Here is a 114674-nt window from a genome sequence, read left to right on the forward strand (position 1 = left end):
GGTTACAGATATAATTCTATCGGTCAAACCCCACTCACCCATAACACTAACTATGATGTCTAAGATGTTTTTACCAGTGTGAGAACCTTCTATCCTCCTAAAGGCTATGATACGTTTGTTTAGGTTCCAATCGTCGTCTATATTGTGCACTACAACGCTCATGAAATCCATCTTAGATTGACCAGTCCATATATCCGAGGTTAAAGCAACACTATATCTACCAGATGATATTATTTGTTTCATTTGTTCCTTTTCTCCTAAAAACCATTTTAGGATATCGGATCTCAAGGCTTTCCTAGACATTATTTAAACGTTTGGAATTATAGAACTAATGAATCTAACGAAGCCTTGAGATTCGATATGACTAAAAGATTGATCGGTGGATACAAAATATTCTACTAATTCACGTCTAAAGCTTACAGGATCGATGTTACTAACCTGGGTTGACGAGGCTCCAGATTGATTCCCCTGGCAGTGCCTGTGATGACTCCACAATAGCGACGTCCCGACTCTTGTGTTGTGAGCGCTGAAGATTTTGCCACAACTGTGACATTTTCCGGCTTTTTCGCCGTTCGCAATCACATCTTCAAAGAAGGTCCACACAACGGACCTAGCACGACGTCGTGGTGGTTGTTGTTGTTGAGGTGGTGGTTGTTGTTGTTGATCACCTTCATGTTGTTGTTGTTGTTGTTGTTGTTCTTGTCGTGCTCGTCGTTGTCGGGTCTCCTCTTGTTGTTCACGTTGTCGAGGTCGTGGAACTTGAATTCGAGGTTGAGGTGGTGGTGGTGGTGATAGGTCTTCTTCTTCCTCCTCCTCCTCCTCCTCCTCCTCCTCCTCTTCTTCATTTGGATTTTGGGTTTCATCGTCATCTTCTTTTTCATTTGGATTTTGGGATTCACGATAATGTTGCTCGAATTGTTGAAATTCTTGAAAAGCTACTTCGGATGGCGGAATTTGAGCTTGATAGGCTTGCTCGGGATCCATTTGAGGGTAGTATGGCACTTGGGTGTTTGGAATTTCGGTGAATTCCGAATGATTGAAAGTAGGAGCAACATAATTTGGATCGAAAGAGTATTGGTGTTTGGGTCAGGGGCGTTTTGAGACAAGTGCAACCAATTTTCTTCATAACGGTGCATTCGTTCACCTCAAGAAGCTCTCCCCCTTCGACCTCCTCGGTTGTGGGATGAGGATGCCATGAAAAATTGAAAGCGTTTGAGAGAATTTCATATTAAAATCGAGAGAGATTGAGAGAATTTGAGATTGAAATTGAGAGAATTTGAGAGAGTTTGAAGGAAATGTGTGAAGAAAATGAATGAAATGGGGGGTATTTATAAATTTTAGAAATAAGTGGGTAAAAATAAAAAATAAAAAAATTCGGCCGAAATGGGTATAACGGCTATAAAAAAACGGTAATAAAATAAACGGCTCTTTTTTTTGGGCCGTTAGATCTTTGATCCAAAGGCCGAGATTTAAAAAAAAAAAAAAAACCGGGACTAACGGGACCACCGGATCCCGTTAGCCCACTTAACGGGACGGGAGTCCCGTCCGTCAGTAGTAACGGGAGTCCCGCTCCCGTTACTGTGCCTAACGGTAGCGGAGATTCCGTCTCGTCCCGCTACCGTTAGGCCAGGATTAGTCTTGTAGAACATTCCAATTAAGAAAATCAACCTTTGACAAGGTATTTTCAGGGGCCTTTCTTTACTCTCTAAAATGCAATGTTGTTTAGAGGCTGTCGGTGAGTAATGATGATATATAGAGAGTATTACTCTTAATTAGTGTGATCAGAGTTAGTACTTAGATTAGATGTGTGGCTCTGTAATTAACAATCACGGTAACAAGATGAGCCATATTCTAGTGGTTTCAGTGTTCATAGTTTCTCTTCTTTTTGCAGTGCTGTGGTCACTGAGACAATCCCAGCAACGGAGTCGAAGAAGTGTCAACGAACCTAAAACATGTTCCCAGTGCCAAAACTAAATTACATGCATGCATTTGTACAGGTTCATATCATATACCCAAATTTTAAGCAATAAAATATTATTACCTATTGGTGTCTCAAAACAATATGTGGATGGTTGTCTCTAATAGGACAGGACAAAAAGCTCATTATGTGACGTGTACAAATGATATCTTCATTCAAAGTTAATTTGTAACATGAATTAATATAAATTATGTGTGTTAAATTAATTTTTTTTTTCTTTTAGTAATTTATACTGACATGTTTAATGTAATATTTGTTCGCAATTTATGCACGGTACGTTTAATGATTCTTAAAAAAAAATACCGGTACTTTTATATTAGTGAAATTTGTTGTCATTAGTTTATTTTACACTTCTAATAGGAATAGCTCGAGTTTCATTTAATTAAGGAAATAGCCCATTTTTTCTTAGCTGACAATAATACCATTCGCGAATCAGTTAATTAATTGACTGAATTGAGTTAGGTTAATTAATTAACTAAATGTTTGGATTGGAAATTCACAAAAAATTTACAAAAATCATAATTTAAGTCAATTCATATTCAAAGCATTCAATTAATTAACCTAATTCATAATTCAGTCAGTTAGTAAATTAACTTTACTCACAAAAAAATCAGAACCCAAGCTAATTCTTAATTCAACCAATCAGTTAATTAATTAACTTAACTCAATTTAGTCAGTTAATTAATTAACTGATTCGCGAATTAGCACTGAATCAACAAAATAGCTCAACAATTCAATAAATCGATCGATCGAGGGTAGATAGAGCCGTAACGGACACAACAGCCAATGGACGGGAGATCAGAGGCGACTTTCTCGGTATCGGCGCTCCGGAAAAAGATGGCTACCGAAAACCACGAACCCAACGGCGTGATCGGCGACGGCGACGAGGAAGACGAGGCCATTAAAAGGACATAACGGCGAGCATAACGAGGTAGGCGAGGCCGACGCGCAGCACGTGGAGGAGCGTATGGGCGGCGCCGGCGGCGGAGGAGCGCGTGTTGAGGAGGCGCGAGCGGGAGAGCCACTCGGTGACGATGGCGAGCGCGAAGACGAAGATGAGAGTATATGGGGATAATTTAGGTAGTTTAGGTTAGTTGGGTTATTCTCTTAATTTAAGAGAACTTGGACTATTATTCTAATATTAGTGGTGTGATTGAGCTAGTATACAAAATAGCTCGAGTTGGTGAGAATATTACAAAGATTACGATAGTCGATGCTTAATTTTATTAGCTCCCCTTGGCCATTCTTCTCGATCCATTATGAGATAGCATAATCAAGAACATCAACCGTCCAAATATCTTTCCTATATAAAAGGCATCCATAAGATAATGATAGTTAAGTCGCAAATCCTATGAAAGCACTCTTACATTTTAGCTTCTAAATCTCCTCATTGTGTGGTTGTTTGGCGCTTGTGCATGTCACGAAGGACTAGAATTATGGCTTATAGGAAGTGGAGGCTTTCTCAATATATTATGGTACTATTCAATAAATGAAACATTCATTGAAAAAATAAAACCTAAAATAAATCTCATCACAAAAAAAAATCCCAGATGAACAGTACTAGAAATTAAAGAGAATCGTTAACAACTAAACCACTTAAAACATATTAATTTTATTATAACCAACGTTTAGTTAATAATTGATAATTAGCCAAATTGATGATGTGGCGAGTGAAACCACTTATTTTGTACCGAATATACCCTTATTAGTTAATTAATAAAATTGATTTTCGTATTAAAAAAATATCATTATTCTTTAAATTCCTTAATTATAGGATCTGGATTTTATGATTTCAAAATAAACTTTAAAAAAAAAAAACCGTTATACAAATGACACGTTTCATTTTTATGTTTTTCTTCAAATTTTCGCAATAATAATTAGTAATATATAACAGTTAATAATCAATAATAATCGTTAATAACGTACTGGTCTCAAGATTATATGTTCTTCACAGTAAATAATCGTTAATTTTTGTTAATAAGCGTTTGTTTATCTCTTTTCGTCAATATTTTTATGGTTTTGTTCAGAATTAATTATTGTTAATTATCATTGATATGTGGCCTTTATCTTCTCCAAGAGTTTTTTTCTGCGATTTTAATGTGTTGAATGGCTTATATGTTTTGGTTTTCTTTTTTAAATTGTGTAATTGGTTACGTGTACCATTAAATATGCCTTATTAATCGCATCATTAATTTTTTTATCTTTATTTTCGTTTTTTCATTATGAATTAATGCGCTGGACGAAATTTAAATTAAAGAGTAATTCAGTCTATATCTTATAGGAAATAATGTTGTGTGGCTAATAAATAATAATTATCTAAACGGTGGCTATTTTGCAATTTCAAGTTTGAAAATGGCCTTAATAATAATGTTGTGTGGCTGTTTGGCGCTTGTGCATGTCACGAAGGACTAGAATTATGGCTTATAGGAAGTGGAGGCTTTCTCAATATATTATGGTACTATTCAATAAATGAAACATTCATTGAAAAAATAAAACCTAAAATAAATCTCATCACAAAAAAAAAATCCCAGATGAACAGTACTAGAAATTAAATTCCATTTTTGTTAACCATCGTGATGAAATTTTCGGTTTCTGCGAACAGTGTTGAAAGAAAAAAAAATTCTAAGTTTTTTTTTTTCCTTTAATCTGTTTGCAGAGAGTTATATATGATGAAAATTGAATAAATATTTTTTTTTTAAATATAAATTTGAATAACTTGTTTAGAGAGTACTAATTAAATATTAGGAGAAAATATTGTATTTACACCTACTAACACAAAACTAAAAATTAGAGGTGGTACCCACCTATTTACATGTTATATTTCAATAAATATATTTATATTTAGATAGAAATATAAACAAGTGGTATGTTTCTTGATAAATATTTTACAAAAATTCCGAAATAAAACAGAACACACATACATTCATATTCCAGTTAGCCAAATGACTAGCTTTCCGAGCCTATTGGGCTGAATTCTTCTTTAGAAACTCGTCTTGGATTTCACTAGGGACATATCATTAATTAAAAGTGATTATTCCAAAACTATGACGATTTTGAAAGTTTATGACCAAAATCTAGTAAACGTTTCCTTATTCCAAAACGTGACTAAGTATGTCAGTAAATATTGATTTATTATCAATAAACATAGTAATTGTTTATTGACAATACTGATCATACTTTTGGAATAAAAAAAACATTTATTGGATTTTAGCCCGTGCAATTTACTCTAACTTGTCTAAAACAAAAAAAAGGAAAGTCATAATAAAAGTAAGATAATTAATGAATACCACACTTTGGAGTGGCACACTTGAGCGCCAAGCAATTTGATATGACTTATCTAAAAAATAAAGGAAAGTTATATAAAAGGAAATGTATAATGTAACAGTACAAAATCTCATAATTAGAAGAGTTATTGAGACAATAACACGTTGTTTGTAGGAATTGGGCCACTCGTTACTCGGCCCAACAGAATGATGACGCCGAAAGAAGGAGAGCAAAAGAGAGAGCGCTCCGGGGTTTTAAATAAGAAATAACATAAGAGAGAGATGGAGAGTTTTTAGAGAGAGAGAGAGAGAAGAGAAAAGGGAAACTCTTATTCTGACGAGCTCGTTCGCATCGACTCAAAGTCATACACTGCCTCCGTTTGACTCCCGTGGAGGTGAGTGGCGACGAGCTTGTTCGCGAAGATCGGTTGAGCGGATCGTCAAGGCCGTGCAGTAGAATATAATCAACTTGATTGATTAGTCAACACTACACAATATAATCAACTCGTCGAGTCATCGTCAATTTTCCGTCAAAATAACTTTCTATATAATAAGTCACACCCATTTTCACTCTCTCCTCCATTTGTTACCGACTACCTAATTCACTCATATACACGATTTTACGAGCATTGTAAGCCAACATGCCAAAGTTCAATAAAATATATTTAATACATGAATATAATTTTTATACATAGTTTTTCTTGTTATACATCAACATCAATTTTTGAGGTTAAATATGTGTTGACCAATACAACTCTAATAACGATAAGTACAAAAATCAATATCTATTAAGGTAAAGATCACTTTATAAATCAGACAAGAAATGCTAGGAGTTCGTTCCATGTCGGTGCTCATTATTCAGCCAATGTGACCCTAAAGTGGAGCTAGATGGGCTTGCCGATGAATACAGTATAATGTGAGAGAAGAAAAAGAAAATAGTTTATGATTGTTTATTTCTCTATTTTTTAGAGTATAAACAATTATGCAAATTCAAGTCTCTCATGAAATCTTAATCCTACAAATCACTAGTAGCCATATAGTTTTATGATATACTGAATTGAAAATAAATTAACTGAAAGAGAGTGGTGAATTTCTCTCTATAATTTTATAATGGAAGGAATGTGATTCCATCGATTTGATTAAATAACCCCTAGAATTAATATCCCCATTTCAATTTTTTTTTTTAAGAATAGAAAAAAAAATCAATATTTCCACTTATTTGTAGTAACCAAACAAAGTAATCCAAATCCTTTGATTTAATTCCAAGCTTATTAAAATAACCAATTAATTAGTTGCCGAGTCCTGGACATACATAAGTTATGTTATAGTTAAATCACATTTTGGAGAAGCACACTTGAGCCCCAGGCAATTTACTCTAACTTGTCTAAAACAGAAGTCATAATAAAAGCAAGGTAATTAATGAATTCACACTTTGGAGTGGCACATCAGAGCCAAGCAATTTGATATTACTTATCTAAAATAAAAAAAGGAAAATTATAAAAAAGAAATGTATAATGTAACGGTACAAAATCTAACAATTAAAAGAGTTGTTGAGACAATGACGCGTCGTTTGTAGGAATTAGGCCCACTCGTTACTCGGGTCAACAAAATGATAACGCCAAAAGAAGAGAAACGGGAAACCCTTATTTTGGCAAGCTCGTTCGCATCGACTCAAAGTCATACTCTGCCTCTGTCCGACTCCCGTGGAGATGAGCGGTGACGAGCTTGGGTCGCGAAGTTCTATAGAATATATTTAATACATGAATATAATTTTTACACATAGTTTTTCTTGTTATACAACAAAGTCAAAGTCAATGCTTGAGGTTAAATATGTGTTGACCAATAAAACTATAGTAACGATGAGTAAAAAAAAATCAATATTTATTAAGGTAAAGATCACTTTATAAGGCTAAATCCGATGATTATAAGGAAAAATGAATAAATTGGTATGTTTTTTAGACTTTCAAAATATGTAACAATTTAGAATAATAATTGAGGTTTTGAAAGTAATCAAGAGTCATCAAAAGAGATCATTGGTGTATAGCCTATTTGCTCCGTTTTCACTAATGGGCTCATTAGCCGAGATAGCCTAGTGGTAATTCCACACCACCTCATGTGTGAAGATCGTGGGTTCAATCCCCGCTGCAGCAAAACTGCCTTAAAAAAAAAAGTAATCAAGAGTCATCAAAAGAGATCATTGGTGTATAGCCTATTTGCTCCGTTTTCACTAATGGGCTCATTAGCCGAGGCCCAAAGAAAGAAAGAAACGGCGAAGAGAGTTTAAGCGCCAAAGTGAATTGCTAAGCGCCAAAACAGATCGAGAAAAAAAAGAAAGTAGACCGAATTGGGAAACTACGAAACGGAAACCAAATCAAGACTGAGTTTTTTTTGTACCGTTGGGAAAGATTTCGATCGGAGATTATAAATAGGTTCGCGAGGGAATGAGAGAGAGAAGCAGTAAAATAGGGTTTCTAGTGAGAGACTCTCTCTCTTATTTTTTACGATGAGAAAAGCTAGCTTGTCTCCGAAGCCCTAGCTCGTCCGAAACGAAGGAAACCCTAAAAATTCCGAGGAAATCCATCTCCGGAGAAATGGAGAGACGACGAAGAACAAGGCGGAGCGTGGAATCGTCAGATTAGGTAAGATTCTTCTCTTTTTTCCGTGTTAGGTTTCTTCAACGTTGTACATAGGGTTTTCTTTGAGTCTCGATTCTTTGTGTCTAATTAAATTGGACAAATCTTTGACCGAAGCTCAAGCTCTGTACATTGTAAAGAAATTAGGGAAAATTTATGATGGTTATGTATTTCTCTTTTATTTTATATTTTTTCAGGAGATATATTGTGAGACCATAATCGACATCAGCCACGACACGAATCCCACGCTCCTTCGTCGAGTCTTGCTCAGGCGAGGTGAAGAAGAAGTTTGGGATGATTCTCGCCGCTGATCAAGACCAGCCTCTCTGCACGAGCACAATCTGAAACATTGATGTATGATTTTCCTTAGTTCCATTCTTGCATTCGTTCTTTAGGAGAAAATAACTCTCATATAATTTCCAGCTTTTTTTTAGTTATATATATACAAAACTGGTTGATTATCCACTCCCTAGCCGTTTTGGCTGGCTCTAAAAAACTTTGTTAGGTTTTTTTTTTTATAGTTTAGGTTGTTAGGCCGGCCCGTGTGTCTAGACGTTTGTTTTTTAGGTTCAGTAAAAAATGTTGGGGGGGGGGGGGGGGAGCCTAATCAACATATTTTCTTATGAAGCTATATGTATTAATATACTTTTTTTCCTGTAATTATATGTATTGTTAATTTTTTCAAAATAATTTCTGCAAGTAATTGAATTAACTAGTTGGTATTGGGCATATTATATTGTGCCCCATAATTTCTCATACAATTACTAATACTAGATTTCTTTGACGAGGTGTATGGAGGGACATTTGGCCGAACTGAGAGAGTCGAGTGGACTATAGAGCTTAGGAGAAAGAGAAGAAAAAAATAGAAATATGATTCTATTTAGAGTCTCGCCAAGTTATTTCCCGATCGAACAAGATCAGCCTCTGCATTCGACCGGAAAGTCCCTCAAATCACCTTATCTTTCTCAAGGTTAGGTTTCTTCAAATTTCTATCTAGGATTTCTTTGTTGATTCTTGTGTCTAAATGAGTGTTTTTCTCAAGTTTTTATCTTCAAATGAGAATGCTTGTGAGCCAAAGAGAAGCAGCTATACTAATTGGCTAATTTTCTGCAACAGATTCGGATTGCAAGGTGATCAGAGATGGTTTGGTTTTCTGTTTTCTTTTCCTGTGCTTTGTTTGTGTTCCTTCTTATTTGATTTGTCATCAACATTGGAACAGATTCACAACTGAAGAAGATGACAGCTTTTTGAATCCATACACGGCTCTTCTAGCGTTCAAGAAAGCTCCACGACCACTGAATCGGGTACGCGACTCGCTCTTTCCCTAACATCCCTTCATATGTAGTTAGGATATGCATCTATGCATAATTTTAATCATTATTCTAAGCCTTGACCTCCTGATTTAGTTCCTACATTACGTACAAAAGGAAATATAACTATATAAAAAAATGATTGGTTATTCTCCCTTGGTTGTTTTGACTGACTTTTTTTTCTTTTTTCTTTTTTAAGTGCCGGCCGGCCAAAAATGTTTTTCAAAAAAATTTCTTTTCATTTTCGGTCAGTCAAAATACAGGGGAGCATAAGCAACATATGATTTTCAAATAAAACTATATAGGTATGGATGATTTTCAAATAAAAATATGTGTTCCCCAAAATATTTTCTACCGAAGAATCTAATGTTGGAGATTGGAGTTGAGGATAGTGATTAAAACGTACTATGCATAGATGTAATGTCATCCTATATGTTGTATATTGTTTTGGCATCAGATTTCTAACATATTTTACTCTTGTCTTGTGAATATATGAACTACAATGGCTTGATCCCGAGAGGGTATGTTATGTAGGCAACTCAATTAAGAGTGCAGCCACACTTGTTTGCTTTGCAGATTTCTTCAAGATCCGTAAAAGATTGGTTTAATTTACATATTGCAGAAGATGACCCAAGCTGCTTGAAAATCAAGGTACCGAAAACGAAAAAAGATTCCATCTTTAACTTTTTTAAACCGTAAAGTTTGTATCTTTCAACTAAATTCACATATATATTGACTTACGGTTTCATTATTAAGTTGTATAGCTGCAAGTTTATCCTAATCATGACCATCTGTGATTTCCAGCGTTGGGTTCTTTTGCACTCCTTGCCACACTAACAGTCCTCAAGCATGTGGCAATGGTATTTTTTCAGAACAGCTAATGTGATTTCGGAACAAATTATATTTTCTAATGTGTATATTTTCATTCCAGTATGCGAAGGCGTTTTCCTCATTCAATCTTGGGATCCTCTTCGAGTAGTTGATATTTGCCATCTGATGTTATGGTAAGTAATTCCCTTGCAATTTTCTATTGAAGACTTACTTTGTATAAGATATATTAGTTAGCATCTTGAGTCTCCTGAAAAATGACTAGTGACCCTTAGATCTTGACTTGATTTATGACCTAGATTGATGAGATTGGATGGGTAAGTCTTCTAAAAGCATTACTAGAGAAATCATCTATTGTTTCACTCTTATGAAATTAAATGAAAAGCCAATGAGCTCTGATTTTGTGATTTTCTGGTTGGTCAATAATTTTGGTTTCTATCTACTCTGCATCTACACTTGAAATCAAGCAGTGATGATTAAAAATTTCGTGCTCCCCCTGATCTGCAGTGATAAAGGCATGCATTCATCAAGAATGTTTCTGAAGACCTCATTCCGACAACAGCGCCGCTCAGTTGCAAGCAAGAAAACGGGTACTGGATTTGATTTAGACAATATATAATTGAGAGATGATATGGGATTAGGGGTCTGATCTCATCTGATTGTTGTTTCGGTCTTCGGATTACTATATGAACCACAGTGTATCTGTGGGTCGCACGGTGTTTGTCAGCGGGCCTCGGGCTTTCAAGGTCAATTTTCATCTCTCTCTCTCTCTCTCTCTCTATTTGGTTGACATCATTAGGTTTTTTTTTTTATTAAGTTTCGTTCTGTTGGATTGGTCTTAGCTTCACAAATATTGTTCTACTTTGCCGCCATGACGAGCACTTATAACCTCTTGGAGTAGCTGATCTTCAGCACCTGGTGTTATGGTAAGTAGTTCCTTTGCTATATACTCAACTTCGATCTCCTAGTTAGATATTTTCACGTATTACAAAAGGGAATTAACTTTCACGTAATTTTGAGGTCTATTATTCTTATACATATATGCAAAAAAAAATTATTGATTAACCTCTCCCTTACTGTTTTGGCTGGTTCTAAAAAATTTTGTCATAGGTTTTTTTTTTAGTTGGGTAGAATGTTTAGGTTGTTGGGCTCGACCATTTTGTCGTATGTTTTTTTAGTTGGGTAGAGAGTTTAGGTTGTTGGGCCGGCCGAGCGTTTAGGCGTCCATTTTTTAGAGTCTGTCAAAGCTTTTGGGAGATGTTAATCAATATCTATTTTTTACCTTAAAAAAATTCTTATAAAACTATATGTATTATATTTTTTTGGCTTAGAATTATATGAAGTTACATTCATTTTATGTACTTTCTGTGACAAATGCTGATTAGGAACCTAGTAGTGGCATATTAATGGTAGTTCTTTATTATTAATGTTGTTACACCGTATATACTTATTGTTCAACATTATGTTACATCAAATTTCTAACAAATTTTATTTCTTATCCACCCTCAAATATGAACTACAAAGGCTTGATCCCTCTCTCTCTCTCTCTCTGTAAAAGGAGAGAGAGAGAGAGAGAGAGAGGGTATGTAGGCAACTCTGCTTGAGTGCAGCCATTCTTGCAGATGCATCGAAAAAACACCCAAAAACATTATTGCTTTGCTTCAACAACAACCACCGGTCATTGTCATGTTCTTGAGACAATTCCTCGGCTTTCAAGCTCATTCGGGCGATTTCCATTACCCGCAAATGCAGGTTCTCTCTCTCTCTCATAACCCCCAAATGCAGGTCTTTGTAGGCTATATGTAGGCTTTCTTGCATATGGTGAAAGAAATTTAAGATTCCTGACATATCCCACATATGTGTGTGTGTGTGTGTGTATTTACATATTGCAGAACATGACCCAGGCTGCTTGAAAATAAAGGTACCGAAAACGAAAAAAGATTCCATCTTTAACTTTTTTAAATCGTAAAGTTTGTATCTTTCAACTAAATTCACATATATATTGACTTACGGTTTCATTATTAAGTTGTATAGCTGCAAGTTTATCCTAATCATGAGCATCTGTGATTTCCAGTGTTGGGTTCTTTTGCACTCCTTGCCACACTAACAGTCCTCAAGCATGTGGCAATGGTATTTTTCAGAACAGCTAATGTGATTTCCGAACAAATTATATTTTCTAATGTGTATATTTTCATTCCAGTATGCGAAGGCGTTTTCCTCATTAAATCTTGGGATCCTCTTCGAGTAGCTGATATTTGCCATCTGATGTTATGGTAAGTAATTCCCTTGCAATTTTCTATTGAAGACTTACTTTGTATAAGATATATTAGTTAGCATCTTGAGTCTCCTGAAAATGACTAGTGACCCTTAGCATCTTGACTTGATTTATGACCTAGATTGATGAGATTGGATGGGTAAGTCTTCTAAAAGCATTACTAGAGAAATCCTCTATTGTTTCACTCTTATGGAATGAAATGAAAAGCCAATAAGCTCTGATTTTATGATTTTCTGGTTGGTCAATAATTTTGGTTTCTATCTACTCTGCATCTACACTTGAAATCAAGCAGTGATGATTAAAAATGTCGTGCTCTCCCCCTGATCTGCAGTGATAAAGGCATGCATTCATCAAGAATGTTTCTGAAGACCTCATTCCGACAACAGCGCCGCTCAGTTGCAAGCAAGAAAACGGGTACTTGATTTGATTTAGACAATATATAATTGAGAGATGATATGGGATTAGGGGTCTGATCTCATCTGATTGTTGTTTCGGTCTTCGGATTACTATATGAACCACAGTGTATCTGTGGGTCGCACGGTGTTTGTCAGCGGGCCTCGGGCTTTCAAGGTCGAATTTCATCTCTCTCTCTCTCTCTCCCTCTCTCTCTCTCTATTTGGTTGACATCATTAGGTTTTTTTATTAAGTTTCGTTCTGTTGGATTGGTCTTAGCTTCACAAATATTGTTCTACGTTGCCACCATGACGAGCACTTATAACCTCTTGGAGTAGCTGATCTTCAACACCTGATGTTATGGCAAGTAGTTCCTTTGCTATATTCTCAACTTCGATCTCCTAGTTAGATATTTTCACGTATTACAAAAGGGAATTATCTTTCATGTAATTTCGAGGTCTATTATTCTTATACATTTTTTTTTGAAACAAGAATCTTACTATTATTCTTATACATATATGCCAAAAAAAAAAATTATTGATTAACCTCTCCCTTACTGTTTTGGCTGGTTCTAAAAAATTTTGTCACAGGTTTTTTTTTAGTTGGGTAGAATGTTTAGGTTGTTGGGCTCGACCATTTTGTCATAGGTTTTTTTAGTTGGGTAGAGAGTTTAGGTTGTTGGGCCGGCCGAGCGTTTAGGCGTCCATTTTTTAGAGTCTGTCAAAGCTTTTGGGAGATGTTAATCAATATCTATTTTTTACCTTCAAAAAATTCTTATAAAACTATATGTATTATATTTTTTTGGCTTAGAATTATATGAAGTTATATTCCTTTTATGTACTTTAATTTTTGTGACAAATGCTGATTAGGAACCTAGTAGTGGTATAATAATGGTAGTTCTTTATTATTAATGTTGTTACACCGTATATACTTATTGTTCAACATTATGTTACATCAAATTTCTAACAAATTTTATTTCTTATCCACCCTCAAATATGAACTACAAAGGCTCGATCCCTCTCTCTCTCTCTCTCTGTAAAAGGAGAGAGAGAGAGAGAGAGAGGGTATGTAGGCAACTCTGCTTGAGTGCAGCCATTCTTGCAGATGCATCGAAAAAACACCCAAAAAGATTATTGCTTTGCTTCAACAACAACCACCGGTCATTGTTATGTTCTTGAGACAATTCCTCGGCTTTCAAGCTCATTCGGGCGATTTCCATTACCCGCAAATGCAGGTTCTCTCTCTCTCTCTCTCTCATAACCCCCAAATGCAGGTCTTTGTAGGCTATATGTAGGCTTTCTTGCATATGGTGAAAGAAATTTAAGATTCCTGACATATCCCACATATGTGTGTGTGTGTGTGTGTGTGTATTTATAGGCTATATGTAAAGCTTTCTTGCAAGAGTCTGAGTCAGATAATTAAGCTTATTTTAAATTATTACAGTGGTGATGATGGGTTGATTCAATTTTTGGATATTATTTAATGAAATGCATACCTTTAGTGTCGAAGCCCTGACATAAGTCATCATTTGAGGGATTGAGACTCTTTCTTCCAATAAACTTGGACAATCAGGAGTTCTTTACATAGTAGGAGCTCATATACTAAACTCTTTGTGTTATAATTTTTGCATTTGCATGAAGTACTAAGAAAACTAATTTTCTGTTTACATAGCAGGAAATTTGTCAATGAATGCATGTGGATCTATGGGAGTCCATACTGGGTTGCCAATTTTGGAATAGCTTCATTGATTGGGAGTCTTTCTTACCTATGCTTTCATTAGATACGTGAATATGTTTGAGGTAATTGCTTGAACCTTGGTGCAAAAAAAGGTTCTTTTTGTAGTTCCAATATTGAAATTATGCGCCTCTATACACTGATTGTAGTTTGTGGTTCAGGTACAAGAATACGCAGCGACTGTTTTAGCAGGCCTAATGGATTGAGTGAGGTACCGGACCTGGGTGGGGCTAGGCTCGGGAAGGGGTGAGACCGAACTTCTAATTACTAACTTGTAACTAGTAATTCACTAACTAGTAACTTACTAACTCGCTATCTCATTAACTTTTTGTTGACAGTTCATTGTTTTGCAGGATGAAGTACTCTGCAGGCTTCTATGATCAATTAAAGTATTGGGATACTTTCATCAGGTAGTCTTGGAGAATCGGCATTTGACCTAATAATTTTTGTTTCCTCATTTCTATTTATGTAAACTTGCAATCCTTTGACTTGTTTCAAGGACCTGGAGTTTTTGAACCGATACACGGATCTGCTCCAGATGTTGCCGGACAGGTTGGTCAACCCGACTCTTCTAGCGTTCAAGAAAGCTCCACGGCCACTGAATCGGGTACCCAAAAGTCATACGGTGGGAAAACAAGGTACCCAAAACAAAAAGCTCCGATCTTTGAACTTTTCTTAAAATAAAGTTTGAATCTTTGGGCTAAGTTCACGCAATTGCTGAAGCCATTGCTTGCGATGCTTCGGTTTTCAAATTCACAACTGAAGGAGATGGCAGCTTTTGCAATCGGGAGTCTAACAAGAGAGTTCCACATGTCAGATTAGGGTTCAAGAAAGCTCCAAGACCACTGAATCGGGTACGTGACTTGCTCTTTCCCTAATGTCTCTTCATATGTAGTTAGGGTATGCATCTATGCATAGTTTTAATCATTATTCTCAGCCTTGACCTCCTGATTTAGTTCCTACATTACGTACAAAAGGGAATATAACTTTCATATAATTTCTGGTTTTCTAATATTTTCATATATATAGATATAAAAAAAATGATTGGTTATCTTCCTTTGGCTGTTTTGACTGGCTCTAAAAAAAAATTTCTCTCTTTTTTTTTTATTATTAAGTGTCGGCCAGCCAAAATGTTTTTTTTAAAAAAATTATTTCTATTTTCGGTCAGTCAAAATACAGGGGAGCATAAGCAACATATGATTTTCAAACAAAATTATATATATATACAATTTTCAAATAAACTATATATTTTTTTTGCTGGAAGTATGTGAATTGTTATATTCCCCAAAATATTTTCTACCGAAGAATCTAATGTTGGAGATTGGAGTTGAGGATATTGATTAAAACTATGCATAGATGTAATGTCTTCATATGTATTGTATATTGTTTTGGCATCAGATTTCTAACATATTTTACTCGTGTCTTGTGAATATATGAACTACAATGGCTTGATCCCGAGAGGGTATGTAGGCAGCTCAATTATGAGTGCAGCCACACTTGTTTGCTTGCAGATCGGTTTGATGAAAAGCCCATTTTCCGAGAGGGTACGGGATTTTCTTCAAGATCCGGGCCGCGGAGGTTCGTACCGTAATCTCACATAGCGCCTATGCTGGTATTCATTTTCATGAGTTTTAAGATAATCGATATGTTCTAACTAGAATTCTAAGGAGGTCCAAGATACGGTAACTTATTTTCTTTTTCTCGAATACCTATTCATCTAAGCTGATAATTTTGCTATTATGTTTGTTGATTGTTACAAGGATATCTTGACTTGAAGAGAAGTTCAATCATAGCTGATATCTCTTTTCCTGCCAAGCATGATGATATTTGATTTTCATGAATACTAAGACACATGGCATGCTCTAAACTGGAATTCTACAGAGGACCACGTTAAGGTAACTCAATCTATTTTCCCGTCATTTTTTCGAATACCTCTTCATAATCACTACCAATTTTTTTTAAAATAATTTATTTATACAACATGTTTTTATAAACAAAACAATCATCGATGCATAATCTTACAACTATATCCTCCAACTTCGATCTCCTACTTAGATACTTTCATATATTACTAAAGCGGATAAACTTTCATATAACTCAAGCTCTATTATATTTTCTTTATTTACCAAAATTTTATAAAAATGTGTTTTTTATTTATACAAAAAAAAAATGCTTGATTATCCTACCCCCAACAGTTTTTGCTGGTTCTAAAAATATTTGTTTAGGATTTTTTTTTAGAGTAGAGGGTCTTAGGTTGTTTGGCCGGCCGAGTGTTTAGAGTGTTTAGAGACAATTTTTAGTTTCAGCCAAAACTGTTGGGAGAGCTTAATCAGCATCTATTTTCCTTATAAAAACTAATGTATTAATTTTTTTTTATTATGCTCGAGTTATATGAAGACATTCCTTTAAGTACTTTGTATGAAAAAATGCTGATTATGGAACCTAGTTGAAGTTATATGGTTGTTTCATTATGATTATGCATTGATGTATTATTTTTTTAAAGATTAATTTTTTTTAAGAAGCAAAAGCTATTTTCATTAAGATTGTGCAATGATGTATCTGTTTTTATAGTATTGAATATTATGTTTGCTCAGATTTCTAACACATTTTTATTTCTGATCTCAACCCCTCAATTATGAACTACAAAAGGCTTGATCCTTCTCTCTCTGTCTCTCTCTCTTCTAAAAAGAGGATAGAGAGAGAGAGAGGGTATGTAGGCAGCTCAATTAATGAGTGCAGCCAAACTATCCCAATCTCCGTCTTCCCCTTTCCTTACTTGCATGAGAAGGCACTTCAAGTCGTTGTTTCTACACCTTTTCTCGGTACCTATTTCTCAACTCAACTATCTTTTTTCTTTCTATGTATGGACTTTGGTGGGAATTTTTTGTTACAACGATTTGTAACAAAGCAACTTCCACATAATGTGACATAGGGATTGAACGATGAAGCAACATAGGACACCGGGCTTTGGTCTCTACCCAAGGCGAGTTGGACAAAGCCTGCTTGTTACTTTTATATTGTTTGTCTTTTTGTTTCACAGCACTCTATTTTGCATGGATCTCTCTCTCTCTCTCTCTCTCTCTCTCTCTCTCCACTACCAGGAAAATGACAATAGGTGGCGGATTTTAAGTGCTACTATAAATAAAAGATGGCGCTTAAAAAGTGTTATCTATCTGAATGCTACTAAAAGTTATTGTGATTTTAGTGGCGGTCAAATTTAGATGGCGGTTTCTATATAACCGCCACTAAAAACACATTAAAAATTTAAATTTTGATTTAGTTAAATATTAATAATAACTGGTCTTTTGTTTGTTGATACTATTTATTTTTCAATTAATTGTTGAATACTTTGTCCCAAAGAAATTATTATTGAACATTATCATTTAATTTGTAAACAGTGTTCGTTCGTAATCCAATATATAGAAAAATTTGCATCAAATTATAAAAGCATAACAATCAAATCTTTGATCAACATCTAAAAAAAAAGTACTGAATTCCTCCAAACTATCCCGAAGGATTTTTGTAACTAAAAATCATCCTCTCAATTGCAAAAGTAAACAATAAAATATCTCCATTGTCATAGCATCATCGTGGAAGTTCTTATGGATCATCAAATTGCTCCCAACACCAGAAAACACTCTTCATCAAGGAAGCATGAAATCCTGGGAACTGATAAAAATGAACAAAAAAATTTCAACCACTGAATGAGAAATTATATTTCTACTTATAAAACAAACATCAACAATTAAAAAAATTGACAAATACATATGATTTCCTCCTGCAACTCGTTGAGACATTTCATCGAACATATCTCGTGCAACAGTAAGACCTCGTCGGACCTCTACATTTCACCGACACTTCCCTCTCGAAACAAACCATTGGCGCTGCGCGTATCCTCTATTCCAATCTCTCAGTCCCCTTTCTGTCCACGTTCTTCCTTGAACGCAAAATCCTTGCTATATTCTAAAGCCTCACGAACCCTCGGAACTGAACTTCCTTATCACCTCTTTCCTTCCCCAAGACTGAGCTCAACTTCACTCTATCTTCCTTCACTGCCGCCGCGTCGGATGTATCCCCGGAGCATGGTGTTGCCATCGAGCGACGAAGTCCACAATGGTTGTCCATTGATCGGCGAGATGAAACTGCAAACAAGAATAAAATAAAATCACATTTGCTGAATTGAATCATTCAATTTGAATGTAAGAAATAATGCTTTTGATTGAAAGAATATAGAGGTTTCCCTGATTTTGTTTTCACAAGTTAGTGGTATGTAACTACAACGAAAAAATATGAACTAATTTAAAAACTCCAACGAAAATATAGGAAAAGCAACCACTGTGATAAAAAGATGAAGAGGGAAAATAATTTAGTGCAAATTTGACGGCGGGAAAAAGTTGAGTTTCGGTTTTTATTTACTAAATACTTGTAATTAATTTTGGGAAATAGAATTTAAAAATTTTGTGACTAAATACAAATTTATAAAATCACATATATTTTTTATGGCGGTTATGAGTGCCATCTTTTTGAGGTTTTAGTGGCAATTGATTTATGCATGCCGTCTTTTAGCTTAACAATGTTTTAGCGGCATTTAATATATCATTGCCACCAATTTTTTTGAATAGATGGCAGTTTTTTAAATAAGTGCCATTGTTCAAGTGCCACCAATTCTCTCTCTCTCTCTCTCTCTCTCTCTCTCTCTCTCTCTCTCTCTCTCTCTCTCTCTCTCTCTCTCTCTCTCTCTCTCTCTCTCTCTCTCGTAATCTTTTTGTTAATTTTCTTCCTGAGAATGGTTTAAATGCCTTTTAAAGTTTTGAACCTTGTTGCATTGAGATGGTAAAACAGATGAGACTTTGAAATTTATGTTATGGGTATGTTGACGGATTGCTTCATATATTCCATGTAAAAAGAATGTATGTGTTCCGTTGCCTAGTCTCCCATTCAGGAAAAGATTGCATCTTTAAGAATGCTTTCTTTCACAAGAAAATATTTATAGGACATAAGAAAAAGTGTATTTAACCAGCGAATGGTTTAAATGTGTTAATATTTGTTTTTCTCAACCCCCTTTACCCGAAGAGAAGACCACACGTGTCACGAGCTGAATGGAAGAGATCAAATCAATGTCTAGATGTCCACCGAAGGACGCGGAGCTTGCACATAATCACCAGTCTATAAATATTGGATCTACGGCTGAAAAAACCTTATTAATTTTCTTTGCGGATGACTGGTTACTATTGATTTTTATGCAATCTTTCATCTTTTACTCTTTCAGGCTGCTCATCTATTGTATTCTTATTTCACAAATCAATAGTAGCATTCTTATTATTATCATTACTAGTATTATGCTACTGCTCATTTCATATCAAATAATTCCAGTAAATTAACTTTTTTCTATCTTCTTGAACAAATCGGACTCATAACAGAAGTTCAAGACTCAAAACCAAGCTTTTATTTATGAAAACTTGAGATTTTCTCAAGTGTGTCACGTCAACAATAATCTCTAATCCCTGAGTTCTTTTGATCTTTGCGTATTATGGATGACACGACATGACTGAATTAGTCTTTTGATTTGATCCAAGGTTTTTTTTTATTATCTTCCATCTAGACTGTTTCGTGTATCTGTTCTGGTTGTTATCTCTGTTAGACACTTCTTTGATTGTAGTTGAATAAATAGTATGCTGACTTGTATACCACTTGATATTTTAAATTTATTCGTCTTAAAATTATATTCTAAATATAATTTTATTTTATTTTCATGATATAATTTATTGCTAAATAATTAATTTTGCATGACAAAATTTCTGTCTTGCAAAGTTTTGTGCTTTTTTGCGCCTAAATTTGGTGACGGAAAACGCGCAATATAGTTAATAACGTCAAACCATTGGCCCTTGAAAAATCTTTCCGAAACAGAAAATCTGCCCCGCAAAGACATTCCGCGACATATATTTTTGTAGCGTGCATGGTAGTCAATGAAAATTTGGCATATACAATTTATTTACTGAAAACACTTGAAGTGGTCCATCATGAAATTAATTCTTTATTTTTCAAAGAAAGTTTTGCCCATCACGAACTCAATTTTTTTTAACAAAGAAACTTTCATTAGACAGACAAAAAATGCTAGGAGTTCGTTCCACGTCGGTGCTTGTTATTCAGCCAACGTGACCCTAAAGAGGTGATAGATGGGCTTGACGATGAATACTCTATAATGTGAAAGAAGAAAAAGAAAATAGTTTATGATTGTTTATTTCTCTATTTCTTAGAGTATAAACAATGATGCAAATTCAAGTCTTTCAAGAAATCTTAATCCTACTAATCACTAGTAGCAATATAAATTTATGATATACTGAATTGAAAATAATTCTAGAGCATTTATTTTGAGATGGTAAAGAAAATAAATTAACTGACAGAGAATGGTGAATTTCTCTCTAATTTTGAATGGAAGGAATGTGATTCCATCGATTTGATTGAATAATCCCTAGAATTAATATACCCAATTCAATTTTATTTTTTTTAAGAGAAAAAAAAATCAATATTTCCACTTATTTGAAGTAACTAAACAAAGTAATCCAAATCTTTTGATTTAATTCCAAGCTTATTTAAAAACCAATTAATTAGCTGGTGAGTCCATGACATACATAAGTTATGGTGTATTCTATAATTAATTCACACTTGATTGATTAGTCAACACTACACAATATAATCAACTCGTCGAGTCATCGCCAATTTTCCGTCAAAATAACTTTCTATATAATAAGTCACACCCATTTTCACTCTCTCCTCCACTTGTTACCGACTACCTAATTCACTCATATACACGATTTTACGAGCATTGTAAGCCAACATGCCAAAGTTCAATAAAATATATTTAATACATGAATATAATTTTTATACATAGTTTTTCTTGTTATACATCAACATCAATTTTTGAGGTTAAATATGTGTTGACCAATACAACTCTAATAACGATAAGTACAAAAATCAATATCTATTAAGGTAAAGATCACTTTATAAATCAGACAAGAAATGCTAGGAGTTCGTTCCATGTCGGTGCTCATTATTCAGCCAATGTGACCCTAAAGTGGAGCTAGATGGGCTTGCCGATGAATACAGTATAATGTGAGAGAAGAAAAAGAAAATAGTTTATGATTGTTTATTTCTCTATTTTTTAGAGTATAAACAATTATGCAAATTCAAGTCTCTCATGAAATCTTAATCCTACAAATCACTAGTAGCCATATAGTTTTATGATATACTGAATTGAAAATAAATTAACTGAAAGAGAGTGGTGAATTTCTCTCTATAATTTTATAATGGAAGGAATGTGATTCCATCGATTTGATTAAATAACCCCTAGAATTAATATCCCCATTTCAATTTTTTTTTTTAAGAATAGAAAAAAAAATCAATATTTCCACTTATTTGTAGTAACCAAACAAAGTAATCCAAATCCTTTGATTTAATTCCAAGCTTATTAAAATAACCAATTAATTAGTTGCCGAGTCCTGGACATACATAAGTTATGTTATAATTAAATCACATTTTGGAGAAGCACACTTGAGCCCCAGGCAATTTACTCTAACTTGTCTAAAACAAAAGTCATAATAAAAGCAGGGTAATTAATGAATTCACACTTTGGAGTGGCACATCAGAGCCAAGCAATTTGGTATTACTTATCTAAAATAAAAAAAAGGAAAAGTATAAAAAAAAAAAAAAAATGTATAATGTAACAGTACGAAATCTAACAATTAAAAGAGTTGTTGAGACAATGACGCGTCGTTGTAGGAATTAGGCCCACTCGTTACTCGGGTCAACAAAATGATGACGCCAAAAGAAGAGAAACGGGAAACCCTTATTATGGCAAGCTGGTTCGCATCGACTCAAAGTCATACTCTGCCTTTGTCCGACTCCCGTGGAGATGAGCGGTGACGAGCTTGGGTCGCGAAGTTTTTTTAAAGTAAGGGATTATTCCTATTCTATGACCTCCACAATGATTTTGGACCAAAATCAAATAAGTTCAATTTAATCCTAAACTATGACTATCTATTTTCTTTAAGTACAAAAATACCCTCAATTTTATTAACAATGCCAAACCTGTCGGTTTATTGACATTGATGTCAATAAACTGTCAGGTTTATTGACATCAATGTCAATAAACTGTCTGGTTTATTGACATCAATGTCAATAAACCGGCAGGTTTGACATTGTTATCAATAAACTAGCTACTGTCAACGACCCCGACAACACCAAACACATGTTATCAAAATTGGGAAACAACAGCTTTGTTTAAAAAAAAATTTGGGCACCAAGAGTTAGAGATGCATTTTTAGTAACATAATTAACATCTCAACAACATAACCACGCTCGGCTTTGACCCATCGGCGCTGGGATGGGAAACGCGAGGACTTCTACGCACCACCGGGGGCGATTTCTCAGGCGAGGGTTTGGGTTTCTTGGCGGGGGATTTCTTTGTTTGGGTTCATCTTTCTTTAAGTCGTTGAATTTCTGTGGTTTTTGAAGTTAAGAAACAAAGAAAAAACGATTCTCGCGATTCTGGAAAATTTTGAAAGTTTCTGGAAATTTCTGGGTTTTCGTTGAAGATTTATTGACATTGATGTCAATAAAAATGCATATTTATTGACATCAACGTCAATAAATCTTCAACGAAAACCCAGAAATTTTCAGAAACTTTTCAAAATTATCCAGAATCCCGATAATCTTTTTTCTTTGTTTTTTAACTTTAAAAACCACATAAATTCTACGCGGAATCCATGGCGGGCTGTTTCGGCGGACACTTCGGGGTCGCCGCCGCCGGGATGGCCATGGGCTGCTCTCCGGCGGCCACGGGCTGCTCTCCGGCGGCCATGACCGTCGTTCCCAGGAGCTTCAGCGTCGGAGATGGGAGAAGATGAAGGTTTGGGGATAGAGCTGTTCATAATGAATGAACAAAATGCTTAAAAAAAACATTCATGGATGAGAGAAATGGGGTTTTTTGGACGCAGAGAGAGAGAGAGAGGATGTGGATTGTTTAAAAAAAAAAAAAAAAAAAAACTGACTAGAGGGATAAGAAATGAAAAGAGGAAAAATAAAGAATAAGGTTAAAAACGTAATTTAATCAAATGGGTAGTCATAGATTTGGATTTATTTAGACATATTGGATTTTGGTCCAAAATTAGTGTGAAGGTCGTAGTTTAGGAATAATCCCTTGAAAGTAATCAAGAGTCATCAAAAGAGATCATTGGTGTATAGCCTATTTGCTCCGTTTTCACTAATGGGCTCATTAGCCGAGGCCCAAAGAAAGAAAGAAACGGCGAAGAGAGTTTAAGCGCCAAAGTGAATTGCTAAGCGCCAAAACAGATCGAGAAAAAAAGGAAAGTAGACCGAATTGGGAAACTACGAAACGGAAACCAAATCAAGACTGAGTTTTTTTTGTACCGTTGGGAAAGATATCGATCGGAGATTATAAATAGGTTCGCGAGGGAATGAGAGAGAGAAGCAGTAAAATAGGGTTTCTAGAGAGAGACTCTCTCTCTTGATTTTTGACGATGAGAAAAGCTAGCTTGTCTCCAAAGCCCTAGCTCGTCCGAAACGAAGGAAACCCTAAAAATTTCGAGGAAATCCATCTCCGGAGAAATGGAGAGACGACGAAGAACAAGGCGGAGCGTGGAATCGTCAGATTAGGTAAGATTCTTCTCTTTTTTCTGTGTTAGGTTTCTTCAACGTTGTACATAGGGTTTTCTTTGAGTCTCGATTCTTTGTGTCTAATTAAATTGGACAAATCTTAGGACAAATCTTTGACCGAAGCTCAAGCTCTGTACATTGTAAAGAAATTAGGGAAAATTTCTGATGGTTATGTATTTCTCTTTTATTTTATATTTTTTCAGGAGATATATTGTGAGACCATAATCGACATCAGCCACGACACGAATCCCACGCTCCTTCGTCGAGTCTTGCTCAGGCGAGGTGAAGAAGAAGTTTGGGATGATTCTCGCCGCTGATCAAGACCAGCCTCTCTGCACGAGCACGATCTGAAACATTGATGTATGATTTTCCTTAGTTCCATTCTTGCATTCGTTCTTTAGGAGAAAATAACTCTCAAATAATTTCCAGCTTTTTTTTAGTTATATATATACAAAACTGGTTGATTATCCACTCCCTAGCCGTTTTGGCTGGCTCTAAAAAACTTTGTTAGGTTTTTTTTTTTTATAGTTTAGGTTGTTAGGCCGGCCCGTGTGTCTAGATGTTTGTTTTTTAGGTTCAGTAAAAAATGTTGGGGGGGGGGGGGGGGGAGAGCCTAATCAACATATTTTCTTATGAAGCTATATGTATTAATATACTTTTTTTTACTATAATTATATGTATTGTTAATTTTCCCAAAATAATTTCTGCAAGTAATTGAATTAACTAGTTTGGTATTGGGCATATTATATTGTGCCCCATAATTTCTCATACAATTACTAATACTAGATTTCTTTGACGAGGTGTATGGAGGGACATTTGTCCGAACTGAGAGAGTCGAGTGGACTATAGAGCTTAGGAGAAAGAGAAGAAAAAAAATAGAAATATGATTCTATTTAGAGTCTCGCCAAGTTATTTCCCGATCGAACAAGATCAGCCTCTGCATTCGACCGGAAAGTCCCTCAAATCACCTTATCTTTCTCAAGGTTAGGTTTCTTCAAATTTATATCTAGGATTTCTTTGTTGATTCTTGTGTCTAAATGAGTGTTTTTCTCAAGTTTTTATCTTCAAATGAGAATGCTTGTGAGCCAAAGAGAAGCAGCTATACTAATTGGCTAATTTTCTGCAACAGATTCGGATTGCAAGGTGATCAGAGATGGTTTGGTTTTCTGTTTTCTTTTCCTGTGCTTTGTTTGTGTTCCTTCTTATTTGATTTGTCATCAACATTGGAACAGATTCACAACTGAAGAAGATGACAGCTTTTTGAATCCATACACGGCTCTTCTAGCGTTCAAGAAAGCTCCACGACCACTGAATCGGGTACGCGACTCGCTCTTTCCCTAACATCCCTTCATATGTAGTTAGGATATGCATCTATGCATAATTTTAATCATTATTCTCAGCCTTGACCTCCTGATTTAGTTCCTACATTACGTACAAAAGGAAATATAACTATATAAAAAAAATGATTGGTTATTCTCCCTTGGTTGTTTTGACTGACTTTTTTTTTTCTTTTTTCTTTTTTCTTTTTTCTTTTTTAAGTGCTGGCCGGCCAAAATGTTTTTCAAAAAAATTTCTTTTCATTTTCGGTCAGTCAAAATACAGGGGAGCATAAGCAACATATGATTTTCAAATAAAACTATATATGTATGGATAATTTTCAAATAAAAATATATATATATATATTTTTGCTGGAAGTATGTGTTCCCCAAAATAGTTTCTACCGATGAATCTAATGTTGGAGATTGGAGTTGAGGATAGTGATTAAAACTATGCATAGATGTAATGTCTTCATATATGTTGTATATTGTTTTGGCATCAGATTTCTAACATATTTTACTCTTGTCTTGTGAATATATGAACTACAATGGCTTGATCCCGATAGGGTATGTAGGCAGCTCAATTAAGAGTGCAGCCACACTTGTTTGCTTTGCAGATTTCTTCACGATCCGTAAAAGATGGGTTTAATTTACATGTTGCAGAACATGACCCACGCTGCTTGAAAATCAAGGTACCGAAAACGAAAAAAGATTCCATCTTTAACTTTTTTAAACCGTAAAGTTTGTATCTTTCAACTAAATTCACATATATATTGACTTACGGTTTCATTATTAAGTTGTATAGCTTTAAGTTTATCCTAATCATGACCATCTGTGATTTCCAGTGTTGGGTTCTTTTGCACTCCTTGCCACACTAACAGTCCTCAAGCATGTGGCAATGGTATTTTTTCAGAACAGCTAATGTGATTTCCGAACAAATTATATTTTCTAATGTGTATATTTTCATTCTAGTATGCGAAGGCGTTTTCCTCATTCAATCTTGGGATCCTCTTCGAGTAGTTGATATTTGCCATCTGATGTTATGGTATGTAATTCCCTTGCAATTTTCTATTGAAGACTTACTTTGTATAAGATATATTAGTTAGCATCTTGAGTCTCCTGAAAAATGACTAGTGACCCTTAGCATCTTGACTTGATTTATGACCTAGATTGATGAGATTGGATGGGTAAGTCTTCTAAAAGCATTACTAGAGAAATCCTCTATTGTTTCACTCTTATGAAATGAAATGAAAAGCCAATGAGCTCTGATTTTGTGATTTTCTGGTTGGTCAATAATTTTGATTTCTATCTACTCTGAATCTACACTTGAAATCAAGCAGTGATGATTAAAAATGTCGTGCTCCCCCTGATCTGCAGTGATAAAGGCATGCATTCATCAAGAATGTTTCTGAAGACCTCATTCCGACAACAGCGCCGCTCAGTTGCAAGCAAGAAAACGGGTACTTGATTTGATTTAGACAATATATAATTGAGAGATGATATGGGATTAGGGGTCTGATCTCATCTGATTGTTGTTTCAGTCTTCGGATTACTATATGAACCACAGTGTATCTGTGGGTCGCACGGTGTTTGTCAGCGGGCCTCGGGCTTTCAAGGTAAAATTTCATCTCTCTCTCTCTCTCTATTTGGTTGACATCATTAGGTTTTTTTTTATTACGTTTCGTTCTGTTGGATTGTTCTTAGCTTCACAAATATTGTTCTACTTTGCCGCCATGACGAGCACTTATAACCTCTTGGAGTAGCTGATCTTCAGCACCTGATGTTATGGTAAGTAGTTCCTTTGCTATATTCTCAACTTCGATCTCCTAGTTAGATATTTTCACGTATTACAAAAGGGAATTAACTTTCACGTAATTTCGAGGTCTATTATTCTTATACATATATGCAAAAAAAATTATTGATTAACCTCTCCCTTACTGTTTTGGCTGGTTCTAAAAAATTTTGTCATAGGTTTTTTTTTTAGTCGGGTAGAATGTTTAGGTTGTTGGGCTCGACTTGTCATAGGTTTTTTTAGTTGGGTAGAGAGTTTAGGTTGTTGGGCCGGCCGAGCGTTTAGGCGTCCATTTTTTAGAGTCTGTCAAAGCTTTTGGGAGATGTTAATCAATATCTATTTTTTACCTTAAAAAAATTCTTATAAAACTATATGTATTATATTTTTTTTGGCTTAGAATTATATGAAGTTACATTCCTTTTATGTACTTTCTGTGACAAATGCTTATTAGGAACCTAGTAGTGGCATATTAATGGTAGTTCTTTATTATTAATGTTGTTACACCGTATATACTTATTGTTCAACATTATGTTACATCAAATTTCTAACAAATTTTATTTCTTATCCACCCTCAAATATGAACTACAAAGGCTTGATCTCTTTCTCTCTCTCTCTCTCTCTCTCTCTCTCTCTCTCTCTGTAAAAGGAGAGAGAGAGAGAGAGAGGGTATGTAGGCAACTCTGCTTGAGTGCAGCCATTCTTGCAGATGCATCGAAAAAACACCTAAAAAGATTATTGCTTTGCTTCAACAACAACCACCGGTCATTATTATGTTCTTGAGACAATTCCTCGGCTTTCAAGCTCATTCGGGTGATTTCCATTACCCACAAATGCAGGTTCTCTCTCTCTCTCTCTCTCTCTCTCTCTCTCTCTCATAACCCCCAAATGCAGGTCTTTTTAGGCTATATGTAGGCTTTCTTGCATATGGTGAAAGAAATTTAAGATTCCTGACATATCCCACATATGTGTGTGTGTGTGTGTGTGTGTGTGTGTGTGTGTGTGTATTTATAGGCTATATGTAAGCTTTCTTGCAAGAGTCTGAGTCAGATAATTAAGTTTATTTTAAATTATTACAGTGGTGATGATGGGTTGATCGAATTTTTGTATATTATTTAATGAAATGCAGACCTTTAGTGTCGAAGCCCTGACATAAGTCATCATTTGAGGGATTGAGACTCTTTCTTCCAATAAACTTGGACAATCAGGAGTTCTTTACATAGTAGGAGCTCATATACTAAACTCTTTGTGTTATAATTTTTGCTTTTGCATGAAGTACTAAGAAAACTAATTTCCTGCAAACATAGCAGGAAATTTGTCAATGAATGCATGTGGATCTATGGGAGTCCATATTGGGTTGCCAATTTTGGAATAGCTTCATTGATTGGGAGTCTTTCTTACCTATGCTTTCATTAGATACGTGAATATGTTTGAGGTAATTGCTTGAACCTTGGTGCAAAAAAAGGTTCTTTTTGTAGTTCCAATATTGAAATTATGCGCCTCTATACACTGATTGTATTTTGTTGTTCAGGTACAAGAATACGCAGCGACTGTTTTAGCAGGCCTAATGGAGGTCCGAGGGAGTGAGGTACCGGACCTGGGTGGGGCTAGGCTCGGGAAGGGGTGAGACCGAACTTCTAATTACTAACTTCTATCTAGTAATTCACTAACTAGTAACTTACTAACTCGCTATCTCATTAACTTTTTGTTGACAGTTCATTGTTTTGCAGGATGAAGTACTCTGCAGGCTTCTATGATCAATTAAAGTATTGGGATACTTTCGTCAAGTAATCTTGGAGAATCTGCATTTGACCTAATAATTTTTTTCCCTCATTTCTATTTATGTAAACTTGCAATCCTTTGACTTGTTTCAAGGACCTGGAGTTTTTGAACCCATACACGGATCTGCTCCAGATGTTGCCGGACAGGTTGGTCAACCCGACTCTTCTAGCGTTCAAGAAAGCTCCACGACCACTGAATCGGGTACCCAAAAGTCATACGGTGGGAAAACAAGGTACCCAAAACAAAAAGCTCCGATCTTTGAACTTTTCTTACAATAAAGTTTGAATCTTTGGGCTAAGTTCACGCAATTGCTGAAGCCATTGCTTGCGATGCTTCGGTTTTCAAATTCACAACTGAAGGAGATGGAAGCTTTTGCAATCGGGAGTCTAACAAGAGAGTTCCACATGTCAGATTAGGGTTCAAGAAAGCTCCAAGACCACTGAATCGGGTACGTGACTTGCTCTTTCCCTAATGTCTCTTCATATGTAGCTAGGCTATGCATCTATGCATAGTTTTAATCATTGTTCTCAGCCTTGACCTCCTGATTTAGTTCCTACATTACGTACAAAAGGGAATATAACTTTCATATAATTTCTGGTTTTCTAATATTTTCATATATATAGATATAAAAAAATGATTGGTTATCTTCCCCTGGCTGTTTTGACTGCCTCTAAATTTTTTTTTTCTCTCTTTTTATTATTATCACGTGTCGGCCGGCCAAAATGTTTTTAAAAAAAAATTATTTTTATTTTCGGTCAGTCAAAATACAGGGGAGCATAAGCAACATATGATTTTCAAACAAAATTATATATATATATATATATATATATATACAATTTTCAAATAAACTATATATTTTTTTTGCTGGAAGTATGTGAATTGTTATATTCCCCAAAATATTTTCTACCGAAGAATCTAATGTTGGAGATTGGAGTTGAGGATATTGATTAAAACTATGCATAGATGTAATGTCTTCATATGTATTGTATATTGTTTTGGCTTCAGATTTCTAACATATTTTACTCGTGTCTTGTGAATATATGAACTACAATGGCTTGATCCCGAGAGGGTATGTAGGCAGCTCAATTATGAGTGCAGCCACACTGGTTTACTTGCAGATTGGTTTGACGAAAAGCCCATTTTCCTCAGATCGATTTGGATCCTTCGCTCCTTCGCCCGCCAGGCTCTTCAAGCAGTGATGATTAATAATGACGTGCTCTGCCTGATCTGCAGTAATAAAGGCATGCATTCATCAAGAATGTTTATGAAGACCTCATTCCGACACCAGCGCCGCTCAGTTGGAAGCAAGAAAGCGGGTACTTGATTTGATTTTAGACAATATATGATTGAGAGATGATATGAGATTAGGGGTCTGATCTCATCTGATTGTTGTTTCAGTCTTTGGATTACTATTTGAACCTGGGGGTTCAGATAAGCACAGTGTATCTGTGGGTCGCCACGGTGCTCGTCAGCGAGCCCATCACCTGCTCTGCATGAAGCTCTAATGAGCTGACCCAAGACCACTGTATGAGGTACATTGCTTTTTATCTTTCACTAATGCCTCTACATGAATACTCTATGCATAGTTGTAGGATTCTCAACTTTGATTTCCTTTATAAGATTCCTGAATTGATTACAAAAATGGAAATAACTTTCATATTCCTTCTGGCTTATTTTTTGAATTTCTTTTATTTTTTTTAAGTGCCGGCCGGCCAAATCTTTAAGACTTTGTTTTTTTTGTCAGCCAAACTGTCAAGGATTTTCAAAATAAAACTATATATGTATATTTTTTTTTTGCTGGAAGAATGTGTATTGTTATATTGCCCCAAAAATAATTTCTACCGAAAAATCTAATGTTGGAGATTGGAGTTGGGGAAGTCTATGTACTGTTGACATTGTATATTATTTTAACATTAGATTTCTAACGTGTTTTACTTGTCGTGTTTTGTCGATATATGAACTACAACGGCTCTCTCTCTCTCTCTCTCTCTCTCTCTCTCTCTCTCTCTCTCTCCTAGGCAGCTCAGTCTTGACTCGAGTGCAGCCATTGTAGATACATGTTAGACCAAAAATATGTTCAACACCAACTATTCAAAATAACGTGATATGTGATTGCAAAACTATAATCACGTTAAAACTATGTATCAACTTTAATAATTACGCTATATCAAATGAAAATGATATGTTGTCCAAGTCGATTTTTGTTCAAATGTATCATAGCTCATTGTTAAATTGTAATTTTTTATTTTATTTTAGACAACAAAAAGTGTATAATTTTACTTTTATTTAGAAGGATAATTGAAAGCCTTCGTTATAAAATAGAGTGAAATTTCAATTGTATCTTTTGCGTTTTAGTAAATGATATATCTATATTCGTAGTCTTAAAGTCTATCACAATCATCCCATCAGTTTTTTGTTTATTATTAAAAATTAACCTCTCAATTTTACGAATCGCTTAAACATATCCCCTTATTATAATACATAAGGTATTAATGGGATTATTGTGATATACATGGAAACTCAGAATACAGAGATGCAACATTTGATTACAATTCAGATGATACAATTGCTATTTTTCCTAAAATAGATGATAACTGATACCATTTTTCAAAATATTTAGGAGCAACCAAAACAAAATAAAGGAATTGTTTGTCGACAAGTCGAATAATCTACCTATAACGCCTAATATTATTGTATTTATTTTTAATTTACCAAAATGGTTATAAGCTTTCAGTTTCTAATTAAAACCCGACGAACAATTCGAGCAAAAAAAAACCCAACAAACAAAAGAAAAATATACCTTCTCAAAATGTAAAATTTGTAAGTTGGCCATCGTCATGAAATACTTGCGAAAAATAAACACAAAAATATTTCAAAATCAAACACCGAATAATTCTTAGAAGAAATAAAAAAAAAAAACCCTTAAGAAATAACAAAGAAAAGCAGAGATATAAATGAACATGGACATGCAGGCCATAATATTCATCATTTAAGACCAGCTTGTAATTTAAATGCAGAGAATCATTTAATGAGCTCAAACTTTAAAGTACCTACTACACGTAACTCATAAATTAAACATTTGGATTTAATCAAATACCTACTAAGAAATGATTGAGGATTCATTTCAGTAAAAATATTGTAAGTAATCACTCACACATACATATCCAATCCTTAAATAGTAGATGCTCAAATATTCGTGTCCCTCAATAAAAATTGAAGTGCATTTTGTCGTGTTATTATTCTGAAAACGTACACATAGTATTTTCCCGAAACTACTGAAGTATATAAAGTTATAAACTAATGCTACTAACGCACAAAAACGTATAACTGAAAGTCAAATTCACATTTAATACGCATGTTAAGAGAGTGATTTTCTTAAATTTATAAAATTAGTGGACTTCATTTTTATGTTTTATAACTCCTATGAATTTTTATCTCACTTTCCATTTTATATTCCTTCATTATATAGGATTGACTCTCTGAAGTCTAATTTGTATTTCCCTCATTGGTTTTGGGATATTTCATATCAAATAAATCAATATAATTTTTACAAATTGTCAACGATAGGATTCCTAAATCCTTGAGTATAAATCATTATATAAATAAATATATAAAATGATCTCTGTCTTTTTTTATTCCTTAACAACCACGTTCATCTTCTTACATTCCCATACCCATCAAAGGATAGTTATTCTTGTGTTTTCTTACTTCAAAAAAGATAGGTTCATTCAGTACATCCTGAAATAAATTGATTTCCAAAAATGCAATCAATACCAATCTGTACAAATTAAATAAACCACCCATACTCGATAAGAATGGGACCAAAACCAATTAATACCTAACAAGTCAACAACCACCCCAATGACAAACCATTCTCTCACTTCCAAAATCTATTATTGACAGGAACAAGTCAAATGGGTAGAGTCTACTATTTATTCACTTTATATCCTGATCACAGCATTTTCATGTCCTAAAACAAGGAAAAAAAATTATGCCTTCAGTACAAAGAACAATGATAGAGCTGGAATTTTTTTACTTGCTTCTAATTTTCATGCTATGCCAACACGAAGGTATTGCCGCCAAATCGATAGCCTTAAACCGAACTGTCCCGGCGGTGTTCGTTTTCGGAGATTCGATCGTCGATCCGGGCAATAACAATGCCAACTTCAGGACCCTTTTCAAGTGCAATTTCCCGCCATATGGCCGGGACTTTCCCGGCGGGAAAGCTACCGGAAGGTTTAGCAATGGAAGAGTTCCCTCAGACTTTATAGGTATATATTTATACACATAGCATTAAATGATTATATTTCTCATTAAATAGTACTAATATTATTTATGACATAGAACAATCATAGCATTAGTTCACTTAAGTTGTTCACGTTGGTCCTAATGTCTTTTTTAACACTCATGTATCAGTACCAAATTTTTGTTTATCTAAGATTTGATTTTTGCAGCCGAAATATTCAACGTTAAGAAGATAGTGCCAGGCTATCTCGACCCGAATCTGAAGCCTCAAGACTTCCTCACCGGCGTGACTTTCGCCTCTGGAGGCAACGGGTTTGATCCACTGACAGCTCAGCTCGGCGTACGTTATTTTCGCATAATTTATTTTCACATGTCACATGTTATTTGACAAGTAATTTATTCAATCAATTAATTTTAACTCGAAATCAATTATTAGTCGGTCTTGTCGTTGTCGGATCAACTAGAGTTGTTTAGAGATTACAAGAGGAAGCTGAAGGCAAAAGTCGGAGAGAAGAGAGCAGAGAAGATCGTGGCGGAAAGCATTTACGTCGTTTGCTCGGGGTCAAACGACATTGCGAATACGTACTTTCTAGGTCCGTTTCGACGTCCCTACTACGACGTTCAAGCTTACACCGATCTCATGGCTGATTCCGCTACGAAATTCTTACAAGTATGATTTTTACACTTTCATAAAATGAACGAGGCTGATTTTTTTTTACTTCTTCATTGTGGACATAACATTTTTTTTTTTCCTTTCACTGTTTCTAAGCCATAGATATACGAAATTCAAACTCAACAAATTTTTATTTTAAAATATATATATCACCATTTATATATATTTGAGAATGGGATATGATTAAAAAGTCAGATTTATTATGGCACAATAATTCAACTGTAATTTAGTATGGCACATTTATTTTTTTCTAACCAACCAACCAACCATGTGATTGGAACAGAATGAGGTAATATATTTTTGGGTACTATACTTTGGCTGTGACAGGATCTTTATGAGGAAGGAGCAAGAAGAATAGGAGTGGTTAATCTGCCTCCGATCGGGTGCGTGCCAGCCCAGAGAACGCTCAGTGGGGACCTTCTCCGGCGCTGCTCGGAGCATCACAACGAAGCCTCGTCAACATTCAATTCCAAGCTTAAACTCCACATGGACTCACTCAACATCAAATTCCCTCAAGCCAGGCTTGTCTACCTTGACATCTACACTTCATTATTTTCCCTAATTCACAACCCATCTCAATATGGTATATGACATTTAATTTGCAATTTTAGCTAGATATGTTTTTTTTTCTGGGGTGCTAATATGAATATACCATGGTTGTTGTGTGTACTGTGTTTAGGATTTGAAGTGGTCACAAAAGGGTGTTGTGGGACCGGGAATATAGAAGTCAGCATTCTTTGCAATAGTTACACAGCAACCACTTGTAGTAATGCTTCCAAGTACATATTTTGGGACAGTTTTCATCCAACTCAACGAAGCTATGAGATACTCACACATCTTGTGATTGGCAACAAGATCAACAGTTTCTTCTGATCTTCAACTACTAATTCTTGTATTCAATGACTTCTCTGTAGCTACTGTTATCAACATGATATATGTTCAGTATGTATTGCCATATTTTGCTTTGTTTACGAAATATAGAGTTTTGCTACTTTATATTATTATTATTATTAATATTTGCTGGCACCCGTTTGCCTTTTATTTTGGCAGCTTCCCAATCGTGTTAGCTTATGTGGATAGTAACTTTGTTTGAGTTGTGGTTGATAAAAATTCTTTCTATTACTAACAAAACGAGTATTAGCGTACCAATGCTTAACAGCTTGAAATATATATATATATATATATATATATATATATATATATATATATATATATATATATATATATACAAGTAAAATACCCGCGCGTTGGTGCGGAGCTTGCTTGATGTATTATAATATTAAATTATTGAATTAATTTATAATATTATTATTATAAGTATTAAAAAATTGATAACACATGTATATATGCATTTCTTTTAAATAATTTATTTTTGAAAATAAAGAAGAAACACAAAAATAATAAAGTGTGACAATGAAAATTTGTGTACTTAATACGATCAAATTACACATACTTGAAAAATAATAAATTATGAAATTATGCCCATTCTATTAAAAAATAAATATAGTATTTTTGTATGATTTGTTTTCATACTGACCATAGAGAAAACAAATAAAGAATATGTATTTACCGTATTTCAAAATATTATATTTTTTAATTTAATATTTTATACGCTATTATTTTATATAGAAATAAACAAATACTTGAATACATTCTTAAATTGAAAATCACAAATTATAATTTTGTAATTGACATATCACTCTATTTATAATTAAATTTTTAAATTCTATTATTTCATCTTCTATATTAACTTGCCTTGTCTATATTTACCTTGTTTATTGTATTTATATTATTGCATGAAAGTTTCAAAGCTGATCTTATACAAAAAAAATACATTAATTATTAATAATATTTACAGATTTTATTTTATTATAAAAAATTGACCAATGATTACTTTTTTTATATTATTTATTTTCGAATTTTATATGTTTAAGGAGTTATTATTAATTATATTAACTATTTTGTTAATGACACATTCACAATAATTATTTATAAACAAAAGAGTTCAAATAAGATATGTGGCCAGGCATAAAACCTGAGCTCACACCAAAGATAAAATAAACGACATAGGTGTTTGAATAAAACGACAATCCTAGCCATTTTACAATTTTTATTTTTAACCGTTGGATTAGTATAATCTACGGCTATAAATGAGCGAGATGTGCCAGTATAAAGAAACACATAGCGTAGGTCATTTTTTTTTTTTCACCCTCACTCCCATTGGTAAAGTCACGGATCGACCAATTTAGAGAAGATAAGAACGTAATCGAGAGAAAGAGAGGCCAAAGAGAGAGAGAGAGAGAGCGTGTGCGAGACATAGAGCGAGACAGAGAGTTCGGGAGACAATTGGTTGAAGAGCAAGGATTCAACCATTGGAGGCCGCTCACTAAATTATGTGGTTAATGAAATTTGTAAATCGGTGGTTCCTGTTTGAAGAAGAATCAACAGAATACCTAGTAGCATAAAAACAGAAGGTTATTTAAGATGTCCCTCTCCTCGTTTTCCTTTGATTATCTTTTGAATATCAGTTATGAAATTCTAGAATTTATTCGTGCGTTTGATTTGAAGATTCAATGATGACAATCGTCTTCAGTTGGGGGGGGGGGTTTCGGCGAGCAAGTGAAAAAAAAATGATAGATTATCGTTGGAATTCTCAAGTAAACAGATAATTCTGCTCAAGATTAAATTTAGGGGTTTTTTTTTATTTATGTTGGATTCTCTGGATATTTTCATTATTGTGAATTTCCTTTTGATACCGTGTGCTTGGATTCAAACCTGAGTTCCTAATGGTAGTTTTCGCTTTGCATGTTTGATTCTTCGTTTTCGCTCCGAGTTTGAGAAGTTAGAGATGATTTTGATGTGAGAAGCTTTCCAGCTCATATCTATCACAGTAGAGTCCGTTGAAAAAAGTTTCTTTCTGGGATTGTCTTGCGAATTGAATCCCATAATAACGTCGCTTAGTACCTTCAATGTTCAGACTGGATGTGGCATGCGTCGTGACCTTTTTTTTATTTTTTTATTTTGTCAATCATGTCAACTACCATACATGGTATTTTCTGTATTCTTAAGCCATAAAATTGTTATGTGTATAGACGATATTCATATATTAAATATATACACTTAATGTTTTCTATTTCCTTGTCGTCTGAGGTCCACTCCTTCATCGGTTTGGTTGCCGAGAGAATCTGCAAACATGGGAAAGAAATTTAAAAAACTTAAAAGGTGAAGTTTACTTAATTGTTATTATCAGAAATGAAATCAACAAATGTTGATTCTTGCTGTTTATTTCATGTATTTGGTTGTCAGATATGTGAGCTAAACACAGGTGCTAAATGTTGTTTTCATAAATCATGTTATTCCTTATCAGAGTTGTGATCAATTTGGTCTAACGTGCTAAATTAGGCGAAATTTTGGTCTATGCGGTTTTTTTTTTCTCTCTTCTGTCGTTGGCTATGATTTTGGTACTGCTTTCTTTTATTTTTGATGAATGATAGTAGTTAATGAGTTAGGTTATCAAAAACTAACTTGATGAATGATGAGATGCTAACACTTGAATTAGTGTATACGTACCTGAAGTCTATATGTTCAACACTTAAAGTTTATGATCACCCTGCTAAATTAGAGTGTGTGTTATTGTTAACACTTTCTTCATTTGATCTGAATGCTATTAAGTGAGTTTGACGTTTTTTTCAGGTTGCGGTCGCTTATATATATACACGCAATTCGCATATCATTCTAGAGTTTTCGTTTATCCACAAAGTTCTGGAGTTTTCCTATTTCGTCGCTTAATGGCAGTTTTGTATATTTTTTTTTTTTTATGTTTAAAGGGTGTTCGCATATCATTCTAGAGTTTTCGTTTATCCACAAAGTTCTAGAGTTTTCCTATTTCGTCGCTTAGTGGCAGTTTTGTAATTTTTTTTATGTTTAAAGGGTGTTATAAGATTGGGCAGTTCTGTAATATCTGAGTGGTGTCTTCTGCTTTATATAATTTAGTGGCACGTATGCAATTTCGAAAACTTAACGGCACTGTAGAAAAAACAGTAAAGTGTGCCTGTGTGAACAGTGATTTCAGGATTCTCCTTTATATATATATAATAATATATATATATATATATATAGTTAGTCTAATTTATATGAGTGAAATCTATTTAACCCCAGTTGGTACTATTGAATTTTTTGAAGAAAAAAAGTGCCATGAGCAATTGCAGAGATAGGAAATGCATTAAGGGGGTAAATTTTAAAAAATAAATTCAGTGAGGATAAGTAATAAAAAAATGATAAATATTTTAGGTTAAAAATTACAATTTTCAAAAATTAGGGAGGGTTAGTGACGGAGCCAGAAAAGCTCATCAAGGAAAGATATTTTTTTAAAAAAATGGGCCAAAAAAAGATATAAAAAAATTGAAGGGGGTCTCGTGTAAATCCGTCGCTGACTACGGTCTGCGGTCAGCTGAAATCAATCACAGTTGACTGCAGTCACGACAGTTTATCAAAAAAATCGATAATACCAATTACAGTTGACCAGATTTCTTGATGAAGCAATCTTTCGTTGGCTTAACTTGGCATCAAATCATGACTAGATTGTAAAAATCCCAACATTAATAACAATAATATAATATAAAAATTAAAGATAGAGATGACAAACCATACTACATTTTCACCAAAAAAATAAAAAAGAGATCTGAAATTATTTTTTAATGATAAAAGTTAATCTTTGACTTTATTAAATTTGTTGTTTTTGGTACTTGACTTTATTTATCTATATCCTTCTCGGTTTTTATAAACTCCCCAACACATTAAAATGTCTAAATTAATGATGTAATAATTCATTCAATAGCTAGAGATAATTACTAAAAAGTAACCATACATTTTCATAAAAAAAAATACAACAAAGTATGTATCAGTATGTCATGTAATAAACCCCGAATAAATCAATATATAATACTAAGTAAATGTAAAGCAAAGTATTTAACACTATAATTTGTAAGACGCATATCCATAAATATTATTCGTAAGAAAGAAATTGGGGTCACATGGAACATGATCTCCGTGGTTGTTTATAAAACCTAATGATCACAATAAAGTTGATCGTACGTACATATATTTTGCCCGTTGAGCAGTATAAAACTCTTCTCCAAAACTTATTTGAATGACCATGTTTGATGGTCCTCAGTAGTATTTCTCGGGGCAACAAGAGCACGAGAAAAGATGACAACAAGAGAATGAGCAAGGTTCGTAATCGATTTTCCGACACAACCGCCACACAATCAAAATCAAGAGCATCCCCAATATTCCGACCAGGACGCCGATGCAAATTCCAATTTTCCCATCCAAATTGTTCTTCGGATGTATGTTCTGGCTACCATTATCGTATGGAGTATTTCTGTTTAAATTTGTATAAGTACGTTAAAGGTAAAAAAAAAATAATGATCATTTTTCGTTAGTTAATTGCTAATTATATGATAGATTTTTTTTTTAATTCCTTACTTTGTTTCTTCCGCGAGTATATATATATATATATATATATATAAGTGTGTGTGTGTGTGTGTGTGTGATTGTTTATACAAAATTATGTTCAGACTATATCACAATCATGAAGAATAGACATTCCAGCCATAACAAAACGATACAAGAAAAGACAGAAAAAAAAAACAAGAAAGAGAGAGAAAAAGAGAAAACATAAAACTAAAAACTGCATACGTTTATCCTTGGAATAGTTTGATATATATATATATATATATATATATATATATATATATATATATATATATATTATCTAGTTTATAAAAGTGGTAAAGTTTTAATACGGAAAGAAATTAAACTTCAACATAATTTTTCTACGTATAATAAGAAGAAAAAGAAAACAAAAAGATAGTGTTTCTTTTACATTATTGTATCATAGACATCTTAAATTTTAACGTAGTCTTAGCATAATGAAGCATTGTCACCCAGGTAAAGTAAAACCGTATAATTTTTTGGCCAATTTTTTTAGCAAGTCATAAATTTGCTTTGAATTAATGAACGACTAGTCAACGTACTGTGCATAAATTATTCCCTCGTTATTATATTATAAATTAAGCGTGCTTACGTAATATTTACAGAAACAAAGAATCCGTGTAACAACCTTACATAACATTGTTCTATAATTTATATACAGAATCACGCTATCTATCTCAGTTAGGCTTAACTGGGGATGAAAACAAGTGAGTACACGGTCAGTCGTAATGGTTTTTGAGTATAGCGAATTATATTTATCTCAACATGTTACAAATTTATATAATTTAAATAGTTCGAAACGAGTCAAATTAATTAATTGATATATATCTTAACCTCATATAATTAAATTACACGTACCCGGTGGCGCGGCCACAAAAGTTGACCACGAAGCCCGAATATCCGCAGCTGAAATCGGTTCCGACAAAGTCGGAGGCGTAACTCCGAGCCTGAGGACAGAGCTTCTTGAAGATCTCCGAGTTAGAGCTCTTGATCCCCGTCGGAGCGGAGCTCTCGTTCACGTCTCCGGCCCGGAGCTCCGGCGGGAAATCCGCCGTGGCGTAGTCTATGCTACACCCCACGGCGGCGCAGCCTCCGTAAGTGGGGACCACCGTGACGGGGAGGTTGTACCCGTCCGCGACGCTGACTGCATATTTTCCTCCGGGGCCGAAAACCGCTTCCGTGGCCGGCGGAGACGGCTTTCCGGCGCCGGAGATCAGGTCGCCGGTGGCGCAGGTCAAGTCTCCGGCGGGGGTGGTGGTGCAGAAGGTTCGGGCCCAGGCGAGGCCGGTCCAGTTCTCGGGAAGGGTTATGGTTTGGGACACGCCCGGGGAGAGCGAGAAGCCGTCGCCAGGTGGCGGAGAAACGACAGGCCATATTGTGTTGTCGCAGTTGTTTGTGACGGTCAACGACGTTGACCCTGTGCCTGAAATAATTTCCAAGTATGTATATCGTTATACTACAGATTTATATCGCGTAATGCAAATATTCCCCTAGTTACGCTTACCTGAAAAGTATTGGAAGAGAGAGAGCGAAAGACACACGAAGAGAAAAGAGCCTGAGATTCCCATGGAGAAAGATTTGAAACGGTGTGTAGTGTATGTTTTTAGTGTGTGTCTTGATTCTGTGCTCTGCTCTTGGTAATTATATTTAGTTAAGTGCGTAGTCTAGACGTTAATTTGTCATAGTCATGCATGTTATTATTATCTTATTATAAGTGCACTTTTTGTGGAATTTTTTTTTTTAATATATTCCGTCGTCAATGACTATGCGTAGAAGCCACGAGGAGAAGAAAAGGTTCAAGGTTGACGTGTTCGTCGTGATTAACGTCAATAGTCTTTGGTCTTCGTAGCGTAGGTACTTGCTAATATTAAAAGCCTTTAAGATTTTCTCGTCAACGTAGAAATAGAATTTTCTCCTTTTGTGCTCTACTTTAGTGAAAATTAGAGGGCATTTTCATCTGATGGACAAGTTAGTAGAATGGAAAATGCACTAGATTTATCATTTTAGATTAATCCAAAAACAATATAGCGCCAAACATCCCACCTCAACATATCGACTCGTCGAACTCAATCACGACCTCGCTATCGTACATACAAACTTGTCAAAAGTCCATATAAAAGGAAAATTATACAAAATAGACATTAAAAATTATTTTTTTATTAGAAAAATGTTCGAAGTTTGAAACTTTTAACAAAATAGTAAGTTACGTTGTCATATTATTTTTAATATAAATAATTTTTTTACTTGCACATTTTAGTTATTTTATTAATTTTAAATAAACTTTTGCTCTTTTCCAAATCTATTCATTTCATTTTCCTATTAAGTTATAACACCCAAAAAAAATTGATTAAAAAAAAATTGATCTACAAGATTGATCGAACAAAAAGTAGGTTATTTATTGGGACTCTATAGCTAACTAATCAACGGTAAAATTATTTTTTGTTAAATAGTCAATGTTTTGTTAATTTTATAAAATAATCATTAACAAAAATTAATGAGGATCAAATATCCTCATTAAATATTTTAGATTTAAAAATAAATACATGAATCATTAGATGAGTTAACCAAAACTATGTTTAATGATCATTCATTTTTATACTCTAGATCTCTCTCTCTCTCCTAATAAAAAAATCAGACCCAAACTCCATCCGACACCAAAAATCCGACCCCACCGTGCCATCCCATTGCCGAGTGCCACCAACACACCCATTCCACGTCTCTCTGCTCCGATTTTACTCTTGATGCGCTCGAAGCTAGGCTGCGTCATAGTCGTCCAAATTTATTTAGGCTGGGTTTCTGTAACAAATTTACCAAAATTAACACAAATATATCAAAATTAACATAAATTTACATGCGTATACCAATATTAACACAAATAAACACAAAAATAATACTAGGTTTCATAGAAGAAGATAACAATACATAACGCCGATTTACATAGACATTAACACAAATAAACACAATTAAAATTAATTACGAAATCACTCATTCAAATTTCAACTTGTAGGTAAAACGGGATAGAAATGTAATGCTGTTTTAACTATATGGTGTTATTTTTTATCATAACCAGACAAACAAGTTCCCAAGCTTTCAAAATATTTGTAATTCAAATGACGACACTATAACGGATAGAACACACCAATCCAACGTCTGGATTTGTTTTTTAAAACGTGCAATAAAAAACATTAACATGTCAAACATATGAAAAATGCTTCATATATATAGTTGTAGGAAATCAAAGAGATACCAAACCAAGCAGACACGATTAAACTGATACACACACTTTAATATCTCTTTATTATTTACCAATAAGGCACATATGAATTTTTTCTTCTTATCGCTGTCAGAAATGCTTTAACTTAGGCTTGCGATAGCATTTTCTTCCTCAGGTTTGCAGTAGCCTAACTCTTTTCTTCAACGCTGATAGATTTTAAATTTGGAAAACTAAATCGTGGTATTAATATTATTCAATTAATTTAGTAATCGTTTTACTATAAACAAGGAGGAATTATATTTGGAAATCATAAGATCCCTTAATAAATATGGGATTTATTTTATTTAAAAAAATCGAAAAACAAATGAGGTTAAAACAGGAATAAAAAAGCAACTTCTATGCTATGTCATCAATTATGGTTATTTAAAAAAAACGTTGGTTAATTTACAATTTTAACGTTTTATATGGCTTAGTTCCTATAATTTTTCTCATTTATTTCTATTTTTTATGTTGATAAACACATATTTACTACAATAAACGGAAGTAATCCGCATTGCCACCATTGAGACTGCGTTGTTTAGCGGGAATGCTTGTCAAGGCATCGATCCTCATATTTGATGGTATGTGGTCTATGTTTTCTTCACTAACATTGCATGCCATACGTTGCCGTCGTTCATCTTGTTCGTGACCAAGCTCGTCGCAGTGGTCAGATTCGCAATCGATCTCTATCAAGCATTGAAACACATTTAACTACGTCCACGTCTTCAACCACACTATCGTTTATGTGAACGCACCACAATCGTGTCTCTGTCATCGCTAATTTCTTGCACTGCAATTTTCTCTTCTTCATAATAAAAATGACACTCTAGCCAACTAGCCATTTTTTTTTTTGAAGGCGCCAACTAGCCATTTTGAAAGGTTGTAATTTCTATGCAGTCAACGTTTTATCTTTTTGTGATAAATAGTCATTTAGCTTACGTGGCACCCTTTTAATTGAAGTAAAATTCCTCTCCTAACCTTGTGTGTCATTTATTCAGTCGCCACTATTTTAAACGGGTTATTTAGATTAAAAAATATAAATAAAATCGTTAATTGATATAAATAGCACGTGGAATAAAAACTGATTTTTAGGATTCCTAACATGATTTGGTCGCTGATTTCTTTCCCAATTAATAAATAGTAATTACTCAATGTTGCGTATTAATTTTGAAAAAATATTTTGAGCAGTAATTAGAAACACTTTTGTACGTTGAAGATTTTTGCTACACACCTAAGAATACCTTCATTTTAAAGTGGTTATATTTCCAATTATTTTCATATATTTCCAAAGCATCGCACAACACGATAATGACACAAAAACAGGTTTTCACATAGTCAAAGTCACACCGAGCAACTCTTCTTGGGCTTCTCTCGCCATTGCGGAGAATCACCGATGTCGTTTGGAGCTCATATCTGAAGCGCGCACGTCCTTGGTGCGCCAAAATAAAATACGCCCAAAATATACTTATGTCAAATAGAAACGGTTTTCTATAAAAGATGAAATATATCAGTTTCGTTGTTTGTACAGACATTTAATAAAAAAAATTATTTTCATAAACTCGTGAGATATGTAACAAAGGGTAGTAACATAAAAATCAATTAGTTAAATCTAGGATCCTTAAATTTAGTTCACGTAAGCAACTTGGCTATTTAAATAAAAACCTCAAACATTGACTATATTAAAATACTTAAGTTCTATGTGGCCTACTTGCTAATATATTTCTAATAAAAAAAAGATAAATTGATAAATAGATTAAGAAATAAGCACCAACATCAATATTAAGCACAAAACATACTTGAATCTGTTTATGATTGCAACTGTAAAAAAAATTGAAATATAATACGTCAAAATAAATAATAAAAAAAACTGCGAAGATGATGTTGCTGAAGGACATGATGAAGATAAAATCGTGATGTCGAAGGAGACGATGAACATGAAGAAATATTAAGAAACATATCACCCAAAAGTATAATTAAATCCCACGATATAAAATCAAATCAAATTCCAATCGATTCATTTTTAAGTATGGATAACTGCTTGATAAAAGTAAAGATGACAAAAAAAAAATTACACTATTTTTCAAATATATTAATGACGGCTTTTTAGAAAAAAAATAATCCTAAATTGAAATGTAAAGGACGAAAACAAAAAAATAAGTCTCTAATCGAAATGACACGAGTAGGTAATTTTGGCTATGTGCCAAAAAATATTTAAAATTTTAATTATTTTTCAATATCAATATTTCAAATAGTTTATTTTAGTCTATTCCGTTTAATTTTTTTAATGTTAATTATGATTATTGAAAAGACTCTCTCTCTCTCTCTCTCTCTCTCTCTCTCTCTCTCTCTCTCTCTCTCTCTCTCTCTCTCTCTCTTTGCGTTTTCTTTAGAAATTTGTCTGATAATATATAGCTTCTTCCGCATAACCATTAGATTGAAGTCTTTTTTTGACAAGAGCTCAAGTTAAATTTCGTTGGGGAAATTCTACAAATACTTCGTTTGAAGATAGTGATTCTTTGAATACTTTAAATTTCCAACAATTCTATAAAACACCTCGTTTAATTTTATTTTCATATAATTTTACCAATATTTTTAATGAAACCGTAAACAACTAATAAAAATTTAAATTTAACTGTAAAATTTTTTAAAAAATAAGTCTAATGAAACTGTAAATAGCAAGAAAACTACTATAAAATGAAGTATTTTCAGAATTAAAACGACACATTTTTAGAAATAAATTAGAAGCAAGGTGTTCTTGAAAAATGTTTTTATAACAAGCGGCTCAGGTAATTTTCAGAGTTTCGTTGGCTATTCACAGGCTATTTGGGCTTTCGTTTGATGTTTGGGCTGAACAACAATCATTCACCTTTGATTCCAGAAGGCTTTTGGGCCTTTCTTCTGAAGTGGAAAGGACCATTAAAATAAACGGTCAAATCAACAGATACCTAGTTTGAAGATCTTATTCTTTGAATTTTTCCAATTTTCTACACATTTTATATATACATCCTTCTATTTTATTTTAAGAGATTTATCGCTAAGTACGTCACTTCTAGAATTTCAATCTATCCATGATTTATCAAATGTTAAAACAAATAGTCAAATAACTGATGTGACATATTTTTATACCTTCTATTACCATTATTTAATTAATTAATGAATTTTTAATTTTTGAAATTAAATCAAATCCATTTTAAATTCTAAATATAGTAAGATCTCTTATTCTCTATATTTTTTTTTCTTTTAAAGAGAAATTATAATAACTAGACTACGTTGAGATTTTAAAATAGCCAACGTTTCAACTCTTTTTATAAACTAATCAATTTCGCTTATGTGACAATTCAACCAAATTCATTTCCAATTATATCTTTAGGCATATATCTAATTAAAAAAGTAATTTTATTTTTAGAAATAAAATTGATTGCTTTTAATTTAAAAAAAAAATACGATTTTACTTTGAATTCCATCTCTCTCTCATCAGACTTCTATGTTTCGGACTGTTAATAATCGTTAATTATGAGTAATAGTTATTGGGCGTGTTTGGCACAGCTTTTTTAAGCCTGTTTTTGCTGTTAGCAAAAACCAAACTGCAATCTTACTGTTTGGTAAAACAGTTTTTAGAAAAAAATTCAAAAACGATTTTAAAAATTGTATATGAGTCACAAAAGCTACGAATCTTAGCTTTTAGAAAAAGTGTTTTTGTATTTGATATAAAATTACTTTAATATCCTCACGTGATTATCCATAGCACTGTTAAATATTTATTTTATGTCTATTTTTGTTTTTTTACTATAATATATTTATTTTACCAAACGCAAAATTAGCTTTTGTTATCAGCAACAACTGTTTTATAAACAGCTTACCAAACACCTGTCACTTAAAAAAAAAACAGTTTTTTCCAAAAACTGAATCTAAAAGCGTTTTTTTAACAAACAAAACTATGTCAAACGATGACATTATCAATTATAAACCAGTTGTTGGTTTTGACCTCTTTCCGTAACTATAAATGTGACATGGAAAGAGAGAGTTGTAATATATGAAAAGAAAATGAAAGAAAAAGAATGAGAAAATGAGGTAGAATGGTATCGGCCACATGAAGGCTGCAAATCAGGCACACAAATCAGCGCAATCGCACATGCCTCTCTGCCATTGCTTATCATTATCAATCCCACAAAGATCACTCTACTTGTTCCCTCTTTAATTTTTGTTTTAATTCCTACCTTATTCAACTACTTATAATTAATTCACTTTTTGTTTTTTTTAAATGTATTTAAATGAAGGAGAAAAATGAAATTTTGATATGCAATAATTACTGACACGTCCTCGCATGGTTATTTCTTCTAAAGTGCCATTTTTTAAACACATATTTTCTGTTTCTCTCTCGTATTTATCATATCTCTCTCTCTATCAATTTTTGGTTTTTTCTTCAAAATTTCAAAAATCCATATATTTCTCATATGGATTCAAAATTGAATGATTTCAAGTCCTATGAATTCGTTGCAACGAGGGCTTCAAGATATGAACTAAAAATTGAGTGATTCCAAATCCTATGAATTCGTTGTGACGAGGGCTTTAAGAGTATACCCATTTGTATTGGTTGAAAAATCCAGTCTAGTGCTGTGAAATTCCGCCAGATCTGAGCTCCGAGGACGGCGGAGCTCTTCGTCTCCGTCGAGCGTCGCAAGACCAGATCTGGGCTCCGAGGGCGGCAAAGCTCTTCATCGGCTAACAGAGGCGCGGAAGAACCGTGCATCGACCGAGGAGGAGAGGAACACCACACCTAAATCGTCTGTAAATTTATATTAATTAATGTTGTGTTACATGTTTTCCAACTTCTTATTTCTGAAATCTTATCTAGTTAATTACTGTAAATTTTCGTGAATAATAGTTCATTATTGTTAATATACAGTCGTGTTCATCTTCGAATGCATATTTTTTTATGGGTTTTATTTCTTGTGTTCATCCTTTTTGTTTTTCAATATTATTTTTTCTTTAGAAATTAAAATTGGGTGGAGGCAATTACATATTTTTTGCATTCTTTCTTTAATTTATGAAATTAATAAATAAAAATTGACATGTTTTAGGTGTGGCCAAAATCGAGTTTTTTACATGCTAAAATTTTTGCCACATCAGAAAATGGCTATTTGACCAAAACTTATAAAACGGTGGCTAAATTGAAATTTCAACGTTTCAATTTGGCTAGTAAGCTAGAGTGTCCTTATTTTAAGATGATTTGTTACTAATTAGGCCACTTTAAACATGTGATTTTGGATCTAGCATACATTTGATAATTTTTAGGGATATAACCAAATGGCTTATGTATCAATAATTAAGGTCTGATTTACCCTTATTTATTAATAAATTCATCACTTTCTCTCTCTTATTTTTTTTCAAATAATTTTTTTTGCATCAAACTTCAAAAATTCTCTTTCTCATACGAACTCGAAATTGAGTGATTTCAGATCCTACAAATTCGTGGCGTTGAGATCTTCAAAAATAGACCCATTGTGTTTGATGAAAAATTATGTTTAATACATCATATTTACGTTTCCATTTTTTTTTATAATTTCAAAAAATTTCAGTTATTTCTATGTTTAAGGTAGTAACGTGATTTTTCTACATCTATGGTATTAAACATGATTTTTCATCAAACACAATGGATCTATTTTTGAAGATCTCGGCGTCACGAATCCGTAGGATTTGGAATCACTCAATTTCGAGTTGATATGAGATAGATATGATTTTTTGAAGTTTTTATGTAAAAAAAAAAGTGTAGGAAAAAAGTAGGAGAGATAAAATGACGAATTTATTAATAAACAATGACAAATTAGACTTTAATTATTGTCACATAAACCTGTTGGCTATTTCCCTAAAAGTTGTGAAACATAGGCTAAAAACAAATTTAATAGTTCTATTTTGGCTATTTTGGTACACTATAATTATACATAATTAAAAAAAATTGAAATGAAATTTAAAAAGCGAAAAAAAATAAGGCTAATAAAATTGTAAATAACAAGAAAAAGTTATAAAAATAAAATATTATCAAAATAAAATGAGGCATTCTCATAATTTTCACAACTTATTTTAAAAACACAAAACATTAAATTTTTTTTTTTTTTTTAAAAAGTATTGAATAAATATGAATGGATAATTATTAAATCCTTGGAAAGTCATAAAAAAAAACCTTGAGAAAAAATCATAAGTTTTCTTTCTTTATTTTAATTAAGATTTTGTCCTAACTTGTCATAAAAACAAATATATGATGTTATATTCAAAATATAACATAATCCTTTATGTAATTAAAAAATCGTCAACACACGTTGAAAATCCCCCGAAAAAGCAGAAATAACACGAAATATGGTTTTGGATATATTTAACTATATTTGTAGTTTAAAAGGGTCACAATTAATACTTTTAAAAAATTTGAAGTAAAACATTCAGCATTAATTCAGAGTCTGAATTATTCTTGCAAAACGAACCAATCTCATGGAACGTGTCCATGGTTAAACCCTAATGATCACAACGTTTGAGGAGCAATAATTATTCTAACATTTATCTGAGTGATGATGATGATGATCATCATCGTCGCTGTCGTTTTCGGGGCAACAAGTGCATGAGAAAAGAGAACAACAAGAACACGAGCAAGCATCGCACTCACTTTTCTTGCACAACCGCCACACAAAAAAAATCAAAGCCATTCCCAATATACCAACCACGACTCCGATGATTATTCCGAATTTTGAATCCAACTTAGTCTTCCCAAAAACGTAATTGTTGTGACCATCATCATGTGGGACATTTCTGAAAAGAAAAAAAAAAATGTATTAGAAATGAGATGTCGAAAAAAAGGGCTCGATGTTAATTGCTAAATAAATTATTGTTAATGATATATACGACGACCAAGTGAAGATTCTTTTTGTTTCTTTCTTCCGTGAGGAATACTCGTGGCCTAATCTTATACCTCAATCATGAAGAGAAGACAAATTAGATAGATGAAAAAACACTAAACTAAGACTGCATACATTTTTTTTAATATTTAATTCAAAATGTTAAATTATCTATATTACATGAATATTATATTAATTATTATGTAATACAAACTCCATGTAATTAATAGAACAAAAATTTGTTGCAACTAATCATTCAACTAATTTTTTTTTTAAATTTTAGCCCAAATTTTATTTGAGTTTTATCACCGATTAATTCACTTCAAACGTTGAGTTGAAATTAATTCCAATATGGTCAACGTTTAGAAAATATTAAACAAATAGTCAACAAGCCGACGTGGAAAATTTTTTATACCTTTATTAATTAATTTTTTTTAAAAAAAAATCTAATTTATTATTCAAAATTCTTTACTAGTAGAGTCTCACATTCTCTCTCCTCCCCTTATCTCCCCTTTTCACGTTGATTCTCTCTCTATATAACTCCATTGATTTTCTCTCGCTCTCTCAATTGTATTACCGTACTTTTGAACAAGCACTGAATTACGTAAATTATAAGAATATATGGCTCTTCTTCTACTCTACCACTTGTGAAATAATGGAAGGTACAGTCAATCTTTTATTTCACAAAATATATATGCTTTTTTCTTCAAATATCATATGATGGTTGAGTGGATGATAATCGAAACAAAAAGAAACTTAACTACCAATTTCAAACAGTATAAATGAGGGTAATCTACATTGACATGATCAACACCGTATATTTTTAAATCATCAGTTAATTTTGGTTAATTATTGGTTTTGAGTTTTGTACTTTTGAATTGTGAGTAATTTTTATTAATTATTGTTAATTTTCGCTAATTATCGTTAATAACTTACTGTATTTTCATATTTTTTGTGCAATGATAATTTTAATTTTTTTTTTCGATGAAAGATAAATTGAAATATAACGATTTTTTTTATTTTGATAAAAAAAGCAAGTACGTGTATTTTAGAAAAGCAGTTACTTAATCTGTGAGATTTTAATTAATTTTTTTTATTAATTTTTTGAAAATAAATAATAAAGGGCACGTGGGTAAAAGATTAACATGTCATGGCTAGTTAATTAAATATTTTAAAATATTGATCACATTGAAATTACAACATTTTAAATTGGCTAATTTGCTAGAGCGTTCATTTTTTATTTATTTAAAAAATAGTACATCAGTCTGCAATAAATTAAATTAACTAAAGCGTTTATTTAAAATAAAATTTTAGTTATTTTCGAAAAGATAATAAAGTATTGGGTTATTCCTTAATAAAATTACGGTCAACCATCTACTTTTTAAAGATATTAACTAAATGAGGCCTTAATATGCGAATATATATAAGTTGTCACACAAAGTTAAACTATATAGATGTAATGAGCTATATATATATATATATATATATATATATATATATATATATATATATATATATATTTGGTTGCAGTTAATAAAGCTAGGTAGTCAACGCTGCGCAGAAATTATTGCCCAAATATTATATTATTAGTTAGGCATGCTTACCTAACCTAACAAAAAAAAAAAGAAAAAAAAATTAAATACTCTCTTAGTTAACTTCAAAACAAATTAACATTAAGAAGTTAGAAAATATTAAGTACAACTTGATGAATAATTAATATTTTTATAATTCAGATCTGCTTATATAGATATTTCCGAATAAATTATATATACACGAGATTGCCTTAAAAATAAGTTTTAAACGATTTATAGCTAATCAAGAACCGCGGTAAAAAAAGAAAAGAAAAAAAATATATATATATATATATATATATATATATATCATATAAGAAATATTAACTCTCCCTTAGGTAATTATCATCAGTTCTCGAGGATTATTTAATATTGACTTATTAACGAATCTGATAGGTATGCAAGCTGCAGGCTAGTCTCTTTCTTATTTTCATTAAAACAATAAAATATATATAGATAACAAAAAAAAAAAAATACTATGATCATCATTGGCAAACATTTAATTACCAATTATCCGATTACGTATGCGATTCATGTATATATTTAAATAATATATATTATACGTACCTTGGGTTACCGGAGCCGGATGAGAGGCTACAAAAGTTGACGGCGAAATCCGAATATCCGCAGCTAAAAACGGTGCCGACTATGTCGGAGGCGTAGCTCCGAGCCTGAGGACAGAGCTTCTTGAAGATCTCCGAGTAAGAGTTGGCCCCGCAACTCCCTGACGACTCCGCGTAGCACGAGCTCTTGATCCCCGTCGGAGCGGTGCTCTCGTTCACGTCTCCGGCCCGGAGCTCCGGCGGGAAATACGCCGTGTCGTAGTCGATGGTGCATCCCACGGCGGAGCAGCCCCCGGAGGTGGGGACCACCGTGATCGGGAGGTTGTACCCGTTCTCCACGCTCACGCCGTATTTCCCGCCGGAGCCGAACTCCGCCACCGTGGCCGGCGGCGATGGCTTTCCGGTGCCGTAGTTGAGGTCGCCGGTGGCGCAGCTGAAGTCGCCGGCGGAGGTGGCGGCGCAGCGTGTGCGGGCCCAGACGAGGCCGGACCAGTTCTGAAGGAGGATTAGGGTTCGGGACCCGCCCGGGGAGAGCGAGAAGCCGGGCAATAAGCCGTCGCCAGGTGGCGGAGAAACCACGGGCCAGATTGTGTCGTCGCAGTTGTTTGTGATGGTCAACGACGTTGACTCTGTGCCTGAAAATAATTCGAAGTATATATATGTACGTATCGTTAACTAGCTCTATGGTACTTGCTATTTTACTTAGTTATTATGTACATGCATGCATACCTGAAAAGTTGTGGAAGAGAGAAAGAGAAATGATGATGAGCAAAAGAGGACTAAAAGTTCCCATTGAGTTGAGAGAGAGATGTGAAAAGGTGTGTGTACTTCAATTATGCGATTTAGTAATTTTTCCACGAGCTAGGTTCGCTTGATTTTAGGTACTTGGGGGTGATTAAATTAAGGGGGGGTATAAATATTACTCGGCTCATTTTTCGCGGTCATGTACATATTACTATCTTATTTTTATATGCTGTACTTTTTTTTTTTGGAATTTTGTAATAAGAACGGTCGTTAGCGTATGATTATCAAAAGGTGTGTCACTAACCTATACGACTACGCATCAATTGGGAGAATAAGAAGGTTCAAGGTTGGCGTGGTCATCGTTATCAATATAGTGTATATATTTATATACATGCACTTGCTAATTTTATGGTCTTTATCTATACTAAGTCAGCTTAGAAAGGGATTTTTTCTTATTTTTTAAGCTTTAATTATTAGTGAAGGCAGTACACTAATTATATTCAATACGTGTAGTCAAGATGAAACGAAAGGCAATAATGCAGAAGTTGGAAAAATAGATAACACTATATATATATATGTAATTAGATACTACGACATCGTCAAATCGGGCATGAAAAATATGAAGGAAAAAAAAACGCATTATACACACTCGATGGAGGTAAATTCACATGTACAAAGACATAGCTTAGTGATGATGTATTCTCATCTAGACCTATATGGAAATCACTGGGGAACATTATTTTGTTTTTAAATTAAGTCTCTCTTAAGGGTTGGTGGTTTGTAAAGTGCAAACTTCATACGGTCAAACACAGTGTTTGTATAGTGGGTTGTCCTTAAAATATACAACCTGAAATAAAATTTAACATCGTCATCTTGGATCGATATAAATTAAATTTTCTAATAAATAAAAAAGACAACAAAAATGTAGGCTATATATCCCATTGATTAAATTAATATGCTTTGAATTGACAAATCAAGAATGGATTTACTGGGACAGATTAAATCCTTGGTTTTAAAAATGTTTATATCTAAGTGGTATATAGGTAATACATATGTTCAGTAGTCAGGTTTTTTTGTCGGCAAAGTCATCAATATTATTCTCTGGATTGCACCATGGGAATTCAACATTGTTAACTATATTCATGATTATCTTGGATACTTATTTTCTCTTAATGAAAAATAAGTTAGAGTTTTATATTATATAATGTATTCAATAATAAAACTTGCTAGCATGAAATATATATATACACATATATAGTTGTTAGGCTTTGTCGGGAAGCTTATAATCAATATATTACGCTCTTGCATGGCATCAATGGGAAAATAAACATTGCAATGACAATAATTCATGTATTTCACATATTAAAGTGCTGGCTTGACCTGTTTCGTTGTCAACATATACGAATTAATAAGCTTCTATTTCGTTGTTTAATAATATATTTCTTCTCACCCAAATCGTGTTAAATGTGAATATGTAGTGTCGTTTCATAACGATCATGATCGTATCATATATTGATAAAAATTGATTCACAGTGTCGTTTAATTATGATCATAGATAGCATATTGATAAAAATTGAATCTCGATCGCTATATCAAATAAATTATAAATGGAATCTTCATTGAGAAAGACCATTATTGAAAGAAAAAAAACTAAGCTCTGTATTATGTTCCTCACTCACCAGCACCAAAAGTGTTTATATCCAAACCCTTTCTTTATTACATACAGAAAATACTCCGTATCTATTTTTTATACAATTGTAAAACTTTATACATAGATTTCCTTTTTTTTTTTTTTTTTTTTTTTTTTTTTTTTTACAAAATTAATACCTTTTCTCTCATTCTCTTTTAACTTTCTCAGTCTCTATTTCTCTGTTTCCCTCTCTCTTGAACTTTTCTCAGTCTTTATCCCACTCGAAACCAAAGACCTTCGAAATCCCGACGCCGTCCCTCTCTCACTACCTTTTTCTCTCGACCCTCGTCGAATCTGACACCTCGTAATCTGGGCCGGCCCAACGTAATAAAAAAATAAGTATATATTAAAAGAAAAAAAAAATATTATAATCTTTAACCATCATTGTAAGTAAAACCACAACATACTACAATTTTCTTTATAAATTAACAAAAATAAACAAAAATTTCCGTCGGTATCTTAGTTTGTGCTCCTCAAATTGTCCAATTTTGATCCACAAACCTAATCTAATGACTAAAAAAACATTATAAATAAAAATATTTTTGTAAAAAAATATTTATACAAGTTTTACTGAACTCATTCGACTGATCTTGTAACATATTTGACTTAAATAAGATATTATTCTTTGTGACATATTTATAATTATAATGATGTCTCTAAAATTAATCTTGCTCTCTCCAGAGCTCTTTATGACCTCTGTTCTATTTTTTTTTCATAGCCCGTTGCATATTTTGAAAACACATAATTTTTTCTATGTTCGAATAAAGTCAATTGACACAGAGAATAAAAAGAAACAAATCATATTTATCACCTATAGTGTGTATATCAATTTCCTCTTTTTCTAAGATTTTTTCAACTTCTTCATCAACCATTACAATATCACATGGTTCATCAATATTGATCTCTTTTTCTAGCCATTTTTCTATCACCTCTTTGTCAGTCTTTGAATTAGGTAAATTTTCTTCTCTTATTATTACTTCATTGAAGTTTCATGTCTCTTTGTTATAAATTTTTCAAGTACTCTTTTTTTAGATTGAATCAAATTTTCTTCTTTTCTTTTTTCTTAATTTTATCAATTTTTTACTAGACATATATATAAACCAAACCAAGAATATTGATAATCAAAACTAGAATTCCAAGAAAAAAAATTAACACTTTAACACACAAAAACTATTTAAATCTATGAAGCAATCAAGCAATCCACACATAAAAAATAAAAAAATAAAAAAAAGTTTAGATAGATAAAACCTTGATTTCAATCACTTTTTTTCTTCTTCCTTTTTTTCAAACTAGATATATTATCTTTCAATATTTTTCATCATTTGACTGATGAAAAAACAATGAATATATGCGTTGTAAAACTCCAAAAAATTATATAGCTTTAACACAAGAGTTTGAAGCATCACAAATCACCAAATTAAGATTATGACAGCCACAAGGTGTGAAACGCTCTACAATTTAATTCCAATAATCTTTTTTTGCACACCTTGATGTTTTTCTTTCATATTAGATTCATTATCCTCTCACATCATTAACATCCTTGTCTTCTATCACATCTTTCCCCGTTTAGTAATTTTCTCGTGTAAAATGTAGTTGAAAAATGCTTGCAATTATCATCTTTTTGGAAATATTATATCGTTATCTCTAATGGGGCCTTTTTCCACGAATAAATCTCTCAACTTATTATGATCTATATTTTTTCATAGAGATGGGTCAAAAATATTAATAGAGTTTTCACTAAAATCATATTTATCACCTTTAATGTCCATATCTATTTCCTCTTCTTCTAAGATTTCTTAAACTTTTTCATCAACCATTACAATCACATGTTTCATATTAATCTCTTTCTCTAGCCATTTTTCTATCACTTCTTTGTCACTCTTTCAATTAGGTAAATTTTCTTCTCTTATTATTTCCTCACTTGAAGTTGAATGTCTCTTTGTTAAAAAAAAATTCAAGTGCTCCTTTTTTAGATTGAATCAATTTTTTTTGTCTTTTCTTTTTCCTTAATTTTATCATACCCGGTTGATATTTTTTACTAGACATATTTAAACAAAACCAAGAAAATTGACAATCAACACTAGAATTCCAAGAAAAAAAATGAACACTTTAACACACAAAAACTAATTTAAATCTATGAAACAATCAAGTAATACACACATTACAAAAATAATAATAATAAAGTTTAGATATATAAAACCTTGATTTCAATCACTTTTTTTTCTTCTTCACGTTGGGTAAACCTTGGTGTCCATCGGAGAGCATTGTTGGAAGATGAACTGTCGCTTTTTTCAATCGTTAGGAGCTGTGGGCGTTTTTCCAAATCGTGTGGGGTTGTTGTGGGCGTGTGGCTGTTAAGTCATTAGTCATGTGGCTCTTTTTTTTTTTTTTTTTTTTTTTTTTTATTATTATGAGCTTATATTACAAAAAGGCCTTGTTGCTGTCCAGTGGCCAGATTCCAAAAAGTTATTTCAAAGCCCATTTGGGAATTTTGCTTCTGTAAGTGAAACCGTGCGGCTGTTAAGTCATTAGCCATTTGCTTTTTATTTTTATTTTTTATATACATATAAATAATTATTTTTTTGGGCTTTTTGAGAAAATAGGCGTAAAGCAGTTGTTTTTAGTGGCATTTGCGGCTGAAGTCACAACTTCAGCCATTTCTTGCATTTGTGTCACTTATTTGCTAAAATTGCATCCGTATCACTTATTTGCATTTTTGTCACCTATAGAAAGTCTAAATTACCCTCACCTACAAAAGAGGCTGGTTCCGGCGGAGATTCGATGAGATTCAGCGCGATTCGAACGTAAAATTCGCTCAACTCACGAGGATGGTGGAGCGGGTTCTGCAGACCGCGCAGACCAGCCCGCCGGAGAAGGAGGCTGGCGGCCGAGTCGCGTCGGAGCGTCCAGGGGTGCGAGCGAAGGCGGCGGCGGTCGGAGATGGAGTGGATCTGCAGAACCGTGCGACCTCGTCGAGCGTGAACCCGGAATCCGGCGCGATTCTTAGATCTAGATCTAAGAATCGCGAGGAGGAGGCGGCGACGAAGCCGTGCTCGGCCGTGAAGGCGTCCCTGAGGGACGTCGGAGTGGCGGCGGCGGCGGCGAGCGTGATGCTGGCCGGGAACGCGATGGCGATGGACGTCCTGCTCGAAAGCAGCGACGGCGGTCTCGTGTTCGAAAGGAGTCTACTTTTTTTTTTGAAATATTTGACTGCGAGTCTACTTTCACTAGGACAAAAAACTTCATCCGGTGCGACGATTGTCGCACCAAATACCTCATATGTCGCACCTAATAGTTTATTAGGTGCGACATTAGGTGCGACAAAATCGCACCTAAAAATCCGTCGCTAATACCATTAGGTGCGACATGTCGCACCTAATAGTCATACCTTTAGGTGCGACACTATCAGGTGCGACATTGTCGCACCTAATGCCCAAACTATTTTTCTGCCAAATTTATAAAAATTCGCGGGTTATTCATATCGGGTGCGACATTGTCGCACCTAATAACATTCCCGCCATAATATTCGGTGCGACAATGTCGCACCGAATATGTTTTTTTAATTAAAAAAAATTACAAAATTAGAAAACAAAAGCCTCTATTTTTTTGTTTACGCATATTATTTATTGTAGTCTAAAAAAAACTATCTTCAATTTATTTAAGCCGAAGCCCAATTTCTGATTCTAGGCCGGAACCACCACAGAGGAAATATAATACTAATTCCTTGTATGATTATTACAAATTAGCCCTCTGTTATTTATGGTCCATTCTTTATTAAGTTCTTCAACTTTTCATTGCCAGCCACAAGTTCAAGTTCTGCTGCTATTCTGGGTTTCATTACCTCATATGTCGCACCTAATACTTTATTCTGCGTTTGTCACAATCTGTTTCATGAGACACTTCATTAAGATAAAATCGTAGATTTCTACAAAATTTCATTTTGTTTTACTAATTATTTTAATCGTGTTTATAGTCCAATTTCTGATTGTCGTGTTTATGTGTCGTATCTTATCGATGTTATCCAAAAGGTACGAATCTGAAGGAAGGAACCCCTTATTCACAAAATAATGGTTTTCAATCCTCGCAAATGCCTGCACAAAGAAAACACACATTATAAGTATACACATATACATCTATACATGTTTGAAAGTATATAGCCATGGCATACCAATGAAAACTTATCATCATCGCCTCTCTTGACATTTTCTTCATTTGGGATAAGATGGGTCGTCATCATTTCACATTTGGTCCATGCCCTAGCAGGGGCGTACTAAAGAATGTGAAAAAAGAGATAGAATAATAGGAATTCGTCAGCGAATAAAATTAATCCATAAGTTGAAAAACAACTAGAATCATACAAACGGCTTCTGTTTTATTTTATTTTCCTAATTATTTACTATTGTTGGTTTATTAGTTAGTTAAGATTTATCTAGGAGGGGTATTTAAGTAACGATACTAAACTTGTAATCATTTTGGAGGGGAATTTACTGTTGTTCTTGAGTAGCTTAATGTCATTATATAAGTGCAACAACGTACGGAATTCGCTAGTGAAACCCATGTCGTATCACTATACCGTAATACAAACTTTGCATATCTGTTTTCATCAATCGTCTTATTTCTTTTCCTTTTACCTCAATTAAATTAATTTAAAATTGAAAATACGGTTCATGCCAGAAGAAACTGAGTCTTACTTGTGTCTCCAAGTCGTCAGAGTTTAACCTCTTTCTGTAAGCGGCGACGAAACACCCTCTCTCATCCTCCGGAATCAAGTCTCTGAACCCTTCCCAAGCTGTGATCAAGACACGAAAAAATCACTTCACACTTTATATGACAGAGTTTTAAAGTATATATATAAAATATACTTCGAAAACCTACACAACCACGAAGAAATCAATTTCTTCCAAAAAATAAAATTAAATTAAAATTATGATTCTGGGTCTCTAAATTAGTGATGTCCCAAACCTGCCATTCTGGGATCTCCAAATATTCCCGAAGCTTTTCAATATCGGCAATCAGATCCCATGTCGTGCTTTCTTCTAAACAAGCATGGGGTGTGCTTTTACCCGAGCCCCGCTGATAAAATTATAATACTTTAGCACCAAGTTTATAAATAAATAAAAATAAATAAATAAAATTACCTGATCAAATAGAACAATTCTGTAAAAATCAGGGTCAAAGAATCTCCGGTTACTCGGAGATGTCCCTCCTCCTGGACCCCCATGAAGAAACACAACTGGCTGTGCAAAAGTAACATTTATAATCACATCATAATCCAAAACAAAATAGAAGACCAAAGATAATATTTACTCACGTGGCCATTTGGATTGCCTGATTGTTCCCAATAAATTGAGTGAATATCAGAAACCTTCAAAAGCCCTGAACCGTACGGCTCTACAATTGGGTAGAGATTTATGTTCAGATCCGGAATCTCCTTTCCTGGTTCCATTGAATTGCTCTCTCCTTTGTAACCTGAATCATGTGACCTCACTCTCACAGTAAAACCCTTATGTCTCTCTGCATTTGCAATAAATTATTGATTTTTAATGTATTCCTACAGAAGTAATTAATTGCAACACCCCAAAATTCAACGTACAGAGCGATTCCCTTTGTGTAGCGATAGATAGAGGAACAGAAAGTACCTGAGACTCTGAAGCTGGGAAGCGATGACGAGAGTAACGAGGAAGTGATTGTTGAGAAAGAAATGGGTTCACGGGGACCGGGCTGAGCCTAGGGGCTCACGGACGGCGGGGTGACCGGGGCTGAGCCGAAGGGGTCACGGGCGGCGGGGGAGGACCGGGCTGAGCCGAGGGGGTCACGGGCAACGGGGACGGACCTGCAGGTCAGAGAAAGAAAGAAGTAAGAGAGAGAGAGAGAGAGAGAGAGAGAGAGAGAGACGTACCTTGGAGTACGACGGCGGGGGAGGACCGGGCTGAGTCGAGTGGGGCGTCGGAGCTGAGAGAGTGGGACAGAGAGAGGGAAAGATACAAATACAGGGATTCGGGCGAGAAAGAAGGACGCTGGGTATTTAAAATACCCTAAAATTATTGGGTGCGACACTGTCGCACCTAATACTCATATTCGGTGCGAAATGTCGCACCTAATATGAAATCACAAAACCAAAAATATTCGGGTGGAATTTTCTAGACCGGTTTAAATTTTAAACCCATTAGGTGCGACATTTGTCGCACCTAAAGGTATTACGTGCGGCATTTGTCGCACCCAATAGCATCAGGTGCGACAAAATGATATCAGGTGCGACTTTATCGCACCGAATACCACTAAACATCAGCGAAATTTTTAATCACTTGGAGGACTATCTGGTGCGACATGTCGCACCTAATATGTGCTTAGGTGCGACATTTAGTTGCGACATGTCGCACCTAATACCTATCCGCACCAGATATGTGAATTTGTAGTAGTGTTTTTGTAATTTGTTCTGTGAGTCTTTTTTTTTTCGAAATATTTGACTGCGAGTCTACTTTTTGTAATTTCTTCTGTGAGTCTACTTTTTTTTCGAAATATTTGACTGCGAGTCTACTTTGAAATCTGCGTAAGGGTATTTTGGTCCTATTTTTTATCAAAGTGATATCTATGCAATACCTTTTTTCGTCGTGACTCATTTGCAATTTGGAGCCGAATTTGTAACTTTGATGCAAATCTCTCTTGTTTTTATCTCCCTCGCAATTGGGCTCATATTAAGATGACCATGGATATAGAGAGATTTGCACCAAAGTCTTCTTATGAACAAAATTGCATCTATGTCATCACCAAAAAACGTATTGCAAGTAAGTCACTCTTATTTATTATTAGACTAAAATACCCTTAAAGTATAATCAGAGTTAAATATTTACAAAACAAAAGTAGACTACAAGAAGAAAGTAGAACTGCAGTTAAATATTTACAAAACAAAAGTAGACTAGAAAAAGAAAGTAGAACTACAGTTAAATATTTACAAAATAAAAATAGACTAGAAGGCTGAATTTGTGATTCCGACAAGAGCTCCGGCGAGGGTTACTGCGGCGGTGGCCTCGACGGAGCGACGATCGACGCGGTGGTCGGAGCTTAAGCTAGAGAGATTAGGGTTTGGGAAGGTATTTGATGAGAGATTAGAGTTTGAGTGTGGATATGAATTCTTGTTGGATATAAAATAGAAGGGTAATTAAGACATTGTATATGTGACAAATTTGTAAAAAAAAAAAAAAAAAAGACACGAATGCAATTTAAACTCATTTGTGATACAAATGAAATAATGTGTTGTTGTTGTGACTTCAACAGTATGATTCTCTTCATTCTCTCTAGGATATCTTTATAGTATGGAAAATAGACACAAGTAGCAACTTTGATATTTTAGACTAAAATAATAATAATTATATTTTTGGACACTTTTACTAGTAATTGTAGACTTATATATCTACAATTTGTTGTTAATTGTAGACTTATAAATATACAGTTTATGACAACTGTTTACTTTCATATCTACAATTACTAATAAAAATGTTCAAAAACATAATTGTTATTATTTTGGTTAAAATGATCAAATTATTATTAGTTGAGATCATTTCCCTAATAGTATTACTGACAGATAAAAAAAAATGAAGGTACTAGGAATTCCAATGTTCCTTCATGTCATATAGATGGCTTATTTGGATTTATATATGATAATAATAAAAAAATGGCTTACGAATGCATGGCACAATATTCCAATTGCTTATGCCTGCTAGTCTGCTACACTATTATAAAAATATAAAACGAAAAAAAATATGCATTCCATGCAAGGAACTAAATGCCGGCGAATTTCCCGGAATTTCGGCTGGAAATTCCATTTCGGAGGGTTAACGGCCGGCGACAAGCAATTGTGTCGTTTCCTTCTAATTTGTCGTTCGGTTTTCCAAGAAACGGCATGTCGTTTTCGCTTGGTCTCTGCCGGTCAATGTCGTTCATCTCCCTGTATAAAACCATCAACGTGTCGTGGAAATTCGCCGAAAAGAAAAAAAAAATAAACGAAACTCTGGTTTTTTTTTTTTAGTATCTGCAGATGACGCACGAAGAAGAAGAAGAAGAAAACAAACGTAATAACCAAGAGTTGGTTAATTGCTCATTTAAGACCTCAGCTTTTTCCCTAAGCTTCACTTCTGACCCAAAATTAACTTTTTTGTTGCAACTGGATCCTTAATTTTTGTTGCAAATGAGTCATATCCATTTAATAATTCCTTATTCAAGTCCACAATTAAATGGATAATATCACACATAGTGTAATAGATAATATCACACATTTATAAATTATATATATTAAATATTATTAATAACACACATTTATAAAATATTATATATATACAATTTTCTATTAAAAAAGATTATATACATAATGTATTTTCTTTATATATGTTTAAAAATTGAAAAATATATGTATGTATATATTTATAATATATTTTACCACATTATTTCCGTTCGGTTTTCCGTCGGCACGTCGAATTTTCATGGAAATCGGCATTTGAAAACAGCATTTTACTTGCCCATTTCCACAATTTTTCCGTTGGAAATTTCATCGGCATGACGAATTTCCGTAAATCAGGAGGCTCGAAACGGCAACGAAAACGGCATTTTTTTCCTTGATTCCATGTATTCATATTTCTTTTTTTTATCATTTCAATGTTCTCCATTTATGTAAAGACATAATAAAATAAAATAAAAGAGAGGAATCTAATATCATCGGTCTTTGCCAGTATTTAATAATTTTCTTATACTTCTAACACATTACACATTTATAATCCTTATATGTGGTCAGGGACGGACCTAGGAAACAATATGAGTGGGGGTTGATGAAATAATTTTTTAAAGGGCACGCTAGTATGAAACTCTTCTATCTAAAATGAAAAAATATTTTAATAATACTAAAAGAAATTGAAAAAAATATCAACCTAATTTGAATTAAAAAATTTGAACATTTTTTAACAGTGCAAATTTCTTATGGTCAAATACAGTGTTTATAAAGTGGGATGTCTTTAAAATATGTATACAACCTGAAATAATTAATTTAACATGGTCATCTTGGATATAAATTAGTTTTCGAATAAAGAAACAAAAATAATATATATCCCATTGATTAAATTAAAATTCTTGAATTGACAAATCAAGAATAGATTTGTTGGAATATTAGTCTTAGAGTATATAATATTATGTATATGGTTGATTTATGGCTAAAATTTGAGTGGGGTCCACTCAACGAAATTGGATAATTTCATCATATTCGTAATCTTCGTAACGAGGGATATAAGTTCGAATATATATGTGCCAAAATCGGAGTTAAATTGAATGAGAAATTGATGGTCAAAGTATGTTGGAAAATACCAATTATTGTAAAGAATAATGAAAGTGTTGTGATTGAATTTGTATATACTAGAGTCCCACATGAAAGAGATATATGGACTTTGTAGAGCTTATATATGCAATATGTGCTCAAGACTTTGGGTTCCCAACAGTAACCCAGTTTTATAGATGAATAAGAGCTTAGGGAAGCCTAAGTCCACCACACATGGGCGTGTTGCCGTTGTCTGATTGGGCCTTCCCTCTATGGGAAAGTTTTGTAACCGAGCATTAATGGGCAACAGTTGTAACCTTGTTTGGCCCGTCCTATAAAAGGAGATATAGATTCTCATTCTAAACACACCGAAGCAAGCTTTCAAACACTTTCCTTCCTCCAAAAATTCGAGCTCTTATTTTTCTTTGTAGTCCGGTGGTAGTTGCTGGTTGAGGTTCTAGTTCACCGAAGTCAAGCTTTGTGGTGCAAAACTTGTCTTGTTCCGTCGTTGTATCATGAGAAGCTTTCACTCAAGTAATTCGACATCTGTATGTGGGCGATAAAAAACTTAAAAGAAATCGTCTAACGGGTCTCGACGCTTTTTTTATCCGATCACACTTTTTTTGTGTACATATAAACAATTGTTTTCTATTTTCTTTTCTATTTTTTTTTCTCGAAAATCTGTTAAATTAGTCTTTGAAAATTGTCTTTGATTTTCGAAAAATATTATCATAATATTGCTAACTGGATTTACTTGGGATATATTAAATCCTTGTTTTTAAAATGTTTATATGTAAGTCAGTAAGTGGTGTATATAGGTAATACATATATTCAGTAGTCAGGTGTTTTTGTCGGAAAAATAATCAATATTAGATTAATTCGCATGGCACCATGGGAAGATAAACATCGTTAAATTATATTCATGATTGTCTTGGATAATTATATTTTCTTAATGGAAAATAACTAGTTTTTAATGAAATTGCTCGTATGGTATGGAATAAATATACATAGATAGCTGTAAGGTTTTGTCGGGAAACTAATAATCAATATTTTACGCTCTTGCATGGCAATAATTCATATAACTCACATATTAAACAGCTGGCTTGACCTGATTCGTTGTCAATATATACGAATCAAGCTTCTATTCAAGGAAAAAAAATGCCGTTTTCGTTGCCGTTTCGAGGCTCCTGATTTATGGAAAGTCGTCATGCCGATGGAAAATCGAACGGAAAAAATGTGGAAAAGGGCAAGTGAAATGCCGTTTTCAAATGCCGTTTTCCATGGAAAACCGACGTGCCGATGGAAAACCGAACGGAAAAAATGTGGTAAAATATATTATAAATATATACATACATATATTTTTCAATTTTTAAACATATATAAAGAAAATACATTATATATATAATCTTTTTTAATAGAAAATTGTATATATATAATATTTTATAAATGTGTGTTATTAATAATATTTAATATATATAATTTATAAATGTGTGATATTATCTATTAGAATTATCTCATATAGTATGTGTGATTTTATATATAATAGAATTGAATACTATATATAATTTTTAAATGTGTGATATTATATATTAGACTATGTGTGATATTATCCATTTAATTGTGGACTTGAATAAGGAATTAAATGGATATGACCCATTTGCAACAAAAATTAAGGACCCAGTTGCAACAAAAAAATTAATTTTGGGTCAGAAGTGAAGCTTAGGGAAAAAACTGAGGACTGAAATGAGCAATTAACCAACTCTCGGTTATTACGTTTGTTTTCTTCTTCTTCTTCTTCTTCTTCTTCCTTTCTTCTTCTTCTTCTTCTTCTTCTTCTTCTTCTTCCTGCGTCATCTGCGTCATTTGCTGCAGAAACGAAAAAAAAAAAACCAGAGTTTCGTTTTTTTTTTCTTTTCCTGGGAATGTCGGCGACTTTCCACGACACGTTGATGGTTTTATACAGGGAGATGAACGACATTGACCGGCAGAGACCAAGCGAAAACGACATGCCGTTTCTTGGAAAACCGAACGACAAATTAGAAGGAAACGACACAATTGCTTGTCTCCGGCCGTTAACCCTCCGAAATGGAATTTTCAGCCGAAATTCGTGGAAATCCGGCGGCATTTAGTTCCTTGCTTCTATTTCGTTGTTTAGTATATTATATTTCTTTTCACCCAAATCGTGTTAAATGACAATATTGCAATAGTAGAAAAAAAATATTATCGATAGCTACATCAAATTAATTATAAATGAAAGCTTCATTGACAAAGATCATTGATTAAATTGGGAAAAATAAAAACTAAGCTCTGTATTATACAGCTTCTCAATCAGTTGAGAAAATTTAATTCTATAAAAAAGGCCATTTCAAAGCTAACTGCTCACAAATATTATTTAAACGTTTAACGTTCTTAATTAAAAAAAAACGTTTTTCTTAATTTTTTTTTATTATTAAAGAAATAAGCTTTTTCCAAAATTTTGCTTTATGCCTCGACTTCTGTTAAGCCAGCCCTGATTGTGTTGATATTAATGGACTGAAAAGAAGAAATCCCCGGGAATTAAAAAAAAAAAAAACATTAGTGTGTTGTATGCAAATATAATGTCCATGAGCAAATGTCAGCAAAAAAAAAAAAAAAAAAAAAAAAAAAAAAATCCAATGAAACCATGGCGTTCATAGTGAAAACAAGGACAAAAATTGAAAGATATTTAATTCCTCCATTTATTCTCCTTATAACTTTTGTAAGAGAAATTTCATTAATTGGGCTTAATAAGCCATTAAATATCAAGATTAGACCCTAATGTTTAAAAATATCTAAATATGGACTTTTGACCCAAAATCGGACAAAAACACCCCTGATTCAAAAAACCCATATTTTTCTCTCATTTTCAAATGATTTTCATCACAAATCTTTTGGTGTTCGAATTGGTTGCTCTAGGATTAGAATTTTCGGTGGTCGAGAGAAAAAGAATTTTCGGTGATGAAAATTCTAATCCTAGCGCAACCAATTCGAAGATGAAAAAGAATTGTGATGAAAATCATTTGAAAATGAGAGAAAAATATGGGTTTTTTGACTCATGGGTGTTTTTGTCCGATTTTAGGCCAAAAGTCCATATTCAGATATTTTTAAACATTAGGGTCTAATCTTGATATTTAATGGTTTATTAAACCCAATTAATGAAATTTCTCTTTTGTAACACTTCTAAAGACGGAGAAATACTAGACCATTGAAAAATGATTTCTTCAGCGGATCAATTCTGACACTTGTCGGAATATCCGGGACCACCGTAAATCGCCTTTTTGTAACCCTCGCTCGGAAAATGGCTGCTTGTGCTTGTGTGGCGGCATTCCTTCTTATAGTTATAGATCTTACAGCCCCAATCCACTCCCGTTGCCACGTTAGCGAGGTTTGTGATTAATATAATAAAAAAAAACCCTCATTTCCTCACCAACTTCAAGCTGTGATCTTCTAATATATTCCAAAAACCAACCGATACACATATATATATATATATATATATATATATATGTTTGTATATGTATGTATATATGTATGTGTCATGTGTGTATATATAATATAGCAGCTGTCAGTCTTTGATCCAAACCAGCAATTTATTTTTATTTAAGTAATTTAGATATTATAAACATACAGTATATTATATAATAAAAAAAATACAATTAAGTTTACAAATAAAGATTGGAATGAAGTTGTAAGAATAAATCAACTATGTAAATGTGATATGAATAGATATTCAATATAAAAATTAAAATTGCATAAAATGTTAATTTTGAAGGTGTAATGTAGACTGGTTATTGTCGAATATTATAAGTATAAAGGTTAGTTTTAGAAATTAATATTAATTAAATTCAAAGATAATCGATTGTCAATTAGTTTAAAATTTTTATTTTTAAAATTTAAATATTAATATGACTGTATTGATATAGTAGTTTTAGTTAAATATAGTTTCATAAATATCATATGGTAAAAAATATAGATTGTAATTATCGTTCGACATTTCAATCATAATAGAGTTAAAATTAATACTACTGTACTATATAAAAACAAAAAATCAATACTCCAAAAAAACCATAAATCCTAATATTAGTAATCAATTATATATGTGGTATTTTTTTTTTTTTTGAGTAGCTATATGTGGTATTTTTATCACACGTAACTCACATATTCTAAAAAATAAAACTAAATATTTTTTGATTAATTAAATGCATGTTTAAGGTTATATAATCAGGATATTCCTCATGTAAATGTTAGAAACATTATTGCTTCGTGTCAAAATAACGATTACTCGCCGGAAAATATGGAATTCCTCGTTTTAGAAGACGGTTTCGCCATGTCGTATGTTGTCGTTCTCTGTTTAACTTTAAACCATGACAAGATTTTCGTCTTTTCTTTTTTAAGAAATCAAAGGGCAATTTTCAGAATTAATTAGTATATTTTGGAGTGATATATGTTTTGCATAGGGTTATGAAAAATTAGATTTGCTTCTAAACATTATTGTCACCCTAAAAAAGAAAACATTAGTCATGTTTCGCCCCTTGATCAAGTTTTGGGAGAGAGATTAGACGTGACATAATACAGGCTTGGAACACACGGCAACAAAACTGGGACCCACTATGCACGCAAACAGCTTCTGATTGGTTTGAGATAATATCGGCTTTTGAATTGCGCCTATAATATTTTTTTAATAAAATGAAATTTTAAAGAGCTAAGGAAATAAATTACTACATCAAATTATTGCTTAAATTATACATGTCGTGAACTTACAAGCGGAGATGCCCATTGTATTGTCAAACATCAGTCCTATCCTTATCTCAACGGCTCAAATTAAATCAGAACTATCATTGATGGACATCTAACCGTTCATATTTTACAAATCACCCTGACTGTGATCTAGTCACAGCACGTTACCCAAATTATATATTCATGTAGATCACCAACTATGGCCAGCCCTATTTAAACCCGGTGATATACAGCTTTTGCAACACCCACCAGATTTCCGTATTATTGATTTTGCTTTCATTCTCGAGCCCTAGCCGCGGTGAGTTCTTATCACGACCTACTTTTAGTTTTATTCATTCTCTTCTTTCAACTCCATCTGATAATATATAAACTAGGAATGATTACTGATTCTTTTCCGCGTATACATGTGAAGGGGAGGGTGATCAGGGGAGAAACGTGAAGATCAACTCTAAACTCATTTCCAACGCAACTTGAAGAGGTAATATATATCTGATTCGATATATATATCTAATTTTTTGTTTCCCAAATTTGTTTTGCAGGTGGATTTTCCACGATGTCTATCGCACGCGCTGCTATGCCGCTCTTCTATCTACTATTGATCAGCCAGATCGCCTTAGGTTCGTGTCTATTGTATGATCTGGTAAATTATTAGAATTCTGGAAAAACGATATGTTATTGTTATTATTATGAATTATTTCTCATAAATACCCCGTGTATTGTGATTATACGTTGGGTTATTGTGTTGTGATTATATATATGTTGTGATTAAACGTTGTGTATATACATTCTGTTTGACACTGTCGTAAAACAGTTTCTCTGAGATCATTTTCTTTATTTATTCAAACACCATTTTATTTATGATATTGAGACTTTTTCTTATATTCGTGATTCGTTTAATTTTCTTGACTTTGAGTTTGAAAATGTCCATAGATCCTATCATGCCTAAAATAGAAAAATCCTTAGAGCACTTGAAACTTTGAATTTGTAATCTAACCAACGTTTTATACATGTTTAAAATCTAGTTATATTTAGTAACGTGACCTCATTAATAAGATAATATTTTACACAATTTTCATTGGTATTTACACACGCTAATATTGATAAGTATACATTAATTTTGGTGAATGATTAATTTACCGAAATAAACGAAATATTGACTAGTTCTTTAAAATCAAGTTTGAAATTAGATAAATAAATACGTCACTTCTTAAAATATCAATATTGACTAAATAGCTCCTTTTTTTTTCATTTTTAATTGAATTTACATATTACCCCGTCTAATTTTGTTTTCTTCAACATAGACCCTCAAATTAAGCTCTACTCCGGTCCTCCGTCAGTTCACTGTTTAATATAGGGTATATTTATAAATATACAACAATCGATAACTTTCCAAAAAAGAAATGGGTTAAGAGAATAATAATAACAAAAAATTAGCCAAATAAGTCACTGAAAGTTTAAGAATTGCTAAATAACCAACTTTTTGTAAATTTTTTGTAAATAGTTACCTCAACTTATTTACGACACTCAAAAAGACAAAAATACTCAAAAACATTCCCGCTTATTTGGTTTTTTTTTAACTATTTACATAAAATTTACAAAAAATTGGCTATTATACAAAACGCTATAAGTCTAATGGTTATAATAATAATAAATATGGTAACAGGAGGATCAGCTGAGGCATGGACGCTGATCGAGGCGGAGAACTTCTGCATCGACCCGATTTGGGTGGCGGTGGTATCAGCCCCAGGCTCGCCGGAGCTCCCAGTCTCCACCACCGGCTTTGTCCTCTTCCCACAGGAATCCGTCCCCTTCTCCGTCCCCCCAGGCTGGTCCGGCTTCCTGTGGGCCCGCACACACTGCTCCGCGGACCCCGCCTTTCTGTGCCTCACCGGAGATTGCAGCTCCCGCACCATCGCCTGCCCCGCCGGAGCCCTAATCCCGCCCTCTGCCGCCACTTTTGCTCGCTTCCGTGCGGTGCCCGGCGGGGTCGGAGGCTACGAGTTTTTCGTCAGCGCGGCGGCCGGGTTCAACCTCGTCGTGCTCGTGGCTCCCGTCGGTGGAAGCGGGCCCCAGTGCGCCGACACCGGCCACGTAGGGCTCGATCTGAAGGCCTGTCCGGAGGAGTTTCGGGTGGTCGATGGTGGTGGAGACACCGTGGGCTGCAAGGCTGGATTTGAATACGACCGTGCTGACGTGGCTGTGGTTTCCCCCACATTTACCTGCTTCTCCGCCAGCTACCACATTCAATTCTGCGCTCCTGACTTTGACACACCAGACACGTAAGTATATTATATATATATATATATATATATATATATATATATATATATATGCCTGTCATCATACGTGAATTAGTCTTCGCTTTCATTTTTCTATCAAATTCAATGCGCATTCGTAGATTCAACGTTCAAGATGCTTATGTATATACCAGCTTGTCTTGAAAAAGTCTTTATCTATATATAAATTATTATTCTGGTTTTTTTTTTCTTCTCTTTCAATGTTTGATATTAATACAATGCTTATTTCCAGTAGTGCAAACTCGGCAGAGGAACCAGGGCCAGAAAAAGAAAATCCGAAGACGACAATGAAGAAGAAGAAGAAGAAGAAGAATGCATTGCCGTTGATTCTAGGGCTGGTCAGCACAATGAGCAGCGTCACGGGGTTGCTATGGTGGGTCGTCAAGAAATTTGGCACCCGTGACAATCCCACTGCTAGTCCTATCATCAATTACAACTTCTACGGGCAAAATCCGATATTGCCAAAATGAGCACACAAATTAAGGTTGGGTTGAGCAGTGTTAAAAATTGAAGGCAGTGTCGGTGAAGGAGAATTTAGGCGTTTGCGCAGTGTTAATAATTGAAGGCAGTGTCGGTGAAGGAGAATTTAGGTTTGCGCAAGAGAGACGGTCGAGTAAATGGATAGTACGTTATTTTTTTCCTAATTAGTTTTGTGACCCTATGTTTGATAGAGAGGCTGTGTAACATAATAAATGAGAGAGGAAAATAAAAATATAGTAGTAAACATATAGTCATTTGTATGATGAGATTTAGTTTTGGGAGATCGAATACCGTTTTTATTTATATTTTGATATTTCATTTTTCTCATTATGCTATGTTCTCTACATATTATCATTTATCAATATCAATATCAATTTCAATACAAACTCATATAATACTCCATTCCAATTTCAACCTCACAACACATTCTATAAATAATGATAAAAAATCTTAATATCCATTTTCTTCAATAATTACAAATTATCAATTTCAATTCCCAAACAATTAATATCAATTACAATATAGAAATAAAAACTATCAATCTCAACCAAATTAGATCAATAAAACTAACCCACAATGTCAATAAAACTAACTATTGATCTCAAACAGACTAAACCCCATATCAAAATGTAAAATAAGAAATAAATGAACTTACCTGGTGCAACAACAAGCGTTGTTTGCGGAGCTATGTTTCGTCCACATGAGCCTCTTCCTATGTTAAGGTGCATACGTCCCTCCTTCCTTCTATAGCCAATTATGTTGATGCGAAAATTGACCAACACCCCCAATATGAAATCGATCGATATTCTTAATTAAATTAAAAAAAAAGTGAAAAATGCATTTATAAGGTTTGATCGATGTCCAAAATTACAAACTAAAAAAAAAAAAAATCAATGCAAATTAAAGCACGAACAAAAATAAAAAAATATAAAAGAGAAAAAACCATTTAGGAGACTTAAACATCACGGGAATTGACCGAAATGAAATTCCGAAGTCTGGACAAAAATATGAGTTTTGCTTCTTTGACGGTCCCATATTGTGGGGATTTAACACCGTGACTGAAGTATTTTGGATGGCAAAAACGAATCAACACAGCAACGCTCACACACAATTACAGCCCTAATTATTTCCGGTTCAAGATTTTAATAAAGAACCAAATAAAGACTGAAATTAACCAAACTAACAACCTACGCAGACGATTGAATCAAAGAACAACAATGTGCAGAAAAGGAAAGAGAACGCCAGGGATTATCGTGGTTCGGCGTCCAAATGCCTACTCCACGTTGAGCTCAGAGGATAAGCTCGATTCACTAATCACAGAAGTCTTTACAAGCACACAAACACTGATTACAACCAGCCAATATATCGCTGAATCAATACACACGAAAAACCCCAAACCACAATGAAACCCTAGTTCTTTTCTTGACTCAGCCGAGAGTCCCGAGTCGGAGATTCCTCCACAAGATCACAACGATCACACTCGAATAGAACACACCAGGTCTCGGCAATGGGAGCAACAAGTCGAGCGTATATGAGAAAGAGAAGAACAGCGAGAGGCTGCGAGAGTTTTAGTGAGAGAGAGAGAGCCGAGTAGAGAGAGAATCAAAATGTGCCGAATGAAATCTCAGTCTAGGGTTTCCTCTCTTATATGTTGATGTGGTTGAGTGGGCTTGCGAAATGGGCTTGGCCCAGGTGTAAACTTATTGGACCTCTTCTATTCCAACACATATCTCTTTCTCCTTTATTCTTATAGTCTCTCTGTACCAAATACAGAGCAACTAATTAGGATAAAAATTAATAAATAGTACACCACGAATCTATCAAGTTGATTCTCTCATACTCATACGCATACGTACATAGTTCCATTATCATTCACCGACACTGACTTCAACTTTGATACTGCTCAGCCCAACCACTGCGCGCGCATCATTATCATTAGGGTTTTGCGATATCCGATTCGGTTTGTAAAAGTTGTTGATAATTGTTGGACGGTTGCAACATCCACCGCTGCTAGATCTCTTGACGACCCACCAAACCACCCCTGCGACAGTGCCGATACTGCTCACGATCACGCTTACAATCAACGCCAATCCATTGTTGTTCTTCTGCTCCTTTGGACTTTCTTACAAATGATATTATTACAAATGATCACGTTTACAGTACTACAAGAGAAAGCATCGCACATTATATTATTCATTTGTTATAATAAAGCAAATGATTACCATATAAAGAATATAAATAATTACGTGTGCGTGACAAAGTCAGAAGCGCAGAATTGAATGCGGTAGCTGGCGGAGAAGCAGGTAAATGTGGGGGAAACCACAGCCACGTCAGCACTGTCGTATTCAAATCCAGCCTTGCAGCCCACGGTGTCTCCACCGCCGTCGACCACCCGAAACTCCTCCGGGCACGCCTTCAGATCGAGCCCTACGTGGCCGGTGTCGGCGCACCGGGGCCCGCTTCCACCGGCGGGAGCCACGAGCACGGCGAGGTTGAACCCGGCCGCCGCGCTGACGAAAAACTCGTAGCCTCCGATCGCGCCGGCCACCGCACGGAAGCGGGCGAAGGTGGCGGCAGAGGGCGGGATTAGGATTCCGGCGGGGCAGGCCCGACCAGCCTGGGGGGACGGGGACGGGGACGGATTCTTGTGGGGAGAGGACAAAGCCTGTGGCGGAGGCGGGGAGCTCCGGCGAGCCTGGGGATGATACCATCGCCACCTGAATCGGGTCGACGCAGGAGTTCTCCGCCTGGATCATCGCCGATGTCACAGCTGATCGTCCTGCAATGTATTTATCAATTAGGGGGGGACGAATATAATATAGGGTTAAATAGTCAAATTTACACATTGATATTGCTAAATAACTAAGATTTTGTATTGTAAATGTTAGGTCGATAATTATTTTTATATATTTATATACGTAAATCTTAAGTAAATAGTAGCTTCAATTTATTAGGTCACATCATGTTTATGGTTATTTATTTAAGATTTGCGAAATAGTAATTTCAAACATTTTATAATTGGTTATTTACCTAATATTTTATATATTATATAATATAATATTTACAAATTTATAAATATATATTAAATCACCAAAATTTATAGATTTTCTATATTTCTAACTTTTTATAATTTTAACTTTTTTATAATTTTAAGTAATTTTTTTAATAACTTTTTATTTATTAAATGAGTAGGTCTGAAAAGGTTCAAAATACAAACAAAAAATTCATGTCTCTTGAAACGAGATCCTAAAAATATTGACGAAAAAACACTGTAGTAAATTGTATCAACACATGAAAATGTTTTGTATTTAGTAGAATATTGAATATGTTGTTGTGATATGTGATTATTGAGACATAAAAAAAATCATATTTTTGACATATTAAATTTAATCGAAATCATAATTTAAGAATAATCCATTTTTAAAATACTGTAGCTGACAATGACACGAGCTTTAGGCCTATTTTGTTTAGGCTTCTTGACGGATAAAATTTTCAATTATAATAAAAAATATAAAAAGGGAAGTGGACATATTTATTAGTAATCTTTGATACTTGAGTCATTTTCATTTTTTCTCTAAATTATTTTAATAATAACTTCCACATTTATGAGTAAAATAAGGAGAGTGAAAACGATTGTTCTTATTATAAGTTATAACCTTTAGCTCATTGAATATTAGATTTTTCTCTACCAACCGTAATTAAAATCTCTCTCTCTCTCTCTCTCTCTCTATATATATATATATATATATATATATATATATATATATATATTACTACGTTGTAAAAAGAATCCTCTATTTTTAATACTATTTGTTGTTACATTAATTGGCGATTTAATGTTGACAAAATATTAAAGAATCATGATATATTATTTCAGATAGAATTGAGTCTTGTTACGATTATTCTGGAAGCGTTACAGTTTCTGTTGTAACAGTTTGCGCAACAATTACAACCCATTCACTTTTGGGCTTTTCTATTCCGAATTGAAGTAGGATTCCAGTGTGGATTGATGATATAATGGGCTGGTGATCCTAATCCGACTTCAAGATTCGTTTTGACCTAATTTTCTCTATAAATAGGTCATAACCACACCATATTCACTCACGCCTTTAGAGAGATTTATTTGAGTGTTTTAGTTGAGCTTAGAACAACATGTGTTCAAGCTTTTAAGGTGTCTTTTACCTCTGCTTTGTTGCCTATATACGGGTGATTGTATTAGAAGCTAGATGTTAGTTTTTCAATTGTTTTTGTTGGGAAACACGTTTAGAAGTCTCGGGAGAGATATTCTGTGGGAATCGATAGGGGGAGCCTAAGTTGCTGTTGAAGAGGATAGACGTAGGTTGGGTAGCTAGCGTGGGAGTCGTTGAATGTAAATCCTTATTGTACCACGTTATCATAGTAAATTGCTTTCCACCGGGCAAAGGCCCTCCAGACGTAGACACGAGCCGAACTTGGTTACCAACTCTGGTGTCTATTTATTATTCCGCACTCATATCGTTAATCTTTTGTTTCTCTAAATTTCAGCAATTGTCGCACTTTCTGTTACAACAAATTCTGCAACAGCTGCGCAGATTCAGTAATTTCAATTGGTATCAGAGCGGTTCACTCAGTCCTGTTGAGTGTGATCCGTAGTGTTACTGATCTGTTTATTTAGAGATGGAGTTCATGAGAGAAGGTGCATCTATTGGCCGTCTGCCCCTCCTCGACGGTGGAAACTACTCGTATTGGAAAGCTCGGATGAAGGCCTATTCTTAAAAGCACTAGACGAGAAAGCTTGGAGAGCCGTCCTCACTAGCTGGAAGCACCCCACCACCACCGATGATACCGGAGAGACTGTTTTGAAACCTGAAGTTGATTGGTCTATGAATGAAGATAAACTGGCAAGCGGTAACTCTAAAGCTCTTAATGCGATCATGGCGGCCGTCGACCCCAACACATTCAAGCTGATTTCTACATGTGAAGTGGCCAAAGACGCATGGAATATCCTTCAAGTCACTCATGAAGGAATTGATACGGTACGAATGTCTCGTCTCCAGCTTTTGACTACTAAATTTGAGAACTTAAGAATGACAGAAGATGAAACGATTAGTGAATTCAATTCTAGACTTTGTGACTTGTCTAATGAATCGTTTGCCCTTGGTGAAAAAATGTCTGAGGAAAAACTTGTCAGAAAAGTTCTACGGTCGCTTCCGAAGCGGTTCATCTACAAAGTCACTGCCATTGAAGAGGCTAAAGACATATCCACAATGAAGCTGGAAGAGTTAATGGGTTCCCTCAGAACCTTTGAGATGAACGATGAGCACCACAATCTCGAGCCGAAGACTCATGGAATTGCATTGAAAGCTGACCTCGACAACAACCACAGCCTTACTGAAGATGAAGACTTGGCTAGGACTATCTCTCTTCTGGCTAAGAACTTTGGCAAATTTATGAAGAGGATGAACAACAACACTCGCAGAAGTGTTTCAGAAACTGTCTCTGACAGTTCCCAAAACAGATCCAACGCCAGCGAAATTTCCACAGATCTGAATGTCAAAGCTAAGGGGATTCAATGTCGAGAATGTCATGGATTCGGTCATATCCAAGCAGAATGTGCCAACACCCTCAAGAAGCGTAACAAAAGCTACAACACCCGTACTTGGAGTGATGAGGATTCAGAAGAGGAAGACATTATCGACAACTTCCTTGCTTTTACTGCCCGTGATTCTCAAGAAAATTTGAAGCCATGTAACACTGTCGCAAGTTGTGTTAGTGACGTTTTCTACAACAGCGACTCTGAAGTCAGCAACAACGAAGAAGATGAAGAAGAATTAATATTTTACCCCTTTTTTTTAAACTTCTAGTTCCTTTATTAACATTAATTTTCTGTATATAGTAAATTAATATATAGTCCCTCTTATTTCATTTTAATAGTATTTTAAATATACTTTTATAATTAAGAAGAATAATTTTTTTTAATAAAGAAATTATTTTTATTATTTGGTAAAGGGTGAATAATATTCACCCAAGATGTAGAAAAGTTGTACTTAAATGATATCTTAGTCTTCTTAGCTTAATATAAAAAAGGGTATATAAAATTAAATAAAAGAAGAAGAACAAAAGGTAAATTAGGTGGGGGTCAACAACTTATATTATTAAACAAAGACTTTAGAATTGGTATATATGTTAAGTTATCTGTGATGTTCATGGAGATTATTATGTTTATTTTAGATTATTATGATGATGAATTGATATTTATGATTATGAATATGTTAATGAATTTGTAATTATGATTATGAATATGTCGTTGAATTGATGATTAAGATGATGAATATGTTAATTTCAAATGAATATGATGATGAATTGATGATTATGATGATGAAATATGGTGTCCGACTCGGCATTGAAGTACTGCGAGCCCGTCGAATGACGACCGAATGCAAGCAAATACAAATTTTACTGGTACATCATCGGCGGTGGTGTAATCACTCGTGTGAAAAATCACTTGGCGAACAAAGATAAGATAAATTGTGTGAAGATGTCCGACAAAGTTCCTGATGAAGTACTGGAAGACTTGCGAGAGTTTGTGTGAGTCGATACGAGCCGACCTCTAGAAAAGTCTAGGGGACTCTGACGAAGAAATAAACGAAGGTCCCGGTGGATCTTCAGGGTCCTCTGATCCAAGAAGATCACATTACGGGGTCAAGAGGGTGGCCAAATCCGTCGACCAATTCTTCATTCACGAGTGACGAGACACTCAAGACACTGCACATATAATTAATTACTAATAAGTGTGTGTTATATTTTGTCGTATGCGTTGTAATTAAAGTTTGACTTTATGGTACTTTATGTTGAATTTTATTTTTGTTTGAACTTTGTGTTTTATATTTTGTCGTACGTGTTGTAATCAATGTTTAACTTTATGGTACTTTATGTTGAATTTTATCTTGGTTTAATTTTTGTGTTTTATATTTTGTCGTATGTAATGTAATCAAAGTAATTTAATTTTGCAAAATATGAAAAATATGAAAAAGTATATTTATTTTTGTAAAATATTTGTCTGAGTACCCTTCGGTTTCTTAAGTTTTTTGCTGGTTTTCTTTACGGTAAGCGGTTTCCTACCGGTACTATTTTTTTTTTTTTTCTGAATAGCTCTCGGTTTCCCTTCCGGTAAGCGGTTTACCCCCAAAATTGAAGTTCCGGTACGGTAACGGTCAGTAAGGTGAACCTTGGTTTCACGCCGATGAGAAATTAGATTTGCTTCTTAATATTTTTGTCATCCTAAAAAAGAAAACATTGTTGCCTTATGATTCACGCTTTGATTCAGTCGGTAACTTGTTACACAATGCAAATACAAAACTGGGACCCACTATGCACGCAAACAGCTTCTGATTGGTGGGGATAACAGTTGGTCACCAACCACGGGAAGCCCTATTTAAACGGCATCAACCAGAGTTCCTTATTATTGATTTTGCTTTCATTCTCGAGCCCTAGCCGCGCGCGGTGAGTTTTTATCACGACCTACTTTCAGTTTTATTCATTCTCTTCTTTCAACTCCATCTGATAATATATAAACTAGAAATGATTACTGATTCTTTTCCACGTATACATGTGAAGGGGAGGGTGATCAGGGGAGAAACGTGAAGATCAACTCTAAACACGCGACTTGAAGAGGTAATATGTATAAAATATATTCGATATATATATCTAATTTTTTGTTTCCCAAATTTGTTTTGCAGGTTGATTTTCCACGATGTCTATTGCACCCGCTGCTATGTTGCTCTTCAATCTTTTGATCACCCAGATCGCCTTAGGTTCGTGTCGATTGTATGATCTGGTAAATTATTAGAATTCTGGAAAAACTATTATGATTATTATTAATTATTTCTCATAAATACCCCTTGTATTGTGATTATACGTTGGATTATTGTGTTGTGATTTAAACGTTGTGTATATACATTCTGTTTGACACTGTCGTAAAACAGTTTCTCTGAGATCATTTTCTTTATTTAAACAAAGTTGGCTATTTTTCTAATTTTTTGTAATAATAAATATGGTAGCAGGAGGAACAGCTGAGGCATGGACGCTGATCGAGGCGGAGAACTTCTGCATCGACCCGATTTGGGTGGCGGTGGTATCAGCCCCAGGCTCACCGGAGCTCCCAGTCTCCACCACCGGCTTTGTCCTCTTCCCACAGGAATCCGTCCCCTTCTCCGTCCCCCCAGGTTGGTCCGGCTTCGTGTGGGCCCGCACACACTGCTCCGCGGACCCCGCCTTTCTGTGCCTCACCGGAGATTGCAGCTCCCGCACCATCGTCTGCCCCGCCGGAACCCTAATCCCGCCCTCTGCCGCCACTTTTGCTCGCTTCCGTGCGGTTGCCGGCGGGGTCGGAGGCTACGAGTTTTTCGTCAGCGCGGCGGCCGGGTTCAACCTCGTCGTGCTCGTGGCTCCGGCCGGTGGAAGCGGGCCCCGGTGCGCCGATACCGGCCACGTGGGGCTCGATCTGAAGGCGTGCCCGGAGGAGTTTCGGGTGGTGGATGGAGGTGGAGATACCGTGGGCTGCAAGGCAGGTTTCGAATATGACCGTGATGACGTGGCTGTGGTTTCCCCAACGTTTGCTTGCTTCTCCGCCAGCTACCACATTCAATTCTGCGCTCCTGACTTTGTCACACCAGACACGTAAGTATATTATATATATGCCTGTCATCATACGTGAATTAGTCTTCGCTTTCATTTTTCTATCAAATTCAATTCGCATTCGTAGATTTGATCAACGTTCAAGATGCTTATGTATATATCAGCTGGTCTTGAAAAAGTCTTTATCTATATAAAAAGTATTATTCTGGTTTTTTTTTTCTTCTCTTTCAATGTTTGATATTAATACAATGCTTATTTCCAGTAGTGCAAACTCGGGAGAGGAACCAGGGCCTGAAAAAGAAAATCCGAAGACGACGACAATGAAGAAGAAGAAGAAGAAGAATAAGAATGCATTGCTGTGGATTCTAGGGCTGGTCAGCACAATGAGCAGCGTCACGGGGTTGCTATGGTGGGTCGTCAAGAAATTTGGCACCGGTGACAGTCCCACTGCTAGTACTATCATCAATTTCAACTTCTTGTGCTGGCAAAATCCGATATTGCCAAAATGAGCCCACAAATTAAGGTTGGGCTGAGCAGTTTTGTTCAAAATTGAAGGCAGTGTCAGTGAAGGAGAATTAAGGCGTGTGTGCAAGGCCACGTTATTTTTTCCCTTATTAGTTTTGTGACCCTATGTTTGGTAGAGAGGCTGTGTAACATAATAAAGGAGAGCTAGAGGACAATAAAAATATAGTAGTCTAGTAAACATATAGTGATTTGTATGATGAGATTTAGACATACATTTGAATTCCATCTATTTTTCTTCTTAGTTTTGGGAGCTCGAATACAGTTTTTATTTATATTTTGATATTTCATTTTCTCATTATGCTATGTTCTCTACATATTATCATTTATCAATATCAACATCAATATCAATTTCTATACAAACTCATATAATACTCCATTCCAATTTCAACCTCACAACACAATCTATAAATAATTATAAAAAAAATCTTAATTTCCATTTTCTTCAATAATTACAAATTATCAATTTCAATTCCAAAACAATTAATATCAATTACAATATAGAAATGAAAACTATCAATCTCAACCAAATTAGATCAATAAAACTAACCCACAATGTCAATAAAACTAACTATTGATCTCAAACATACTAAACCCATATCAAAATGTAAAATAAGAAATAAATGAACTTACCTGGTGCAACAACAAGCGTTGTTTGCGGAGCTATGTTTCGTCCACATGAGCCTCTTCCTATGTTAAGGTGCATAAGTCCCTCCTTCCTTCTATAGCCAATTATGTTGATGCAAAAATTGACCAACACCCCCAATATGAAATCGATCGATATTCTTAATTAAATTTAAAAAAAAAAGTGAAAAATGCATTTATAAGGTTTGATCGATGTCCAAAATTACAAACTAAAAAAAAAAAAAAAAAATCAATGCAAATTAAAGCACGAACAAAAATAAAAAAATATAAAAGAGAAAAAACCATTTAGGAGACTTAAAACATCACGGAAATTGACCGAAATGAAATTCCGAAGTCTGGACAAAAATTTGAGTTTTGCTTCTTTGATGGTCCCATATCTCTTTCTCCTTTATTCTTATAGTCTCTCTGTACCAAACACAGAGCAACTAATTAGGATAAAAATTAAATAGTACACCACGAATCGATCAAGTTGATTCTCTCATACTCATACGCATACGTACATAGTTCCATTATCATTCACCGACACTGACTTCAACTTTGATACTGCTCAGCCCAACCACTGCGCGCGCATCATTATCATTAGGGTTTTGCGATATCCGATTCGTTTCGTAAAAGTTGTTGATAACTGTTGGACCGGTGCAACATCCACCGCTGCTAGATCTCTTGACGACCCACCAAACCACCCCTGCGACTGTGCCGATACTGCTCACGATCACGCTTACAATCAACGCCAATCCGTCGTTGTTCTTCTGCTCCTTTGGACTTTCTTTCTCAAATCCTGAATTAGCTGTCGAGTTTACAGTACTACAAGAGAAAGCATCGCACATTATATTATTCATTTGTTATAATAAAGCAAATGATTACCATATAAACAATATAAACAATTACGTGTGCGTGACAAAGTCAGAAGCGCAGAATTGAATGCGGTAGCTGGCGGAGAAGCAGGTAAATGTTGGGGAAACCACAGCCACGTCAGCACTGTCGTATTCAAATCCAGCCTTGCAGCCCACGGTGTCTCCACCGTCGTCGACCACCCGAAACTCCTCCGGGCACGCCTTCAGATCGAGCCCTACGTGGCCGGTGTCGGCGCACCGGGGCCCGCTTCCACCGGCGGGAGCCACGACCACGGCGAGGTTGAACCCGGCCGCCGCGCTGACGAAAAACTCGTAGCCTCCGATCGCGCCGGCCACCGCACGGAAGCGGGCGAAGGTGGCGGCAGATGGCGGGATTAGGGTTCCGGCGGGGCAGGCGATGGTGTGGGAGCTGCAATCTCCGGTGAGGCACAGAAAGGCGGGGTCCGCGGAGCAGTGTGTGCGGGCCCACACGTAGCCCGACCAGCCTGGGGGGACGGGGACGGGGACGGATTCTTGTGGGGAGAGGACAAAGCCTGTGGTAGAGGCGGGGAGCTCCGGCGAGCCTGGAGATGATACCATCGCCACCTGAATCGGATCGACGCAGGAGTTCTCCGCCTGGATCATCGCCGGTGTCACAGCTGGTCCTCCTACAATGTATTTATCAATTAGGGGGGGGCGAATATAATATATGGTTAAATAGCCACATTTACACTTTGATATTGCTAAATAACCAATGTTTCGTAAATTTTAGGTAAATAAACACTTTCATATATTTATAGACGTAAATCTTAAGTAAATAGTCACTTCAATTAATTAAGTCACATCATTTATGTAGATATTTACTTAAAATTTACGAAACATTGACTATATAGCAATTCAAAACATTTTAATAAATTATTTACCTAATTTTTTGTATATTATATAATATAATATTTACAAATTTATAAATATGCATTAAATCATCAAAATTTATAGATTTTCTATATTCCTAACTTTTTATAATTTTAAGTGATTAACTATTATGGTGATGTGACAAACGTTTTTAGCATTCTATTTATATTATTGAAATCTAATGATTAATTTACAATTATTAAACAATCATTTAAAAAAAAAATTTCTCTTTACTTTGTTAATAGAATTTAAAAGTTATTTACTTAAAATTACCAAAGAGCTCATATATTTATATATCCATCTATGTTTTTTTTATATCCTTCTATTTGTTTCACTTGTTTCGAGTCTAAAATATTTATATACCTCGTATTCAAATATAATTACATAAATTAAATTTGAAATAATATTTTTCTCATTATATATATATATATATATATATATATATATATATATATATATAAATTCATTTTAAACGCTTATCATCTACCAATTTCAATTATTGCCCCATATTTTTATGCTCTTTAGTTCGTCTCTCTTTTTTCTTGCCCTTCCTCTGTCGACCATGGCTTTACTAATGGTTATAATGAGAGTGTAAACTTGCAAGTCTATATCGAATGTAATTGTTCGTCTCCGCGTTGTATATGCAATGATCTAGAATATTTGGAGACGATTTCATTCCACTCCAGCAGCATCTATATCCTGGCTGTGGATATATAACATTTTTCTTTTGCATATTGTAATGAAGCGCGGTTATAAATTTTCACCTTATTCTTTAATGATTTTTTTTGCTGTTGGTTTTTTTATATTTTTTTTTTATTTTTATGATTTTCCAATCTGATATGGTTGAACGACTCTTATGATTTTATGTGTACCAAGGATTGGCTTGGAATGTGGAAGGCATGATTTCCCATCGTATATAGTTGGTCACTAGTTATCCGCTTAATAGACTAATCACGATTGACTACATTATATACTTGTGATGGTGTCCTAACAAAAAAAATTAACCCCGCGGGAAAATCTTTGATCATTAGTTTTTTTTCATCGGAAGTACGAGGCAAAAGAAAAATTGAATTGAAATTAAGAGAAAAAAATTAAAATTTTATGTTAACAAGAGAGAGAATGAAGAGAGAAAATGAGAAAATAGACACAAATGTGATCCTCACTTACATAAATTTGGATGGATTTCATTTTTCATGAAAAATTGAATCAGCTAATTAATTATTCATTTTTCTCTCTTACTTTTCCTTTCATTTTTCCTCCATCTAAACAGCACAAAAAAGTAGGAAGGACCTGGAGGATGTCTCCAAAAACAGAATGGCCTTAATTATCATTTTGTTTCAGTTATTTTTTAGTGGATCTCGAGTAACTTAAATTACAGTGGCCATGAATTTTATGTAAATGGATCTTGCAATCTCAAGTGGTTATATGAAAATTTGAAGGTACTTTTTCCTCTTTGTCACATTTTTTAAGGGTCGGGGAGGTTTAAATAAGGCTTCTTTTTTCTTTTTAAAAAAATGATCTCTCGTATTTTTTTATTTTCAAACAGACCCTTGGAGTCGACGACAACGACGATGATTATGGAGACGATTATTACGACAATATGTTGTTGTGGAGAACTATGATGACAATGATTTTTAAAATACATTTGGAGTATGACAGCAACTATGAAGTGCGTGAGAAACCTATTGGCGAGCACGTAACACTTATATGACTTGTTGATTAATTAAATCTATGGTCTTTATGTCAAGCAATTTTTTTAATTTGTTGGACTCTTTAGTTCATTTAAATATTCATTTTTTATTAATTAAATATTCATTTATCAATGTTACATTATTGCTGTTAATATATTTTTCTATATAAAAGAGACATTAATTTGATTCTTTACATTAACTCCTAATTTATTATACCCTCAAATAATATTTTTTTTTATAAAGTTAACTCATTTATTTTATATACTAACATAACTATTAGTTTATATTCAAAAACTTACTAAATGGTCTGCAATGGTGTTTGTAGTTCTACCAACGTCATTTTTCTTTGCCATCACTCTCTTGATCAACAGTTACCGAATGTCTAACTTATTTATTTTTCGTCTGAAACTGTAGCTTACGAGGGTTGATTCGAATGTACAGCTTGAATGGCTACTTTGAATAACCAATTTAAAATGATGCGAAATGGTCAACTTTCAATGCTCCAAACAGACTAAAACTGTTTGACAGTCGTTATTATGTAGCAAATTTTGAGACATTGACTTTTTTGTTCTTAAAAAAAAAGAGCATATATATGAAAGACTATTTTGCTATAAGGCTATTCTACTATTTACTAAATATAATTTTAAGCATTTAGTATTAAGATATCCCATATACTTTTTCGAACATCAAGATCAACAAAATTAGCAAATAAAATAAATAACATGTAAAGGGTTATTTAAATTATAAATAAATATTTAAAAACGCATATGAGGATTATACAAGGAGTAAAAATATACTACAACACAACACATGGAGTACAAAAAATATTTTAGGATCAAACAGAATTTATAAATACAACATGTAATCACAACACTAGATAGGGAGTGCAATTTTTTTTTTCCACGAGTACTATTAATAACATATAAGATGAAATAATTTAAAATAGTCCAATCACTATCTTCAATTAAATTATGGCGCGGTCGACTATAAAAAAAAAAAGTAAAAGTAAAAAATCTCAACTCTATGTAAATTAAATTGACCATCATAGTAGGTTAAAATAACCCCGTCAAAAATTAGTCTCGGGTAAATGTCCTTTTTATGGGCTTCATTTTGGCAGTTGAATTTTTTTTAAAGCAAATTAAATTAACCAAATTTGAACAAATTTTTTTGAAGTGTTTGATAATTAAGCTAAAAATCTAATACGAGGGTCCAAAAATAAACTACAGCCCCTCCCAACGTGCAATTCCAATAAACACGCACCTGTAGTGACGTGGCTGATGGATTGTAGAGTACATAAAAGCAACACACTCGCGGCCGGCACTGAAATAGACATCCGGAAAAATCAACCTGCAAAATAAATTGGAAAAAAAAATCAGCTACATATACAACTGTATATTGTGCCTTTTTAAGTTGTATCGTAAATGGGTTTAGTTGATCTTCACGTCGCTTCCTTGATCACCCCTTTATATGTATCATGTATGTATGAGAAAGAAGAAGAAAAAAGGTCAATATCCATACTCTTATTCAGGTTTATTGTTAAATGGACAAGAAAGAAGAGAAAGAATCAATGTAAAAATAATGAAGATAAGAACTCACAGATGGCGCTAGAGAATGAAAGTAAGCCCAAGATCTTAGAGGCTTTTCTTGTTCTTTTTCTTTCTCAAAAATCTGTTGGAAGTTATATAGAGGAGGGAACGTGGTGCCCATATTTATATTAGCCTCGATTAGTGACACTCATGGTCCCCCCCATTAATAAAAAAATTAATTCGGGTTAATAAAACGTTAATGGTTAACATTGTGGATTATTTCAATATGAAGAGGTCAGTCGTGCTATGATCCGTTCGATGTCAGCTATTGATAGGTCTGGTCTGTTGCGAATCGTTAGATGTCTAAGGAAATTATACGCGGCCTTTTAGATTCCACAATTCGGTCGACGCCAAAAGAAGCTTCCAAAAAAGCTTGGTTATGAAATAATTGTCGTCGCACGTGTTGCTTAGTCCCACGTATGTAGGTAACGTTCGCACGTGTTGGCTATGAAATAATTGTCGTCGATTATAAAATTTCACATTATTTTGTCAAAACAAGTTTGAGTCAAACAAGAATTGCAGCATAATATTATTTACAATAATATTGTTTTAGGCAAATAAGTTTTTAAACTGATTATCAAAAGTAGTATAACGTAAGCAAGAAATGTTTTAAGCTGTAAGTTGTAAGAATATAAGTATAGAAACTCGTTGAAAAAAAAAGTGTTGTCAAACTTACAAGACAACCATATGAATTAGTCATTTTTTATATCCGATTCCTAAGTTTGGGATTTAACTCAGTGATAAGTCCATGTTCTAATAAAGACTTTTGGTTGAAGAGGAACCTGAAAAAATGAAATCCTAAAAAATGAGTAGGTCTGAAAAGGTTCAAAATACAAACAAAAAATTTATGTCTCTTGAAACGAGATCCTAAAAATATTGACGAAAAAAAACTGTAGTAACAATTGTATCAACACATGAAAAGGTTTTGTATTTAGTAGAATATATTGAATTTGTTGTTGTGATATGTGATTATTGAAGGTATATTTGTACTAACAAATATAAAAAGTCATATTTTTGAATTAATTTTGACATATTAAATTTTGATCAAGATCATAATTTAAGAATAATCCATTTTTAAAATATTGTAGTTTACATGAGCCTTAGGCCTATTATGTTTAGGCTTCTTGACGGATAACTTTGTCAATTATAATAAATAAAAATAAAAAGGGAAGTGGACATGATACTTGAGAGTCATTTTCATTTTTTCTCTAAATTATTTTAATAATAACTTCCACATTTATGAGTAAAACAAGGAGAGTGAAAACAATTGTTCTTATTATAAGTTATAACCTTTAGCTCATTAAATATTAGATTTTTCTCTACCAACCGTACGTAATTAAATTCTCTGTCTGTCTGTCTGTCTCTCTCTCTCTCTCTCTATATATATATATATATATATTATATATATATATATATATATATATATATATATGAATCCTCTATTTTTAATATTATTATTATCGTAAACTTGACAGTGTTCAAAATAAGATTGAAATTGATATATAAATGATCTCTTTTTTCTTTTATAGTAGATATTAAACTGAAAACATAGTTTCGTTTAAAAATATTAAAAAGCCCTCTCAATCAAACAATTCAGTGGCGGATACCAGACAAAGGTAATAGTTGCGAGTCTCTCTTATTCTACCACGTGGTTTAAGATTAAAAAACAAACACTAAATATTTTACTCCTTTTTTTTTTACTTCTAGTTCCTTTATTAACATTAATTTTCTGTATATAGTAAATTAAAATATAGTCCCTCTTATTTCATTTTAAATATACTTTTATAATCAAGAAGAAGAGTTTTTTTTAATAAAGAAATTATTTTTATTATTTGGTATAGGGTGAATTCACCCAAGATAAAGAAAAGTTGTACTAATCGCACTTGAAGCAGTCCACGCGTTCTTAAATGATATCTTAGTCTTCTTAGCTTAATATAAAAAAAAAAGGTAAATTAGGTCGGGGTCAACAACTTATATTGTTAAACAAAGACTTTAGAATTGGTATATATGTTAAGTTATCTGTGATGTTCATGGAGATCAAGGAAAGGTATCACTTAAGGTTTTGCAGCTCCAAAGCCAAGTTTTTTCTAAGGTTTTATGTATCATCTATCCTGTATTATCTATAAGTAGATATATTAAATTGAATCCTAGTTCTCACAAACTTCTGTTCAGTGCTGCTGATCTAATTCGTCTAATTTATTTATTATTAAAAAAATGTTGTAAAGAAAACAATTATATGTATATAGCAATTATTAAATTTATGTCTACTGCTTTGGTCCTTCATGATCCTTTCATGTAATGTAAGGCATGTGTCTAAGGAAATAAGACAAGCAATAATAATAGGCCAATTTTTGTTTCTTTCTTTCTTTTAAACCGAAATTAAGGAATTTATTATGATCACTACTGAATTATTTTGTTTTCATTTATGCAGTTTTATATTGACCTAAGTTTGTATGGAATACTCTTAGGTTAGTCACAAGAGATCATCGATGATGGTAACAGAGGAGATCTATTTTCAGGAAAGGTGATCATAGAATATATATATATATATATATATATATATATATATATATATATATATATAGCTTAACTATTTTAGTGTGTTTATCAATTAATTTATATATTTGTTTAGTGTACAAAGTCATGATCAGTATTTTCAGTTTCTCTATTTTGATTTAATATTTTTATTTTTTTATGAGATTTAATTCATATATGTTCATATGATATGTTATAGTATATATATAGCGTCGATCACCCTAGATTTGAATTCCGGTAGTTTAACAGATATACGATCTATAGCGGCTGTAAACTTCCACTTCTATTTTTTTTGGGTTAATAGTATATTGATAATTATAATAATAATATATGTAGGTCTAACTACAGAAAAAAGATTTAAACCATTCATGAATAAATACTTCATCTTTTTGTATCGAGTATTTTATATATGTTTATATATAGTTTAACTAGTGATTAAACAACTCCTATGATATTATAACCAGCAATCAATTGATATTTTGGTCAGTAAGAGTAACACCATAACAATTTTAACTATATATTTATACGATTATTTTTTTTTTACTTTCAACTACAAAACGAATTTTTTACTTTCAACTACAAAACGAATTACTATGTTTGGTTACACCTTCCTCTCTCCTTTAAAAAAAATGTATTTTTCCAATAACCTGTCTCCTTCATTTTGGAATAGGGTATAGAATTCGAAGTTATTGAAATGTCGTGTAAGAGTTTTAAAACCAGTAGTTGTGTTATTTAGTCATGTGAATGACGGCACAAAATGTTCGGAAGAATTTCAAGATGGTACATAATTAGTTTTATTTGATTGGTATCGAAGAAAGCATTGAACCACAACGAGAAGAAAAGTTCGATGAAACTCCGAAAATAAAAAGTAAATTTACATAAGTATTTTTTACACCAAACATAAACTGAAATACAATAATAAGATATATAGCTCACGGTCTTCCCTACGTCTTATCTGAATTTCAAAACTCATCTGCTACGATTTTAACACCGGTAATGCTAAGCTCAACCTTTGCGTGGACATTATTATTAGAGTTTTGCATTGTTGAATTTCGCCCAAATAAGCAGTTGAGAAAGTTGAAAGTTATGGGACCATTACAACATCCACCATCGGAGCTATCGATGCAGAAATTCATGATGAACCACCATAGCAAGCCTCCAACACAGCCGATACTGCTTACGATGCCTATTACAGGCAACTCCAAGCCATTCTTGCTCTTCGAATCCTCTCGATTGTTTTGCTTGTCTACACTGTGAGATCTACACACACACACAAAAATCATCATTTAATTAGGGAATAAAGAAAAAATATAAGTGAGCAATGACCAGATTATTTCCTAAGTTGGTGTATGAAGAAATATCGATAAGCCCCCTGAAGAAGAGATATATTGGTTTCATATATATAATATTTAAGAACCAAACCCTTTCAACCTCATTATTGGAAATATCTATTGAGCTTCGATGATGTTAATCTTGAGTTGTGCAACTTAAATATCCATCGACAACATTGCGATGACTTTTCGACGATTATGCCGTAGATCGTCGATTATATTGTAAGGGTATTTAGTATATATTAGAAATTTCATGCTTGTATACGTTACTGTTAGCCCTAGGGTTTTTTTCTTTTTCTTTTATGTGCACTGTGAGCGCTGATGTTTTTGGTAGAACGCATGAGAGATTGCAAACACAACTGAATCTTCTTGATTTAGGTTATCAGCGAAATCCGTGTTTAATTTTAATTGTTTTCTGATTTGAGGCTCAAACCCTAATAACGGAAGGACAAACAATACGTACGTGTGTTTGGTAAAGCCGCGAGGGCAGAATTTGATGTGGCAGTTTGCATTGAAGCAAGCAAGCGTGGGCGAAACAAGAGCCTCATCATAATCACCATAACCACCATTATCAAGATCATGATAAGTTTTGCAGCCCGCGATCTCTCCGTTTCATCAGTCTATGACCCGAAGACCCTCCGGGCAGGCTTTCAGATCGGACTTGACATGGCCCCGCTGGAAGGAGCCACCAGAACCGCGAGATTGATCCCTCGTCACCTCGCTCACCTAGAACTCGAACTCATCTTCTTCTTCTTCTTCTGCGACGGCTCTGAATTGGGTTACGGTGGTGGCGGTTGGGGGCGGTCCGGGGGTGCCACGTGGGCAAGCGATGTCGCCAGTGAGGCACACGAGGCCGAACCAGTTCGAGGGGACGAATATGACTCCGGAGTCCCCCGATGCCGTGGATGCCATTAAGTAAATATCCATATTTACGGTTTAACATTGCTAAATAGATAACGTTTCGTAAATCTTAAGTAAATAGCCACGTTTATGTATTTACACTGTAAATTAACGTAAATGGTAAACTATGAATGTCACGTCATCGTTATAGTTATTTACCTAAGATTTATGAAACGTTGACTACATAGCAATTTCAAACATTTTAGTTGGCTAATTACCTAATTTTTTGTTAAAAAAGCGTATGATCTTTTGTGTATGAAACTTATTCAATCGAAAAGTTATGGAAAAGCGTCTCAAATAATTTAACATTAGTTCTGTGGAATTGGAAAAATATTGGAGAAAGCAAAAATTTTAAGAAAAATTAAAATAGAATGAAATTAAAATTTAATACTGTATTTCAAAGTTAATATCAAGTTCTGCTTTCCCTCTTCTTCGTTCCAAACTCAATGGGACTAGTGTAGATGAATTGAGTTTGAGGGGAGCTATTAAGTCATCTAAATGACGTGTCACTTTCCTTACTTTCCATTGGCTTTTCTTTCTCTTGCTAAGTGCTCAGCGTAGCACTAGATCATTTACTGTTTCATTGGTTAACTACAAATACTCTTTAATAATCGTTGTCAAGGTTGAGTCAACCAATTCATCTCCTTCAATCAATCTCTCTCTCGGATCTTGATAGACCACATGTATAGTCTTCATATACCAGGTGATAATTTAATCGATTACACCTTTTAGAACTATTTCTCTCAAAATGTCTTCTGTTCAAAATATATGGCAAAGGCTGAGTAAAATATAATAATATCCATAACCGAAAAGGTAGCCAAAATTTTATAATCGCACTTTAATCTGCAACCCGCGTGCTTTATCATATTTTTTTTAGTCTTCTTATCTTAACATAAAACCGGTCAGTATAACTTAGAAATGAAAGATTAGGTAGGGGTCAACAAATTTATATAGTTAAACAAAGACTTGAGACTTGAGATTAGGTTGTGTTGATGAAGATGAGTCTTGTTAGTTACAATTTCATATTATGTTTACTTCGTTAAACCAAGTTTTCTAAAATGAAGTGAAAATTTGAGTTCATATTAACGATCTAACTATACTTATTGCATAATTCTCCCTACAAGCTTCTGGCTAAGAGGTAGCGTCCAATCCATGTAATTTGGCTACTTTGTTGGGTTAATTAGTCACGAGCTTTTGGTTTCGATATTTTTTTGAGCAGAAAAGAAAATAGGATATTTATCACTACTGAATTATTTTTCGTTTTGTTTTGGCAGGTTATTTGTTAATCGAGTTTGGTCGGAGTACTCCTAAGGTCAATCATAGAAGAGATCATCAATGATGGTAACAGAGGAGGAGATCTATGTTCAGGAAGGTGATAATATGTATAAACTATAATTTATACAATAATAGTATATCTACTATCTCTACTCCTACCAACTATCCTACATCATTTTTGTCTTATGATAACTCGCTTCTCTAAAAATAAATTATTCTTTGTGTGCAATTTCTATTATGCCTTAGTTGGAGCCTTCGAAAATAATATTCGCAAAAATTAATCTGAATTAAAGTCTGTGTAATAAGTATTATCGTTTCAATTCAACGTATCTGACTATTTAGTTCGTAGCTTCTTTCAGTAAATCTTACAAATAAGAGGTATTTTAAAGAATCATATATCTATATTCGTGACGAAATTTTCAAAATTATTTACAGGGCCGGCCCAAGAAGGAGCACATGTGCAATGGCCCAAGGCCTTTCCTTTTCAGCAATATTTTTATTGGGGACATTCCAGAATTATCCTTTATAAAGATGGTAATTTCTTGAATAACTAAAATTTAAAATATTTCATTAATAAACTTTTTATATTTCAGATGATTTTTCCAATAGTTTAATCTACAACTAAGAAATAAACAATAAGAAAAGGTCAAATTTTAATTTATCTAATTATTACAGTTTTATTTCTTTGTTCACATTTTATTCGACTACTTATTTTTTTACTCTTTATAATATCATTTTTTTTTCATTAGTTGCTTGCATTCTTATTTCAAATAACAAAAAAAAAAGCATCTTAAAATAAAAAAATAAATTATTTGTGAAATATTAGATATTTTGATATGTTCCGGGAATTACCACGTTCATATGATTTTTTCGTGAAATTTCTTCAACTGTATACCAATAACCAATTTATTTATATATCTCACTAAATCAAATAAATTTTTCGAATGTTTCTACGCTTAAATATTTTTTCTGTCTATCTACAAGGTTTAATCATTTAGCTACAAAACAAATAAGAATTTTTACTAGTTACGTTGTTTTATCTCTCCTTCAATTTGGGAATAAGTAAAATTCGAAGTTTTGAGTATTAAAATCGTGTAAAAACTGCGAAACAAAAATTATTTGGTTATTGGTTACGTGATGACGGCACAAAATGTTTGGAAGAATTTCAAATTGGAAAATAAAATTCAACAATAGGTTGGTATCAAAGAAAGCATATGATCTCTGTGTAAAGTATATTAATAAGAAGTACAAAAACGTGGTGACATCCGGCAAAATTATTCTATCACCTTAAAAAGGTAAAATAAAAATATAGTACATAGAAATTCTTTCAACACACAAAAATGGTATACGGTACAAAACGATGAGATATTAATAAGAAAACACATAATTTTGCTATTTTATTTTCTTCCTTATTTTCTCTCTTAACCAAACATGCTGATAAATTATTAAAGAAAACAACAGAGTATTTATATATAAGATCTCGATGGATATGGATAAAAGTTAACAATATCCTCCATGGAAGCCGGCTTCCAATTTAACACCCCTAAGCTCAACCTGTGTTCCGCCATTATTAGGGTTTTGCGATGTTGAACTTGGTCCATTGAAGGAGTTGAAACAGTTCACAGTTGTTGGACCGTTACAACATCCGTCGGAGCTACCAGTGCAGAATTTATTGATGATCCACCATAGCAAGACCCCAAATATTCCAAGGCCGCTTAAAATGCCTATCACAGTCAAAGTTAAACCATTCTTTCCCTTTGAATTTTGTTCGTTCTGAAACTCTAATTCATCTGGATTGTATGGCTTGTATCCCGCCACAGAAGGCGAGTGATCTACGCTGTGAGATCTAGAGAAAGCAACATTTAATCCATTATAATCTGATTTATATCTGGGTATAAAGACAGATGAAAATGGAAATGAGCTCGACCAGATTATTTTCATATCACATAGCTTGGTGTGAACAATGAATAAAGGAATTTTGGTTGTGAGTGACAAGTACAGGGTAAAATTTATATAAAAAAATTAGGTAAATAGCTAACTAAAACGTTTGAAATTGCTATATATATAATCAACGTTTCGTAAATCTTAGGTAAATAGCTATGAAGATGACGTGATCTAATAAATGAAAAATGTCTATTTGTCTAAGATTTACGTCCGTAAATATATGAAAATGATTATTTATTTAAGATTTACGAAAAATTGAATATTTAGCAATATCAAAGTGTAGATGTGGCTATTTATACAATGGATCTAATTTATATACATGTATACCCTGAAGAAGATATAATCTTGGAGATCCGGTCCCACCAATCCCTGATTCTATTTATCTATCTATCTATATATCCATATGATCAAGTACTTGCTCATTTCATGTACGTCCCTTCCTACTTTTGTGTATTTATAAGGAAATATCAATTGAGTTTTAATTAGCTAAATTAAAAAAAGCAGTCATTTGTATTTTGTTTTTCACTTCACTGCTGACCTAATCAGTCATGTAGATTTGTTTAATTGATCGTTGTTGAGCAAATCTTGCAGGCTGAGATGGACAAATCAGTTGAGAGTACTCAACTTCATCCATTCGTCTTTATTCTCTTTATTTTTTTTTTTAATATAACATCTTGTTCATCTAATTATGTAATTAAATTAATGGTGTATTTGTTTCTGCAGGCTAAAGAAGGTATCATCATATGCACCTGATCTTCAGTTATAATAGATCTAACTTACTCATCTCATACTCAATCAATTGAAACCCCAGCATACTTAATAAGGTATATATATATATATATATATATATATATATATATATATATATATATATGTATATATATATCTATATATATATGTATATATATATCTATATATATATATAGATATATATATATATATATATATATATCTGGTTGAGATTTAATGAGCAAGAGATCATAAGTAATGAAAGACGAACAATATACTTACGAGTGAGTTGGAAAGCCAGAGGAAGCGCAGAATCTGATGTCGTAGTTTGCTGCGAAACAAGCCAACGTAGGAGAAACAAAATCCTTATTACCATCATCATCATCATCAGAGCTCTCGCAACCCACGATTTGTCCATCTCCGTCAAGGACCCGAAGATCTTCCCGGCAGGCCATCAGATCCCACCCCGAGAACTCCGTCGGACTGCACCGCTTGCCGGTCCCACCGGACGGAGTCACCAGAAGCGCCACGTTGAACCCCGCCGCGGCCTCGCTGACAAAGAACTCGTACTCTTCTTCTTCTTCGGCGGAGGCGGTGAAGTGAGCGACGGTGGCGGCCCGGGGCGGGACGTAGGCTCCGGCCCGGCCGGGGCATGCGACGGCGCCGGAGCCGCAGTCGCCGGTGAGGCACTGAAAGGCGGCCGGGCCGATGGCGCAGTGGGTCCGGGCCCACACGAAGCCCGACCACTTCGACGGCACGAAGACTGCGCCGGAGTCCCCCGGGAAGAGGACGAAGCCGGTGGAGGCGGCTGGGAGCTCCGGCGAGTGCGGGGCCGACACCACCGCGATCCAAATCGGGCTGTGGCACGAGTTCTCTGCCCTTATCATCGTCTCGGACCGTGGCGTTGCCGTGGATAATGCTCCGACGATGGTGCCATGAATCGGAGATAGAAAACGATAATCTTCATTGTTGGATTATGATACTAATTTGGAATATAGGGAGTGGATTAAAACATAAAGTAATTGAGGGAGAGGCTTCCTTGTATTCTCAATGAAATAAAGAGGGAGAGGCTTGGTTTGAATAGAGAGGGAGGCTTGGTATAAATAGGAGAGAGAGAGAGAGGACTGAAGTGACGAGAGCCCACGTAAATGGTGGTTTGGTTGGTGTTGTATATGTCATATTATAATATTAATGATAGGGGATGGGCAAAGGCGGAGCCAGGTGGGGGCCAGGGTGGGCCAATGCCCCCCTCAATTTTTTAAAATTATTTTTTTAACCCAAAATTTTTATACTTTTTTATAATTTTACCCCTAAATTTTACTAATAATTATGTTTTTTACCCAAATTTGTAAGTTTTTTTTTCAATAATGCCCCTCCTCAAAAATATTTCTCAAATTTGCCCCCTCTTAATTGAAATCCTGGCTCCGCCACTGGGGATGGGTATGTTTATGTATATAAATAAATGTCACTGTTGAATAAATTTCCTTCTGATAATGTCATTAAAACTATAAGAAAGAACCGTCTTATAAGTAGAGTCATCGCCCTGATTTTGCTACAAACTCGTGATACTTAACTTTGTCAATATTATTACAAAACTACCTTATTTAAGAATAATTAATATACAAACATATGTGTTTTGTAACAACAACAAAATAAATTAGTGTGTCAAACTGTATATGATTTCTCATGTAATACGCGACACACTTGCATAAAAACAAAACAAAAACCCTATTATAGTACTTGAGAAAATTAACTATATTATATTGGATTGACCTACAAAAAAGAAGAAAATATATAACTAATTTGAAACTTGTTCTCCAAATCTTGTTCTTTGAATAAAGGCTTGAGTTATGGTGGAGCTATCACATGCAGAGATGTAATGACTGACTGGCTATGTGGATTCAAATTATGCGGGAAGTGTAAATATAAGGAAGTCACAAATACTGGTTACACGTTTACAGTTTTTGTTACAACAGTGAGCTGGAAGGCGTGTTTGTAGCCAGCAATGGCGTTGTCTACAACAGAAGCAGAGTTCATAGCCATTACAGAAGCTGTGAAGGAAGCACTATGGCTTAAAGGAGTAATAGCGGAGCTTGGTCAAGAGCAGAAAAGTCTAATTGTTTTCTGTGACAGTCAGGGAGCAATACACTTGTCAAAGCATCAAGTGTTTCACAAAAGGTCAAAGCACACCAACGTAAGGATGAATTTTGTACGTGATGGGATCAGTGAAGGCTCGGTGAAAGTGTTGAAGATTGCTAATGAGAAAAACCCTGCAGACATGCATGTTGACCAAGACAGTTCTTCCAAGTGACAAGTTTGATCATTGCTTGGAGCTGATCAACTTGGTGAAGCTGGAATGAAGAGAAGACCTCTACTAGTCAGAGACGAGTCGTGAAATCAAAGTGGGGATTGTTAAGTATTGTTTTCGGACTCTTGCATGTTGTACAAGTTATCTTGTTTAGCTGTTTAAACGTTACAATGGCTTTTTGTAAATAGAACTATTATGCCTTGGTTTATAAAAAGCAAGTTCTATAATTGTAACGGAGAAGACTACCTTCAGATTGGGGATTGGGAAACACAAAATATTAGGGTTGGGAAACACGAGTGAATCGGAGAGGAATTGATCGAGTTCTCAAATCGATCAATTAAAGTGATTCATAGAGCGAGCAACATCTTGTAGTAATCTGATATGATCTAGTGGAGAAGACAAGACTAGGGATGGTAATTTTACCCATGTACTCACGTACCTTCAAAACCCTATCCACCACGAGTAGCGTCTTGCCCGCATAAATGAGTAATTGGTAAGGTACTTGTATTACCCATTAAAAATTATATGAGTATAGGTAGGGAATGGTTTTTAAGTACTCTACCCGCTTGAAATTATTACTATAATCATAAATTTTTAAGCAAATTTTAGTATACGTATTTATTAATTTAAGAATTTTTTTTAGATTTTTTTTATTTTTTTATTTAAGATTTTATTTAAGATTTATTTGTTTTTATCAATAAATTTTATATCATGAGTAAAAAAAATACTCATGGATTATCCTACATCCACTAGGGTTTTACTCGGACCTAAATCTATTAAAAATAAATATGATTTAAAAAAAAATCACGGGTATGATATGATTCCGAAGGACTCTACCCAATTTTATCCATTGCCATCCCTAGACAGGGCTAAGTCATTTGATCGAACTTGGGTAAAACTTGTGCATGTTTGTGTGTGTGAGAGTTTGATCGTGTTGTGTTCTTCCCAATTTTCTGATTTCATCTTTGCAAGAGTTCTTTCCGCGTCAGAACAAGACTATTTTGTTCACAATATATATAATGAAAATATAGTCAGCATATATGATGTATATAAGCAAGCACCATTGATTGAGTCAAACATGCTTGCTTACATACATCATGATTGACAGATTGACCCATCTCATAAAATTCATATCGGGTAACTGACGGAAAGAAACAAAAATTGCTGTTGAATAATATAATATAAATCGAAGCAAGATGCAGGCCAACTGAACATTTTTTTTTATTTATAATGAATACAATATTCATCACGGCTATTCACGTTATAATGTTGTAAATTAGGAGTTGCAATGGTTAGACTTGGTTGGCAAATAAGAAATCTCATTGAAAGGAATAAATTAGAATCGCGAATATATAATAATAATAAAATACATCAAAATATATTTCCAGGCTTCTTTTCTCATGAAAAAAAAAAGGAAATAGTATCACAGTTTTCGGACAATGGTGGCGATTTGGGTCTCGCTGAAGTTTTTTTTTTTTTTTTTTTTCTTCGCTTGGAATTTCGACTTTTAATTGGGTAATTGAAATTGGAGTATAAATTTGTACTTGAACATATTCGCTTAAAATATCTGTTTTCTTTAGATGCTAATTATTTTTTAATAAATTTTTTATTTACATTAGGCATATTTGTTTAATAGATTTCTATTTACCTATTTACAGTTATTTAAGTCTTGTAATTAAGGCTATATTGTTATAGTTTAATTGGAAAACTTAGCATAAAACCAAACAAAATATGTAATATAAATCGAAAAAACATAGTTTCTCGAACAGATTAACCTTTTGAAGGACTTGTGTATTACGATGATTGCGTTGGTATCCGTGCGGTTAAACTGTTAAAGTAAGAAATGTGAGTCAATAAATCGCAGCATTAATACTAGTCAACCCTATTTGATATGGTCAACCTATCCAGGTGAACTTTTAGACCGAGATTTATAGGTTAAAGTTAATTGTTAATTGACATTTTTAAGTAAGGCTAACTGAAGTATTTTAAATAATTTTTAATTTAATAGTTAATTATGTTTTTTAATTTGTAATTAAATTTTATAACGTTAGATTGTTTAAATTTATTTTTGTTGATAAATATTATTAGTTTCTAGTTTATTTAAATTTAGGTTAGTTTATTTAATTTGAAAAATATTTATATTTTATATTTTCAATAAGATAAATAAAAAATTTAGGTTAACCTCAGCTAATTGAGATTTAAACCAATTAAACTTAATCAAATAGTTTATGTAAGCATTAACTTTAATTCTTTGTTTGTTTTTTTTACTGTTTAGTTTGGATAAAAAAATATATCAAAATTATTTATTTAACTGAAAATCATCTGAGAACAACCGCTTGACAGAATGTAAGTATGGCGGCCTGTGGAGCTGAGGAACACAGCCACGGACTACACAAATTTATCCGCCACTCAATATAATTTTTTTTTTATTTTAGTTTAATAAGGAGAAGTCGGCCAAAAAAAAAAAAAAGAGGGAGAGAAGGAGAAGTGGCCGAAGATTCTCAAGTATTATCCTAGTAATTTTTCACAAATATTCTCATTTATATACCTGAAGTTGTTATAATATAATTATAAATTGTATAACGTATGTCAGATCGTATCCGACAATTTATAGTATTACAGGTTATTTTTTAATCACTCTTCTCTTTCCTTCTCTCCATTATTTTAGAAATTAACACTGTAATTACCTCCAAAGCAAAATATGCTTGGTTTTCAAACATAGTCACGTGGTATAATACTATTATCAATTGTATATCATCTTGAAATTTCAGTTTATTATATTTCTTCTGCTGACTTTATAAACCTTATACAACGCCGATGGATAGTAGTTGATAGTTTGTTGGTGATAATTAATTTAAAAAATCAGATATCTATCTTTCGTTCACGTCTTGTTGCTAATGACTTTTATGTGAAGCAGACAAATAAAAACAAAAAGTAAAAAAAAAATCTTCGATAGATACGTCTTCATTATCTAATCGGAAATTGTTAAAAAATCAAAACAAATAAAAACAAAAAGTAAAAAAACAGTATATAAATTTGGAAGCAAAGCACGTACAAATTTTTTAAATACGGCAAAAAAATTATAATAATAAACATAAAGGATTACGTATGCAATGGAGTTAGAGAGAGACTGCCAATTAAAGAAAATTCGACGAATTTTGTCAGTCGCAAAGTGTCCGGCGAAGAAATTAGGTTTTTGGACGTGAGAATATAAAATTAGAGACAGTTAAAATAAGTAAAACTAGATCTAAAAGGATAGTGCAATACTATACCATGTCAAAAACTAAGTATATGGAGAAAGTTCACAAAGCATACCTATGAAACTAATTGACTAATAAAATAGTTTATAACGCTATTTAAGCTCTATTAACTAAATAGTCATCATTGAATATAAGAAGAAAATAACAAAAAAGTCATTTTTTTGTAACAAAAATTAAAACTAAATAGTCAGAAAACTATTTATAATTTTGTGTTTATATATTATGAGTTCAAAAGAATGCCCTCGTCATTTTAGTTTACAAAAAATAAATAAATAAATAAATAAAAATTAACATTATGGATAAGTCATCATAAAATATAAACTACTAACAAATTCATCATAAACTCTAAATTTTAGTTAAAAGCTCTTTGGGGATACTGGGTTCGTCAAAGTTATAACCTCGAATCATATCTTATGACTTTTGTAAGACTTGGGAAAGATAGAGAGATCAGGCCGTGGACGAAACGAAAGTGATGACACGTATTTTATTATTATAAAATGAATGGATATAATGACTAAAATAATGGTTGATTACCAATGAACTAGGCTACTGATTATTTTAATCAGCCAGGCTGCCGCTCTTTTATGAGTCATTAAAAATGTCCGCTGAATTATTTAAAAAAAAATTAAGATTTGAATATTCAGATCCATTCAAAGAAACGCAAAATAATAAGACAAATTATTAATGATATCAATTATCATCTTATCTACTTATGGAGGATAGCTCTATAAATATAATAAGACAAATTAAAGTTCATCATGAAAATAAATGTAGAAAGGCGATCATCAATTTAAGAAGTTGATAACGAATAAATTAAGTAAATCTTCTAGAGAAAGGTACGTAGACGCTTGAATATGAACATTACTAAGGACCAAAAGCCAAACCCCATAAGAACGGCATGACACCATCCAATTAATTAGTCAAACTTTTTTTTATTAAAGGTAGAATATATTGATCTGGTATTTCTACGAACCTTCTTCGGAGCAAAAAATAATTATTTCGGAAAGAGATGTGATAGAAGGTGGAAAGAACGAATCAAAAGTGAAAAACCACGTAATAGACAGTATAATACACAAACAGGCACACCTGGATTTAGGGGAATTTCAAAAACATCATCCATATTATATTAGGGATTTTATTTTTTTGAAAAAATCCATATTAAGTCAATACTTTGAAAAATATCAGATTAAAATCGTTGTTTTTTCAGTTTTATACTTTGTAATATATGTTTCAAATTGTTTTGTATCATAAAGCTGGTTTTTTTTATTTCTTTTCGTACGCAAGTTTTATACTCTGTTGATGAGTGGCTGCATGGGGCCAATAAATAAATAGAACGTTTTTTCTGTTACGAAATGTGATATTTTTGTTTTTTCTTTTCTTTTCCTGCTGAAATTTGTAATTTTCTGATATTACAAAAATCTGAAATTTTAATGAATTTAATAGTTCTATTAGGTTTGAAACAGTACAATATGTGGTACGAAAGGAGACAAGAAATGAAGTTTAGGAGTCGAAATGAGACCAAAGGGCGTGTGTTCTAAATAATATATATATATATATATATATGTATATATATATATATGTATATATATATATATATATATATAACATGTGTTTTTTTTTTAAATATTGAGTTTAACCTTTGATTTTTAAAAATGTCGAATTCATACATTCTGTTTAGGGTCTTTTAGTTATATAGTGTTTTGACTTATAGCATTTTGTATAATAACCAACCTTTTGTTAATTTTCTGTAAACAACTTCAACTTATTTACAGCACTCAAAAAGACAAAAAAAAAAAAAAAAAAAAAAACTCAAAATAGGCGGGAATGTTTTTTGGTATTTTTATCTTGTTGAGTGCCGTAATAAGTTGAGGTACCTATTAACAAAAAAATTTCAAAATGTTGGTTATCTAGAAATTTTTAGACTTTCGATGACTTATTTGGCTAATTTTTTGTTCTGTTTAACTCAAATGAAGAAATTATACCCTCAAATGGATAACAATATCACGAATCTCCCTTTAATTGATATTAACTCTTATATAAAAATATCGAATCAAATTCAAACCAGTACCCTAACTTACAAATTGCCAATTTGAAATAGAAGTCTCAAATTCAAATTAAATAATAAAATTCATATCTCCTATGAGATTTCTTCATTCCGTGTTAGAATTATAACTTTAAATCTTGGATTCTTTGCTCGAATATGTGATTTTGATGACCATCAACTGTCGATTTTTACCCATTTGCATCTTTCTGTATTCTTCACGATTAAGAGACTGTTGTTTATTTTTTAATTTTTAAATAAATTACATCTATGGCGTAAATAAATAAAGATAATTTGTGTTTACATATAAATATTATAGTCAACGTCAATGAAAAGTCAATAAAAATATAATAAAATAAGATTTGTGGCATTGATGTCTATTTCAGAAGGTATGAACTTGATATTTTTGAAAACAAAAGGTTAAACTCGATATTTCATTAAAATACAAGACATATATGTGTCATTTTCTCATACTAAATTGATATTCATTGGGCTTCTAAGCGTCCAAGTGGAATCAGTAAAGTCAAAGGGAAAGAGTCAAAGAGGCTAGAAGATAGAAGCCTGTTTTTTTTATGCACCTATTCAAATTGTTTTTATGCGATCAGTCACGAAAATAACGCGTGTTTGATATGAACATATATTTATTAATTATGAGGAAAATCTATCAATTTAGATCATGAATATATATAAAAAAATCATTATACTAAATCGAGGATTTATCAATTTTATTAGAAACATATTATTATACTGCACCAAAATATTCTTCGTTATAAAAACTATTCATAAACTTGGGATCCCCATAAACTTCAAGTATATTTATCTAATTGACGATACTAGATTAAAAGAGATCCTATAAACTAGTATGAAAATCAATCAAAATTTGTAAAGCGGTCCACCCACTCATAAACTCCAATGAAACCATGGCGTTCATAGTGAAAACAAAGACAAAAATGGAAAGATATTTAATTCTCCCATTTATTCTCCTTATAATGTTTGTAACACTTCTAAAGAAAGAGAAATACTAGACCGTTGATAAATGATTTCTTCAGCGGATCAATTCTGACACTTGTCGGAATATCCGGGACCACCGTAGAAGAAGAAGGATCCGGATTCGGAGCTACGACCGGCTTTGAGGTCGTAGCATGAAGGTTTGGAGACATCGGGGATGATCCTTGGGGGGTCCTTGAAAGTGTTATGAGAAGTGTCACGAAATTAGAGTTTCTTGAAGAAACTCGCCTTCTTATAGCCCTCGCTCGGAAAATGGCCGCTTCCCATCTGAGTGCTTGTGTGGCAAGATTCCTTCTTAGAGTTATAGACATAACCGCCCCAATCCACTCCTTCTGCCATGTCAGCGAGGTGCGTGAATATAGCTCTTGGCCAATACCCTACTCTCTCTCCTTGGATTTCTAGCCACCAATCACTCCTAAAAATCATTGTCACTATGCTCAATCAATGTGGCAGTAATGAACATATTATAATATATGTATTGTAGTAATATTAGCCCTAATTATTCGCACAACAATAAACATATTTTGATTCTTTTATCAACTTCTCACAAAACATGATTAAGATGATCGTCCAAGAACACACCACTCAAGGAAGAAGATGAAGGGAAAAATATTAACCTTAGCAATGTGTACAACATGATGTAATGACTCGAACATTGTGATTCAAGCTCATCGTATAAGAGACACTAAGGCTAAGAGAAGGCATGGGCGTTGGATTAAGCTTGATCCAACGGTTCTAGATGATGACCTGCTTCTTTCTCGTATAAGTATCATTAAATGATACGACGTAGCATACGGTCTTCAAATGGTATCCAGTACTTTCACTTGCTAGGTGGGCTTACCATTGGGCTTCGGCAAATCCGGTTGTTGGGCTTTCAATTCTAACATGTATATGTTTTCGGGAAATTTGCGTCAATGTCACAAATTCGTCGGTTTTTTGCATTTGTGTCACAAAGTTGTCAAAATTGCATTTGTGTCACGTATTTACATTCATGTCACATGTGTAAATTTCAAATTACTCTCTCTCATCATTTAATCTTTTTATTAGTTACTCTATGTCTTCTGAATTTTTACAATACCTCATTAAAAATCATTTTATCTTCCTCTAAAACTTTCTAAATTTTTTGCGTGTTACTTATTTGCAATTGGATTGCCAATTTGTGACATAAGATGCAAATACCACTATGTTTTCGACATAATTAGTAATTAAGGCTATCTAAATATATAATTATATAAACTCAAGTTTTGCCATATAAATTTTTGGTATATTTTAAGTAAATAACCAAAAAATTCATTAACAAAATAAAAAAGACATTAATAATTGTAAATATTCGTTAATAGTTGTAAATAAGTCAAAAGACATAAATGAAATGCTAAAAACGTCCAAACAATGCTACATCACCATAAAGATTATTTATTTAAAATTCACAAAAGGTTGAATATTTAGCAAATCTCTTAATTTTGATTGCTTAATTACTCAATTAATTGTAATAATTATGGTAGTATAAAATAATACCTTGGTTATAGTAACTTTTATCTCGTATTGGTCACCGTACGTCGTAAGTTGAAATAGGCTTTATTGCAGAACGAATTGCTATTTTTGAGCAGACTTGTACAAAACCTGGACATTTCAGATTGTATCATTCGTCCACCTGAACAATCAAGTATGTAATGATAAAGTTTGATTATATATATATATATATAACTAAACTGATTAAAACCTAAAAATTACGTATGTGATTAAGAAGGCTTACAGTCCAGTGTAAGAAAGTCCTAGTCTCTTTCGAAAAAGCATCACCCTTGTTCTCCTGGTAAGTGTAATCATTTATATAATATTAATAAAATGCTTTGTTTATGCATAGTTGTAGTATACTCACAACAATCCAACCAGCTTCGACAACGTTAATCATGTTTCGATCATAGACCCAAATTTGAGAATCACTCATTTCTCCAATGGACGTTGAGGGGTTCCACACGTTGATGATTGGCGATTGCACTTCCTCCATGGTTCTTTCCGAAGAAGCTAGCTCTTGCAACCTACTATTTATTTATTCATTCATTAATTTCAATGAAAAACATTACACGATCAATATACAATACTTAGAAAATGACCGGATTGTTAATTTTGTGCAGCAAAAAACATATCAGTATAAATATGTATAATAATTACACGGAGGAATATTATAAATACCTCATGATTATCAAGAGGATCGTTGTTATTTGTTTAGGTCTTTTGTGAATCTAACTAAAGGGACTTTTGGTGGATAATTTAATTTTGGTAACCTTTCGGACAATATTCTCCATTTTTATTCCATTCTTGTCGTAAATTGCAATATCAGTTTTTTGTCTCCATCTTGACTTTTGCTGGGCCAGATCCGCACACTCTCTCAAACATCGTAATTATTATTAGTACTATTATTACATTATTAAATTGAATGAATATCAAAAAGAGCAAACCCAAACCTGAATAGTATGATTCGTCAGAAGTGGATGATTAAACGCCGGTTGCTTATAAAGGTCAACACAATCTATCACTTCACCATTTTCACTCTGCAAGTAATACAATGATTGACGCAAAAAAAATATTAAAAAAAAATACAAACGATATTTATATTATATGTTATCTTTTGCAAAAATAAAAGATACACATGTATGTGTTGCGATTTTAAGAAACCTCTATAGTTTTGATGGTGCCTTGTGCTTTGTCGTCTCTAAAATTTGTCTCTGCACAAGCTTTTCTCCATCGGCATATTCCAATATAATGACATAACAAAAGAATATGATCAATACTATTATGTTGCATTTGATTGAGTCTTTCAGATTGATTAAACCCATCATTATTTTAGAACTTCTACAATGAAAATTTTTCACCAACTAAATAGAGCCCCCTTATGTTGGAAGAAAATTTCGGGCTATGAAGAAACTGTTATGGTGGTGAATATGAGATAAAATAAAAGACAAAATAATGCTACTTGTATTTGATCTACTCTTTGATTTCTCTTAAATTTGCTTCTAAAAATTGGATACACCCCTTCATATCAGTTGATAACTTTCCAATAGGAAAACAATCTATTAAATTTTTGGTTAATTTTAGAAATGATTAGGATACGTTTTTAAAATACGCATACACATGCAAGGCAAGAAAATATTTTGTTTATTAAATATAGGGAACGACTATTTATGGCATCGACTACTATGCTAAGTATTATTTTGCTTATTTAAAACGATTAATGACTGAAATTCCAAACAATCTTAACAGTCGAGGACAACTTCAGAAAAAATAACTTTGTTATTTAAATTATTTTTTTAGGGACAATTTAAGGATAAGAATTATTCAAATTAATTTTGTGCCTAAAAAATATACTAATTAATATATTTGTAACTAAAGATTGATATCATTAAGGATATTTAAAATTATAATAAATATGAATCCAATGCCGAAGGATTTATTTTTTTGAATAAATATGCAAAGGATTTTTTTTTTTTTTAATAAACATGCAAAGAATCTATTTTGAATAAACATGCAAAGAATTTATTTATTTTTTTAAATGAAACTTTGACTAATATTAATATTAGGTGTCATTAAGTGAGAGGTCGATCAGTCCAGCCAAAGGCATTGGATTCATATTGGTCAAAGCGATACATAGATACAAACCCTTCTTACACCTATCTAGCCTGACACTATTGGATCCTTTTCCATGGACAAGGTATAGGTAATTCTAATGAATTGGGTGACTCGACAAGTGGATATCTAGCTCGCCTAGATGATATGTAATATGCTAAATATCATGTTCACGAGCAAATGTCATAATTTAGCGGTCCCACACCCACTCACTAACTAACACGAGGTTCGCATTTCCCATCAAACAATTAGCACAACTTCAACGGATTAAGGATTAGACACGCACATTTCTTCAAAAAAAAAAAAAAAAAAAAGGATTAGACACGCACACATAAACAACACTGGATATGATATGATATGATCAAGATAAGATGGTTGTTTTGAAAGGCCTTCAAAACTGACCTCTTTCAACCCCTTACAAACCACACAACAACAATGAGATATAAATTATCCACAGCACAATCCCAGTTGAACACGTACAAGCAAGCACAACGTAAAAAGATTGCACAAACTAACAAAGTCCATCCAACGAGTAAAATCTGCAAAATAAAAGTAAATAAAAAAAAAAAAACAAAAAAACTCCTCCTCCAAACCGATAACTGGTTTTCTTGTCCTTATTCTCAACAAACAAACCGCCTCTTTCAATCCTGCACAGCAAATTCGCATCTCAAAACCATTTGACAATAAGAAAAGCAACTCGAGATCACGAGAAATCTACATTACCTATTCTTCGTCCTCGTCTTCATCGTCCTTGTTCTTCTTGATGCTGGTAGTTCCACCTTCCTTGGAGATAGGAAGCTTCATGGCCCCGAAAGGCGTGTCGACATTGATGTGTCCTTTAATCGAGTACCCGGTGCCTCTCCCGCGGATCATATCCCAGAGCGCCGACCCGAAATCCTTGGGCCGGAACGTGATCGGAACATCGATGAACGAAATTCCAGTCTTCTCGATCTTCGCCGACTTCGACATCTCGGCTCCGCCGATGTTGACATCGGAGAGGCAAATGTCGTAGTCGAGCGAGTTCAGAAACAGATCGAAGTCGTTCTTGTTCTCGAGCCTGATGTGGATGATCGCCACCGTCTCCTCCAGCGAGAACCGCTCGAAGTGGATCTTGTCCACATCGACGTCCGGCTTGTACGGGATCGGAATCTCGCCGGTCTTCTCGATCGGGAGAGTCAACCGCCCGAAAACCGGAACGTCGGCGATCAAGTCGACTTTGACTCTGTACGGAACGACGCTCCCGGGTTTGATATCGGCGTAGGTTTCTTTGATGTCGGCGTAGATGAGAGAGAGAGGGATCGTGACGGTCTCTTCGCCGTGAGGCTTGATCGTTCCGGCGTCGGGAATCAGGCCGGAGATGAGCTTCCGACCGTCGCTCTCGATGAGGTAATTGATGTCGACGAGCGGGATCGGAAGGGGATTAGGGTTCTTGATGAGAACGTCGATCACCAAATCGGCTCTCTCGAGGCTGATCGACGAGATGTGGACCTCTGTCACGTCGGCGGTGGGTTTTCCGAAGCCGATGGTCTCTTCGATCTTCTCTCCGATGTCTTGGATGAAGTCCTTCACCTTCTCCAAGAAACCGCCTTTCTCTTCTTCTTCTCCTACCTCTTTCTCGTCCTTGTTCTTCTCCGACGACGACATGGCTTTTTCCGGTGGTGGTTAGAAAGTTAGATCGGAATGTGGATCGTGTGGTTGTGGAAACAGATCAGAGGGATAATTTTGAGATGGATTGAGATCGTACCTTTGTTGTAGTGTATTTAGCTCGGCTGAGAGGGACACGGACGATGACGATGAAGTTGAAGATGACAGTCAGTGAAATGAATACAGATCAACCAGATCGTGCTTATATAATAAAGAAGGAAGTTGGGTTGGGCCAACGAGACATATTTTTCGAAAATACTCTCTTAGTTCGTAGTTATGTTGCGAGTTGAGACTGAGTGCTATTTCGGTATTTGAATTATTATTTTTTGCAAAATAGTTAATAAGTTATTGATTCGTGGTATATTATCTCTCCATACAAAATGTGATTTTTTTTTTACGAAATTAAACATCAAAATACCTTAACAATAGTTTATAATTTTAAAATCATTAATAAAAAAAATCTCTTATAGAGCATTGTTAAGTGTATAATATCAACCATGTCTTTATTTTTTATTTTTAAACGCTCAACCTAGTTGATATGTTCTAAGTTTTTACGGGGATATATAATATTATATAATTTGATATTAAGATCGAGAGGACTAGAATGTCACAAAATTTACATTTTGGGAACAATTTTGCTAAAAATAACTAGTCTATGAACTAAAATATTAAGCTTACTTTGAGAGCTATTTCCGTAATAAAAACCTTAAAAACAAATGGAGACAAGAAATTGCGTTTCGCCGTGAGACCAATGGGGTGAGAGAGAGTGAGCTAAATAATTTTATTGACAGAACTAGAAGTGCAATAATGATTGATAATTACAAGGTTGAAATCATACGTGCCTAATTGAACATTACTCTTTGACATTCTTATCATCAATTTTTGGTCACTATCAAAATTGGAGTTTTCATACCATACATACACATTAGAAAGTGGTGACAAGTCCAATGCCAAGTTCCTCGGCAAGCTCGTCCCAAACCGGGAAAAGTGTCAGAAGAACAAAGAAAATAGCCGCCACGACAAGCCCTTCCCTCCATCTCCCAACCTCTGACACGTCATTCAAGCACGGTTTCTCCGGAGTCCTCTGTGATCGAGATTTTCACAAACCAATATATGAGATATTGATAATCGAAATGTATTTGAAGATATTTTTTTTTTCATGAGTTTCATTCACCTGGCAGATGAGTACATAGAGCCCCCATGGAAGTGAAAGTGGTCCGCCGATCTGTAAAGGAGACACATCGCAATAATATCACAAGGTGAAAACAATAGTGAGATTTTGTGTTGATAATATTTGAATAAGAAAAGACGGCGATGTCGAAAAATTTACCAGACCCAATCCGAGCAGCGTGTACGTTGCCAAACCGAATCCGATAACAGCACCTTTCCCAAAAGCACCCTGAAAAACACACCAACAATACAATTGGATTGCAATGAAATCTGTACAAACTAGAGAGATGAGTTCAAAATTCTTTTTGTGAATGGGAACTCGAAGCAGCCTATCAACACATATGTAGAGCTTGAAACATGAAAGATTCTCAAGCTGTAACTTAAAAACCTGTAGGAATTCGCCTAGAAGGGAATTGAAGAGTAAAATTAAGGCTTTTTAGCGCAAATAGCCCCTGAACTATTGCACAACTAACATTTTTATCCGTAAACTAATTTCTTTTGCAAAATACACATCAAAGTATTGATTTATATTTTTTTCGTGAAGTCTATTCCGTAAGAAACTTAAAGCTTAATATTTTTAGAACGCTAAGAGTAAGCTTGCGCTTTTATAAAAACTTTGAAATGAGAAACAAGTTATTTATGTTTGTATATATACGTTAGGTGTTAGTAATGTAACTAGCATTATAGACCGCAAAATGACATGAAAGAATTTAGAATCATAAATCCGCAGATTCACGTGTTTCTTGAAGAATAAGTATCTCGCAAAGTCACTGCTTCATCATAGCCAGGATCAAAAAAGCACAATGTACCTGGACAGCTCTTCCACCATCAAGACACCCCACTGGAAGCAAATTAAACGCAGTCGTTGTGAGGCCACACCTGCAAAAAAAAAAAAAAAAGAAAAAAAAAAAAAGGAAGATGTGTAAACAATGAGCGAATGCACACAATAACGAAAACATCAAATATAAGGCAGGAAGAGCGTTTTTACCAGCCAGCGATAACAAGAGGATGAATTGCAACAGTCGCGGAATGCATTGCTCTGCGTGTATATTCGACTTAGAATTGTTAGCAAAATAATTTAAAACAAAATATTCAAATTGGAGGTGAAAGGAGAGACATACGCGTAGCCAAGTGTGGCTCTACTGAGAATTCCAAGAAGCAAAGAGCCCTGAAAAAGCATGCTCGGAACCTGAACGAGATCTCCGGCCGCGTCGGGGTTGGAAGAAAGCATAAGGCCCACGAAGAACATCGAGAAAGAGAGTATGGCACCGGCAAACGGGCCTGCAAGTGATATCTCGACTTGTGTGCTCCGGTCAGGAATTATAGATTTGAACTGAAAAATGGAAAGAAAGAAAAAAATGGCAATGTGAACCAGTCTTCTCAATGCCAAATAAAAACTTCTCTTTGGGGATAATTGCGAGTACGATGAACCTGAGTGATGGCACCGAAGCTTCCGAGAGTGATGTTGGGAATGAAGTAAGGAATGCTGAGTTTGATTTTTTTGGGGAACGCAGCAACAATGTGCCCGACTTCCTACACGTGTGAACGAGAATCAAAATCGTCAAATCGAGAAAAATCTACAGTTCCCAAATCGACACCAAAAAAAAAAAAAAAAAATCTCTTGCTCACGTGGAACAACAAAACGCCCAAAACGCCATACGCTAGAGGCAAAGCGGCATCGACGTACGGGACTAAGAGCTCCACGTCTGGCGGTTCGACCGCATTTGGATCCGTGAAGTATTTCACCACCTCCGGCGGAAGTTTGTTGATCTGTTAACGAATCACGAAATTTTGATCTCAATTTGAGCTCTCCAATTAGATAACCACTCAAAGCAATTCGAGAAAACCTGAGACGCGATTCCCAACTCCACGGAGGACCCGATCGTGAGAACAAACAACAAAAGTGCAATCACATATTGCCAGAGCGTTGTGGGCTCCGGTTCAGAGACCTCTTTTCGCAGCAAACCGAAGCTGACGCGGGGCCCGCCCCGGGGATCCCCGTCTTCCGCTTCAGGTTCCTCAACCATGAAAAGGTTGTACTTCTCGCCCATAACCTCACCTAGCTGGCGCTGGAGTTTCGTAAACACGTCTTCTCTGTTTCCCCTCAAATTGCCGACGAAGAGAATCCCCTCTCCGAGGTCTCCGAAAGGCTCTTCTCTGGTCACCCAGAACGTGGAATACCCGAAGAGCTTGTCCTTAATCAGCTTCATATCGGAAGGGTCGACTTTCTCGGGCCCGAGAAGCTCCATCAGCTTAAAGGAATCGACTTGGAAATTGCTGTAAAACGGTGCGCTTAGTGGCGGTGGTGGTGGCTGAAGAAGCAACAATATTTAGTATCACTGCATTGCCATGAAAATTACTAACCCCAAATGGCAAATTACAACATTATCAACAGAGAGTACATTAGAGACCATAACGAAAACGTATAACAGCGATTCTTCGTACCTCGGAAGAAGGAGAGGCCTTTTCGGAGTCAGAGCTGGTTTTGAGAGAGTCCTCTTCCTGGGTTTTCGTCGTCGTCGTCGTTGTGGGGTCATTCGAAGTCGTAGTGGAAGATTCTTCGCTGCCATTGTCGTTGTTGACGCTGAAACGCCTAAACGGAGAGAGGCTTCGCGGAATTTGTGGGTTTCTTCTTCCGAAGAAGCACGAAACCCTCTTCGGATTCAACGACTGCGTTTTAGGGATTCGCCGGAATTTGAAACTGAAATTGACTGTTGTGAAGCCCGCGAGTGTTGCCATTGGGACTCTACAAACGAATCGTGTAACGCAGCCTTGCCTCTAATATCTTCTTCCAAAAATCCGTTTTTTTCTTTTCTTATTTTTCGTTTTCTTTGAGAAATTTAACTTTTAGACTCGTAGCTACTAAATTTAACTTTTGAAACGTATCTATTTTATTTTTTAACCATATGAATTTCGTTAATTTTCATCTCAAGTTGTCGGAATTCATATTAACAACATACTTTGAAAAATTATTTAAGGGAAAATTAGTTGTTGTCGTCCTTAAATATCACTAGATGAAATCTAATTTTTAATAATATTCAGAATACGCAAAATAAAATGAGAAAATAGAAAGAAGAAAAAAAAAAATAAAGTACAAAATGATAGTAAATGTTTTTAAGTGAAAAAAGAATATAATAAAAGAGAAAATGAATAAGATCATATAGATTTGAAAGTAACAATTAAGTACGAAATGAAAAGATTAAAATTTTAAGAAAATAGTATGTTTGTATAAAAATGTATCAAAAGTTTACTTTTGTAACTATATGATTTTAGAGTCTAATAAAATAATTTAGTTATGTATAGGTACAAAAAGGAAAACTTGAGACACCAAAATCAATATTACCTCACATTTGAAAACCAATCTCTATGTTGAACACTTTAGGAAAACTAATCTTTTAGATATGTAAAACCTCCAAAATATACATTTGTTAAAAAAAATTCGAAATCACTAAAAAAAGAAAAATAAAAAATTTGAAATCATCAAAAAATAAAGGCAAAACTTTCGAAACAATTAAAAAGATCAAGACAAAAAATTTCGAAAATTACTAGTGTCATAATAATTTATTTTCAAAGTTTTTACCTTCATTTTTATATCTTCAAAGATTTACCCTTCATTTTTCTAGTGATTTTGAAGTTTTTTACTTTATATTTCTAATCATTTCGAAGTTTTCTATCGAGAATATTTTAGGCGTATTACTTACTTAAAATTTTTTATTTTCCTAAAGTGTTCAATATAGAGCTTAGTTTTCAAATGTATTAAACTTGATTTCTCAAGTTTTTCTACCAAAATTTCCCCTTTGAAATTGCTCTTCTTTTTTTAGATATAAGAAATATATCTTTTTTGAGTCTCATTATCATCAAAACATGATTGATTTTTTTAATTTATTTATTACTTTGTACAATTACATTATAATTATTCTTTAATAATATGTTTAACCATTTATGAAAGGGCGTTCTAAATTTGTAACTAAAATTAAACTATAAAATTGGGATGTAGCCAACGTTTGCAAAAGTTTAGGAAAATATCAAATGACAATTATATTTTACTTAAATATCCTTATACTAAACATGTTATAATTAACATAAAAAAAGTAAATAATTTTAAAAAAACTAAACAATTAATGTAGACAGGATTTTTTCATTCAACACAATGAGTCTATTTTGAAGCTCTTCTCGCCAAGAATCCGTAGGATTTGGAATCACTCAATTTCAAGTTCATATGAGTACGATATGGATTTTTAAAATTTTGATTAGAAAAAAAAAACTGTATGAAAGAAAAAGAGTGACGAATCAATGTAGCAAAAAAAAAGACTGAAACAACAAAATAAAAATTTTAAATAGTTTATTTGTGTTCCCCTCATTTGTTTGGTTATTTTTTAATAAATTTTCATACGTGGACTATATACATTGTTTAATAAATGCTCTCTTCTCGATGGGTCCCCGGAAGGCCCCGGGCCCCCGACGGGTTCCATGCGCTCTTTTTCCAAAAATTCTGGGGCACCGTTGGACCGGACGTGACTAAGGAGTGTTTGGGGATTTTGAACGAGGGAGCTAGGGCCAAGGAGTGGAATGCGACAAACATTGTTCTCATCCCCAAAGTGAAGAATCCGGTCAAGGTGAAGGACTTTCGACCCATTAGTCTGTGCAACGTTGTCCTCAAGATTGTTACTAAGGCCGTGGCGAATAGAATTAAGAGTGTGCTCCCGCTTATCATCTCCGAAGCACAAAGTGCGTTTGTCCCGGGAAGGCTAATTACGGACAATGCGGTGATAGCTTACGAACTTCTCCACTCTTTGAGATCAAGAACCAAGGGAAAGAAAGGGGTCTTGGCTCTCAAGCTCGACATGAGCAAAGCTTACGACAGGGTCGAGTGGGGATTTGTGGTGGCTATGATGAAGAGAGTTGGCTTTGGTCCGAGGTTGGTGCGGGTTGTGCTCGAATGTATATCCTCCCCGACTTTTTCAGTGGTTATCAACGGCAAAGTTGGAGGATCTTTTACCCCGGGACGGGGGCTGCGGCAAGGATGTCCTCTATCCCCGTACCTTTTTCTTTTCTGTGCGGAGGGGCTGTCCGCCCTTATTCGTGGACAAGAGAGATTGGGTCTCTTGAAGGGTTTTGCCTGTAGACCTATGGCGCCACCGGTGACACACCTTCTTTTTGCAGACGACAGTCTCCTTT

At 34.0% G+C, this 114674-nt stretch overlaps 10 protein-coding genes and 2 long non-coding RNA genes across 18 annotated transcripts; 5 read left to right on the forward strand and 7 right to left on the reverse strand.

Annotated features, from left to right (window-relative positions):
• Positions 1-32963: 32963 nt before the first annotated feature.
• LOC149399737 (GDSL esterase/lipase EXL3-like) lies at positions 32964-34988 on the forward strand. Its single transcript, XM_089612834.1, has 5 exons — positions 32964-33247; positions 33431-33561; positions 33658-33891; positions 34222-34477; positions 34574-34988. Exons 1-5 carry the CDS (start codon positions 32968-32970, stop codon positions 34765-34767), a joined length of 1095 nt encoding a protein of 364 aa, XP_089468960.1. The 5' UTR covers positions 32964-32967; the 3' UTR covers positions 34768-34988.
• A 797-nt stretch (positions 34989-35785) lies between these two features.
• On the forward strand, positions 35786-37910 carry LOC149399738 (uncharacterized). Of its 2 annotated transcripts, none has more exons than XR_016296416.1 (2): positions 35786-37116; positions 37588-37910. It is a non-coding gene; the product is annotated as an uncharacterized LOC149399738 (long non-coding RNA). The 2 variants fall into 2 exon arrangements; XR_016296415.1 differs by having other exon boundaries at positions 35786-36368.
• A 910-nt stretch (positions 37911-38820) lies between these two features.
• Positions 38821-41046, reverse strand: LOC149399739 (pathogenesis-related thaumatin-like protein 3.5). The gene is made up of 3 exons (XM_089613596.1): positions 40895-41046; positions 40249-40813; positions 38821-39277 (listed from the first exon to the last, which is right to left on the reverse strand). Exons 1-3 carry the CDS (start codon positions 40956-40958, stop codon positions 39064-39066), a joined length of 843 nt encoding a protein of 280 aa, XP_089469722.1. The 5' UTR covers positions 40959-41046; the 3' UTR covers positions 38821-39063.
• A 7895-nt stretch (positions 41047-48941) lies between these two features.
• Positions 48942-52693, reverse strand: LOC149399740 (pathogenesis-related thaumatin-like protein 3.5). Its single transcript, XM_089613092.1, has 3 exons — positions 52391-52693; positions 51666-52296; positions 48942-49441 (listed from the first exon to the last, which is right to left on the reverse strand). The coding sequence occupies exons 1-3, from the start codon at positions 52452-52454 to the stop codon at positions 49186-49188; spliced, it is 951 nt and encodes a 316-aa protein (XP_089469218.1). The 5' UTR covers positions 52455-52693; the 3' UTR covers positions 48942-49185.
• Positions 52694-57703: 5010 nt separating this feature from the next.
• On the reverse strand, positions 57704-59973 carry LOC149399741 (proline iminopeptidase-like). 2 transcript variants are annotated; one of them, XM_089612675.1, is made up of 7 exons: positions 59735-59973; positions 59407-59609; positions 59234-59328; positions 59058-59168; positions 58787-58884; positions 58264-58365; positions 57704-58186 (listed from the first exon to the last, which is right to left on the reverse strand). In XM_089612675.1, exons 4-7 carry the CDS (start codon positions 59062-59064, stop codon positions 58031-58033), a joined length of 363 nt encoding a protein of 120 aa, XP_089468801.1. In that variant the 5' UTR covers positions 59065-59168; positions 59234-59328; positions 59407-59609; positions 59735-59973; the 3' UTR covers positions 57704-58030. The 2 variants fall into 2 exon arrangements, with proteins under 2 accessions (XP_089468801.1, XP_089468800.1); XM_089612674.1 differs by having other exon boundaries at positions 59234-59332.
• An 8424-nt stretch (positions 59974-68397) lies between these two features.
• Positions 68398-71213, forward strand: LOC149399742 (thaumatin-like protein 1b). 2 transcript variants are annotated; one of them, XM_089611193.1, is made up of 4 exons: positions 68398-68446; positions 68561-68765; positions 69812-70427; positions 70678-71213. In XM_089611193.1, exons 2-4 carry the CDS (start codon positions 68702-68704, stop codon positions 70913-70915), a joined length of 918 nt encoding a protein of 305 aa, XP_089467319.1. In that variant the 5' UTR covers positions 68398-68446; positions 68561-68701; the 3' UTR covers positions 70916-71213. The 2 variants fall into 2 exon arrangements, with proteins under 2 accessions (XP_089467319.1, XP_089467320.1); XM_089611194.1 differs by having other exon boundaries at positions 70681-71213.
• Positions 71214-78365: 7152 nt separating this feature from the next.
• Positions 78366-80339, forward strand: LOC149399743 (thaumatin-like protein 2). Of its 2 annotated transcripts, none has more exons than XM_089611190.1 (4): positions 78366-78407; positions 78522-78718; positions 78968-79583; positions 79804-80339. In XM_089611190.1, exons 2-4 carry the CDS (start codon positions 78658-78660, stop codon positions 80048-80050), a joined length of 924 nt encoding a protein of 307 aa, XP_089467316.1. In that variant the 5' UTR covers positions 78366-78407; positions 78522-78657; the 3' UTR covers positions 80051-80339. The 2 variants fall into 2 exon arrangements, with proteins under 2 accessions (XP_089467316.1, XP_089467318.1); XM_089611192.1 differs by having other exon boundaries at positions 79807-80339.
• Positions 80340-81017: 678 nt separating this feature from the next.
• LOC149399744 (glucan endo-1,3-beta-glucosidase-like) lies at positions 81018-82186 on the reverse strand. The gene is made up of 3 exons (XM_089610343.1): positions 81597-82186; positions 81209-81512; positions 81018-81113 (listed from the first exon to the last, which is right to left on the reverse strand). The coding sequence occupies exons 1-2, from the start codon at positions 82184-82186 to the stop codon at positions 81221-81223; spliced, it is 882 nt and encodes a 293-aa protein (XP_089466469.1). The 3' UTR covers positions 81018-81113; positions 81209-81220.
• Positions 82187-92256: 10070 nt separating this feature from the next.
• On the forward strand, positions 92257-94797 carry LOC149399745 (uncharacterized). Of its 2 annotated transcripts, none has more exons than XR_016296790.1 (3): positions 92257-92305; positions 94439-94539; positions 94742-94797. It is a non-coding gene; the product is annotated as an uncharacterized LOC149399745 (long non-coding RNA). The 2 variants fall into 2 exon arrangements; XR_016296789.1 differs by having other exon boundaries at positions 94746-94792.
• On the reverse strand, positions 93194-95487 carry LOC149399746 (thaumatin-like protein 1). Its single transcript, XM_089613598.1, has 2 exons — positions 94727-95487; positions 93194-93617 (listed from the first exon to the last, which is right to left on the reverse strand). The coding sequence occupies exons 1-2, from the start codon at positions 95329-95331 to the stop codon at positions 93272-93274; spliced, it is 951 nt and encodes a 316-aa protein (XP_089469724.1). The 5' UTR covers positions 95332-95487; the 3' UTR covers positions 93194-93271.
• Positions 95488-107014: 11527 nt separating this feature from the next.
• Positions 107015-108594, reverse strand: LOC149399747 (Late embryogenesis abundant protein, group 2). 2 transcript variants are annotated; one of them, XM_089611260.1, is made up of 3 exons: positions 108427-108594; positions 107406-108328; positions 107015-107329 (listed from the first exon to the last, which is right to left on the reverse strand). In XM_089611260.1, the coding sequence occupies exon 2, from the start codon at positions 108324-108326 to the stop codon at positions 107406-107408; it is 921 nt and encodes a 306-aa protein (XP_089467386.1). In that variant the 5' UTR covers positions 108327-108328; positions 108427-108594; the 3' UTR covers positions 107015-107329. The 2 variants fall into 2 exon arrangements, with proteins under 2 accessions (XP_089467386.1, XP_089467385.1); XM_089611259.1 differs by having other exon boundaries at positions 107406-108523.
• A 543-nt stretch (positions 108595-109137) lies between these two features.
• Positions 109138-112331, reverse strand: EGY1 (Peptidase M50 family protein). Its single transcript, XM_089611258.1, has 10 exons — positions 111942-112331; positions 111344-111808; positions 111126-111266; positions 110928-111029; positions 110618-110829; positions 110485-110535; positions 110306-110375; positions 109657-109725; positions 109501-109551; positions 109138-109410 (listed from the first exon to the last, which is right to left on the reverse strand). Exons 1-10 carry the CDS (start codon positions 112233-112235, stop codon positions 109252-109254), a joined length of 1614 nt encoding a protein of 537 aa, XP_089467384.1. The 5' UTR covers positions 112236-112331; the 3' UTR covers positions 109138-109251.
• Positions 112332-114674: the final 2343 nt, after the last annotated feature.

Source organism: Urtica dioica, chromosome 4 (assembly GCF_054948205.1).
Source record: "Urtica dioica subsp. dioica isolate 48M chromosome 4, U.dioica_male_clone48M_v1_H2, whole genome shotgun sequence".
NCBI lineage: Eukaryota > Viridiplantae > Streptophyta > Magnoliopsida > Rosales > Urticaceae > Urtica > Urtica dioica.

What these genes read in the sequence shown, in the direction of transcription:
- LOC149399743 (XM_089611190.1), top strand. Translation starts at nt 78,658, where the DNA reads ATGTCTATTGCACCCGCTGCTATGTTGCTCTTCAATCTTTTGATCACC. An exon ending in GATCACCCAGATCGCCTTAG is followed by an intron (nt 78,719 to 78,967) that starts GTTCGTGTCGAT and finishes ATATGGTAGCAG; the next exon opens with GAGGAACAGCTGAGGCATGG. An exon ending in GACTTTGTCACACCAGACAC is followed by an intron (nt 79,584 to 79,803) that starts GTAAGTATATTA and finishes GCTTATTTCCAG; the next exon opens with TAGTGCAAACTCGGGAGAGG.
- LOC149399742 (XM_089611193.1), top strand. Translation starts at nt 68,702, where the DNA reads ATGTCTATCGCACGCGCTGCTATGCCGCTCTTCTATCTACTATTGATC. An exon ending in GATCAGCCAGATCGCCTTAG is followed by an intron (nt 68,766 to 69,811) that starts GTTCGTGTCTAT and finishes ATATGGTAACAG; the next exon opens with GAGGATCAGCTGAGGCATGG. An exon ending in GACTTTGACACACCAGACAC is followed by an intron (nt 70,428 to 70,677) that starts GTAAGTATATTA and finishes GCTTATTTCCAG; the next exon opens with TAGTGCAAACTCGGCAGAGG.
- LOC149399746 (XM_089613598.1), bottom strand. Translation starts at nt 95,331, where the DNA reads ATGATAAGGGCAGAGAACTCGTGCCACAGCCCGATTTGGATCGCGGTG. An exon ending in TCTGGCTTTCCAACTCACTC is followed by an intron (nt 93,618 to 94,726) that starts GTAAGTATATTG and finishes TGCTTTCTCTAG; the next exon opens with ATCTCACAGCGTAGATCACT.
- LOC149399741 (XM_089612675.1), bottom strand. An exon ending in CTGACGACTTGGAGACACAA is followed by an intron (nt 58,366 to 58,786) that starts GTAAGACTCAGT and finishes CACATTCTTTAG; the next exon opens with TACGCCCCTGCTAGGGCATG. An exon ending in ATGATGATAAGTTTTCATTG is followed by an intron (nt 58,187 to 58,263) that starts GTATGCCATGGC and finishes TTCTTTGTGCAG; the next exon opens with GCATTTGCGAGGATTGAAAA.
- LOC149399739 (XM_089613596.1), bottom strand. Translation starts at nt 40,958, where the DNA reads ATGGGAATCTCAGGCTCTTTTCTCTTCGTGTGTCTTTCGCTCTCTCTC. An exon ending in TCTCTTCCAATACTTTTCAG is followed by an intron (nt 40,814 to 40,894) that starts GTAAGCGTAACT and finishes AAATTATTTCAG; the next exon opens with GCACAGGGTCAACGTCGTTG. An exon ending in TTTTGTGGCCGCGCCACCGG is followed by an intron (nt 39,278 to 40,248) that starts GTACGTGTAATT and finishes AAATTTAAACAG; the next exon opens with AAATACTCCATACGATAATG.
- LOC149399747 (XM_089611260.1), bottom strand. Translation starts at nt 108,326, where the DNA reads ATGTCGTCGTCGGAGAAGAACAAGGACGAGAAAGAGGTAGGAGAAGAA.
- LOC149399744 (XM_089610343.1), bottom strand. Translation starts at nt 82,186, where the DNA reads ATGATCCAGGCGGAGAACTCCTGCGTCGATCCGATTCAGGTGGCGATG. An exon ending in TCTGACTTTGTCACGCACAC is followed by an intron (nt 81,513 to 81,596) that starts GTAATTGTTTAT and finishes TTTCTCTTGTAG; the next exon opens with TACTGTAAACTCGACAGCTA.
- LOC149399737 (XM_089612834.1), top strand. Translation starts at nt 32,968, where the DNA reads ATGCCTTCAGTACAAAGAACAATGATAGAGCTGGAATTTTTTTACTTG. An exon ending in AGTTCCCTCAGACTTTATAG is followed by an intron (nt 33,248 to 33,430) that starts GTATATATTTAT and finishes TGATTTTTGCAG; the next exon opens with CCGAAATATTCAACGTTAAG. An exon ending in CACTGACAGCTCAGCTCGGC is followed by an intron (nt 33,562 to 33,657) that starts GTACGTTATTTT and finishes ATCAATTATTAG; the next exon opens with TCGGTCTTGTCGTTGTCGGA.
- EGY1 (XM_089611258.1), bottom strand. Translation starts at nt 112,235, where the DNA reads ATGGCAACACTCGCGGGCTTCACAACAGTCAATTTCAGTTTCAAATTC. An exon ending in AGGCCTCTCCTTCTTCCGAG is followed by an intron (nt 111,809 to 111,941) that starts GTACGAAGAATC and finishes TTGCTTCTTCAG; the next exon opens with CCACCACCACCGCCACTAAG. An exon ending in AGAGCCACACTTGGCTACGC is followed by an intron (nt 110,536 to 110,617) that starts GTATGTCTCTCC and finishes ATATACACGCAG; the next exon opens with AGCAATGCATTCCGCGACTG.
- LOC149399740 (XM_089613092.1), bottom strand. Translation starts at nt 52,454, where the DNA reads ATGGGAACTTTTAGTCCTCTTTTGCTCATCATCATTTCTCTTTCTCTC. An exon ending in TCTCTTCCACAACTTTTCAG is followed by an intron (nt 52,297 to 52,390) that starts GTATGCATGCAT and finishes AATTATTTTCAG; the next exon opens with GCACAGAGTCAACGTCGTTG. An exon ending in TCCGGCTCCGGTAACCCAAG is followed by an intron (nt 49,442 to 51,665) that starts GTACGTATAATA and finishes TTTTCTTTTCAG; the next exon opens with AAATGTCCCACATGATGATG.